General features: G+C 49.6%; 5 protein-coding genes, 2 long non-coding RNA genes and 1 pseudogene across 7 annotated transcripts in view; 5 read left to right on the top strand and 3 right to left on the bottom strand.

Annotated features, from left to right (window-relative positions):
• The first annotated feature begins 19,977 nt into the window (after positions 1-19,977).
• Positions 19,978-20,549, top strand: LOC147363765 (protein BEX3-like; annotated as a pseudogene).
• Positions 20,550-21,542: 993 nt separating this feature from the next.
• Positions 21,543-47,005, top strand: SNRNP200 (small nuclear ribonucleoprotein U5 subunit 200). The gene is made up of 45 exons (XM_086328212.1): positions 21,543-21,914; positions 22,442-22,605; positions 23,612-23,783; positions 24,634-24,826; positions 25,305-25,360; positions 26,498-26,596; positions 27,227-27,379; positions 27,485-27,584; positions 27,747-27,883; positions 28,459-28,542; positions 28,640-28,813; positions 29,096-29,233; positions 29,447-29,602; positions 30,300-30,470; positions 31,494-31,687; positions 31,902-32,025; positions 33,038-33,187; positions 33,421-33,531; positions 34,310-34,441; positions 34,606-34,794; positions 35,126-35,323; positions 35,958-36,110; positions 36,223-36,303; positions 36,575-36,658; positions 37,379-37,485; positions 37,634-37,752; positions 38,032-38,186; positions 38,305-38,494; positions 38,668-38,841; positions 39,776-39,936; positions 40,192-40,419; positions 40,745-40,936; positions 41,021-41,199; positions 41,334-41,485; positions 42,328-42,436; positions 43,176-43,284; positions 43,752-43,941; positions 44,036-44,200; positions 44,364-44,485; positions 44,748-44,891; positions 44,986-45,162; positions 45,495-45,655; positions 45,739-45,820; positions 46,452-46,544; positions 46,627-47,005. Exons 1-45 carry the CDS (start codon positions 21,870-21,872, stop codon positions 46,768-46,770), a joined length of 6,411 nt encoding a protein of 2,136 aa, XP_086184338.1. The 5' UTR covers positions 21,543-21,869; the 3' UTR covers positions 46,771-47,005.
• On the bottom strand, positions 21,750-22,194 carry LOC147363767 (uncharacterized). The gene is made up of 2 exons (XR_015137423.1): positions 22,104-22,194; positions 21,750-21,971 (listed from the first exon to the last, which is right to left on the bottom strand). It is a non-coding gene; the product is annotated as an uncharacterized LOC147363767 (long non-coding RNA).
• A 699-nt stretch (positions 47,006-47,704) lies between the features above and the next one.
• On the bottom strand, positions 47,705-54,754 carry CIAO1 (cytosolic iron-sulfur assembly component 1). The gene is made up of 7 exons (XM_086328214.1): positions 54,491-54,754; positions 53,529-53,677; positions 52,962-53,073; positions 52,763-52,851; positions 52,315-52,516; positions 51,140-51,227; positions 47,705-50,328 (listed from the first exon to the last, which is right to left on the bottom strand). Exons 1-7 carry the CDS (start codon positions 54,627-54,629, stop codon positions 50,088-50,090), a joined length of 1,020 nt encoding a protein of 339 aa, XP_086184340.1. The 5' UTR covers positions 54,630-54,754; the 3' UTR covers positions 47,705-50,087.
• Positions 54,755-54,949: 195 nt separating this feature from the next.
• TMEM127 (transmembrane protein 127) lies at positions 54,950-67,967 on the top strand. Its single transcript, XM_086328215.1, has 4 exons — positions 54,950-55,095; positions 55,519-55,836; positions 64,703-64,867; positions 65,556-67,967. The coding sequence occupies exons 2-4, from the start codon at positions 55,593-55,595 to the stop codon at positions 65,861-65,863; spliced, it is 717 nt and encodes a 238-aa protein (XP_086184341.1). The 5' UTR covers positions 54,950-55,095; positions 55,519-55,592; the 3' UTR covers positions 65,864-67,967.
• An 8,448-nt stretch (positions 67,968-76,415) lies between these two features.
• LOC147363770 (uncharacterized) lies at positions 76,416-84,156 on the bottom strand. Its single transcript, XR_015137422.1, has 3 exons — positions 83,579-84,156; positions 82,319-82,370; positions 76,416-78,141 (listed from the first exon to the last, which is right to left on the bottom strand). It is a non-coding gene; the product is annotated as an uncharacterized LOC147363770 (long non-coding RNA).
• Positions 84,157-84,305: 149 nt separating this feature from the next.
• Positions 84,306-103,805, top strand: STARD7 (StAR related lipid transfer domain containing 7). Its single transcript, XM_086328213.1, has 8 exons — positions 84,306-85,057; positions 92,532-92,740; positions 93,733-93,782; positions 94,985-95,095; positions 95,178-95,260; positions 95,606-95,705; positions 100,893-100,977; positions 101,969-103,805. Exons 1-8 carry the CDS (start codon positions 84,732-84,734, stop codon positions 102,151-102,153), a joined length of 1,149 nt encoding a protein of 382 aa, XP_086184339.1. The 5' UTR covers positions 84,306-84,731; the 3' UTR covers positions 102,154-103,805.
• Positions 103,806-137,662: 33,857 nt separating this feature from the next.
• DUSP2 (dual specificity phosphatase 2) overlaps positions 137,663-139,299 on the top strand; it is a 2,671-nt gene continuing 1,034 nt past the window's right edge. Inside the window, exons 1-3 of the mRNA XM_086328216.1 lie at positions 137,663-138,167; positions 138,282-138,403; positions 139,084-139,299. The exon at positions 139,084-139,299 is cut by the window's right edge and continues 4 nt beyond it. Of these exons, the coding sequence (XP_086184342.1) occupies positions 137,780-138,167; positions 138,282-138,403; positions 139,084-139,299 (726 nt within the window). The 5' untranslated portion in view covers positions 137,663-137,779. The remainder of the gene's footprint in view (positions 138,168-138,281; positions 138,404-139,083) is intronic.

Consider the following 139,299-nt stretch of genomic DNA (forward strand, 5'->3'; position numbering starts at 1 on the left):
TGCACATCAACAAAAAGCCCTCTAGCGGTGAACACTTCTTGGTCTGATTTCTAGTGATTTTTCTTCTTCAACATGATGAAGTTGGTCCAAACCAAGTTGTTCGGACGCCTTGTCAGTCACACTAATTGGTGACTGTACACGAATGACACAAGAATAAACTGTAGCAGCAGTCACTCATTTAAAAAATATATAGTAGCTTTCCCCCAAAATAAATTTATTTTAATCATTAAAAATAAATATGCAGAAAGTACCTAAATAATTTATTCGATTCTGCCTCCTAGCCTGTAAAATCTAAAACTTATTGAAAACTCTTATACCGATGAGAACAGTTGCTCAAAGACTTGAAAACATTCGCAGAGAGATCAATAATTAAAAAACAAGGCAAATGATTTTGAGTGGTCTTCCCAGAATTGATGAACCTACAGGTATTATTGATACTGTTCAATTGTTGCTGTTGATTCAAGAAGCCAGAGCAGAGTTTGTAGTTACTGAAGAAGTAGACTTCATGAATATCTTCATGGACCAGCTAGAGGCAGGAATATTTCAAAGTTGAGAAAACACTAATTCAGTACAACCTGAAGTAGAATCTGCTAATATGTGTTACATCTGATGGTGGGAAAAATGTTTGTGGAACAGGAAAAGCCTTCGGTGAACAAATTTACAAAACTAGTGAACAGGTATTTAAAGTCCATGGTTATTCATCCTATTATTCATCGGGAGGTACTTTGTGGAAAATATTTGAATCCCTCATGTTTCAGTGATCAACAGTGTCAACGGTGAACTTAGTTTATTCTCATGGACTTAAAAATCATCAGTTCTGCCAATTTTCTTTAGAAATTGAAGCTGAATATACTGACTTGCCCTACCACACAGCAGTTTGCAATTTTTTCAAGCTTGGAGCTGAGAGTAACATTTTTCTCTCTGAAACTGTCCTCAACTACTTTGCTCAAACACTGAGTGGCTTTGGAAATTAGTTTTTGCTGCAGACTTGATATTGTTTCTTAGTGAGGTCAACCTAAAATTACAAGGCAAAATGGCATATGTGAAATTTATTCTGTGATAAAGTCATTTCAACAAACTGAATCACAAGTAATAGCAAGCTGCTCAATACACTTCCCATACTGTCGAAAGATGAAACAAGAAGCAGGATGTCCATTCCCACATAAATCTGCAGTAGATATATTTTCTGAATTATTTCTGAACTGCAGTTCCAGCAGTTTGCCAGATACTGGTGCAATTGGAAAGAACAGTTCCATATTTCAAAATCCATTTAACTTTGTTTTTAACTTTTAATTGAGGATCTTCCAGGTAATCTCTAATGAGTGATTAATCTGCAGTATAATGACATACTAAAAGTCAAATATTGAGATAAATCTAATTATATAAGAATGCTGCTGCTGCTAAGTCTCTTCAGTCGTGTTCGACTCTGTGTGACCCCATGGACAGCAGCCCACCAGGCTCCTCTGTCCATGGAATTCTCTAGGCAAGAATACTGGAGTGGGTTGCCATTTCCTTCTCCATATAAGAATAAATATGCTCAATTAAAATCATAAGTTGTGGATTAATATCAATTAACAATCTTTATCTGTACTGAAAAATATTTTCAAAGAATCACTATGTACTACACAGGGAATATAGCTAATATTTTACAATAACTGTAAATGAAATGTTACCTTTAGAACTGTGAATCACTGTGTCATACACCTGAAGCATATAATACTGTACATCAACCACACCTCAACAGAAAAAGAAGCAATATGTAATATTTCATTACAGATCAGCACTTACAGATGAAATTTGCAATCAATTTGGATGATCAGATCAGATCAGTCGCTCAGTCATGTCCGACTCTTTGCGACCCCATGAATCGCAGCACGCCAGGCCTCCCTGTCCATCACCAACTCCCGGACTTCACTGAGACTCACGTCCATCGAGTCAGTGATGCCATCTAACCATCTCATCCTCTGTCGTCCCCTTCTCCTCTTGCCCCCAATCCCTCTCAGCATCAGAGTCTTTTCCAATGAGTCAACTCTTCGCATCAGGTGGCCAAATTTGGATGATAGGGAACACTAACTTTGAGCCCCAGCTCGTGTTTTTTTTTTTTTTTTAATTCCATTCTTCCATTCAGTTCAGTCGCTCAGTCGTGTCTGACTCTTTGCGATCCCATGGACTGCAGCACACCAGGCTTCCCTGTCCATCACCAACTCCTGGAGCTTGCTCAAACTCATGTCCATTGAGTCAGTGATGCTATCTAACTATTTCATCCTCTGTCGTCCCCTTCTCCTGCCTTCAATCTTTCCCAGAATCAGGGTCTTTTCAAATGAGTCAGTTCTTCGCATCAGGTGGACAAAGTATTGGAGCTTCAACTTCGGCATCAGTCCTTCCAATGAATATTCAGGACTGATTTCCTTTAGGATGGACTGGTTGGATCTCCTTCCAGTCCAAGGGATTCTCAAGAGTCTTCTCCAACACCACAGTTCAAAAGCATCAATTCTTCGGTGCTTAGCCTTCTTCACAGTCCAACTGTCAGATCCATACATGACTACTGGAAAAACCATAGCTTTAACTAGACGGACCTTTGTCGGCAAAGTAATGTCTCTGCTTTTTAATATGCTGCCTAGGTTGGCTTTTCTTCCAAGTAGCAAGCGTCTTTTAATTTCATGGCTGCAGTCACCATCTGCAGTGATTTTGGAATCCAAGAAAATCAAGTCTGTCACTGTTTCCATTGTTTCCCCATCTATTTGCCATGAAGTGATGGAACTGGATGCCATGATCTTAGTTTTTTAAATGTTGAGTTTTAAGCCAGCCTTTTCACTCTCCTCTTTCACTTTCATCAAGAGGCTCTTTAGTTCCTCTTTACTTTGTGCCATAACGGTGATGTCATCTGCATATCTAAGGTTATTGATATTTCTCCTGGGAATCTTGATACCACCTTATGCTTCATCCAGCTCAGCATTTTGCATGATGTACTCTGCATACAAGTTAAATAAGCAGGGTGACAATATACACCTGATTTGGAACCAGTGTGTTGTTCCATGTCCAGTTCTAACTGTTGCTTCTTAATCTGTATACAGGTTTCTCAGAAGCAGATAAGGTGGTCTGGAATTCCCATCTCTTGAAGAATTTTCCACAGTTTGTTGTGATCCACACAGTCAAAGGCTTTGGTGTAATCAATACAGCAGAAGTAGAGTTTTTCTGGAACTGTCTTGCTTTTTCTGTGGTCCAACAGATGTTGGCAATTTGATCTCCGATTCCTCTGCCTTTTTCTAAATCCAGCTTGAACATCTGGAAGTTCATAGTTCATGTACTGTTGAGTCCTCTCTTAGAGAATTTTAAGCTAGCATGTGAGATGAGTGCAATTGAGTGGTAATTTGAACATTCTTTGGCATTGCCCTTCTTTGGGATTGGAATGAAAACTGACTTTCCAGTCCTGTGGTCACTGCTAAGTTTTTTAAATTTGCTGGCATATTGAGTGCAGCACTTTCACAGCATCATCTTTTAGGATTTGAAATAGCTCAACTGGAATTCCATCACCTCCATTAGCTTTGTTTGTAGTTATACTTCCTAAGGCCCGCTTGACTTCCCATTCCAGGATGTCTGGCTCTAGGTGAGTGATCACACCATCGTGGTTATGAGTCGTGAAGATCTTTTTTGTGTAGTTCTTCTGTGTATTGTTGCCACCTCTTCTTAATATCTTGTGCTTCTGTTAGGTCCATACCATTTCTATTCTTTATTGTGCCCATCTTTGCATGAAATGTTCCCTTGATATCTCTAATTTTCTTGAAGAGATCTCTAGTCTTTCCCATTCTATTGTTTTCCTCTATTTCTTTGCACTGATCACTGAGGAAGACTTTCTTATCTCTCTTTGCTATTCTTTGGAACTCTGCATTCAAATGGGTATATCTTTCCTTTTCTCGTTTGCCTTTAGCTTCTCTTCTTTTCTCAGCTATTTGTAAGGCCTCCTTGGACAACCATTTTGCCTTTTTGCATTTCTTTTTCTTGGGGATGGTCTTGATCAGTGCTTCCTGTACAATGTTACGAACCTCCGTCCATAGTTCTTCAGGTACGCTATCAGATCTATCCCCTTGAATCTATTTGTCACTTCCGCTGTATAATCATGGGATAATTCTTTCATTAGTAGACCCGTATTACCAAAAAAATTGCACTTGATTATTTTTATATGAACTTTGTAGAAAATTACGTGGAAAATTATTTTCTCTGATTATGTAAGCACTTACATAATATTCTCCATTTTGCCTCCTGGCTAGCAACTCTAAAACATTTACCATCTGGTCATTTACAGAAAAAGTTCACTCACTTTTGCTTTTAAGCATCAAAATATACGCATTTCCCTAGAAAATTTTCAAGTTTGTATCTTTTTGTAAAAATGGTACGTGCTCATTGTAAAAATATATAGGAGGAATAGAATAAAGAAGCTACCGTCACACCCCCTGACCCAGAGACAAGTGTTAGAGATTTGGGGAGTAACTTCTAGAAGTGATTTTTTGCTAATATTTCCAAAAATATGTCTTTTGGAACACCAGTTGCTCAAGATGACCCTCAAAAAAGAATGTGTATGATGTTTCTGGATAATATTTTAATAACTCATAAGTGCAAACCATGATAATTTTGAAAAGCTTAGAAAATATAGAAAAGTTTTTAAAAATCAGTTGTTTTTTTTTAAATAAGTCCTGAAACTGGTATCAGGGTTCCCAGCGGGATTTGATGGCATCCTCATGCTGAGTAATTGAGAAGAATTTAATAAAGGAACAAAAAGGGTGGGGATTTGGGGAAAGCTGCAAGGGATAACGGGGTTCCCAGGTGGCGCTAGTGGTAAAGAACCTGCCTGCCAATACAGGAAACCTAAGAGACTTGGAATCGATGCCTGGGTCGGGAAGATCCCCTGGAGGAGGGCATGGCAACACACTCAAGTATTCTTACCTGGAGAATCCCATGAACAGAAGAGCCTGGCAGGCTACAGTTCATAGGTTCAAACCCAGTCATGCACGATTAAAGTGAATTAGCATGCATGCATGCAAGGGATGGCTATTGTTCCTGAAGCCAGCCCAGCTCTGGGTACGGGTTAGGAGGGTGGGGTGATCTGTTACTAGAACTTGAGAAGAGTAGTTATTTGGAGAAAATCTGATTTTTAAAAAAATGTGGCCTTCAGTTGAGAGGATGAAACTGTGCCTCTGGGACCCCATAGGAAAAGAGCTGAGTTCTCTCAAGACTGATTTCTGACTGGCCAAAACCAGTTGGAAGCCAGTGGACAAGGGAGTCTCTGATTTAATCCTTCAGGGCCAGTTCCCCAGGGCACAGAGCAGGGAGAGAAAGGTGAGAGAGGGTGGGCAGGGGCAGACAGAGAAGATGCACGTCACTGCCAAAGGTACCCAAGTTCGTCCCAAACAAGTGCCAGTCTGTGAATTCGCACTGCAACCAGCCACCTCATACAGGCAGATGAAACCACACCCTACACCCTGTAGCTTAAGGAAGAAACAAGATAGAAACAAAATGATGCACCAAGAGCACCAAGCTTATTTTGCAGAGTACCAGCTTCCCAGGTGGCACTAGTGGTAAAGAACCCACCTGCCAACTCAGGTAGATGTAAGAGACCTGGGTTTGATACCTGGGTTGGGAAGATCCCCTGGAGAAGGGCATGGCCACCCACTCCAGTATCCTTGCCTAGAGAATCCCATGGACAGAGCTGCCTGGTGGGCTACGGTCCGTAGGGTCACAAAGAGTTGGACACGACTGAAGTGACTTGGCACACAGAGAAAGCTAAGTAAACAACTTGCTGACAGCTCCTCCTGACTGAGCATCGTGCAGATGAGTTGAGGGACTAGAGTGACTGATGGTGAACTTTGGCTGCCACAGGCCAAAAATCCACCATGTGTTACATAGGAACCGCTCCCCGCAAGCTGCACATGCAATCCGTGAAGAGGCTTCAAGGACCTGCACAGAGAACTTTTTTTAAAAGATTTTTTAAAATATGGACCATTTAAAAAGTCTGTATTGAATTTATTACCTTATTGTTTCTGTTTTTTATGTTTTGGCTTTTCAGCTATGAGGCATGTGGGATCTGAGCTCCCCGACCAGGGATCCAACTGTACCCCCTGCATTGGAAGGTGAAGTCTTAACCATTGGACCACCAGGGATGTCCCCATAGAGAACTCTTGAAGTTTACATAGTAAGGTAAACCTACTTTCCACCAATCATTTGCCAGGCCCCTCCCTTTATAAGTCGCCACTTTCAGAATAGATATCCCAGTCACAAGCCACGGGAGAGACAGATCTGAACTTTGCCTCCTGTCTCCCTGCTTGCTGTTGTTCAGTCACTAAGAGTGTTCAACACTTGGGACCCCATGGACTACAGAATGCCGTGCTTCCCTGTCCTTCACTATCTCCCAGAGTTAGCTGAAACTTATGTCCATTGAGTTGATGATGCTATCTAACCATCTTATCTTCTGTCACCCTCTTCTTTTGCTTTCAATATTTCCCAGCATTAGGGGCTTTCCCAGTGAGTTGGCTCTTCCCATCAGGTGTCCAAAGTACTGGAGCTTCAGCTTCAGCATCAGTCCTTCCAATGAATACTCAAGGTTGATTTCCTTTAGGATGGACTGGTTTCACTCCCTGCTTGGCTGCCCTGCAATAAAGCCTTTTTCTTTCAGCAAAAAACAAAATTGCCCAAAATGGTATTTGGGCTTTTGTGTGCAGTGGGCAACAAGCCCACTTGCTGTGTTACACAAACACGTTTGAATCCATGATTTTTTTTTTGCTGTGCTATGCAGTATGTGGGATTTTAGTTCCCTGACCAGGAATTGAACCCACAGCCCCTAGATCAGAAACACAAAGACTTAACTACTGGACCACCGAGGAAGTCCCTGAATCCATATGTTTAAGACCAGATTTGGGTTCACTGTCCTGCTGCTGCCGCCTAGTCACTTCAGTCATGTCCTGTGGTCTGCAGACTGCCAGGGTCCTCTGCCCATAGGATTCTCTAGGCAAGACTACTAGAGTGGGTTGCCATGCATGCCTCCAGGGGATCTTCCTGACCCACGGATCGAACCTGGGTCTTGTACATTGCAGGCAGATTCTTTACCATTGAGCCACCAGGGAAGCCCACTGTGCTGCTGTTCTTCACTAAAAAGAGTCAGAATTCTTTGGAGGGTGACAGCACAATTTGTCAGGATATCCAAAAAGGTGTGGCAAGCCTAGGACATCTTGCTGATCTTTAAAGTGAGGGAGCCATCAGTAGACGGTCTCAGATGACGTTAGAGAAAGTGCCCAGAGGCCACACAAAGACTCCCACAGCTAGAGGAAACGGCAGATTATGCATGAAAAGATAACTATGATCATTGGGATAAGCTCAGCCATAGATCTGTGAAGATTTTTTAAAATGATAAAGTTTTTGTAAAAGGGTCTTGTCATGAACCCATGTATCTGAAATATGTTTACCAAAATTGCTGCTAAGTTGCTTCAGTTGTGTCTGACTCTGTGTGACCCCATAGACGACATCCCACCAGCCTCCCCTGTCCCTGAGATTCTCCAGGCAAGAACACTGGAGTGGGTTGCCATTTCCTCCTCCAATGCATGAAAGTGAAAAGTGAAAGTGAAGCTGCTCAGTCGTGTCCAACTCTTAGCGACCCCTGGACCACAGCCTACCAAGCTCCTCTGTCCATGGGATTTTCCAGGCAAGAGTACTGGAGTGGGGTGCCATTGTCTTCTCCGAATTCACTACACAAATCTTATGCTTTGATCATCACACAATACACCTATTAAAAAGATAGAAATATACTGTATATATAAAAAATATAATGTAAATCTATATTAACATGGAAAATAAATCATAAAATATTAAATGGGGTGGTGTGTCTTGGTTGGATGGTGCTCAAAATGAATTTTATAGATGGGAAAACAGTGGAAACAGAGACACACTTTATTTTGGGGGGCTCCAAAATTACTGCAGATGGTGAATGCAGCCATGAAATTAAAAGACACTTGCTCCTTGGAAGAAAAGTTATGACCAACCTAGACAACAGAGAGACATTACTTTACCGACAAAAGTCCGTCTAGTCAAAGCTTTGGTTTTCCCAGTAGTCGTGTATGGATGTGATAGTTGGACTATAAAGAAAGCTGAGCACCAAAGAATTGATGCTTTTGAACTGTGGTGTTGGAGAAGACTCTTGAGAGTCCCTTGGACTGCAAGGAGTTCCAACCAGTCCATCCTAAAGGAGATTAGTCCTGGATGTTCATTGGAAGGACTGATGCTGAAGCTGAAACTCCAATACTTTGGCCACCTCATGGGAAGAACTGACTCATTGGAAAAGACCCTGATGCTGGGAAAGACTGAAGGCGGGAGCAGAAGGGGTCGACAGAGGATGAGATGACTGGATGGCATCACCCACTGGATGGACTTGAGTTTGAGTAAACTCTGGGAGTTGGTGATGGACAGGGAGGCCTGGTGTGCTGCAGTCCATGGGGTCACAAAGAGTCGGACACGACTGAGGGACTGAACTGAACTGAAAGAAACAGGTGCTCCCACGCTGGCCTGTGTAACTCTGGGCTTTGTCCACTTGGTTCCAGAGACTCAGGAAGGGGCTTCCTCCTCCAGATCAGTGTTGGGGGCTCCATGAGCACTCTCCCTTCAGCCCTTCACCACCAACTGTGCCCCCAGTGGCTCCTTCCCCCACCCAGGAACCATCCCCCCACCTCTACACTCTCTCAGCGGAGTCTGCTTATCAGGACACTGAGGTCACCTCGGGAGAGTATAGGGGTGCACAGTGACTGGGGTGCGTGGTTGAGAGAAGCTTGCAGCCCCACCCCCCATCCTCCCCGCCCCAGGGTGTAGAGCCTGTAAATGAATGTCTGAGACAGTACTTCCCAGAGTTGCACATATGAGCAGAGCACTGTTGCAAGGGGAACATTGGCACTTTCCTGGAATTCTGGCCCACCCCAGCCCCACCCCACCCATCACCCCCAGCCCAGTATTCTTGCCTGGAGAATTCCGTGGACAGAGGTGCCTGGCGGGCTATAGTCTAAAGGGTCTCAAGAAGTCAGATAAGACTGAGTGCCTAACACTTTGCATGATCCATCCTTCCCCCATGGACGCAGATTGGTGTGGCAGGAGAAAGAGAACAGTACCAAGACTCAGAGCCCTGTCTTGCTGCCTATTGTCTGAGGCCTGAAAAGTTCTGACCCTCCCAGAGCCCCAGCTTCCTCATGTGATAAACACGATGATAAAACTCCTTTTCTCTTAAGGTTAGTGTGAGTGAAGGAGGAAACAGAACAGGCTGTATCTTGAAAGCAGGACTCCGTCTTGGGCCGGACTGTGGACTTTGAGCTCTATGCCCAGTAACTGTGGAAACGACAAACCAACTGGAAAACCAGGCCCCTGCAAGGAAGGGCCCCAGGGCTCTCTATTGCCTCAAAGAATACCCTACTTATCTGTGTAACCAAATAGAATCATACATTCTATTATGCTTATTGGGGTATGACCACAAGCCTATTGTCTACTGTTAACTACCTAAGCTTAAGGCATATGAATCACGGGTTAACTTTGATTGTATCTTTCTTTTTCCTTTGGTCAGACTAGTTTAAGGGAATTTGGGGAGGTGGGTTTGGCCACATACACTTAGGGTATATAAGGTTTTCACAAAAACTGGTCGGGGTCCTTGGCTAAGAGGAGACTCTGCTTTGGGCCCGCCGGTGTAATAAACTGCACTCCACTATCTGCATTGTCCTTCTGAGTGAGTTCGTTTCCCAGAACGCGTGGCTACAACATGAGGATTAAATAACCCCATATATTTAGAGCGCCTTGCTCAGGGAGTAGCCACCCACCCTCCTGGGTGTTGGTATCTGTCATCCATATTCACATTACAAAATACAGTACTTACCACAGAAATCTGCACCTTGCTTAGTCGTGTGTGTGTGTGTGTGTGTGTGTGTGTGTGTCACTGTCAGACTGTCAGACTCTGTGACTCCACGGATGGCAGCCCGCCAGGCTCCTCTGTCCGTGGAATTTTCCAGGCAATAATACTTGAGTGGGTTGCTATTTCCTTCTCCAAGGGATCTTCCTGACCCAAGGATCAGACCTGAGTCTCTTGCGTCTCCTGCAATGGCAGGTGGATACCTAGAGAAGCCCCACTAAGTTTCGGTATCACTAATGAAATTCTGGGACTCTTAAGGGCAAAGACTAAAATTAAACTTAATTCTATGCTGGTTTTACAACAGCTGTGTCTTGGAATGAATGAATGGAATAAAAGAATGACACATTCATTCATTATCCCGAGTGTTCCAGCTATGAAGAATAGGAGACTGTTTGGATAGGTATCTTTTTGTTTTTATAGGCTCTTTGGAAGTTGGGGATAATTTACAGGAAACATGCCTAAGATCCACACAGAATCCTGACCAGGATGATGTAGAAATTGAGTCGATGGCCAAGAATTAGATAAGCAAATAAACATTTATTTTTTAATTTATTTACTTGTTTATTTGGCTGCACTGGATCTTAGGTATGGCTTGTGGGGCATAGTTCCCTGACCAGGGATGAACCCAGGCCTCCTGCATTGGGAGCAAGGAGTCTTAATCACTGAATACCAGGGAGGTGTAAACATTTAAGATCCAATAAACATTTGGATCTTAAATAAAATACCAGGTTTGGGCATCAAGGAAGCTAAGGCAAAATAATCATGATACAGTAAAAACCATTTTTTCTCAACCAGAAATTTCAAAAAAATCAATTTTTCAACAACTGCAAGGTTTTCATTGAACTAACTTCTTGTTATAACAAGCTGGAAGAGCTAGCTTGCTCTGGTGACAAACAGTTTTCAAAGTTTGCTGTGCAGTCAAAGCCTGTGTGGACAGAGCTGTACGCTGCTGATGCTGCTGAACATGGAGGGAAAGTAAAAATTTGCTGCCTTGTTTCCAGTCAGCCCGGAATGCCCTGTAAAGGAGGAGAATCATTAATAGCAGAGCTGCTACTTGTGCATAGAATGCAACTCCTGCTTCATCAGTCTGAATGGCATCTCATCGCACATTGAACAGCAGGCTCTTTCCTCTCAGATGTAGCGCTCGTACTGCTAGGAGGACAGCAAATAGATGCTGATGATTAAATGGAGATTTCAGAAATATAAGCAGACTCTACTGATTTCAAGATGCTGAGCACATCTATTGAAATCCTACGCATAATTTCAAGAAGAGCAAACTCAGAAACCATGGTGAATGAGTCACTTCCTGCCTCTCGCCCACCCGTGTTCACATGTCAACTCATAGACGTAGTTCTTATGTGACACCAGATGTCTGCTTGTTCTTTGGTTGAAATAGTCAAATAAGTGAACCCTGGGGAGACACAGTGTGATGCAGAAAGTGCCCATGCTTTAGCGTGTCGGTATTCAAGGGTTTGGCTGTGAGTGTGAAGAGAGCTCAGCTGAGGGGGTGTCATGACTCAGAAAAGAGTAGTGTTAGGCCATGTTGAGAATATTTTATTTTTTTAACACATTAAGAATAACTTTTATTTAAAAACAGAAATATTTATATGTATATATATATATATGTTGCAGCCCTTAAGGAAAAATAACAAAGTCCCTTTATTTGAAATTCAGTGTAAACAGGTATACAATTTTAAACTATAAATCCATAGTTTTTTTCTTTCTTGTTTAAGTGATGTAAAAACTTTTGTTCTGTTCAAAGGCATCTGTGTCTTGGAATTACAGGGACTTCTCAGTAATTTCTTCACTAGTCTGTTTGTTGTTTAGTTCCTAAGTTGTATCTGACTCTTTCTCGACTTCATGGACTGCAGCCTGCCAGGCTCCTCTGTCTGTGGGTTTTCCCAGGCAAGAATACTGGAGTGGGTTGCCATTTCCTTCTCCAGGAAATATTTTAAAATACTTTTTAAAGTTTTAGGTATACAAGCAAGAGATGTAATATACGTTCATTGAAAAAATCTTAGAAAATGTTGTTCAGTTGCTCAGTCATTTCTGATTCTCATTCAGTGACACTGATTCTGATTCAGTAACCCCATGGACTGCAGCACGCCAGACCTCCCTGTCCCTCACTCTGCCCTGGAGTTTGCCCAAGTTCATGTCCGCTGCATCAGTGATGCCATCCAGCCATCTCATCCTCTGATGCCCTCTTCTCCTGCCCTCCATCTTTCCCAGTATTAGGGTCTTTTCCAGTGAGTTCGCATCAGGTGACCAAAATATTGGAGCTTCAACTTCAGCATCAGTCCCTCCAATGATTATTCAGGGCTTAGAAAATACAGGTAAGCAAAAGGAAGAAAACAAAAGTCACCCACAACCCTACTACCCAAGAGAACTGCCGCCAGCATCTTGAAGTTGACGTAGGTCTGGAAGATGTTCACACAGAGGCTGATGTGTGGTTAACAGTGCGGACTGCGGGGCCCAAGCCCTACTCCTCAGTAATGAGGCATTGATTAAGCTGTTTGGCTACTTTACATCTCAGTTTCCTTATCTGTAAAATGGAGAAAAAGATACTACCTTGCTCAAAGTGTTGATATGGGTAGGTGAGTTCATATTTCTAAAGCACTTAGAACAAGTACTGGCACATGCCAGCCATATGGTAAAACAACATGCATATTACATAATTTTCTTTTTCTCTTCTTTGTTTAAAACTGAAATAACAGGCAAAACTAACCTAAGGTAGAAAAAAAAAATCAAAGCAGTGATTCCCCCTGGGGACAGACATTGATTAAGAAGGGTATGAGGGAAATTTCTGGTGTAATGAATAATGTTTACACCTGGGGAAGCATTTGACTTGACACAGATTGTGAGTTTGTCTAAACTAAAAATTTTACACTTTTAAGGTTTATGTATTTCATTATATGTAAATTTTATTTTAGATGAATAAGCACTGGAAGCAAATATTGAAATATTGTTAATGATGTTCATGCTAAAGTATTTAGGGGAGAGTATACTGGTGTGGAGACTCTGATGCTGGGAGGGATCGGGGGCAGGAGGAGAAGGGGATGACAGAGGATGAGATGGCTGGATGGCATCACCGACTTGATGGAAGTGAGTTTGAGTGAACTCCAGGAGTTGGTGATGGACAGGGAGGCCTGACGTGCTACGATTCATGGGGTCGCAAAGAGTCGGACACGACTGAGCGACTGAACTGAACTGAACTGAACTGAAATTGGTGTGGAGAAGAGGGCAGCAGAGGATGAGATGGTTGGATGACATCACTGACTCAATGGACATGAATCTGAGCAAACTCTGGGAGACAGTGAAGGACAGGGGAGCCTGGCGTGCTGCAGTCCATGGGGTTGCAAAGAGTTGGACCTGATTTAGTGACTGAACAACAACAACAACAATACTGGCGTGTGCAATTTACTTTGAAATGCATCGAAAAATGAGGTAGATTGATGGATGGATAGAGGGTTAATAGAGGGATAGAAATACAATAAAGCAAGTATACTAAAATGTTAATGTTAGAATTGAGGTAGTGTTCATCATAAAATTCTTTCAACTTTTGGTATTTTTCACAATAAAAATTTTTATAATAATATATAAAATATGGGGAAAAGTATATAATACTGTGGTACTGTTTAACTTGCTCTTTTTGCTCTAAGATGTATCACGATAGTCCTAAGTTATTAGTCTTTTCTATAAATATAATCATTATAATATCATATTCTATATGATAACTCAACCACTATTACATATTTCAGTTAATTCTGAATTCATTACAAAGCAGTGAGAAGAATGCTTCATGAATGAACTATTAATACCCTCAAAGACTGTTGAGAAAACATTTTATCCATAAAACTAGAATAAGACACCCTTAAAAAAATAAGAGTCCTGGGAAGGGAGGGATAAATTAGGAGTTTGGGATTAACAGATCCACACTAGTATATATAAAACAAATAAAAAGAACCTATTGTATAGCATCAGATCAGATCAGTCGCTCAGTCATGTCCGACTCTTTGCAAGCCCATGAATCACAGCACACCATACGGAACCATATTCGATATCTTGTAATAACCTATAAAGAATATATATATGTATATGTGTATATATATGGGGCTTCTCTGGTGGCTCGGTGATCTCGAAATATATTGATTAGAGATCATACATAAGTAGTAAATTTATAAAGAAAAGCAAAAGAATAGCTAACATAAAATTCAGGGAAGTGGTTACTTTTGGTAGGGGGATGGTGGGAGGAACCACTGGAGCCCCTCCACAGGGTTTCTGAGGTGCTAGGGTGATGGGCACATCATAGGTGTATGATCTCTTCTCCTGTCTCCTTGGCATGTTGGTCTCAGGCAGCAGTTTGTGTTCCAAGCCTTCCTGAAGCCTGCCCCCAGCTGTGTGTCTGCCTCTGAGAAGAGCTTGGTGATCCCCGTCACACAGGCCCGATTGTGGAGGTGCTGTGCCCATGCTTGTTGGCTTGCTAAAAAGCTGGCTGGGGACTGCCCTGGCCGTCCAGTGGTTAGGACTCTGAGCTTCCACTGCAGGGCGTGCAGGTTCTATCCCTGGTCAGGGAACTGAGATGCTGCACAGAGAGGTTGAAATAATAATAATAATAAGCCGGTTGGATACACAGTTGGGAAAACTATGGTGCCTGGGGAAAAAAAAATGATTAGAACTTGGGACTGCTCCTAACCAGCGGTCTGGGCTGGGGGGGATTAATAGGCAAGAATTGGAGCTGCCGAGTTGAAACCAAAATCAGACTCTAGAGAGAAAGGTGGGCAGGAGTGCAGTGCAGGGTTGTTTTTTTTTTGGCCATAGAAATTGCAGGGGATGGCATGGTCTGGAGTGGGAAGCCTAACGGAGAATCTGCCCAGTATAAGGAGGAGATAAGCTGGTCAAGAAGAGTCTCTCCTCCATCTGTGGCAGGAGCCAGTCCTCAAAATGGCAAGTCACCCCCAACCTGGCAGAATCAGTATTGTTTCGAATGCCAAGCCGTGCCTTGACACATGACTGCTTTTGCAGGAGTCTGCATTTACACATAGGTATGATATTATCTCATTTTAAAATGAGCATATGGAAGCCTGCAGGCCAGAATGAACTCTCAGTCCCTACAAAGCAGCCACTTGGTGAGCTGGGGCTGCACAGTCAGCCTCACAATGCATTCTGGCACAGCCACCCAACCTACAGCCACGCTGCTAGACACACCGAATGCCGGCAACCCGTTATCTTTGTGAGCTCTAGAATGTGCGGAAGAGCCAACAGCCATTCAGAACCAGGTGCACTGAGGCATTCCCTGACAAACCGGTGATCAGGACTCAGTGTTTTCACTGCAGTGACCCAACTCCAGGATCCCACAAACAGCTCAGTATGGCGAAAAAAAATAAAGAAAAAACCGAGTGTGCTGTGTCGAAGGGCCATCAGGTTTCATAGGGCCATTTGGGATAAGAAAAGAAGGATATGACAAAGAATGAGACAGTCTTCCTGTGTTTATGTTACAAACTGCCTCCAAATACAGCATTCCATAGATGCTTTTGAGAAACATTACTTCCTGCACGGTTCCAGGCGCCCAGCAGGCCTATGGAGTAGGTAAAACTACCCCGTTACACAGACAATGCACCTGAGGCCCAGAGTCACTAAGAACTTACCCAAGATTGCACAGCTAGTAAGGGGTGAAGTTTGGATTTGAACCCAGGCAGTCTGACACAAGACTCCATGCTTTAAAAAAAAAATTTTTTTTTAAATTTATTTTTGGATGTGCTGGTCTCTGCTGCTGTGTGTGGGCTTTCTCTAGTGGCAATGAGCAGGGGGCTTGTCTAGTGTTGAGCACAGGCTCTAGGCACCTGGGTCTTCAGCAGTTGCAGCACGCAGGCTCAGTAGTTGGGGCTTGAAGGCTCTAGAGCACAGGCTCAGTAATTGTGATACATGGGCTGAGTTGGATGTGGGATCTTCCTGGACTATGTGTTGAACCTGCGTCCCCTGCATTGCAAGGTGGATTCTTAACCTCTGGGCCACAATGGAAGCCCAAGACTGCATGCTTTTAATCGCTACAAGTTGCCTCTTGGTTAAAACAAGGGCATTGCCTCCTAAGGTGAAGACTCGGAAGAGAACAAATCTTTCTTAGAAACATACACCAAATGAAAGAGTTAGAAAATCAATTTTGCCTCTACATATCTAAACCATATATTTATATATAATATATATACACATTATATATAAATGTTATGTATAATGTATATACATTATATATAAATATATTGCATATATAATGTATATTTATGTTTATATATATAAAATCTGTCTGGTTTACTGGTACAGCCCTGGAACCTAGTACAGTGACTGGCACATAGGAGACAATAAATTTTGCTAAATGAAGATGTGAATGAATGAATAAAGTGTGCGTTAATGGGTGAATGGGTGTTCTAGGCTGCAGTCCATGGGGTCGCGAGGAGTTGGATACGACTGAGCGACTTCACTTTCACTTTTCACTTTCATGCACTGGAGAAGGAAATGGCAACCCACTCCAGTGTTCTTGCCTGGAGAATCCCAGGGATGCGGGAGCCTGGTGGGCTGCCGTCTATGGTGTCGCACAGAGTTGGACACGACTGAAGCGACTTAGCAGCAGCAGCAGCAGGGTGTTCTAGGCAGAGAGGGAGGTATCATTTATTGAGTCTCTTCTCCTTGTAGAAGGGAATCAATAAATAATAAATGTCCTTGGGAATCAATAAATGTCCTTGTAGGACACTGTGTTTTCTGGAGTCACTTGATTTAACCTCATTCTAACTATAAGGTGTATGTTCAATTCCAGGTCAGGACCCATTTCACCATCCAACATGCAAGTTACCAAAGGGCTTTCGGGTAACCCAGAACTCCTCTTTACCAGCCCCAAGAGTTTGGGGTTCCCTGGACACACCAATCACCTAGTTCCCTGGTGTTTCAATCTCATTTCTAGCATTCCATAATCTCTGCCCATGGTCCCTCCATCAGACACCCCTAGTCTCCTGCTCCACCTCCTGCAATAGCCTCCCAGCCGTACTCCCTATCTCCGGTCCCCCACCCTGACCCTTCCACTATCCATCCAAGTATCACCTTCCCCATAACTAGCTCTGCGAGGAAACCCCTCTAAAGAGCATCTGGAGTAACATGGCCTGGCTTTGAGGCAAGGGAGGCCAGGCAAATCAGTTATCTTCTCTGGGCCTCAGTTTTTTCCTTGGTATAATGGGGAAAAAAATCAATATATTTCATAGGACTTTGTGGGAATTAAATGAGATAATGTATGCTAAAATGGTACTTTGCAAATGCTTGCCAAATGCATGATAAATAGTATGGTTTCATTTTTGCTTAATCTACATGTTGGTCCTTCTAATCAAACACCTGCTATAAAGTTCCTCCCAAACCAGAAATCTGCTCTGGCTTCCCATTGTCTGCTGTGTGTGCCTAGTTGCTCAGTCGTGTCTGACTCTGTGACTCTTTTGACTGTAGCCCACCACACTCCTTTGCTCATGGAATTTTCTGGGTAAGAATACTGGAATGGGATGCTATTTCCTACTCCAGGGGATCTTCCTGACCCAGAGATCAAACCTGCATCTCTTGCACTGGCAGGTGGGTGCTATGCCACTGAGCCACCTGGGAAGCTCCAAGCATACTGGAGAGGGTTGCCATTTCCTTCTCCAGTGGATCTTCCCAACCCAGGGATTGAATCTGCGTCTCTTATGTCTCCTGCATTGGCAAGTGGATTCTTTACCACTATTGCCACCTGGGAAGCCCCATTGTCTCCTAGGAAAAAGCAAAATCTCTTTACAATGGCATTGTTTTTTCAAGAGATTCTAAGTTGTAACAACAACATAAGTCGCTCAGTCATGTCCGACCCCATGGACTATAGCCTGCTAGGCTCCTCTGTCCATGGGGATTCTCCAGGCAAGAATACTGGAGTGGGTAGGCTATCCCTTCTCCAGGGGATGTTCCCAACTCAGAAATCTAACCGGGGTCTCCTGCATTGCAGGGGATTCTTTACTAGCTGAGCTACCAGGGAAGCCCACCCAAATTATATCACATTGTTGTTCCATTTCTTACATTTGCCCTGCACTCAGCTGAATTCCTCAGTGGCTTAGTAGGTAAAGAATCTGCCTGCAATGCTGGAGACACAGGAGATGCCAGTTCTATCCCTGGGTCAGAAAGATCCCCTGGAGGAGGAAATGACAACCCACTCCAGTATTCTTGCCTGGGAAATCCCATGGACAAAGCCTGCCGAGCTACAGTCCACAGGGTTACAAAGAATCGGACACAACTGAGCAGGCGCCCACGCAGCTGAATCGAGCTCTTAACTCTTCTTGGGACTTGCCTCCGTCTTTCTGCCCTTGTGCAGTTGCTTTCTCTGTGTTTCCCTGAAATCTTTCCCACTCCCTGCCTCTACTGAAATCCTGGTGGGCATTTTTACATCACCACAACAAAGCCTCACTCTGACTCCTAAATCAGAAGAGAACACTGATCGTCTAGTGCCCCCTGGTGGTACCCCTTGTACATTCTGCTTTTTATTTGCAGTCCTCAGGTTTTACTCTTCCTGTAAGACTGGTTCTCAAGGTTTCTAATTGGGTCTCATTTTTCTCTGTGTACCCATAAATGCTCATGGGGTTTAATGCACATATACATATTTCAGAGGTGACTAAATGAGGTGACAGGTCTTAAGGTGCAGACATACAGGGCCCAGGAGCCTGAGTAACCCTATGTCCGGTTTCAGGTTTAAGAAGTAGTGACTCCTGAAGGTCATCTTTGGAAAGAGGCCACACAATGTGACCCACACAAACTGAAATGAGGCTAGAGCTGAGCCCAACTTGCTAACTAATGCCCCCTCAACGGTCTGTGCCTTTCGGAGTGCTTCCAGGTCTTTCAGCGTCCTGGGAATAATTCTGTTTTTAAATGTTTTCAAAAAATCTTTATTTTTCAAATAAATTTAAAATTTATTTTAAATTTTTTCAAAAAAACCCTTTCATTCCCTGGTCAGGGAACTAAGATCCCACATGGCACATGGTGTGGACAAAAAAAAAAATATGCACTAATCACCACAGTTGCATTTTAGAATATTTTTATCACAACAAGAAAATGTGTTCCCATTAGCAGTTTCCCACCATCCATCCTCTCCTGCACCCCATCTGTCTCCCTCACTCTATTCCCACCTCATCGACAACCACTTGTTTATTGGGTTGGCCAAAAAGTTCGTTCAGGAGCCACTCCATGATCCAATATGCAAGTTTCCAAATGGCTGTCTTAGTTGCAGCATGTGGGATCTTTTTTTTTTTAGTTGTGGCATTAAAACTCTTAGTGATCCAGTTCCCTGTCCAGGGATCGAACCCGGGCCCACTGCATCAGGAGGGCAGAGTCTTAGCCATTGGACCACCAGGGAAGGCACTTGCCTGAATTTTAAGGATGACAACATGACATTCACCTAAACAGACAAGGTAGCTACAAGTCACACAGCTGCTGAGAAGCAGAGCTGTCACAGGACTTGACTGTCCCTTGGAAGGCCCAGTCAGATATATCAAAACACAGCCAGGGCTGCAAATTCCTTGCCTACGGGGGCCAGGCAGCTAACACCAAGGAGTGAGGGATTCAAGAGAAAGAAGACAGGTTCAGTGAGAGACGCATGTGCACCTACTAAGGCTGGCAGCTGCTGCATGTGGGTCCCATGTGGCTGGTATTCTGACTCTTCCCTAGATCCCAGAAATCCACATGGTGCGAACTATTGCCATTTTTAAATTAGGCACCAATACTGGAGTCAAAATATCTCCATAGGTCCAATTTTGGCCCAGCAGATGGCCATTGAGGATGAATTCCTTAAGCCTCCTTTAATTCATTTCTCAAAAGCAAACAGGCAATTCCCGTCTGGGTACAAGCTCCGCGCTGCCCTGCACACAGTGGGATGGCATCAGGAGCGGGGCAAGCTGAGCAGGTCTACGAAACTAAACGCGATAGCTGCACACTTGAGGCAAGAACTGGAAGGAGCAGAAGACAGTGAGGAGAGGCCCAGAAAAATAGCCAAGGGGGAAAAAAGTCTCATCATGGCAAATATCAACCAGGGAAATGAAGAAATGGAGCAGCCTGTGCAGAATGGAGAGGAAGGCCACCCTTTGGGAGGGGATGAAGGCCACCAGCCAGAAAGAAATCATAGACGGGGACAGGCTTGCAGACTTGCCCCTAATTCCCAGTGTGCGAGCATGCTAAGTTGCGTCCGACTCTTTGCAACCCTATGGGCCATAGCCTGCCAGGCTCCTCTGTCCATGGGATTCTCCAGGCAAGAACATTGGAGTGGGTTGCCAGGCTCTCCTCCAGGGGATCTTCCTGACCCAAGGATCAAACCCATGTCCCTATGTCTCCTGAATTGGCAGGAGGGTTCTTTATCACTAGTGCCACCTGGGCAGCCTGATGGGCCATACCCAATAGGCAGGTCAACAATGGGATGGGTGGAGATGGAGATGATATGGAAGAGTTCATGGAAGAGATGAGAGAAATCAGGAGAAAACTTTGGGAGCTGCAATTCAGGAATTGTCTGCATATCCTTATGGGGATCTCTAATCAGCATGACTATCATGATGAATTTTGCCTTATGCCCTGGCTCCTGTCATTTCCATGAGATTATTACTGTGATTCCCACTGTTGTTCTCTTTTTCCTTGCATTTTCCTAATAATGCCTTTACTAATCTGTTTTCTGTGGCCCTTATGTAATTTCCATGTGTCAGGTGGGTTTTGTGTTGCCTTGGCACACAATCTAAGTTTCTCTCAACAGTAAAGTTTCACCCATTTGCATGGAAAAATATAAACTTAATAAAGCAATTAAAAAAAAAAAGCAAGAAGGCTGTAACCATTCAGCTGTTCATCACCATTCCACAGAATTGTTCTTGTTCAGTCTTGAATTGTTCTTATTCAGTCTTGTTCGTGTCTGACCCTTTGTGATCCCAGTGTGCCAGGCTTCCCTATCTTTCACTATGTCCCTGAGTTTGTGCAAACTCATGTCCATTGAGTGGGTGATGCCATCCAACCATCTCATCCTGCGTAGTTAACTAACCCTTCTCCTCCTGCCCTCAATCTTTCCCAGCATCAGGGTCTTTTTTACAGACTAGAACTGGTTGACTAGTGGTAGGAGGGCAGAGGTGCCTCTTGCCCCTCTCCGTGGCGGGGGGTGAGGGTGGGGGGCGCTTCATTGTTGGAGAAGAAATTAAGTGACTGTCTTCAATGAGTTGGCCCTGGCGGGCGGGCAGCTACTTTCTTCACTGATGTTCCTGGGGCCTTGGAAAGGGCCCTGCTGCGGAATGTGACAAGCATTTGGGGGCAAAGGGGAGCCGCCTGGGTGCCCAGAACGAGGGTCGCGGAAGCATGGGTTCTAGGTGGGGTAGGTGAGGAACAGAGCTTTGTATCAATTGTTTAATACAGAGGAAAAACCGAAAGGAAGATAACACACACGCACGCACTCGCACACGCACACACACACGGTTCAGTCTCTTGCAAGGTGCGAGAGTTTCCTCAGACAGAAATCCGGCTCATTAGCCCCTCCATGCCTGCATAGCTCATAGGACTGTTACCAGAGGAAGAAGGGGTTAGAAAAGCACTTGGGACAGGATAGGGTGCTAAGCAGGCATACATTTCGCTTTAATGTGGGAAGTCTTCGGGAGCCGAAGGCCAGAGCCCAGGGGAGTACGGGCCGTGGTTCCGGAACGATCGTTCGAGGGTACCAGGATTCGCCGGTCCCAAACCGGAGATCACACGCCCGGTCTATTTCCCGACTGCACTTCCGGCGTCCGACCCGGAAGCGGAAGGGAATCCATCTCTCTCTCTCTTTGTCCGCTGCAGTGCGTCTCTCCTGCGTCGTTCCGGCACGGTGGTAACGGAGATCGGCGACCGTTCGTAGCGTGTGGTCCGGGGAGCGGAGCTCTGAGACTCTTGAGCAGCCGCGGCCATGGCGGATGTAACCGCCCGTAGCCTGCAGTACGAGTACAAAGCGGTGCGTATGGGCTCGGCGGAGGGCTCTGGGCGGGGGAGTCCGATAGGGAGCTGGAGGCTGAAGAAGGGAGTTTTCAGTCTAAAGGTCTACGCGAGAACCGCGAAAGCAGAGGAGAAATCAGAACCCGGCGAAGGTGGGGGTACACGGCGATGTGAATAACCCCACTGGTGATTGGGGCTCAATTCTTACCGGGATGGGTAAGAGCTCTGTTAAGAGTGTCTGTCCCGGTCCCGTCAGCGCTCTTCCCGCCCCCTTCCATGTGTCATTCCCAACGTGCCCGACGCTTCTCCCAGGTGGGAATTATTATGAGCAGTGTTAGAAGCAGTGATTATTATATTGATTTGTTTGCCCTTTGCTCATGCGCGATTATACGATGTGCTTCTCAAGGAAAACATCTTTTTATTCCGACTAGTGATTATCGACACTTGGTCGCTCCGATTCTTCCTTTGTTGTCAGCTGGTATCCCTGTGATATAGGCGTTGAGTCCTGCTTACCTCAGAGCTTCAATAATATTGTGGTCTTTTCAGAACTCGAATCTTGTTCTCCAAGCTGATCGCTCTCTCATTGACCGGACCCGCCGGGATGAACCCACAGGAGAAGTGCTGTCCCTGGTTGGGAAGCTGGAGGGTACCCGGATGGGAGATAAGGCTCAACGAACCAAACCACAGATGCAAGAGGAAAGACGAGCTAAGTGAGTATCAAAGGGAAAACATGATTTTTCTTCAGATGCAGAATCCATTTTCCCTTGGTATTTGAGCAGTGGTTTTGCTGAATTGCTTGGTGCAGGATGAGCCATCAGTGGCATTAAGACAACTCAGTGAAGGTAAAAACATAAGAATTGAAAGATTCTTTGGCCTTAACAAGTGTACCTGAAGTGGGAAACAGCTTTTAGACCCTTTTCCAGCATGTGTATCTCATCCATAGAGAGATGTTAATTTTCTTCATGGTATTTTCAAGACTTGGTAAACTCTTGTCACAGTAACTCTTTTCTTCTATTACTAACTTTCCTCTACTTTTGTTTGCTCTTGCCTGCTTTTTCTTTTGTTGTTATAAACTACCATTCGAGCCTGAAAGGCCGGTGTTTTGTTTTGCTTTTTAGTTGGTTTTTTACTTTGGGGAAGGGTGATATTTTTCCAGACTTTAAAGAATCATTGAACTTTATCTCACGGTTATCCTTCGAACCTGATCATCATCTGTCCCATGATGAAGTTTCAAAAATTCGTAGGTTCAGTTTTGATTAAAGCAGTTATGTTTGAGATGAGTTACATATCATTGGTCCTCCATTTTGGAAGAGTATGACTTCTTTTCCAGGAATCAATGGCAGTAGATTCCTTTGGAGCTTCAGTTGTCTTGCAGAGAAAGGAAGATGTGTCTGAGGAATGAAAACTAGTCAAATCCAATCATATAATGTTGTCATACAAAGTAGAAAGGGTTGTCTTTTTAAATGAATGGGGAGGATGTCTCATAGCATGCAGTGATCTAGTGAGAGGATGACGGGATCCCCTTGCTCTTACTGTGTTCCCACAGAGATACTCCTGCAAGTGACCAAGGCCAAATGGGCATCATTTGCTGAGGCACACATTTGTGGTTTTAAATACTACCTGTGAATCATGAAGCTGAGGAGAGGAGAGTGGGCTTGAGTCTTACATTAACAGGGAAGGTTCTGCCTGTTCAGTGTCATACTATGTGTTTGTTAGGCGAAGAAAGCGTGATGAGGACCGGCATGACATCAACAAGATGAAGGGCTATACTCTGCTCTCAGAGGGCATCGATGAGATGGTGGGCATCATCTATAAGCCCAAGACCAAGGAGACCCGGGAGACCTATGAAGTGCTGCTCAGTTTCATCCAGGCTGCCCTTGGGGACCAGGTGAGGCAGCCAGAGGGCGAAGCCACGTGTTTTTGGAGAGGGAGGAAGTCACAGCTAGGAGGCCCCAGAGGAACCTTGTTTGTGGATTTTTCCTGTGTGTACAGAAGTGGCTGATGTTTACTTTACGTGAGGTAGCACCTCTTTCAGTCTCGTTGGCTCTGTGACTAGGTGCTATTAATATTCATTTTTTATTTTGCAGGAGAGATGTGAGGCAAAGGATACTTAAGTAACTTTCCCAAGTCATGGAAGTAGTGTTTGGCAGAGCTAGGGTATGAGCCCAGGTAGTCTGTATTCGGAATCTGTGCTCTTAAGATTGTCCGTGATTAGATTAAGGCCCTCTGTGAGTCTCTGAGAGACTCTGGTGAGGTGGTTGCTAGAGGAGGTGAGGAGAAAGAATTACCAAAAGCTCAGCAGGCCAGAGCAAGCCTGCCAAGTGCCTCTGTCATCTGGAGGAATGTGGCAGATGGCTGTGCAAGTTCTTTTTTTTAAAAAAATTTTTTATTTATTTTTTTGCTACATTGTATGGCTTGTGGGATCTTAGTTCCCCAGCCAGGGGTTAAACCCTTTCTCCCTGCAGTGGAAATGTGGAGTCCCAACCACTCGACCACCAGGAAGCCCCCCTTCTTTTTTGAATGTAATCTTTTTTTGAAACAGAGGGGTCTCCCTTCAATTGTGTGACCCTTGGTGGCATTTTTAAATTAACATGAGTGAAAATAATCAGAACCTGGTATGTAGGCTTTAAGAGACGTATGGCTCTCCACATCCTGTTGTCGTGTAAAGCCCATCAGTGATGTTCTTCGTCTTGGTCTCTTCTTTCTAAGTTTTTTTTTTTTTTTTTTTTTGCCTCCAGCCACGTGATATTCTTTGTGGGGCAGCAGATGAAGTTCTCGCTGTTTTAAAGAATGAAAAGCTTCGGGACAAGGAAAGGAGAAAAGAGATTGATCTGCTGCTGGGTCAGACAGATGATACCAGATACCATGTGCTAGTAAACTTGGGCAAAAAGATCACAGACTACGGTGGAGACAAGGAGATCCAGAATATGGGTAAGGAGCTCTTGGTGTCCAGACCGTGTTACCTGGCTGCTTGTTGACCCCTCAACATGATCCAACCTCAGTTATTAAAGCAGCTGAAAGATGCCTTAAAAGTGTCCCGTATCCTATTTGCTGTTTTTGGAGGAGTTATGATTGGTGGATACCAGCATCCCTAGATTCCAGCCACTATTTCTTACTCTGAGACCCTTTTATTGTATGGAACGTGGGAGAAAACTTGGCCAGCGCCTGGATGGGGGTGGTGTGCACGTGGTTGAGGAGGCAGAGCGGTTGTGTCCGAAGCTGGCAGGTTGGAGCAAGCCTCATGGTGGCAGCGCAGAAGGCCCTCTATTGTTGATCATTTGTGAGTCTTTAGACCTTAGGTCTGTCCTGAGGAGAGGCACGTCAGGCAGTTAGGGAGGAAATTAGCTCCCGAGTGCCTCATTTCACTAACTGTTCCTTGTCGTCTTTTTCTAATCCCTCACTGTTTCAGACGACAACATTGATGAGACATATGGTGTGAATGTACAGTTTGAGTCTGATGAGGAGGTAAGTGATAAACAAACCCAGACTAGTCTTTTTTAAATTGTTATGGTGAGGGGACCACTTCTAGTGTAAAGAAGCTACCTAACTTAAGCCAGGTAAGTTTTACGGTGTTGTGTGGATGTCACACTTGGGCATCAGTAGTATTTTGCTGAGAAATTGTTGTGGTTGTCTTTTGATACTGTAAAGCAAACTTGAACTTACATTAATTGTATGATAATTGACGATAAACCAAGTGGATCAGCAAGAAGAAGAAAGAACAGTGTATGTTTCACTGCGGAACACACTGTCGCGTTTTGGTGCTTTTTCACCTTGTGTTAGTTTTCTTCTTCTTAGTACTACTGCCAGTTTCAAAAGAATGCACGTTTGCCCAAAAACACGCCTGTATTTTGTGCGTGGTTGTTTCAGTAACAGTTGCAGCAGCGACTGAGGTTTACCATCTAACTAGGATTTCTTGACTATAAATAAAAATAGGAACCAGTGGAACACTTGAAAAAAATGTGCAGAGTTGCATTTGAATTCTCAGTGGGTGCGTTTGACTCCTGATCATTAATGCTGACTTTGCAGTATCATAAACTAGGACAGGAGGAAGGGATTGCACAGGAGAGTCAGAGGAAAGAGCACTGACTTGGGAGCCAGGAGGGCTGAGTTTTGATCTTGTATCTCAGGGAGGTCATTTTGCTTCCGTGTCTCCATCTATCAAATGAGATGATTGAAACAGAAAACTGCTAAGTCCCCTCCTGCAATAGTTAGTAGGATTTTATGATTTCAAGTAGCAACAAATTGGAAGAATGCTTTGCTGAGAGCATTTATTCAAAGAGTAAATGCTTGTTATCACGGACTTGCTTTTCACACGACCGTGTGCTCAGTACACAGTACAGTGTGAGTAAGGACAGTAGTGAGCAGGTGAAGTGTGGTCTGCACACTCCTGGTCACTGCTGCTTTCCCGTGCGTGCTTCTCTATTATCCATCCATTAAACGTGCTCTGAAGTGAGGCTGACCCTACTTCCAGTGAGCTTGGTTTCACTACAGACGCCTTTGCTGTAACCCTGGAGCGCGCTTTTAAGTGAGACGCAAAGGGGAGGTTCTTTGGGGATGCCAGGATCAGCTTCAGAAGCGCTGGGCTTGGGGCTCTTTCCACAGGAAGGTGATGAAGATGTGTACGGGGAGGTTCGTGAAGAGGCGTCTGACGACGACATGGAAGGGGATGAGGCCGTGGTGCGCTGCACCCTCTCAGCTAATGTGAGTGAAGGTTACCCTTGCCCGTTGGCGCAGTGCAGGTGAATTCTGGGTGAAGCACTTTGTCCCGTACCTTGGTCCTCTTATTATTGAGCTACCCTTTTATAGGGTGAGCTGTAATAAATGTGTAGAGTCTTGATTTTCGTTAAGATTTCAGTCACTCCCCCCATGTAACTGGTTTATTTATTTTAATTGGAAGATATTGCTTTACAATATTGTTTTCGTTTCTGCTACACAGTAGCGTGAATCAGCTATATGTGTACATATGTCCCCTCCCTTGAGCCTTGCTCCCACCCCGCATCCCATCCCACCCCCTCTAGGTCGTCACAGAGCACAGAGCTGAACTCCCTGTGCTCAACAGCAACGTCCCACTAGCTGTCTGCTTTACCCGTGTATTGTATATATGTCGATGCACCCTGCTTCTGAAAGGCATGTGTTGATGAAATCTTGGGTTGGTGTGCTTCTGAATTCAATATAGCAGAGTTCCCCCCGCCCCCCATCCCGTGCTTCCCATCAGAAAGCCCTCAGAAGAGGGTAGGCTGTGAGTAGGCTGCAGAGCTTTGTTGCAGGACGGTGAGAAAGCGCTTGGGGCAGAGGGCAACAGGGTGAGCCCAGTGCATGGTTCCTTCGTAGCTTGTGGCCTCAGGGGAACTGATGAGTTCCAAGAAGAAGGATCTGCACCCTCGGGACATTGATGCCTTTTGGCTTCAGCGGCAGCTCAGTCGCTTCTACGATGATGCCATTGTGTCACAGAAGAAGGCAGATGAGGTGTTGGAGATTTTGAAGGTACGGCTAGGATTCCGTTCTTGTGTCCCCTGTAGCTTAGGAGATGGGGCAGTGTAGGAAGCGGGTGGCTGTGGCCTTAATCGTGGTGTTACCTTCTCTCTGCAGACAGCCAGCGACGACCGGGAGTGTGAGAACCAGCTGGTTCTGCTCCTCGGTTTCAACACTTTTGATTTTATCAAGGTGTTGCGGCAGCACAGGATGATGAGTGAGTAGATTGTGGACCCTTCTGTACGTGTTTCTGTGTGTGAGAGAGAGAGAGATGGAGGTTGTGTTGCTTTCACAGCTCACTTGGTTATTTTTCTTTCTACCCCGAGGTTGAAGGTTGTTTTTATATCTTGTCTTCCCTTTTTCCTTTTGTTATTGGCAGTTTTGTACTGCACCTTGCTGGCCAGTGCACAGAGTGAAGCTGAAAAGGAGAGGATCATGGGCAAGATGGAGGCTGACCCAGAGCTGTCCAAGTTCCTCTACCAGCTGCACGAAACGGAGAAGGAGGACCTAATCCGGGTGAGGGCTGGGTTGTTTATCTCTCCAATTGCTGAGCTAGAGTGTTTGCTTTGGAAAAGAGACACCAGTTAGAAGCTTACAGCATAAAGCCAAATTCCTATTAAAGGAGGCAGTTGAAGAAGTGAAGTGTTTCTCCAGATGCTCTGAGTGTGGTCCTCGGTACAGAGTGGAACCAGTGCCTTCACGCTGATGTTGTTGAGAGACCACTGACCTGTTGCTGTCATCACCAGCACCTGGGTCTTCCTCTTTTCACACAATAAGTCGTGTCTGCACAGGAACACAACACATGTTTGCTGAACACAGAACCCACACTCTGCCCCTCAGGGGTAGCCCTTGGTGCTGGGTGTTGAATGTTGACTTTTGAGATCTCTACACTATGTATAGTCCCTTGAAAATGATTTGATACTGTCATTCTGGCGGTCCCCATTGCAGGTGTCTGAACATAAAGGGCCATCTGTCTGTTTCAGGACTTGCTAGTCAGTAGCTGTGAGTCAAGTTCAGCTAAGGGACTGAAAAGGACAAGAAGCTGGGGTGGTGATGAACTGTTGCTATTGTTTCTGTCTTCCCCACCCCAGGAGGAACGGTCCCGCAGAGAGCGAGTACGTCAGTCCCGGATGGACACGGACCTGGAAACCATGGATCTGGACCAGGGCGGAGAGGTAGGGACCAGGGTCATGTCCAAGGCCGTGGAGGGTGGAAACTTGTTTGCGCAGCTCGCTCACTTCCTGTGTGTTCTTGTTCTTCACATACTACCAGGCACTGGCTCCGCGGCAGGTTCTGGACTTGGAGGACCTTGTATTTACCCAGGGGAGCCACTTTATGGCCAACAAACGCTGCCAGCTTCCTGACGGGTCCTTCCGGCGCCAGCGCAAGGGCTACGAAGAGGTGCACGTGCCTGCCCTGAAGCCCAAGCCCTTCGGCTCTGAAGAAGTGAGGGGATTGCTGTTCTCAGTTTTCTGCTCACTTTGCCTCCCTTCTAGTTTGTATTTCAACCCATTCCACGTGGCCTTGTCTTATAGATTTATTCCAGAGGTGGAAGCTGCTGCTGGGTTTCCCATTTTGATTTTGAGCCCAGGGGACAGTATTGGTCTCTCTGGTCTGACTTTCAGAGGAGAGTTACACACAGAGCTTTCCAGGAAGTATAATCTTGCAAAGCCATGGCCTGCTCAGGGATGTTGCTAATATGATGCACACGGCCTTTCTTTTTTCTAGCAACTTCTTCCAGTGGAGAAGCTGCCCAAGTATGCCCAGGCTGGCTTTGAGGGCTTCAAAACCCTGAATCGGATCCAGAGTAAGCTCTACCGTGCCGCCCTGGAGACGGATGAAAATCTGCTGCTCTGCGCTCCTACAGTAAGCACTGCCCTAGCTGCCTTTTTCTTGTGGAGCGTGGTGTGTGTTTTAGGTTCCTCTCCATCCTTACTCCTTAATTCTGTATCCTTTGGCGGAAGAGGTGTTAAATGGTAAGATAAAATTCCCCAAACACACTCTGTTTTGGTGATAAGCCCTTGGAAGTTGGGGCAGTGAGTATACTAGGTACCCAGGCCTTCCTGTCCCTACCCCTAGGGTGCCGGGAAGACCAACGTGGCCCTGATGTGTATGCTCCGAGAGATAGGCAAGCACATTAACATGGACGGCACCATCAACGTGGACGACTTCAAGATCATCTATATCGCCCCCATGCGGTCTCTGGTGCAGGAGATGGTGGGCAGTTTTGGAAAGGTAAGAGGGTGGAACTTCCCTTCAGAAGGTGTTGGGTGCAGCTCTCAAAGTCCTGGGGACAGCTCTGGTGCTTCTCTGCTTCTCGCCTTACATTCTCGTTGCATTTCCAGAACACCTCATGTGGTATTTCTTTCTTCCTTCAAAGATGGAGCTTGACCCATATAGAGTGTTTATGAAGTAAGAAAGTCCTGGGTCTGTTTTGGGTTTTAACAAGGGTTTACTATTTTTTTAATCTCCTTTTTAGCCGTTTTCTGCAGTTGGTATCATTTGCATTATTGGAATATTTATGAAGCACTCACATGAGTGCTTGGTAACAGGCCTGATGTTGCTCTAGGTCTGTTTTCTGTAAGCTTCCATTTCCGCTCTTGTGTGTAGAGCTCCCAGAGAATCTTTATTATTTTACTAATTTTTAGTTTTTGGCCATGCTGTGTGGCATGTGGGATTTTAGTTCCCCGACCAGGATCGAACCTAGCCCCTCTGCAATGGAACCACAGAGTCTAAACCACTGGTCCACGAGGGAAGTCCAGATTTGTCTTAGAAGTAAGCGTTCGTATCACTGATCTCATACACTTGGTATTTCTCTGAAGGGCTGATGCCTGCTTCTAACACCCCGCACTCAGACTTCACAGAGACTGTGGAGTCTGGCCCCCACCCCACCCCCCAGCATTCTTGCCTGACGTGCCTTTCCTTCACCCAGCGCCTGGCCACATATGGCATCACTGTTGCGGAGCTGACTGGTGACCACCAGCTGTGTAAGGAGGAGATCAGCGCCACCCAGATCATCGTCTGCACCCCCGAGAAGTGGGACATCATTACCCGCAAGGGTGGGGAACGCACCTACACCCAGCTCGTGCGGCTCGTCATCCTGGTGAGCAGGGCGGCCTGGTGGGGACGTGGAGGCCGGCCAGCGAGGAGGGCTTGCCGGGCTCTCACTCTGTGTTCCTCAGGGCCTGTCCCCCAGTCACTGGCCTTTGTAACAGCGGCTGCTGTCAGCATTGCTCTTACTGCTAAGTGAGGGTCTGCACGAAGTGGAAACACTTCCCAGGAAGGGCATGGTGTCTGCCGTATCGTTTGTGGCTTTTTATGTCTGAAATATTTTGAAATAAATGTAAACAGACAATTTAGAAAGCTGCTTGCGTATTCCCAGAACTAAAAGGGCTTTATAAGTAATCCCTTTTCACAGGGAATGAGTAGGAGTCAGGATATGGTGTTCTGAATACTCAGAGGCCCTCAGGGAGGAACGGCAGTCTGAGAGTAGTTTCTTTAGGTTTTCCAGGGAAGCAGAAAGGAGACCTTACATGTTGACTCTCTGGCCTTCAGGAAAGAGTTGGCCAACCCCTGCCTAGAGCCTGCTACTCCAAGTGTTGTTAGAAATACAGAGTCCCTGGCCCCACTCCCACCTACTGAAGCACCGTCTGCCTTTTAGTAAGGGCTCCGTTTGCTTTGAATGCCTGCTGAGATTTGGGATGCACTGCCTTAGGCTATGTGGGTTCTTTATTTGATCCATCATATTGTTTGCTCTTGGTAAAGATAACTGCCTAGAGGTGAGACTTAATTTGATACAAATTTGGTCTCATCAGAAGCTTCATTTTTAGTAAAGAAATCTATCTTTGAGGTGAGCTAGGAATTGATTTACCCAAGTGTCAGATTTCCCTGACCGTAACGCATTGTCCCCCTGAACTGGAGCAAAGCAGCTCATGCTCAGCACGTTTGCTGGGATGTTTCACGGTGAATACTGCCTCATCCTTTGAGGGTCCCTGGCTTGGGATCCCTTTTCTTGTCTTCTTCATTTGCAATAGTAGTTATGTATTTAAAAAACAGGACTGCTCTCAGGAAAGGGGGCTTCATTTGTCTGGTCCCAAAGGTAATTTGCTGCCCTCCCATTCCTTAGGATGAGATCCATCTTCTCCATGATGACAGAGGTCCTGTCCTAGAAGCGTTGGTGGCCAGGGCCATCCGGAACATTGAAATGACCCAGGAGGACGTCCGCCTCATTGGCCTTAGCGCCACCCTCCCCAACTATGAAGATGTGGCTACCTTTCTACGTGTAGATCCTGCCAAGGGCCTCTTCTACTTTGACAACAGGTAAGAGAAGAGACGGGAAGAAGTTTAAGCAAGGTGACCTTCCTGATGTCTTCCTTCTTTGCCAAGGAGCTCTGTTAGATTCGAGTTTTAGAATGGCCCTTAGTTTTGATGTGGTACAAATCCTAAAAGAGGCCTATCACTCCTGGCAGTGAAAAGGACTTTTTATTCAGTGTTTTGTGCCCAAGTCTCATTGATTTGACTATTAAACTTTTAGCTTCCGCCCAGTGCCTCTAGAACAGACGTATGTGGGCATCACGGAGAAGAAAGCCATCAAGCGTTTCCAAATCATGAATGAAATTGTCTATGAGAAAATCATGGAACATGCTGGAAAAAATCAGGTCTGTCATGGTTTCTTGTCACTCCTGACCTCTTTGAATGTTTGACTTACTGATAACTGGGCAGCACTGATAGACGCAAAGAAAGAAACAAAGCAAATCACCAGCACCAGAAATGCAGTGGGATGTTACTACAGGACCCGTTACCTTTGCGTTTGAAAGGCTGTTAAAGGAATACTGTGAACAGCCTTACACTTACATTTGACAACCTTAAAGAAGTGAGCTAGTCTCCTAGAAACTACCAACTAGCAAAACAGCCTTGAAGAAATAGATAAAACGTGAAACTGAATCTGTAATTATAAAACGCCCAGAAAAGGAATCCCCATGCACAGATAAGCAGTCTATCTATCTAGATTATCAAAGGTTCTTCCATGAAAGATTTGAGTGGCTTACACTAAAAATATTCTAAAAATAAAGATAAAAATGGAAACTTAGTGAAAGGGCGTTTTGCTGGACAGTATGATGTAATTTTTTAATTGAACACTGTATTTGGTCTCATAAAAAGAAGTATAAGGATTTAGAGGAAGGGACAAATCTTTTCTTGGCAAGAAAGACGGACGACTTTTATTTCCTATAAAATGGTGCTAGTTTTCTACTGAGACTTATTTCCTAAGTCCGCTTATGTAGGCCAGTGCCTGTTACGTGTCTCAGCTGTTTAGAATCTCATCAGATACCTGAACACAAATTTTTAATTGAGACTCCTGAATTTTCATCTATGCTATATTTAAACTTGCTATTAAAGACAAAGTGTTAGGAGTTAGTTGGGTTTCCTAGTAACAGGACCCTCGTCCTTGTCATGAGCCAGGACCCTCATACTTGGTAGGTTTGTTTGCTTAGGGTCTTGAGGGCTCCGTTAGGCTCCAAGCTGGTGTGCGTTCCATCTCCCCTCTTCAAGACCTCAGTTTCTGGCCTGCTAATAGTGCAGCCTCTGCTTCCTGCTGCCGACTCCCTGGGGCCGGGGAGTGGCTCTTGGAGCGGTGTCCCTTGACTGTGGCCAACTGTGGCTTCTCTGCAGGTACTGGTATTTGTGCACTCCCGGAAGGAGACCGGGAAGACAGCCAGGGCCATCCGGGACATGTGCCTGGAGAAGGACACGCTGGGTCTGTTTCTGAGAGAGGGCTCGGCCTCCACAGAGGTCCTCCGGACAGAAGCTGAGCAGTGCAAGGTGAGGGGGGCAGGCCCGGGTCCCTTGTTCCTCCCTGGTCACTGGCTCCATCCACATCGGCTGGGCCGTCCTCCGGGGCTGCCTGGCATTGCTGCTTCACAGGGCAGGGTGTAACTGGCTGTGTCTGTGGACTGGACAAGGGGCAAGGTCTTGGCTGAGGAGGTTTGCTTCCTCTTTGGGAGAGTCCCCTCCGGCAGGCTTGCCTCATCACCTCTTCTTTCTCTGCTGCCCAGAACCTGGAGCTGAAGGACCTGCTGCCCTATGGCTTTGCTATCCATCACGCGGGCATGACCAGAGTTGACCGGACACTTGTCGAGGATCTCTTTGCTGATAAACACATCCAGGTGAGGGTGGGCAGAGCTAAGGCAGGGAGACTGGAAATGCTGGGCACTGGGCCGCGTGCTCGTGCCCGGCGCTCTGTTGTTTCTGGCGCGGGTGGCCCAGGTCAGAGGGCTGTGGTAGGTACAGTCAGTGGAACTTCACACCGCCTCTCTCAGCTCTTCCCGTCATACGTGAGGGAAGCTGAGGAAGTTTAGGAAGGCGTCTGAGAAGCGCAGCAAAGCCAGGATGTGGGTGACTCCAGATACTGTCACACGAGGCCCCATAAGGTCAGGACCTTGTTCAGTCCCTCTCTCAAGACTGTGTGTATTTTTAATTGTCTAGTAACCTTGATTCGGGCTTCCCTGGTGGCTCAGACGGTAGAGTCCGCCCACAACGTGGGAGACCTGGGTTCAGTCCCTGCGTTGGAAAGATCCCCTGGAGGAGGGCATGGCAACCCACTTCAGTATTCTTGCCTGGAGAATCCCATGGACAGAGGAGCCTGGCGGGCTGCAGTTTATGGGGTCACAAGAAATTGGATACGACCGAGTGACTAACCACAACCTTGATTCAGATAGGTCGCATTACTACCTCTTAAGTATCTCTAGAGCCTTGAAATGTTGATTCTTGAAGAGATGAGGAACCCAAAGACTCCTTTCCTCTTTATTCTGATGTTTCATTGACAAGTACGGGACCAACCTCAGTCCTGCTGGAAGCCCTGAGGCCAGGTGCCTAGGGAAGTTGAAGAAAGGTACCCTTGGTGGCAAGGTCGGTTTTCCTTACTGCCTTGCCCTGGCTCTGTAGGTTTTAGTTTCCACGGCAACCCTGGCTTGGGGTGTGAACCTCCCTGCCCACACCGTCATCATCAAAGGCACCCAGGTGTACAGTCCCGAGAAGGGCCGCTGGACTGAGCTGGGAGCGCTGGACATCCTGCAAGTACGGAGCTTCTGAGTTATTCTTGGTGGGGAAAGCATGCTGTGTATAAGATGCCAGCAAAACCCAAAGGGGGCAGGTGGAGGGCGAGGTTCTGTGGTGTAGGAGCCCGGAGTCAGGAGCCGGAAGCTCTGAGCCGTGGCCCCCTGGTTGCTGTCTCCTCCCAGATGCTGGGACGAGCGGGCCGGCCGCAGTACGACACCAAGGGCGAAGGCATCCTCATCACCTCGCACGGGGAGCTGCAGTACTACCTGTCGCTGCTCAACCAGCAGCTTCCCATTGAGAGCCAGATGGTATCCAAGCTGCCCGACATGCTCAACGCCGAGGTCGTGCTGGGGAACGTGCAGAACGCAAAGGTGGGTGGCCTCTGCGTTCAGCGCCTCTGGCCTTTTCCAAAGGGGCCGGGGCACCAGGAGTGCGGTGATGTGGGCCATAGGCACCGGGGTCCTCCAGCTCTGGGCGCCACGTCCTCCGTGTGAGTGTGCTTTCAGGCGACTCTGTGACAGTCCCCCTTGTTGCCAGAATCTCAGTAAGGACTGTGTTCTTAAATAACGGAATATCATGGACATTCATGAGGCGGTGTAAGACATATTTTCATAGTTGGGAATTAATTCTGAAGTCCTCCATGGGAGCTTTTCATGTGGACATCAGTTCTGGATGCAGAGACCCATGTTCTATCTCTGATAGGATGCAGTGAACTGGCTGGGCTACGCCTACCTGTACATCCGAATGCTCCGGTCCCCGACCCTCTATGGCATCTCTCATGATGACCTCAAGGGAGACCCACTGCTAGACCAGCGCCGACTGGATCTGGTTCATACCGCTGCCTTGATGCTGGATAAGAACAACCTGGTCAAGTACGACAAGAAGACAGGCAACTTCCAGGTGAGTGGGCCACGGAAGGGAGGCACAGATCCCCACAAAAGTTGGAGCCCCTGGAGATAGCCTTTCAGACGGCTTTCTTGATTGGAGGCCTGCCTGTCTACTTACCCTTTGCTTGGAAGAGCGGAAAAACAGGCAGTATTGGACTGTGCCCTTTGCACTTAGGAGCTTCTAAAGCGGTGTACAACCTGATGGTGCCTCCTTTCTGCATCTTGAGCTGTGGTAGCTGATCGTGCTCTCTTTTCTGGGTGGGCATCAGGTCACTGTAGGTCAGCTTATTGGGCCATCTTTCTTTAAAAATAAATTTATTTGGCGGTGCCAGGTCTTAGCTGCGGCACGCAGGATCTTTGCTCTTCGTTGCAGCATGCAGCATCTTTTGAGTTGTGGCATGGGGGGTTTTTAGCTGGAGTATGCAGGATCTAGTTCCCTGACCAGGGATTGAACCTGATCCCCCTGCATTGGGAGCTCAGGGTCTTAGCCACTGGCCCACCAGGGAAATCCCTGTGCTGTCTTTCTTCCCACACACGAGCCAGGCACTTGTATTGCTGTGAGTTCATTCTGTAGGCATCTCTTGTCCACAGTGAGAGGTTATTGCTTGTTAATGATCGCCCTTGAATTGAGTCTTCGTTCTTCATAGGTGACAGAACTGGGCCGTATAGCCAGCCACTACTACATCACCAATGACACGGTGCAGACTTATAACCAGCTTCTAAAGCCCACCCTGAGCGAGATCGAGCTCTTCAGAGTCTTCTCGTTGTCTTCAGAGTTCAAGAACATCACTGTGAGAGAGGTGAGTCCACCCAGCATGTGGAAACCGGAAGCTGGTGCTCACCACCGTGTCACCGGGTGGTTCTCTCCTTGACCTCTGGGCTTTTCCTTGACCTGCTTCCTGCTTGTGGCAGGAGGAGAAACTGGAGCTGCAGAAGTTGCTGGAGAGGGTGCCCATCCCCGTCAAGGAGAGCATTGAGGAGCCCAGTGCAAAGGTGAGCCCGGCTCCTCTCTGCTCGGGACAGAGTCAGGTGGTTCTCCTCATCTTCTAAAAGATGAGCCTGGGGCTTGGGCTTGGGCTTGTGCTTGGTAACCTGCTCCCTTCTCCCAGTCTCTGCATCTTTCTCACATCTTCTTTTTGCATAGCATATCAGTTACTCAGTGTCTGTAGACGAAGAGCTTTAGATCTTACCTGGCCCGGAGGCCCGGAGCAGGAGCGTTACTCACCTTGGATGGTTCAGTAATTGCCCTCCTTGCTTTTCCCAGATCAATGTGCTGCTCCAGGCTTTCATCTCGCAGCTGAAGCTGGAGGGCTTTGCGCTGATGGCCGACATGGTCTATGTTACTCAGGTGAGGGTGCGGTTGTGCTGCCCTGATACGTCAGGTCCTCTGTGCTGAGTGTGTCTGGTAGAAAAGAGGCCGATACTAGCGAGGGAGAAGAATGCTGAGTTGTGCCTCAGCTGGCTTGTTGGCTGCTGTGTGTATGGTGTGGATACTCTGTTTTGCTCATCTTGAGCTCTTGGGAAGGTGAGGCCATTAGAGAGGTCTGGGAGGCTCCACATGTCTGCTTCTCTGCAGAGAAGCATTTCTCACTATAACCGCTGGGCTCCTAAATAAACCTAGAAATGGCCAAAGGCTTCATTAGCTACTCTGTCTTTTCCTCAGGGCAAGTCACTAGCACCTTTACACTTGCTGGGATCCTAAATGCTAAGTGGGCCAAAAACTGTGAAGTCACGCAGAGAACAGTATGTTAAATACTGGGCAGTGAGCTCGAGCCCCGTTTCTATTGTGTCCCGAAGCATCTCTGGGGGACTTGGTTTTTGAGTTGATGTGGCTGATTATATCAAAGCTCGAGGTGATTAAGCTGTGTGTAGAGCACAAGGAAATGGCAGCCCACTCCAGTGTTCTTGCCTGGAGAATCCCAGGGACGGGGGAGCCTGGTGGCCTGCCATCTCTGGGGTTGCACAGAGTCGGACACGACTGAAGTGACTTAGCAGCAGCAGCAGAGCGGCTTCATTAGGTCTGGGGACAATGGGTACTTAACAGAGGAAATGCTTCCTCTTTCCCCAGTCGGCTGGCCGCTTGATGCGGGCCATCTTTGAAATTGTCCTGAACCGCGGGTGGGCACAGCTTACAGACAAGACCCTGAACCTCTGCAAGATGATCGACAAACGCATGTAAGTCCTCGTGAGCTGGAACGTGGTCCTGCGTTGGGGGTCCTCCGGCCAAGGGCCTGGTGGGAAAGCCTTAGAGCACACCCTGACGTGTGATGTGTGCACCGGGGTAGAAGTTGAGACCAAGAAGGTCCCGTTCCTTCCTGGACAGGTGGCAGTCCATGTGTCCTCTGCGCCAGTTCCGGAAACTCCCTGAGGAGGTCGTGAAGAAGATTGAGAAGAAGAACTTCCCCTTTGAGCGTCTGTACGACCTGAATCACAATGAGATAGGTGTGTGGGAAGCCATCTTTCCCTCCTCATCTGCACAGCTCAGATGTCTCCCTGTGCCTGCTTCTCTGTTCCTGGCCCCAAGCCCTACGCTCGTGTGTCTTGTCCCATTACTGCTAGGCTCCTTGCCCTTGGTCTCAGAGCTTTGAATCCCCTGGGCCCCACTGAGTGGAGGGAAGAGCCCATGCCTGGAGTGGAACCCACCCATTTCCCTCAGGGCCGGGTTCACCAGACCGGCCATCAGGCTGGGCTGCAGCTGTGTGCACCCTTGTGTCCTCACAGGCGAGCTCATCCGCATGCCCAAGATGGGGAAGACCATCCACAAGTATGTCCACCTCTTCCCCAAGCTGGAGCTGTCGGTGCACCTCCAGCCAATCACGCGCTCCACCCTGAAGGTGGAGCTGACCATCACGCCCGACTTCCAGTGGGATGAGAAGGTCCGGCTGGGAGTGCCAGGGGGCAGGCCTCAGGGCCTGGAGGCGAGAGGAGAGGGGGGTGAGTCCCCCTTGCCCACCTCTCGGCTCATGTTCCCATCCCTCGTGCTTGGGTGGGCAGGTCCACGGTTCGTCGGAGGCCTTCTGGATTCTTGTGGAAGACGTGGACAGTGAGGTGATCCTTCACCACGAGTACTTCCTGCTCAAGGCCAAGTATGCCCAGGACGAGCACCTCATCACGTTCTTCGTGCCCGTCTTTGAGCCGCTGCCCCCTCAGTACTTCATCCGTGTGGTGTCTGACCGCTGGCTTTGTGAGTGTGCCTGCTCCGCAGGGTCCGTGGGGTCCCTGGGGCCAGGTTCCCCCTGGGGCTCTTAGATGAGATCGGGCCCCTCGTGCTGGGCTGGCCTTAGCTGGGGAGAGTGACACGCAGGCTGCCTTGGGTTTCCAGTGTGCTCACAGCCCTTCCCGTTTCTCTGCTGGCAGCTTGTGAGACCCAGCTGCCCGTCTCTTTCCGGCACCTGATCCTGCCAGAGAAGTACCCACCCCCAACCGAGCTGCTAGACCTTCAGCCCTTGCCTGTGTCTGCCCTGAGAAATAGCGCCTTTGAGAGCCTCTACCAGGATAAATTTCCTTTCTTCAACCCCATCCAGACCCAGGGTAGGTGTTTGCATTTCCAGGCGAGCAGTTCCTTTGGGGACATTTAAAGGTCCCCCGGAGACAGGTAGGTTCTGCAGGAAGAGAGGGAGGGGGCGCCCAGGGGCTTGGCAGGTGTGGGAGCTCAGCGTCAAGTGTGGGAGCAGCCAGGGCGTTTTCTGTCCTCAGCCGGCCTTGGTGACTTAGATTTGCTTCACGTCGTTGCACGTCTCCCTGCAGAGGGTTGGTCGAGCAGGTCTTACGGTGCACGGCTATTCCTCAGGCTTTGGAGATTCCAGTATTGAGCCAGAGTGGGAAGGCTTTGAGGCCTCCTCTGCTTCACTGCTTGAAATGACAGCTGTGTTCCCGGAGCATGCCCCGTGTTCCAGGTTCTCTGGGCTGGGTGCAGCCTGAGTGGTTCCTTCCTCCCCCCAGTGCTATGCATGGTTTCCCTTTGGAGACACTGCTGTCTTGGTCCTGTTCTGTGGATGAGGAATGGAGGACAAGAGAGGCGTGCCAACGGAGACCCTAGTGAATAGTGGGACTGGGCTTTATCCAGTGTGAGGGCTGGGGTTAGATGTTTAGCTTCACTCTGTATTAGCTGCTGCCCAGAAGGCGTGGGCAGGACTTGGAGGGCCAGAGTGGGGGAGCTGGGCCCCTCTGGTTTGGCACCCTGGTCGCTGAGAAGACCGGCGGAGAAGCGAGGAGGGAGCCCCGGCCTCCTTTGCTCCTGTGTCCTCCGGCAGACCTCCAGGAGACCTGAGCTCCTTACCGGGGTCTCTCTCCTCCTCGTGTTGGGAGGGGCAGGTGAGAGGGAGAGAAGGCGCAGGCCTGCCTGCAGCGGGGCGCCGTTCCCTCGCCCCTGCTGGTTGCCTCTCTGGACCTGTGGGCAGAGTTCTCCCACATGGCCTCCGTCGAGCCTCCCTCGGGGTCTCACTGCCTCTCTGTCGCTTCTCAGTGTTCAACACCGTGTACAACAGCGATGACAACGTGTTTGTGGGGGCCCCCACGGGCAGCGGGAAGACCATCTGTGCGGAGTTTGCCATCCTGCGGATGCTGCTGCAGAACTCGGAGGGCCGCTGTGTCTACATCACCCCCATGGAGGCCCTCGCCGAACAGGTGCGTCCTGGGTGCGTTTTCCCAGAAGCCGTTCTCATCTCGAGTCCAGATGGAGGTTTTTCAGAGCCCTAAAACTTGGGGAGCCAACTGGGGCTAGGCTTTACCTGCTGGGGGCCGTTTTCCTCGGTTTGCACTCTAAAGAAAAGCTCTCCGGTCACTTGGTCTAGTTGGTTGAGATCTGAAGGGCGACAGGTCTCTGTGTTCGGCCTCTCAGGTTTTTCTCCAAATGAATGAGTCCTGACGTCTTTCTGCCAGGTGTACATGGACTGGTACGAGAAGTTCCAGGACAGGCTCAGCAAGAAGGTGGTGCTCCTGACGGGGGAGACCAGCACAGACCTGAAGCTCCTGGGCAAAGGCAACATCATCATCAGCACACCCGAGAAGTGGGACATCCTCTCCCGGCGGTGGAAGCAGCGCAAGAACGTGCAGAACATTAACCTCTTCGTGGTGGATGAGGTCCACCTCATCGGGGGCGAGAACGGGGTACGGCTGGTCTTGCTGCACAGAGGCGGGGCTGGGCCCGCAGTGCAGCCTTGGCCGTGGGCCTTAAGTGTAGGCCACAGGTGCGGGGCTGCTTCTGCCTGTCCCCTTGTCTCAAAAGGAGGACCTGAGATTTTTTAGTAGGTGTTTTTGAGACCAGCATAGCTTAGTGGAGATTGGCTGGGGACAGGTGCCCCCAGAGACGGGAGAGCCCTGATCGGAAGGGAGAATTAGGAGATCCTCTTGAGGACATCGGGCTGCCCACGGAGGCGCTCAGGGCTGAGGCCAGAGCACCCAGGCCTGCAGTGATAGTTGCCCCTCTCCACAGCCCGTCCTGGAGGTCATCTGTTCCCGGATGCGCTACATCTCCTCCCAGATCGAGCGGCCCATCCGCATCGTGGCTCTCAGCTCCTCGCTCTCCAACGCGAAGGACGTGGCCCACTGGCTGGGCTGCAGCGCCACCTCCACCTTCAACTTCCACCCGAACGTGCGTCCCGTGCCCTTGGAGCTGCACATCCAGGTGGGGCCCATGCTTCCGGCTCCCGCGCGGCCCCACCGCCCAGCTTCCCCGGGGTCCTAACCTCTTCTCCCTCCCCGGCCTCAGGGCTTCAACATCAGCCACACGCAGACTCGCCTGCTGTCCATGGCCAAGCCTGTGTACCACGCCATCACCAAGCACTCGCCCAAGAAGCCCGTCATCGTCTTCGTGCCCTCCCGCAAGCAGACGCGCCTCACCGCCATCGACATCCTCACCACGTGCGCAGCCGACATCCAGCGCCAGAGGTGGGTGGCCCACTGCCGGGTGCCGTGTGTGCCGTGGGGCAGCCCCCACCTGGCTGGGTGCTGAGCCAGCACCCCTGGGAGGGGCCCTGGGGGTGTGGCCCTGCTCCGGGCTGAGTCAGCGCTCCTCCACCCAGATTCCTGCACTGCACTGAGAAGGACCTGATCCCGTACCTGGAGAAACTGAGCGACAGCACGCTCAAGGAGACGCTGCTGAACGGAGTCGGCTACCTGCATGAGGGGCTCAGCCCCCTAGAGCGGCGCCTGGTGGAGCAGCTCTTCAGCTCAGGTAGAAAGCAGGCCTTGAGGTGCAGAGTGAGACCCGCTCCAGGTGTCGGCGGGGTGTGGAGTACACTTTCCCGTGTGGGTGATGTTTCTCGGCAGCAGGCACGCCTGTCATTTTCATAATACTTTTATTTGAGCTCAATGTCCTTGAGATGAAGGTGGAACAGTCTACTTGGTAGAGGAGAAAGCAGGCAGGCACATCAAGTCGTGCTCTTTTAGAACCTGGGTTTTTAAACCTGGACCTTTGGCCTCTAAACCTAATTTTCCATGATACGGACTCAGCAGGGTAGTTGGGCTTTAGAGAAGGAGTCCATTCTGTGCGTCTCCCTCGGGTGGCTGTGTGCTTTTGTCTCTCGTTGACGTTAGGCATTTCGTGCAGAGTAGTATTTTGACAGTGCTTAGGGAGCTGCAGTGGCAGTGCTCCTGCCAGAATCACTTGTCACTCTGACTCCTGAATCTGCGTGGTTTGGGGCACCCTTAGAGCTCGATTTTGCTGCCACGGACTGGCCAGCCTGTGGCTGAGTTGGTGGTAGCATGTTCCAGTCGGCCCAGTCGGCACAGCCTGCCTGTCAGGCAGGAGTGTGAGCCTGACTTTCTCTGGGCTTGGGGGTCTGTTCCACGGTGATCTTGTTTCCTACAGGGTAGCCCCCCAGCAGAGCAGCAGTGACAGGCAGACCCTCCTGTAGTACCGCGTTAGCCTCTTAGTCCTGAAACCTTGTCTCCGCCCAGCTTTGCACTGAGTTCTGAAGTGTAGAGTAGGGTAAGCCACTGTTTGCCCTGGAGGCAGCAGGTTCTGCCCTCCTGGGGAACCCTGTGCTCAGTCTGCTCCTCCCCTCTGCCGCTCAGGGGCCATCCAGGTGGTGGTCGCTTCTCGGAGTCTCTGCTGGGGCATGAATGTGGCCGCGCACCTGGTGATCATCATGGACACCCAGTACTACAACGGCAAGATCCACGCGTGAGTCCAGTGTGCTGTGTGTTAATGGGCCCCTTTCTCCTAAGATGAGTGTAACCTCTGCAGATCCAGAAGGTCACTATTGTGAAGAAAAGGTGTTAGGGAAATAAATAGCTGAGATTCCACCCCAGCTAGGATTTTATTTGTGCAGACTTATTTTTGATGCTTGAACCTGCTTCTAGGTTTGGATTTGAGTGGGGGGGACTTGATCACTTATAAACTATATGGCTGTGAGGTTTGGGAGCCTGCCTTACATATCAAATGCTTTAATATGGAGTTCAAATGCTTTAATATGGAGTTATCTGGCTATTGCCATTTGGTGGGTTGACTTCCCAGGTGGCGCAGTGGTGAAGAATCCACCCGCCAATGCAGGAGACACAGGTTCGATCCTGGGTCAGGAAGATCCCCTGGAAGAGGAAATGTTAGCCCACTCCAGTATTCTTGCCTGGAAAGTTTCATGGACAGAGGGGCCTGGCGGGCTGTAGTCCATGGGGTCGCAAGGAGATGGACATGAGGGAACACACACACACACACATTAGATGGGTTAATACCTTTGGTTCACAGACCCTGAGCAACAAAGTCATGACTCTTACACTAAACTGATGTATAGATAACCCATGACGCTAGGGACTGAGCACTCACAGAGGTTTGCTGGGATTTCCCACATCTCCCTGTGTCTGCATTTTATTCTTCGACCTTCAGGGAGGCAGCATCCTGAGTCCTCTTTTCCCTCCATCTCCAGGTACGTGGATTACCCCATCTACGATGTTCTGCAGATGGTGGGCCATGCCAACCGCCCTCTGCAGGATGATGAGGGGCGCTGCGTCATCATGTGCCAGGGCTCCAAGAAGGTCAGCCCCGGCCTCTTGCGCGGGCTTCTGAGCCTGGGTCTCAGAACAGATTCTTTAATCTCTCTCTCTATAGGTGTCTTTACTTACTTTCTTATATTCTTTCTGTTTTCTTTTCTTTTCTACATTGTTTTTGTAACAAGCCTTTCTCTGCGTAGAATTTTGTAGCCTTTGATTTTTGCTACTGCTGTTGACTCTGTGTATTGAGATCTTAACCCTCTGGCTGGGTCTGTCTTCCTCATGCCCTGCTCAGCCCGTGGGGCTTGGTGTACCTTCCTCCATGGTAGAAATAACCAGTGATGCCAGGGGGTACAGGCATACACACCCAACTCTGCAGGTCCAGACGCAGCTCACCTTGTCTGTGCAGCTGGTTTCTTCGGTTTCGTATGAGCCGTGCCTGTTGCACAGCGGCCCTATTTGCCCTTGGCCTTTCTTTGCGACTGTACTGTCATTGACGTTCTTGCCCATAGGATTTCTTCAAGAAGTTCTTGTATGAGCCTTTGCCGGTGGAGTCTCACCTGGACCACTGTATGCACGACCACTTCAACGCCGAGATCGTCACCAAGACCATCGAGAACAAGCAGGATGCCGTGGACTACCTCACCTGGACCTTCCTGTACCGCCGCATGACGCAGAACCCCAACTACTACAACCTGCAGGGTCGGTGGCGCTGCGCGCAGCATCCTCCGGAGGTTGACACAGGCCTCGTCCGCCGTGTCCCTGGGACACCCCTGCTTACCTGTCACCTTCACAGGCATCTCCCATCGTCACCTGTCTGACCACTTGTCGGAGCTCGTGGAGCAGACCCTGAGTGACCTGGAGCAGTCCAAGTGCATCAGCGTTGAGGACGAGATGGACGTGGCGCCCCTGAACCTAGGCATGATCGCCGCCTACTATTACATCAACTACACCACCATCGGTGAGGGCCTGCAGCCACGGGGACGACACGACGAGGCTTCCAGGGCCTCGTGTGCTCGTCAGAGGGACGCGTTGCAGGGTGGAGCCGGGCTAGCCCAGCGGTTAACTCTGCTCCTCCTCTGCCTGCTCTGACCTCTCCAAATGTCCTTCCTTTCCTCTCTCAGAGCTCTTCAGCATGTCCCTGAACGCCAAGACCAAGGTGCGAGGACTCATCGAGATCATCTCCAACGCGGCTGAGTATGAGAACATCCCCATCCGTCACCACGAGGACAGCCTCCTGCGGCAGGTGAGCGCATCTTCCGAGCTGGGTGAAACTTGGCCCCTGTGCCCAGAGCACAGGATCCTGCAGTCAGGTCAGGAAAACACCCACTCCCCCGCCCCCGAGCTCCTCACACACTCCACACACATCTCAAGCCCCACCACCCACAGCCATCATCTGCCCCGAGTGTGGAATGGTTGTGGGCCTGGTGCGGGTGGTGCTTTGGGCCTGAGTGTGGGTCTCAGGCAGGGTCACCCGTTCACCAGCCGCTCTTTCTTCCGCTTTCCAGCTGGCCCAGAAGGTCCCCCACAAGCTGAATAACCCTAAGTTCAACGACCCGCACGTCAAGACCAACCTGCTTCTGCAGGCCCACCTGTCCCGCATGCAGCTGAGTGCCGAGCTGCAGTCGGACACAGAGGAGATCCTCAGCAAGGTGTGGAGGCGGGGCACCGGGGGCGTGGAGGCCTGAGCGTGGCCCGTGAGGCAGCAGTGCCCACTCCTGCTTATGCTCTCTGGTCCCTCTGCAGGCCATCCGGCTCATCCAGGCCTGTGTGGACGTCCTCTCTAGCAACGGGTGGCTCAGCCCCGCCCTGGCGGCCATGGAGCTGGCCCAGATGGCCACCCAAGCCATGTGGTCCAAGGACTCCTACCTGAAACAGCTGCCGCACTTCACCTCCGAGCACATCAAACGTTGCACAGACAAGGTGAGCCGGGCCTGCATCGCAGTGTTGGGTGGCCAAGTCTGGAGGCCGGGTGTCCTGCACTGGGGTTGGTTGTGGGAGGGGAGACGTCACGTTTGGCTTCTCTGAAGGTGTTACCTAAGGCGCTGTGTTCTTTGGATGATCTGATAGCATAGGAATAAAAAAGGCCACTCTGGAGCCTGTGGACTCTCTCCATCGGCTGGAGTCTGGGCTGAAGTCACTGGGGAGGGAAGTTTAGAGTACTCAGGGAGTCACCTGGCTGAGGATGAGTCGCCGGAGCCAGTTTCCTCTGCGGTTGTCTGCCTTCTTCCCTGACCTCCCTGATGCCCGCCCAGGGGGTGGAGAGTGTTTTCGACATCATGGAAATGGAGGACGAAGAGCGCAACGCCTTGCTGCAGCTGTCGGACAGCCAGATCGCGGACGTGGCCCGCTTCTGTAACCGCTACCCCAACATCGAGCTGTCCTATGAGGTGGTGGACAAGGATGCCATCCGCAGGTGAGCCACGCGGGCCGGGTGCGCCGCCCCGGGTCAGCCCCCAGCAGGCACAGCTGTGATGCGCCCCGGGTGTCTCCCCACAGTGGCGGGCCAGTCGTCGTGCTGGTGCAGCTGGAGCGGGAGGAGGAAGTCACGGGCCCTGTGATCGCGCCTCTCTTCCCGCAGGTATGTGCTGGGACTGGCCTCCTGGGGTCCCTCGAGGCCCTGCCATTGGCTATGGTCTGTGCTGCGAGGGCACATAGTCGTCAGCGGGGGCGGTCTAGAGCAGTGATGATGTCACAAGGCTGGGGGTTAATTTGGGGGCTGTGAGTGCTTTTTATGGAAGTCTGTAGTTTTTTTGCTTTAAGGCAGTTTAGGTGACTGGCTGCTGAGGGAAGTCCTGGCACAAGGCCTACTTTGGATCCACTCTGCTGGCAGACCCACCTCATGTTAACATGTTTTTGTCCTCTGACATGTCTGCCTTTTACCTAAAAGGGTTCCTGAGTTCCTCAGGAACTCAAAGCTGCCAGCCTCAAAGACTAGATGTCTGATAATGGAGTCTTGATCTAGTGTCAAGCACTGAACGGGAAGGTACTCTGGGGCAAGGAAGTGAGCCAGAACCAACAAATGAGCTCACCTGTCTACTTAAAAATTGAGTTCACATGAGAAACCTTAGTTTAAAATCCTGTATCCGATTATCTTTTGGTATGAAGATTTTGAAAGCTTGCTTTCTGGTTTCCTGTTTTTGTAACTTTTTGCCTGGTGTCATAGCCATCAGGTTTTACTCACTGACTTTGTTGGGTCTTGGTCACTACAGAAACGTGAAGAGGGCTGGTGGGTGGTGATCGGAGACGCCAAGTCCAACAGTCTCATCTCCATCAAGAGGCTGACCCTGCAGCAGAAGGCCAAGGTGAGTGTGTCCGCTGGCCCCCGCGGGTTGCGAGAGGAGGCAGGTATCTGAGCGGGCCCTGAGTTGTGCTTGCTGTCTCCAGGTGAAACTCGACTTCGTGGCCCCGGCCACTGGCGCCCACAACTACACCCTGTATTTCATGAGTGACGCTTACATGGGGTGTGACCAGGAGTACAAATTCAGTGTGGATGTGAAAGAAGCCGAGACAGACAGTGACTCAGATTGAGTCCAGAGGCATTCACTCTTGCACAGAGAGCTGAACCCGAGTTAGGGGCGTGTGCAGTGCATGGGACCTCTGTGGTGGAGACCTGGTCCCACCCAACCCTCCTGCTTTCCCCCGGCTCCCTTGCCGTCCACACCCTGGCTCCAGTGTCTGCAGGTGTCGGGCACAAACCGTGTACAGCATTTTGAGGCGTGTTCTTTGTAGTTCCTTTTCAGTCTAATAAAATGACTTGGAGAAACCATGTGTCTTTGCAGTGATTCCAAGTTAAAAGTTTCCTTTCCCCAGTCTTAGGATTGGTTTTTCAGCCTGTGAGCTTGCTTAGAGTGCACACTACTTCTAGAGGCTGAGGCTGCTCTTCAGTCGGGCTGCACGCGTTCAGCCAGCACAGAGGGCAGTGTTGGTGCCCTGTCCTGTCAGGACTGTGCCTCTGGGCCCTTCTGTGTCGGCATCGCTGCAGAGCTAACACTGATCGTTGGTGGAAACCAACAGGTTAGCGCTTTCTCAAGATCTGCAGTGTCCCCTCCCGTAAGGAGGCAGTGGCAGCTGCGTGCTTAGAGCAGTTCCAAGATTCAGATCTATAAATTTTCTTCTGAGATTCTTGCCTTCTGTTGTTTTCTGGGAATACTGTTTTGTGTGTGTTAAGGCGTGTCTGACTCCTTGTGACCCCATGGACTGTAGCTCTCCAGGCTCCTCTGTCCGTGAAATTCTCCAGGCAAGAATACTGGAGTGGGCAGCCATTTCCTCCCCCAACCCAGGGATCAAACTCACATTTCCTACATTGGCAGGTGTATTCTTTACCACTGAGCCACCTGAAAAGCCCTTTTTAGGAGTAAATGTGCGTAAAACTGGAAGATGATTCTGATAGGATAATTTCCCTAGGTTGGCAATTTTCTAGTCTTAGGACCCCTCTACACTACAAAAAAGAACTCCAAACAGCTTTTATTATTTGGGTTATAGCCACTGATGTTTATTTACTAGAGTAAACGCATTTTAAAGTAACTTAATTAACATTTTATGAAGAACAACTTCGAAAACAAATTTTCAGGGAGAACAGCATTTTACATTTTTGTAAATCTCTTTCATGACCAGCTTAATAAGACAGCTGGATTCTCACAACTGTTTCCAAAACCTGTTGTGTGAATTGATGTAAAGCTGACTTCACACAGGTAGGGAGTTGGAAGAAGTTTCTAAATAGGCTTCTCAGATGATATAGGCTATGAGATACGTCACTACACAGGTGGTAGATTCTTAAAGGCAATGTGGATGTGAAACCTTATCAGTGAGCATACTTAGCAAGAGCAACACTTGCATTAAAACCCACTTGCCTCTTACACTTTTAATGAGTCTTGCCCATGAGTGTCTTTGTAACGTGCCTTAGTCACTTGGAAAATGCTCACTCACTAAATTATGCAAATCTTTCTTTAATACACTTCATCATAAATCATGTGTTCCTATCACCACCAATCCCCTCAGAAAAGCCTAAGCATTGAGAAGATGTCAAGCTCCTGATGTCAATATGGGTTTTCACAAATTTGAATTTTTGCTGGAAAGCTTGTTTTATCATTGGCAACACGATCAGTTTCCCTTGAAGTGACAGGCTCATTCCATTCATTTCCCAGAAAATGTCTCCCAGAAAATGTCTCCCAAATAGCCAACTCTAAACACTACAGTTTGCTCGTTCTTGCAAGTAGAGATGGTTACGCCATGGACACGGCTGATGGAGCACGCAACTGCACAACTGCTTTTCCTCAGGACAGCCTCACCTCCGTGTGCAGCATGGCCGCTGCATGCCTGCTTCCGACAGAATGCTGTGTGCTCAAGGGTGGAGATCTAATACAATTTATTTGTATTGGTTCTACTGAGGATGTTTCTCAGTGGAGTTGGCAGTATTTTCACTGAGGGCAAGGCATGGAGACCCGACTGCAGTATCTGGTGCCATTCCCTTGCTTCGGAGGTGCTGACCTCTCTACACGCCCTGAAGCACTCTAGGGATTTCTATTGACTGGCAGGCACATTTTGAGAACCACGGCTCTAGATACTGCCCCAGCTGTCTTCAAAATCTAAGGTCATGATTTCTGTGGTATAAAACTGAACTGAAGGCCATGGCCTTGAGGATGGTCCTCAAGTCAAAACCCACTTGGTCGTGCCTGTCTGAGGACAGCCTGAGACCCCAGCGCTGCCGGCCTGTGCCTGTTTTTCTACCTCTTTCAGCATTATTTCCCTAAGGGGCTGCTTCTTACCACTCACCCCCACTATGGAACTCTAACATGACAGACCAGAGTATTTATGTACTGTGGTTCTTTAGAGGGCACATACTGTCCCTTTAGGATTATTTTGCCCCTCACCCAAGACCCAATTCGGAGAAGGCAATGGCACCCCACTCCAGTACTCTTGCCTGGAAAATCCCATGGATGGAGGAGTCTGGTGGGCTGCAGTCCATGGGGTCGCTAAGAGTCGGACACGACTGAGCGACTTCATTTTCACTTTTCACTTTCACGCATTGGAGAAGGAAATGGCAACCCTCTCCAGTGTTCTTGCCTGGAGAATCCCAGGGACGGTGGAGCCTGATGGGCTGCCGTCTATGGGGTCGCAGAGTCAGACACGACTGAAGCGAATTAGCAGCAGCAGCAGCAGCAGGACCCAATTTTCACCCCCACTAAGACTGTATGACCTGTGGCCAACAGTAACTTGCTGCTAGGGTTCACATTCTCTCCGTTTATTTCTCAGCACTCCCCGACTGTCATCACAGCACCTGGCACAGAAGGTATGCAAGGGTTTCTAAGGGAAAGCAGAGGGGTCTCTTATTCTAACAAACGTACATTAAGGAATTAATTTCAGTACTGGCTGCATGTCTTAAATGCAAGGATTTACCCAGAAACTGGGAAGACAGGGCCTACTTCAGAGAAGGACTCACCATGAAATTCTTTTAAATTGTGAATGTCCCTATAACATAAAATAGGACTTGGGACTCGGATTATTTGTATAAAGCTTATAGTCTCAGAAAGGGCTGAGCTACATCCCTCCTACATAAAGATATAATGATTATAAATAGTATACTTAACCTCTGCTCTCCAATTGAACACTGCCCTAAAGCAAAATCTGCCTTAAGTACAAGGCACAGATATTCTGCAGCTCTTTACCAGGGGCTCCGTGTCAAAGGGGGAAGAGTGAGTGGGCCGGTGGCCCTGAGCCTCTCCCCAAGTCTGAATGCAGGAGGGCCAAATAAAGGAAGGTCAAGGATGCTCCTGGTCCTCTTAGGGACTGGGGAAGTCCGAGGACATTTTCTGGGGAAGCACAATTCTATCCAAAGCCAAAGTGGCTCAGATGCCTTCAGACGGCTGATACTTCCAGAAGGCCAACTCTCCATCGTCACTGCAGGAGGCCAGAAGCCCCCGTTCCTTGGGGTTCCAGGCCACGCAGTTGACATCCTGGGAGTGGGCCTGAGGCACGTGGGCTGTCATCGAGAAGGTGGGCTGCTGCGGGTCTGAGCCGGGATCCTCCTCAAATACTCGGATGGCATCATCCCCACAGGCGGTAGCCAGGGTCCCTGTCAGCTGACACCTGGGGGGTGGGGGGAACAGGTGCGTCGGTGGCGTGCAGGTGGCTCCTCCCTCCCCACCTGGCAAGTCAGGGGCGAGGGGCTGGTGCTAGTCTCAAACTCGAGGACGCAGCTGTAAGTCTCTTACCCTAGAGCCTCTAACAAACGTAGCTGCAAACATCACCCCAAGCTTCAAGTGCTGCCATCTAGGTCTCTTTCCATGTAATTAACCTAAAAAACTACATGTAACTCTGAATTGTACTTTTCTCACTTGGCACAGCAGTTGCCCTGACATGAAGTGTTCCTGACCGTTTTTTTAAACTGATGCGACAGGTCACTTAATTTTACCATACTTAGTCCATTTTTGCTATTTCCAAATGTTTGATAGTATAAATAAAACTTAGATGCACGTCAACTTCTTCAGTTATTTAGGGTTATTTCCTGAGGACAGATTCTCAGGGCCCGAACTGCCCTCTGACCGACTCTCCTATGTGAACGGTATGGCTTTCCTAGGCTCCCTAAGGTAGAAGCAGTGTTACCAAACCATAAAGCCCGAGCCATGAAGCCACAGTTTCAAGAATACATATTTCTGGATGGTTTGATGCCGTGGATGGTATGGAGCTACCCTCAGCCTGGGTCTAAGTCTGTCCCCTGCTCCTGTGAACCCTGGGCCAGCCAGTGCTAAACCAGCATGGAGACAGTCTAGCCTGATCTGATGACATGAGGGTGGCTGCTCTATATCCCCACGTATTCCCAAAGGTGAAAGAGCACCCTGACTTCTCGAAAATCACTAGAATGGGTGGGCAGGGTGGAGGGGAGGAGTGGCGGTCTTACCAAGCGACGTCATAAATGGTCCTGGAGTGGAAGCCTGACAAGGTGCAGACACACTTCCAGCTGGCCTCGGAGCCGCTGCATGCAACCCCTGCGTGACAGACTTCTCTTGAGCCTTGGGCGTATCCATGCCCTGGGCACCTCAGGGGAGAACCTGCCCCGCTGCAGAGGAGACCCTGACTTGCCCTCCCCCATCCGCACCACCTGAGGCCTCATGCTCACTCCTGTCCCCATCCGCCCTGATCTGCCTTAGACACTGCAGCCAGACTGGCATTTTCACACCAGGATTCGGAGAAGGAGACGTCCTGCTCCTCAAAATCCCTTTTGCTACAGACTATGTCTGACAACTTATCCTGCCTTTTTGGAGAAGACTCTTGAGAGTCCTTTGGACAGCAAGGAGATCTAACCAGTCCATCCTAAAGGAAATCAACCCTGAATGCTCATTGGAAAGACTGATGCTGAAGGTGAAGCTCCAATACTTTGGCCACCTGATGCGAAAAACTGACTCACTGGAAAAGACCTTGATGATGGGAAAGACTGAGGGCAGGAGGAGAAGGGGACAACAAGGGATGAGATGGTTGGATGGCATCACTGACTCAATGGACATGAGTTTCAGCAAGCTCTGGGAGATGGTGAAGGACAGGGAAGTCTCACGTGCTACAGTTCATGGAGTTGCAAAGAGTCGGACACGACTTAGTGACTAAACAACATCAGGCACCCAGCCCAACCTACCTTATTTCTCTCCAAACTCCTTATGCCCTATGCTCCATCTACCCTATGCAAATCCCTGTTCCTGGTGTAAACGTAGGCCGCCTTTACTTTCAATGCCTTTGCTCATGTGGTCCTCTTTGCATCTAGAATTTCCTTTTTTTCTTTTGTGGCTATGTCTGGCAACATGTGGGAGCTTAGTTCCCTGACCAGGGATCAAACCAGTGCCCCCTGCATTGGAAGCATGGAGTCTTAACCACCAGAAGTCACAGAAGTCTCTTCTTATGTTAAAATGCTACACATTCCTTTCAGTCTAGGCCCCCTTCCCCAGAGCCTCCCTGGACTCTTCCAGCACTTTCCCTGGAGCCCTCCCACGGCACATCTATGAAGGGCCCAGTTTTCTGTGACTCATCCATGTGTCTCAGCCCCTCCGCAGAGATGGGCCTTCAGCCCCTAGGCTGGGCCCTCACCTTGCTCGTTGCCTGGAAGGTACTGGCGCCAGATGCGCACGGTGCGGTCGTCGCTGCAGGACGCCAGGCGCTGGCCACTGGGGTCAAAGGCCAAGCTCCACACGGTGGACTCGTGGCCTTCGAGGGTGGCGCAGCACACCCAGTCATCCTCTTCCTCCCGGTAGAGCTTCACTGTGTCGTCGTAGCTGGCGGAGGCCAGCAGCTGTAGGGGAGGCCAAGGACAGCACCGTATGTGTGTGTAGGGCCCGGGAGTGTCTGTGGTTCCAAGACTTCTCCCTCCCAGGACAGGACAGTCCCAGGGATGTGCTTTTATAAAGGGACTCACTGACATCTTCTGGTCACAGACAGAGATTCCTGGGAAAGCCAGGTTGAGGCTGAAGAGCAGAAGGCGGCTGGGTACAACCCTCCAACATCACAATTACTTCCCACCAAGACACCTGGCTCTTACCTCCTGGCTTGGGTGCCAAACCACATGCTTGACATCCTGTGTGTGGGAGTTGAGGACACTGACACACTCATACTCGTCCTCTTCATCAACTGTGGAGAAGAAAAGAAGGGGCACACAAGCTGACCGTCAGGGGCACAAGGGTGGGGCGCGGAGACTGGGTGGCAGGCTCCCAAGTGCACCTGGAGGGATCTGGACTCACCTTCCCAGACCCACACACTCTTGTCTCGGCTGCAGGTGGCAAGGAGGTTGCCAGACGGAGCCCAGGCCACTGATTTGACCTCATTTTCATGGCCCTCCAGAGTGGTTACACACTGCGAACAGTGAAGAGGGACTAAAATCAGTGCCAGCTCAGACCCCTGTGGTCCTTGCAAGTCCACTCCCACTGACCCAGGCCGGCTCTGGTTCCTAAACCAGGAACATCCCTGGTGGTCCGGTGGTTAAGAATCAGCCTGCCAGTGCAATGCACACAGGTTCCAACACTGGTCCCCAGAAGCCTCCACACGCCCTGGAGCAACTAAGCCCGTCCACCGCAACTACTGAAGCCCAAGAGCTCTACGCCTTTACTCCGAAGCAAGAGAAGCCACCACAAGGAGAGGTCCACGCACCGCAACAAAGAGCAGCCCCCACTTGCCACAACTGGAGAAAGCCCACGCGAAGCAGCGGAGACTCAGCACAGCCAAAAATAAAATAAATATTAGAATAAAAAAACGTTCCTAAACCAGCTCTGGGGATCAAACAGGCAACAATCCTGGTCCCAACTATTTACCTCAAAGTCATCCTCATTCTTCTTCCAAATGCAAGTGGTGGCATCAAAGCTGGCCGAGGCCAGGTAATTTCCGCATGGAGACCAGGCCACCTTCCGCACGGTGCGCTGGTGGCCTTCACAAAGGACAGATTTGCAGATCCAGCTGTCACCTGAAAGCAGAGGACAGGTCAGGCTCTGGAGCTGGGTGCACAAGAAGGTGCTGAACACTAGCTGTGCCGTTGGGTAACAGGGTCCAGCATCAGAGCCAGGCTGGGGGTCAGAGCTCAGTGAGTGTATTGAACAACAGGCTTTAACTGACTCCAGTTACAGTTACAGAAAGCTGGAGGCATCCTTCTGAAACAAATCTGAGGAATCACCCTCATGATTTAAAATTGTCAAGAGTACCTACATGCGTGCGTGCGTGTGTGTGTGTGTGTGCACCCGCCCTAAGCCACTTCAGTCACCTCTGACTCTTTGCGACCCCATAGACCATAGACTGCCAGGCTCCTCTGTCCATGGAATTTTCCAGGCAAGAATACTGGAGTGGATAGCCATTCCGACCTCCAGGGGATCTTCCTGACCCAGGGATCCAACTGGCCTCTCTTGTGTTGGCAGTTGCCACCTGGTAAATGCCCTCGGGTTAAATTTAAACTTCTTCAACTGCTGCAAATTACTTTGAAGCCTACTTTCTTCCTTCTCTTCTCATGTTCCTGCCTCAGCAACTATCACAATTTCCCCAACAGTTTCAGTCTCTCTATTGACATTTTAGCTTCTAGTAGTTGCTGACTCCTTCACCGGAAAACCCGTTCTCAAAGTGGCTAAGGTTCAATTCTCAGAAAACCCCTCCATCCTCTCCCTCGGCCCGTGACCATCGTCCAGGGTCTGCCTGTCCCGCAGGCTGCGTACTCCCCGAGACTGGCACCCACATCAAGCGCAAGGAGACCCCTTGGCGGCAGGGGTCGTGCAGCGGCATCGGGGCTTACCCTCCCTGCCCCAGATGCGGACGCTGCGGTCGCCACCGCACGAGGCCAGCAAAGTTCCCGCGGGGTTCCAGGCCAGGAACCAGCAGCGGGAGTCCGGGTGCGCCAGGATACGGCTAAGCAGCACCAGCGAGTCCTTCATGGCTGCCCGGCGCAGGAGGAGACAAAAATGAGCAGAGCCAGCCGCTCCGACTGCGGTTCCCACAGAGCAAACCCCTTAGGCCCGACTGCCAGGGTCCACCCTGGAAATGAAGCGCCCGCTGCTTCGGCTGCGCTGCCTTCTGGGAGTTGTAGTCGTCCTTTCCCCACCCTACTCCCCCAACCGCGGCCCCACCTCAACGAAAAGCATCGCGGCACGGCCTGGAACTACTAGTCCCGTGAGGCCTTGCGCAGGGAGCCGGCGGCGCGCCCGGGCTGTGTCGCGCGCCGGGAACGGGGCGGGGAGCCGGAGGAGGCGGGGTCAGAGGTGGAGGAAGCCGGAAGTGGATCGGGCCGGGGTCTGTCCGGGCGTTGCGGGTTTGGGCCCTGAGATCTCTCGGGTCGGGGTAACTGAGGAGCCCGTGACCGGGACGGAACGACGCCATCCCGGCACTGAAGCCTGCTGACTGGTGAGGATCAGGAGTCGTTGAGGGGTGGGTCCTATCTGGGCAGAGATCGCACCGCAGAGCGCAGTTCCCAGATCCTGGGTCCCCGATCCTTGCGGCCCAGCTTGGCCCTCCGCCCCTGGGCACCCTCTGGCCAGGACCCCGAGTCCGGCTCTTTCTTCCACCAGTAACGGATACCTCCGCCCCAGCCCCTCTCCCTACTGTATTCTGCCAAGGTCCCGCGGGCCCCCAGCCCTCTCCGGGTCATCGTCTCGCACCTCCGCAGCTCCACTCCGGGGACCCCTTCCCCGCCCCCCGAACCTCTGCAGCTCTCCTGTCTCTGCTCAGCCCTCGGTCCCACCCCCATCCCCTGGGGTCGGCCCTGACCGCCTTCCTCCAGCCTCACCTGCTACGAACCCAGTACGTTGCTCTCCTCCCCCCGGACAGGCAGGCTCTCTGCGCCCCGCGGAGGTCGGCGGCTACCAGCAGCGACCGCTGAGCGACGGCGGGCGGCCCCGGACATGTACGCCCCCGGAGGCGCAGGGCTACCCGGCGGGCGCCGGCGGAGGAGCCCGGGAGGCAGCACTCTGCCCAAGCAGCCGGAGCGTAGTCTGGCCTCGGCCCTGCCGGGTGCCCTGTCCATCACCGCGCTGTGCACCGCGCTCGCCGAGCCTGCCTGGCTGCACATCCACGGTGGCACCTGTTCCCGCCAAGAGCTGGGGGTCTCCGACGTCCTAGGCTACGTGCACCCGGACCTGCTGAAAGGTGAGGGCGCTGCGCGCCAGCCCTCTTCTTTCTGGGCGCCCGGGCATCCTCGGAAGGGTGCGGACTGGAGCTGAGATAGCCTGGGGTAGGCACCTGGTTGAAGGAAACAGCCCATTGCTGCCTGATGTTCTTGCCCACCAGGTGGCTCTGTTTGGGGTCCGGCCCCTCATTAATTCTGATGTTATTCAGCCAAGCACCCACTCCTCAACTCCATGGTAATCTGGACTGCTATTTTCGGCTTCTTTTGGGGGAAGGGCGCTGTATATCAGAGAGAAGATAAGGGTGCTAGGCATCACAATTACCTGTCTCCTTCTAAGGAGCCCGAGATACAGGAAGATTTTTTTTTTTTTTTGGTCGGGGCGGGGGGCGGGGTGGTCAGCTTGAGAAAAAGGAACTTTAAAATTTTTAAAGATTTTAAAAGATGTTTGTGAGTTCTGCAGTCTTTGGATTGTTAGAGAAAAAGGGAGTCTACGGTATTTTCAATAACCAGAAGTCAGTTCCATTGCTACCCTCAGTAAAACAATAGGAGTTTGGCTCGTGGAACCCTCACAAGTGTGACGGAATGAGGTAAGTTTGCTTTGTTCATTATGGTGCTTCCCGGCCAGGGAAGCAGAAGAAAGGGGAACCAGACCATCATCTTTACTGGATACAGGGGAGGCCTGTAGCCCATCCTTCCCAGCCCTCCTCTCTGGTAATGAAGGTACAGGCTGTGTGGTGTGGGGGCAGTATTGCACTGCCTGGTTTTTACAGGGAAAATGGTCAGTGGATTGCAAACAGCCCTTATTAACAGCAGAGTTCATTACCCTCAAGGCCTTTTGAACCATTCCTGAAGGTTTTCTCCATGTGCCACTCCTGGCTGTAATTCATTCCAGATGTGTGTTGCCCCATATCTCGGATTCCTGTTCCTGTTAGGTATCTTTAACATTGTCTGTTTAAGGATTCACACTGCCTGGGGTTTGGTGAAAAGGTCAAGTTCTCTTTGAGTGCCTTGGATCATACACCACTTGTGCAGGTCGAGGCTGAAAAGCCCTGTCCTTGTGGCCTAATGTTGTCTTTCTCTGAGAGTTCTCTTGCTGGTTCGCATTTCTCTTGAGTTTTCAAAGCTTTCGAATGATTTTGTAGAGAACAGGATGGGGGCTTCTGGTTTATTTCCAGGTATCACCGTGATGATAGCTTTCAGTGTGTTGGCTTACTAAGACCTATGGGCTTCGCTGGTGGCTCAGATAGTAAAGAATCCACCTGCAATGCAGGAGACCCAGGTTCGATTCCTGGATGGGGAAGATCCCCTGGAGAAGGAAATGGCAGCCCACTCCAGTATTCCTGCCTGGGAAATACCATGGACAGAGAAGCTCACAGGCTACATTTCCTGGGGTCACAGAGAGACATGACTTAGCAACTAACACTAACACTTACCCACAGGATGGAGACCACGTGCTATGCAGCTTTCTCTGTGGCAAAAAGCCCATCAAGCTTGAGTCGAGTCAGGGTGACTTTTCTGTTAGCACGTTCCCCAGAACTTGCCTTGAGGCACAGCTGCCACTTTGCACCGCTTCATCCAGACCTTGCAGTTGATCCCCTTGGTGGTCAGTATTTCAGGTGCTTGGTGTCGCATCAAAACCGGGAGTGTACGTGCATGCTCAGTCGTGCCCTACTTTTTGTAACCCCACGGACTGTAGCCTGCCAGGCTCCTCAAGAATACTGGAGTGGGTTGCCATTTCCTTCTCTAGGGAATCTTCCCGACCCAGGGATTGAACCCGAATCTCCTGTATCTTCTCCATTGGCAGGTGGATTCTTTACCACTAGCTTCCTGGAAAGCCCCCAAGCTGAAAGGGAATTCATGATGCCTCTCTATTTCAGATCGTTCCTAGGAAGGCTTGTAAAATTCCTGCGATGGAGGGAGGGGCCCATCTGATTCCATGTCTTCATTCCAAAGGTCCAGGAAACTGTGTCTCAGAGAAGTGAAATGATCTCTGCAGGGGCACACAGCTGGGAACGGCAGAGTTGAGTGCACCTCACTTTTGACATCAGTATAAAGTGATGCCATCTCGTTATGTTTGCTTTACTTTAGCTGTCGTAAGGAACGACCTCACGATGGTTTATCTCACTTTGGCCTACATCCTTGTCAAAGGCACATCAAAAATAAATTATTGGTTCTGTTCTCCTCTGTTCACACACGTATCTACCTTTTCTGAGAAATTATCCAAGCTGGATTTTGTCTTTTATAAGGCAGGTCGCCTCCACCTTTACATGGTGCCTGCCCGTCCATGTGTTTAGGGGTTTCAGCCCACGAATGGTTTCAGCCTGGTTTACCTTGGTCTCGGCGGCCATTGCAAGCTGGGAGCGCTTGGTGTCCCGTAACAAAGCTGACAGTGCTGCCTCATGAGCTGTCACAGAAGGTGGTAAAGAATCTGAAGGTCCCTGATTGCTTCTTCTTGGTGCGTGCTTAGTTGTTCAGTCATGTCTGACTCTCTGTGACCCCATGGACTGTAACCCGCCAGGCTCCTCTGTCCACGGGATTCTCCAGTCAAGAATACTGGAGTGGGTTGTCATTTCCTTCTGCAGGGGATCTTCCTAACCCAGGGATCGAACCCAGGTCTCCTGCATTGCAGGTGGATTCTTTACCTTCTGGTCCACCAGGGAAGCCTCCTTCTCTGTACCAGTTGGCTTTTGGGTGCCTGCTGGGCCTTCAGTCGTTTGCTACTCTGTAGGGCTGTGCCAAGCCTCAGGGTCTAGCAGAAATCCTAGTGTGGAAGCCTCGCTATTCCCCATCTCAGGAGAGGCCAGAGCTGTGGGGTACAGGCCTCGTGCCTGTGGGTGCTTCCAGACGGAGAGCAGACCCTGCCAGGTCTCTGCAGGTGATGGGGAGTGGAGCGGGCCAACAGGCTTTGGCATGATGCCTTCCCGTTTCTTGGCCCCTTGCCTGAGTACCAGGCATCACACTAAGCACCTTTCATGCCTGGCTATAGTGTCACCTAAACGACTTCTTTATTTGGTAGGTAACTATCATCACCCCCGTCATACACACACAAACACTCTCAGGTCTCGGGCCCAGGCTGGTCTCTTGCTAAGGGGCACCCAGCTGCTCCGAGTGGCATGGACTCCACCCTCACCACTGCGCCTCAGTGCACACTAGACTGTTCCTCCGTCCGAGCTGTCCCGGGCCTCTTACTTCCCCATTCTGGCTGAGTTTTTCTCACAAGCCCAGGCAAAACTATGTTTTTTATTCCTCTTCCCCTCTCATTGCTGGGCTGAGTCAAAGCCCATCATCCTCTCTCATTCCCAGAGCCCTGAAGGCTTTTACAAACGCCACGGCTTGAAAGATCCTGTTGGGAATTCCTCTGCTCCCCGGGGCTGCCCCCTTCTCACACAGCTCTTCAGCCTGGGCCAGGGGGCCAGAGACATGCCCAGACCTCTGGTGGCCCCCAACAAGGCAGCCCAGATAACCATTCCTTCTGAGCCTCAAGCCCTCTCTGCCCCTCAAGTGTGCCCAGCAAGGGGGCAGCCGGGACCAGAGGCTCAGGAAACATCTCTGGAGAATGAGGGAGTGTAAGATGTGAAGTTGGGGGGATCATGATTGACAGCAAGCCATGGGAAGGTCAAGGGCCTTCTGGGAAGGGCTGGCGTGTCTGAGGGGTGGTGACCAATGCAGCTGGCATTTCCAGATCCTGTAGGGGCATATCCTTGGAGGCAGCTTGGCCAGGACCCTTGGGATCTGTGGGACGACCCAGCTGGGCAGTGGAGGGCCCTCTTGGAGTCTTGTGTCAGAAGTCTTGTCTGGAAGCTAAAAAGTCAAGAGTAGGGTGCAGCTGTATAAAGTGGGTGGATGAATGCTGGAAGGACTGACTCAAGGACTCCAGTGAGGGGGGAATAGGAGAAGGAACAGAAGGGAACTGGCGAGAAGCCACTAGAAGCTTCCTGCCTGCTGCCTCTCTGGGTCAGGAGGGGATGAGAGCCATGGGCAGGTAGACAGGAAGAGCAGGGGCCTTCCAAACAAATCCAGCCCAGTGACTCACCAATGACCTTGGGCAAAGTCAGGTCTGTGGGATCCTATTACACAGCAGCTGCCTTCTTCCCCGGTGACTGGAGGGGACAGGCAAGCAATGGTTACCGAAGTAAACAGGCCACAGCACAACTGGAGCACAGGGTGCATTCAGTCTGACCAGGGTGTAGTGGATGCGGCGCTGGTGGGATCTAAATTCAGCTCCACCTGCCATTTCTCTTCATAAATAAAACAACATACACACAGCATTTGAGAATGGGCTTCTTTTAGGCAGCCCTCTCAACAAAGCAGATATTCATTGCCCTCCCTGCCACACCGATGTCTGGCAGGGGAGGAGAGAAAGGGACATTGAGATCCCGACCCCAGGAGAGCCTGAGCAGGGTTCCAAGGAGGGCTGGGGTAACGCTGCCTGTCTCTGCTGTGTGCTCTGAGACCCTCTGATGAGAGCACCGCGGGGGCGTGGGGCAGGGCTCTGGGGTATCTGTCAGCATCACTCCAAGGGAAGCTTCCATTGGCTTTCCCCCTTGACCCGGAAGGTTTGCTCAGAACTTTAGAGTGGAGAAAAGCATAAAGCAGTCAGGTGGAAACAAAACCTATTTGAACTGTGGGTGCAAAGCCCCTTCTCTGAACCATGTCATCACCCCCGTGGTGCTGATCCTCTAGCCCCCACTGGCTGATGTGCATGGACGGGGCAGTTCTTGGTGTTGGGAGGAAAGGCATGCCAAGGAAGACACTGCTGTGGCCACCCAGCACAGAGGGAGTGGGGCTGCTCCTTCCTGGCACTTCGGGGTCTGGCTGCCCTCAAGGGCCCCTGTGCAGATGGGGCAGGTGTCATTGCTTCCATTGACAGGTGAGCGGGCAGATGTCAAGGCCAACTTGCTCGAGGTGATGCATGACCTGTGGTGGGACTGAGACTGGGTGCCCAGTTTATATGCCTTCTGCTTTTTTTTTTTTTTTTAAATATTTCTTTGTTTGGCTGCACCAGGTCTTGGTTGCAGCATGCGAGTCTTTTAAGTCGTGGCATGTGGGATCTAGTTCCCTGACCAGGAATTGAACCCAGGCCCTCTGTGGTGGGAGCTCGAAGTCTTAGCCACTGGGCCACGAGGGAAGTCCCCTGCCTTCTGCTTTTAAGAGTCAAGACTCTGGCCTTCCCTGATGGCCAAGTGGAAAAGAATCCACGTGCCAATGCAGGAGACACGGGTTCGATCCCTGATCCGGGAAGATCCCACCTGCCATATGCCACAACTACTGAGCCTGTGCTCTAGAGCCCGGGAGCTGCAACTGCTGAAGCCCAAGGCCTTAGGCCCATGCTCTGCAACACAAGATGGCACCGCAGTGAGAAAAGCCCAGGCGCCACGAGAATAGCCCCTGCTCGCTGCAAGAGGAGAAAAGCCCGCACACGGCAACGAAGACCCAGAGCAACCAAAAATAAATAAATAAAAGTACACAGTATATGTATTTTTTTAATTAAAAAAAAAAAAAAAAAAGAACCAGGCTCTGATGGTTGCTGAAGCTTAGACCACACCCAACAGGTTTGGCCCAATAATTCCCAGGAGGAGCTCCATTTATTGCTTAACAACCCAAACCTTTTTGGCCTAGAAGAGATTTCATGCTTCCAGCTGTTTCCGTAGTGAGCTCAGCGGCCACTCGTGCTGACGGGGCTCTGCCAGCATCCACGGTCCTTTTTGACTTCTCACTCAAATCCAGCTCTTCAGGATTTGATCGATTAGCTCCATCGGGGAAATGTAAAGCGGCTGACTCTGGTGCTTGGTGATGGTGAGCATCACAGTGTGAGGGAGCCTGACACTGGTTCGCAGCCTAGCTCTGTGCTGTGTGTGACCTGCAGGAAGTCACAACCTCTTGGAGCCTCTGATTCCTCATCTGAACCGGATGACGAATCCCCTGGAGTGGAGTGAGGCTTAACTAAGATAACATTTGCCCCACCTGTGTGCGCAGGCAGGCATCCCTGGAGGGCAACACAAGAAACTGCCAACAAGGAAGCTGAGAGGCTTCCCTGGAGGTCCAGCGGTTCAGACACTGCACCTCCACTGGAGGGGCTTGGATTCAATCCCTGCTTGGGGACTAAGATCCCACATGCCATATGGTGGGGCCAAAATAAATTAAAAAAAAAAAGATGTTTATCTCTTGGGAGGGGCAGCTGAACATCTGTGAAAGTCTTCCTTGTGACTGAAATAAGGATATTCTGAAACATAAGGCCCCTGGACGTGTGTAAAGGATCCTGTACGTTGTAAAAGGATGCTAATACAGTGGACATCCTGTAGTCACTATGCCACCAAAGAAAGGATCTCTGAAGCCCTGGTGTTCCATTTTTCAGTTGAAACTAGTTGTTAAATTAAAACCGAGTAGCACAATTAAAGCATCACTCAGAGGGCCTGGCCATGTTGAGTAATGTGGGAGGAATCTGAACTCAGCCTGCTGCAGAGCAGAGTGTGATGTAAACCCTTCCACCCTGCTGCTCAGAAGTTATTCTTGGGGGCACTAGAACAATACTTGCATCCTGCCGGGTCCCTGCAGTGTGCTACGTGGACCCCTGGAACTGTGGCGTAGAGCTTTTAGCAACGTTCACAGTGCAGCCAGGACACGGCCCGTGTCTGGGAGCTTTTGTTTCAGAGAGGCCCTGTGGGCTTCTAGACTCCTTCAGGCCCGCAGGGCCAGAGTAAGTGAAGGCTGGACCTTGTTGCTGGCAGACCTTAGGCACAGGCAGGCCTCCTGGCAGCAGGCGATCACCCAGGCTGGATGAGTGGGCTCCAAACAGATGGTCAGCTGACAGGAGAGTGACAGATAGCTCTGAGGGCAGCTTGGCAGGTGACCTGAAGCCAGATCAAGGCATATGAGTCATGTGGGCTCAGCCAACATCTGCCTGGCGAATTTTGTGCCCGAGGCAGAAGTGTGCGCTGTCACAAAGGCCCAGGTCCCCTGGGTATCTGGTCTGGTTTTTCTGTGGGAGGCCAGGCCTCAGGCCAGGTGACCCCATGAGGCTAGTCAACGTCTGGTGATTCCAGTCAGCTTGATTGAGCTCAGGTGCCCTCCCCAGCTTTTGGACTCTTCCTTTGGATCCAGTGTTTCCTGGAGTGTAAGGCTCAAGCCGCCTGTGCCGCTTGTGGCAATTCAGATTCCCAGGCCCTGCTCCAAACCAAGAGCTCAGATCCTCTGCAGCTTGGGCACATGCTCTCAGCCAGCACTCTGCTGTTTCTCTGTGCACCTGAGAGGGATAACCACCATCCCACAGCCTCTTGGCCTGAGATCCAAACTCAGGAAAGAAGTGGACAGTGTAAATCTCGTCAGCCCTTTTCAAAATTTTCCAAGTCCATTTTGGTGATCCATGGTCTAAATAAAAGAAGAACTTGCTGGTGGCTGAATAGGGGAAGTTAAGGCCCATTTTCTACTTTTTATCAAAGCTTAAAATGGTTTCTTTTTGGATCAGCCTTTATCCTGTCTGTGTTTCTAGAACTGTGGCAGGTTGCATAGATATCAAAGGGAACTGACAGTGCAGTCTAGATGGAATAAAAAAAAATATTTTTTTAAAGAAAGCAAGAACGATGTTGAAGTCCCAGAAGAACATGTAGGCTGCTCGCTGTGTCTGGTGTGCAGTTGTCGTCCTGGGGTCTTTCACCAGGACCCTGGGGCCTCCTCACTCTTTGAACGTTGGGTCTCCTGTTTTAGCATCTTCCTTTTTCTTGGTCCCTTCCCTCGTTTTTGCTAGAGCGAGCAGCCCCCAAAGGCTTTGCCCTCATTTTAGAAGGTATTCGGTGCTGTCAGCTTCTGAACCTTTCACGCTTTTGTGGTATAAATCTGCTTCTTAGCTTTTCCCATTTCTGGCTTATACTTCAGCTTATCTCTTGTGTCAAGTCCATTCTAGTTCTGAGACCCTTTACTTCCCAGTTTTCAGAATTCTGTTTTGCCCTTCCTCTCTTTGTGCAGGTCTAGGTCTTAAAAATTTTTTTTTGTTTTAGTAGGATTTGGGGAGGAGCAAAAATAAATAAGGAGGTCCAGTCTACCAGATTTCCTCATGTATTTAGTTCTCGCTTGTAATTCTATGGTTCTCTAAGCTGCTTCAGCTTCTTTTTTATTTATTTACTTATTTTGGCCACACTGTGTGGCATGTGGGATCTTAGTTCCCTAACTAGGGGTCAAACCCATGCCCCCTGCAGTGAAAGCACAGAGTCTTAACTGCTAGACAGACAGGGAAGTCCCTTCAGTGTCTTTTTGAGTGAAAAAGAGGACGGAGTGACTGGATAGAGAATGGACTCAAAGGGGACTCTGGCCCTTGTCCCTTTGGCTGTCTCAGCTCAGAAGTCAAGGGGCTTCTCCTGCCAGCTGGAAGCACACTTTAGCAGAATGGGTTAATATGTCACATTAATTCTCAGAGTCTTTAAAGATGATTAGAACAGCGTGGCAAGTACAGTTAACCCTTGAACAACAATGGGGTTAGGGATGGTGACCCTCCCAGCAGTTGAAAATCATGTATGACTTATGTAATTTATAGTTGACCTCTGGATCTGTGATTCCACATCTCAGATTTAACCAACTCTGATTGTATAGTACTCTTGAGAAACAATCCATATATGAGTGGACCCTCATATTGTTCAAGGGTCCACTGTCCACTGAAGTCGGGTGCTGCACTTGGACTAGTCCCAAGGGGGAAGGGGGAAGGACTCGAGGCTCATGGGAGCAGTGACCCAGCAGTCCTGTCTGCTAATAGAGGATCCTCCCCCTTCTTTGCAGATTCCCTGGGTCCTCTCCTAGCTCCCCTGGATTGTGGTGTGGGGAGAACTCCTCCCAGGTGGGGACTTCCTGCCCCAGGGTGTTCCTGGGAGCCCTGAGGATTTGGTTCTTCCCCTGCAGACTTCTGCATGAATCCCCAGACAGTCCTGCTCCTGCGGGTCATCGCCGCCTTCTGCTTCCTGGGCATCCTGTGCAGCCTCTCTGCGTTCCTTCTGGATGTCTTCGGGCCCAAGCATCCCGCCCTGAAGATCACCCGTCGCTATGCCTTCGCCCACATCCTCACGGGTAAGCCTGGGCCACTCCCAGTGTGGAACCGACTGCCACGGGGCTGGGGCATCCTGTCTGGAGTCGCAAGTGGGGACCGAGGGCTTTCCACGCGCAGACAGTTCCTGCTGCTCGTTCCAGCTATGGCCTTTCACAGAGGGGCGGCATGGGGCAGCAGGGCAGACCCACTCGGCTGAGCCGGAGGGAGCAAATGTTGTTAGAACTTCTAAGAGCTGTCATCATTCTCCAAGAATGGGATCTGAAGCTCGGCTGGGCTCATGGGGCCCAGAAGGAGCCAGAGAGGAAACACTGTGTCTCCCTGGAACGCACGGTTTCAGATTCCCTCTCCTCACCATTCCTGTAGATCAGGCTGCTCTGCTGGTAAAAGGCTTCTCTTGTCCCTCATGACGGGGCTGCTGTGTTGATTTGACCTGGGTTAGTACTGACTCTGATACCTATTCCTCTTAGGCATCCAATGACCTCCAGCAGGCCTAGCAGCCCAATTCCGAATTCTTAAGACAGAGAGAATCTGACCGGCCTTGGCAGGGTCAGGCCTCTGTCCCCAACCCTGGCCATACGAGCTCCCCGGCACTGGGTGTGGGGGCAGGCAGCTTCTCTGAGAATGGGGTTTGGGTGGGAAGGCTGCAGGTGGTTCAAGCACCCAGGCTGCGGGGTGCCTGCCAACCCCCTTTTCCCTCTGTCCCCCCAGTCCTGCAGTGTGCCACAGTCATCGGTTTCTCTTACTGGGCTTCCGAACTCATCCTGGCCCAGCAGCAGCAGCATAAGAAGTACCACGGGTCCCAGGTTTACGTCACCTTTGCCGTTAGCTTCTACCTGGTGGCTGGCGCTGGCGGGGCCTCCATCCTGGCCACAGCGGCCAACCTCCTGCGCCACTACCCCACGGAGGAGGAGGAGCAAGCGCTGGAGCTGCTCTCGGAGATGGAGGAGAACGAGCCCTACCCGGCAGAGTACGAGGTCATCAACCAGTTCCAGCCGCCCCCGGCCTATACACCGTAGTGCCCACCGTGGGCTTTGGTCCTGGGCCGCCCTCCCCACTCTACAGCGCCGCCCCCACCCAGAGGTGCTCCTTTCCCCAGCAGGTCTCACTGGTAGGATCCTGACCACCGCCACCAACCTTCCCTGGGAGAGGCTCTACCTTTGGGGCTGTTCCTGGATCCCCACTCTCGAAACCTGGGGTTCACTGATTTTAGATAACACACTCTTTTCCCTCTTGAACCTGCCTCTCCCTCCACGGTCACTAGTCATTACCAACCAGGGACGGTCATACACGTTTCCCCCTTTGTGGGCCTGATCTCTGAGGCTGAGATTTTTCCCTGGGGTGCTGTTAGCAGTGGACAGTCCATGATGGAAGAAGCATCCCTGGAGCTCAAGAGAAAGGGGACCATGCCCCGCAGGCTCGCCTTGTAGCTGTCCCCATGTGTCCCCTAGCGGTAACTCTGGACCCAGCCCCTCTCCCGCCCCTTCTGGGAAAACCCAGCACAGGGCCGCCCGCTCTGTGGATTTCTCTGCACTTTAGTCTTTGGACTGCCCGTCACATGGGTCCTGTTTTTGCGGGAAGAAGGGGTGGCCTCCAGGAAGCAGAGCACCTGCCCGCCCCGCCCATCCCTGCTGGTGGCCCGAGACCCGGTGGGGACAGTGGGTCTCCTGAGGCCTGGAAAGGACCAGTGTGAAGAGGGCCGCATCTCCCCAGCCCCATCACCTCTTAAAATGTGAGTGGTTTTAAAAGGGAAAAACAGCCAAGCAACACCACCAATACTCTCTTTTTAAACTAGTGACGAGAACGTCGTCTGTTGATCCCATTCCTTCTGGCCCTGCAGCGTTTGGGGCCACTGTCCCTTCCAGTCCCTGGCCATTGCTCCCCGAATCTCTCCCGACAGAATGCAGCCCTCCTCCGTCCCCCTCTCCCTGCCTCCCAGTGACCGTGGCCCCTGGGGGCCTTCCTGTGGGACCCAGAGCTGCATCATTGCCCGGCGGTGGGCTGAGGACTGTGGCCTGGCTGGCTGGCCAGCGTGGTGCTCCTCAGGACTGCAGCGCTGAGACATAACCTGGCCTCCAAGTAGAAACAGGGGCTGCAGCAGGGCAGGAAGCCCACCGCCCTCCACATAGGAACCACAACCAGGGGACCCCAGCTGCGTGAGGCGTCAGAGCCGCCTGGTCAAGACGAGCAGACCTGCCTGTGTCCTTCAAGCTCGGCGGGTCCCCTGGACTGTGACTCGGGGTGATGGTTTGCTGCACACCCCCTCCCCTTCTTGAATGTACTCTGGTCTCACAGTGCGCTACCAGCTCTTTCTTGCCCGGCCGTCACCGGCTGTCCTGTTTGCCACACATGGCCCTGGATCAGCTGAGTTTTCTGCCCTGAGACCTGGGGCATCAAGTGGGAGAAATCTGAGCGCTTCGGTGTGGATCCAGATGGCCACGCTTCTTGGGAATCAGTGTCCAGGGTTGAGCAGAAAAGCAGACAGATCTTTGTGTCCTTCACAGGCCATAGACAGAGTAAGACTGGAGAACGGACACCATCGTTGACCTGTGGATCAAAGGGACTGCCATGTCCCCTGTCCTTCCATGGCCAGACTGCCCACAGGTGTCTGGGCAGATGTCCGTGTGGGCGGTGAAAGCCGTGCCTGTGCCTGAGTGAGCGGCCTCCTGGGGCTCAGTGTGATGCCAGAGCGTCCCATGGCGACTCACACTCTTCCGGACTTTTCTCTCAGGCAAGAATGCGTGATACCTGAGCACAGTCATGGAGCTCAAATCAGTCTCATCTTGCTGTAACGTGCGAGTTTGTCTTTGGAGGATTTCCAGGGTGCAGACAGCTCTCTCTGACCCTGGGGGTCTGAGCTGGCAGACAGGAGACCGGGCACTGAACACGCATGCCAAAGTGACCGGTCATCTCACGAGGACCCACACCCAGGACCCTGTGAGCCGTTCCACGTGGTTCAGAATCCAGTTTTTATTCGCTCCCCAAGCCTCTAGCCTTTCTTTCTCTTTCCCTTGCCCTCCTGACATTGATAGTTGTCATATAAACTCCCCTGGTTGTGTTTTTTTGTTTTCCTAGAAAAAAAAATTAAAAAGCAAAACAAAACAAAAAACCAGAAACCACAAATAAGAATGCAGTTGCCAGTGGCTCCCTGTCATTTTTCTGTCCCAGTTTCCCCAATTTGGTTTGTTCCCTGCCTGTGGGAGAAGCAGGAGAAATTGAAGAAGGGAGTTCCCCGGCGGTCCTGTGACTGGGACTCCACACTTCCACTGCAGGTGCACAAGTTCAGTCCCTAGTCAGGAAACTAAGATCCTCTGTGGCATGGCCACACACACACACAAAACAAATTGAGGAAGTGTGCCATAATTTTTAAAAAGTTAGAAGGAACTTGACCCTGCTTGTTCCATGCGAGGCATCCGCACCTAAACAGTCCTCTAATCCTGACAGCTTCCACCCCGAGGTTCCAAGGCTGGGAACCAAGGATGCCTCCCCCCAGGTCTTGACTTCAGACCCTGAGCTCTTCCCTCTATATCCCGTGAGCTGCAGAAGAGCATGGCTTCAGAAGTCCAGCCCTTGTGTGCACAGACTTCAGGGCCAGGACTCGCAGAAGAAGATGCACGTTCTTTAGAAGCCATGGGGAATGATCCCTGATGGTTCCCCACGTTCCCTTTATCCATTCACAGTGTCAGCTGGCACCCGGGCCCCAGTGTGCATCACAGCGACAGAGCTCAGGGCTCCCTGGAAGGAGCAGCCCACTTGGCCTTTTCATTATTATTATTATTATTATTATTACTGGGGAGAGTACACATGTCTCTCAGGAGCTAGGAATGTGTTCTTTTCTTCTCTCATTTCATTTCAGACACTTAATGAAAGGTGCTTTGCATAAAAAGCACCATTTAGTCTCCATGAGTGAAATGTGATGACATTCAGAGGCCGTTCGCCAAAGATTTTACATTCTTAGTCTAGGAGATGGACTTGTCCGTGGAAAGACAGAAGTAAGTGACTAATGGACAGCAGGGGAAGTGCCGGGCCCAGAGGGGAGGCTGCACGAGGCAGCTTTGTGTGAGGGGCTGTTGGAAGTGGGGTGGCGGGGACTGCTGCTGAGGGAAAGCACCGAGGAACAGCTGGTGGCCCGGATGTGGTGAGAGAAGAAGCCAGAAAGGCATGGGGGCCCGTTGCAGGGGCCAGAAACAGTGGGAAGCCCTGGAAGGATTTTGTGAAGAGAAAGAGGGTTTATCTGAATGACTGGTGACTTAAGGAGGGTCAGCCTGGCAAGTGGGAGAATCTGAGAGCATGTGGAGGCCGGGACCCTGAAAGGCAGGGCCTCTGGGGTTGGGAACACAGGAGCCCCAGTTCCTGCTGACCCATCACAGCTAGAAGGCTGTGTGTGTGAGGTGAAGGGCAGCAGGGAGAGGACCTTGGGAGCAAGAGGAAGAGGCTGTTGCATCTTGTGGGAGAGCAGTTTACTTAACTAGAGAATCTTTTCAGCTGACATCTTGCCCACAGGTGTCTCAGCCACTAAATGGGTCACAAGCTTCTGTTCCCACCAAGGCCCTCCGACCCAGCTGTCAGGAAGGCAGAAACCTGGCAGGGGGCACTGGATGCCCCTTGAGACTGTAGGCTCAGCCTTGAGACAGGAGAGCTTCATAGAGACAGAGACACTTAACATGGTCCTTGAAGAATGGGTAGGCTTTCCTGAGACAACGAGGTAGTCAGTGGAGAGGGACAGGGCTTTTAGGGAACAGCGAGCTGGTGTTCTGAGATACCCATGGAGGGGGTTGGTTAGTGGCTGGACCCAGCCTGTGTGGGTCTGGAATGTTAACCTTATTATCAGAACATGGTTGTGAGATACCGAACCCTTAACACAGAGCCATCGTGATTAAATGGAATTTGTTGGTTCCATAACTGAAAGGTTAGGTGGCTGGTGACTGTGTGTATGTTAGTCGCTCAGTCGTGTCCGACTCTGCAACCCCGTAGACTGTAGTCTGCCAGGGATCCTCCAGACAAGAATACTGGAGTGGGTTGCCATTTCCTTCTCCAGGGGATCTTCCCGACCCAGGGATTGAACCTGGGTCTCCTGCACTGCAGGCAGGTTCTTTACCATCTGAGCCAGCAGGACTGGTGGCAAGGGGCCTCAGAAAATGACGTGGAGGCGTGGTTGCTCTCCATGCCTCTGCTCCGTGCGTGGGCTCAGGCAGTCTCCCTCCAACGACAGTGAAGACGGCAGCCGCAGGTGCACACTAACCTCTTTTTGAAAGACCAGGATGAGTCTCTTGCCCAGCCGAGATCATGGCCCTTCCCCTGCACTGTGGCTGAGGGTCTGGAGCTCTAGCCTATGGTCCAGATGGGGATGGCGACATTTGGGATCTTGGGTTCAGCAATGGCACTACAGTGTTGGTTGGGATGTATGAGGCCTACACCAGTGAAGAGACCCTTTGCCGGCACTGGCCTACACAATGGAGATGAAATGCCTGGAATCGCCCCCGCCCCCTGGCCCCCAGCCCTCCTGACTGGGACACTGCGTCACGTGAAAACCGGCCAGCTCTGCTCTCTTGCAGAAGTTCTGTGTGTCCCATCTTCGAACAGGGCTGAGCCTTGAAATCAGGCTGGCCCACACTCAAACTGGCCAACGGCCTGGATCACCCTGGCTCGTTCTCAGGAATTGTTATTTTTCCTTCTCTCTGATGCTCTGCCCTTTTCTTTCACCTTCATTCCTGGGTCCACCTGGCTTCTGACTTTCCCAACTTTGTTCTTATCTACTTTGAGCTCAGTGCTCTGCTTGAGTAGTGCCTGGCACCCCTGAAGACACACACAGCCTGCGTGCATCCAGCTGTTTGGGGAAACCACCTACCTCACCCCAGTCCCACTGCTAATCAGCCCAGTGGGGTGGGGAGGGAGCAGGCTCCAGGGCACAGGCAGGGGCTGACACCAGAGCTCCTGAAATGCCATTCTGAAGGAATGATGCCTTCTTTGACACATGTTCAACAGCTAATACCCATGTCTGTATGGTGGGTTTCCATCCCCTAATGTGGGACCTACGTATTTCAGAAAGATGATGAGAAATTGGAGAGAGTCAAGGTAAGCATTCTACATGGATGAAAGACTAGGAGAAAAATAAACATCTCTAGAGAAAAGGATGCAATAACAATCTGAAATGTGTGAGGAGATAGTTACCAATGAGATGTGTGACCTTTGGTACTTCCTCGGCAGTCCAGTGGTTAAGTCTTTGCCTTCTACTGCAGGGGGCGCAGGTTCCATCCCTGGTCAGGGAACTAAGACTCACATGCCACATCTTGTAGCCAATTAAAAAAAAAAAAGATGTGGGACCTTAAAAGGGTTTCCCTGGTGGCTCAGACAGTTTAAGAATCTGTTTGCAGTGCCAGAGACCTGGGGTTTGATCCCTAGGTCAGGAAGATCCCCTGGAGGAGGGAAAGGCAACCTACGCCAGTATTCTTGCCTGGAGAAGTCCATGGACAGATCCTGGTGGGCTACAGTCCATGGGGTCGCACAGAGTCAGCACTGCCCTCTGGGACTCAGTTTCCTTATCTATAAATGAGGAGCAGAACTGAATAACTTTAATGTTCTTGTCATCCTAATCTCCAGCTTCCTCAGAAGGAGGTGCCACCTTCTATATCCACTCTGGGGGAAGCAAGACAGAATGACTTTGAATGTACTTTTTAAAAAAGCATGTACATTTAAAAAAATGTACATTAAAAAAAAAACTGTTTTGAAAAAAAATGTGTACTTGCTGAAAAGTTGCAAGGATGGGACGGAATTCGCATATACCTTTCAGCTAGATGTACCAAATGGCAACATTCTTGTCACATTTAATTTTTATTAAGATAAAATTCACACACCTGACCTCCCAGGTAGCCCAGTGATAAAGAATCCACCTGCCAGTGCAGGAGATGCAAGAGACATGGGTTCAGTCCCTGGGTCGGAGAGATCCCCTGGAGAAGGGGATGGCAACCCACTCCAGTATTCTTGCCTGGAGAATCCCATGGACAGAGGAGCCTGGTGGGCTACAGTCTGTGGAGTCGCAAAGAGTCAGACACGACTGAAGTGACTTAAATGGCAACATAATTCACGTACCGTGAAATGCACCCTTGTGACGTATAATTCAGTACTTTTTAATATATTCACAAGGTTATGCAATCATCACCACTACTTCCAGAACATTTTTATCACACCCCCCCCCCCCAAAGAAACCTGTGGCTATCAGCAGTCACTTCCCATTCCTGTCCCTGCCCCAGCCCTTTACAACCACTAATCTATTTTCTGTCTCAATGGATTTGCCTGTTCTGGACATTTAGTGTAAATGGACTGTGTGTCCTTTTGTATCTGGTTGGGAAGATCCCCTGGAGAAGGAAACGGCAACCCACTTCAGTATGCTTGTCTGGAAAATCCCATGGATGGAGGGACCTGGCCGGCTACAGTCCATGGGGTTGCAAAGAGTTGGACACGACTGAGCAACTTCACTCACTGTCTCTATCACTTAGCATAATGCTTTCAAGGGTCATCCATGTTGTAACATATGTCAATCCTTCACTGATTTGTGTGGGGACTATTCCACCATAGTTACGTACCGCCCTTTGTTTATCCATCAATCAGGCAAGTGACACATGTTTCTGTTTTTTGGCTACTGTAAATAATGCTGCCATGAACATTTCTGTCCAAGCCTTGTTGTGAACATGTTCTCAGTCCTCTTGCATACATGCCTAAGAGAGGAACTGCTGGGTCATGGTGACTCTCATGCTTAAGACTTTGAGGAACTGCCAGGCTGTTTTCTAAAGTAGCCACACCATTTCATGTTCCTATCAGCAACATACGAGGTTTCTAATGTCTCCACATTCTCACCAATACTTGTTTTTCCTTCTTCATGTTGAAACATCTTTTCTGATATTACCGAAGTTGAAAAATGACTCAAAATTCAAATTGGTCATGCAAGAAAGGAATTTACTGGCTGAGGACCAGGAAAGTCAAGTAATGCAGTGAATTTGGGGCTCCATGGGTGCTCCCTGGACCACCTTTGTCTCTCTCAGCCCCACTCATTTCCCAGCCAGGCTCTTCCCTGATGGTGATACAGGGACCGGCTAGCTTCAGACTTTCCTCCGAGCACCAGGTCCAGCTAAAGACACAGCGAACTTTTCTTTCCTGCCGTTTCCAAATACCTCAGGGTTTACGCTTCAGGACCCAGGGTTCACACTCCTGGCCAGGAGGATTGGATGACCTGACTGGCTTGGTCGAGGGTCACTCGTCAAGCCCTGATCCTGGGAATAGGATCATATGGATGAAAGGAAGGAGGGGTAGGGAGGGATGGTTCCATGAAAAGGAAACCAAAGTATTTCACTAAGAGAAGGTGGGATGGAGGCTGAGCAGCTGAGACACGGTGGTTCCCAGAAATGGAGAGGATGCTGAACTGGTGAATCTACATGCTGAACTTTCCCTCCCCTGCAGGGTCAGGCTCCGTTCCCCAGCACCCCTGAGGGACCCTTGTCCAAAATCCCCTTGAGCACCCTCATGACATGGCCTTGTCATTGTTTGTTTCCATGTCTGCCTCAAGCTTTTCACTTTATTCATCTTTGTTTCCCCAGTTGATCTCCAGTGTCTTCTCTGAGATCTTCTCAGCTGAGAAGGGAAGGGAAACCCAAGTGATGGAAGGTCATTCTAGAGTTCCAACAAAAAAGTGCAGTGGGAATTCAGAGAAGGGCAAGATGATGGGGTCAGGAAAGCTATACTAAGGTGTCTCTGTGGGTCTAAGAAATAAAGGAGTGGCCAACAGAGGCCAAAATATCTCCTTTATTACTGGCAGAGAGGCTGAGTTGGAGGATATGGTTTTAGGTTTGTTCGCTAAGTCGGCTGTTACTACAGATCCCATAATGAGGCTGACTAACCCACTCAGAAAGTTATGACCAACCTAGATAGCATATTCAAAAGCAGAGACATTACTTTGCCAACAAAGGTTCGTCTAGTCACGGCTATGGTTTTTCCTGTGGTCATGTATGGATGTGAGAGTTGGACTGTGAAGAAGGCTGAGCGCTGAAGAATTGATGCTTTTGAACTGTGGTGTTGGAGAAGACTCTTGAGAGTCCCCTGGACTGCAAGGAGATCCAACCAGTCCATCCTAAAGGAGATCAGTCCTGGGTGTTCTTTGGAAGGAATGATGCTAAAGCTGAAACTCCAGTACTTTGGCCACTTCATGCAAAGAGTTGACTCATTGGAAAAGATTCTGATGCTGGGAGGGATTGAGGGCAGGAGGAGAAGGGGACGACAGAGGATGAGATGGCTGGATGGCATCACTGAGTTGATGGACGTGAGTCTCAGTGAACTCCGGGAGTTGGTGATGGACGGGGAGGCCTGGCGTGCTGCGATTCATGGGGTCGCAAAGAGTCGGACATGACTGAGCGACTGATCTGATCTGATCTGATCTGAACCCACTCAGTCACGGCGACAGGAGACCGAGAGAAAGCCTGCCTGGCCCTTGAGCTCTAGAGGGTAGAGCTACATCAGCAAGAGCAACGGGGTGCTATACCATGCAGGCAGCTCACTGCCAAGACCAAGGAGGGGTGGAGCTGCCCGATGCATGGCCAGTGCCCCTCTTTACCCCACACCTCCACCAGAACGGGCAGCTTTACAGACTTTGAAAACTTGTCATTAGTTTTTTGGCTGTGCTGTGCAGCCTGTGAGATCTTAGTTCTCTGCTGCTAAGCTGCTAAGTCACTTCAGTTGTGTCCGACCCTGTGCGACCCCATAGACAGCAGCCCACCAGGCTCCCCCGTCCCTGGGATTCTCCAGGCAAGAACACTGGAGTGGGTTGCCATGTCCTTCTCCAATGCATGAAAGTGAAAAGTCAAAGTGAAGTCATTCAGTCGTGCCCAACTCTTAGTGACCTCATGGACTGCAGCCTACCAGGCTCCTCCATCCTTGGGATTTCCCAGGCAAGAGTACTGGAGTGGAGTGCCATTGCCTTCTCTGGTTAGTTCCCTGACTAGGGATCAGACTTACCCCCCTGCATTGGAAGGTCGGAGTCTTAACCACTGGACTGCCAGGGAAGTCCTCAGAATTGAAAGTAAAAAAGGGGTAGAGACAGGACAGGAGTATGACCCCTCGTGGAGTTCCTTGCACATGGAAGGAAACAGGTAAGGTTTCCTAAGGTGGAAATGGCCTTACGGAAGGTGGTACTTAAGATGATCTACTGGGTTCCAAGCAGGAGGCACTGAAGAGGCTTCAGGCCAACACTCTTAGCTGCAGTTTCTTTCTTTCACATGTATTTCTTTGGTTGCACCAGGCCCTCGCTGCAGCACGCAGGATCTTTAACTGTGGCATGCAGACTCGCAGTTGCAGCATGTGGGCTCTAGTTCCCGACCAGGGAGCAAACCCGGGGCCCCCTGCACTGGGAGGGGGCAATCTTAGCCACTGGACCACCAGGGAAGTTAAGATGCAGTTTCTAGTCACCGCTCTGTCTCATGGTCCTAAATGACTGCTCTCCTGCTTGCCTTCCAGCTGGGCTCCTCGGGTCTTGACTTGCCCGCACAGTTGTGCATCTCTGGTCCTGTCCCAGCCTACAATGCAATGAGCAGTCCGTTCCCAGGTGCAGCGGCCCCTGTAGTTGGGTTTCTTCCCGCTGTGACCTGGGCCAGGCTGAAGATGCGGGCAACCTGAGCTGAGCCAGAAACGCACTGGTTGCTAGGAGGGAAGGCCTAGCAGTAGGAGTCATGTGCCACTTCACGCCCTGGGCTCCAGGCCCTCCACTGTCCAGCTGGGAAAAGGGGAACAGTTCTTGCCTCCACGAGGCAGGGAGCGCTTGCTCCAAAGGCAGGCTTCCTGGAGGTTGCCTGAACATGGTACTCATCAGGGATTTTGATGTGCTTCTGGGACGAGTTGATCCGAGATGTCTTTGGTCTTGCAGTACATGTGCAGCCCATCTTGATGACACAAAGAGATGCTTTCATGCACTGCTTCTAGGTTATGAATTAGGGGGAAATTGCCTGCTCTGAAGAGATTTCACATACTGATGAATAAGTGGGTGAATACTGCAAACTCTTCCCATTCTAAACAATAGATGAATAGAGCTTTGGGTTGCGTATCATTTTGAAGGGAAAGAAGGTAATTACTGCTATCTTTTGGCCTGACAGTTGGAGCCCAGGGGTTGCATCAGATTCAAGCAGATTAATTTCCAAGTTCTTGGGGAAAAGGGACTAAAGCATAGGCATCAAAGCTAACCCTCAGAACTTCCCTGGTGGTGCAGTGGCTAAGACTCCGAGTTCCAATGCAGGGGGCCTGGGCTCCATGCCTAGTCATGGAACTAGATCCTATATGATACAATTAAGAGATCCTGCATGCTGCCATGAAGACCCATGATCCTGCATGCTACAACTGAGACCCGGCACAGCCAAAAAAAAAAAAAAGCTAACTCTAGATATGCAAATGATACCACTCTAATGGCAGAAAGCGAAGAGGAACTAAGAGCCTCTTGATGAGGGTGAAAGAGGACAGTGAAAAATCTGGCTTAAAACTCAACATTCAAAAAACTAAGATCGTGGCATCTGGTCCCATCACCGCATGGCAAACAGATGAGGGGAAAGTGACAGATTTTATTTTCTTGGGCTCCAAAATCACTGCAGAGGTTGACTGCAGCCATGAAATTAAAAGATGCTTGCTCCTTGGAAGAAAAGCTATGACAAACCTGGACAGCATAATAAAAAGCAGAGACATCACTTTGGGACAAAAGTCCTTCTAGTCAAAGTTATGGTTTTTCCAGTAGTCATGTAAAGATATGAGAGTTGGACCATAAAGAAGGCTGCGTGCCGAAGAAGTGATGCTTTCCAATTGTGGTGCTGGAGAAGACTCTTGAGAGTCCCTTGGACAGCAAGGAGATCAAACCAGTCCATCCTAAAGGAAATAAACCCTGAATATTCATTGGAAGGACTGATGATGAAGCTGAAGCTCCAATCCTTTGACCACCTGATGCGAAGAGCTGACTCATTTGAAAAGACCCCGATGCTGGGAAAGATTGAGGGCAGGAGGAGAAGGGGACGACAAAGGATGAGATGGTTGGATGGCATCACCGACTCAATGGTCATGAGTTTGGGTAAACTCCAGGAGTTGGTGATGGACAGGGAGGCCTGGTGTGTTGCAGTTCATGGGGTCGCAAAGAGTCAGACACGACTTAGTGACTGAACAACAACAACCCTAATTCACTTAGAGTGGGTCCATTTAACCTTCAGGAATGCCTATCCTCAGGTGTAATGCTGTAACTAAATTCTACACACACCATCACTAAGCCAATAAATAGGTGCTTTCTGTCTATCTGCCACATCCTGAAACTAGGATGATGCCCAGTTTAGGACCTGAAACCTGCAGGCCCTAAGGAAGCACAGAACAGGGGGTAAGGGCGTGTGCTAAGGGACAGCACGGAGGGACCGCTGGATGGGCGTTTCAGCGCCCCGACCAGGCAGAGAGAGCGCCCACGACCTAACTCCCCATGCCAGCTCTCAGGACGTCCGTGCGTGGTGCGTGCTCAGTTGTCTGACTCTTTTGTGACCCCACAGACTGTAGCCCACCAGGCTCCTCTGCCCACGGGATTTCCCAGCAAGAATACTGGAGTGGGTTGCCATCACCTTCTCCAGGGGATCTTCCTGACCTAGGGATTGAGCCCACATCTCCTGTGTCTCCTGCATTGGCAGGCGGATTCTATTACCACTTAGCCACCTAGGAAGCCCGCTCTCTGGAGAGGAGTACTCTATTGAGCTCCATGACATAGCCTGATTCAGGCAGGGTTCCCTGGGCAGCAGGCTTCGAGACAGAGACTAGCATGTGGATTGGGAGTTTCATACACAGCTTTTGTCAGGTGGAGAAGGTGGGAGTTCTGAAACTGGGATCACCTTTTTTTTCTCTTTTTGGCCACACCCACAGCTTGTAGGATCATAGTTCCTTGACCCAGGGATCAAACCTGTGACCCCTGCAATAGAAGTGCGGATTCTTAACCACTGGACCTCCAGGGAAGTCCTGGGATGGCTTTTTGAGTTGTCCTGAGTTGGGGTGAGGGGCCCAGGCCTTTAGATTCCAGCTTCAGCCAGTCATTTGATGCATGCTATCCCCAGGGTGGAGGTTGTGACTTTGGGTGAAGTTCTCCTTTCACTTGAGGGGAATTCCTGGAGAGGGCTGATAACTGGGGCCTAGAAGCCAGCCCCTTCTCAGCAGCAAGCGGCAGAAGACCTTCCCCCGTGAAGGGCAACCCGGGTCGCGTGTCCTCGTGTCTGCTGCTCCTCATGCCTCTCAGGCCCATTTTGTGTAAGTTCTGGGAGCAGAAACGGATGGTTAATGGGACGAACCACAGCCCCCACCCCTGCAGCTGAGCTTGAGGCCCCAGCTAATACTCATCGTCTCCCTCCCCTACTCCCCATTTTCTGTTCTCACTGGCAGGAAGCACCTCTGCTGAGCTCCTGGTCACCATGCCCGTTCTAGGCCACGGCTGCTGCACTTGCCTATTTAGCATTGCTGTCAGGATGGTGACTGCTGCTTCTTGCCTGCTGGTCCTTTGGCTCAAAGTGCCTGGTGCCAACTGTGAATGAGTTCCATGGGACTTTTGCTGTATCTCCTGATGGAAATACTTCCTCTTTGGGAAACAGGACCTCAAAATCCTCAAAGTTCAGAGTTCTGGTGACATAAATACCCAAATGGAATAATGAGACTAATGGGAAATGGAGCCACTCCTGCTTCGACCCCTTGGTTCCTGAACCTCTCTATCCTTCCTGTTGGGACACAGCGCCATGCTGACTGACTGACAGAGTGCAAACTATGTCCTGGAAGGTGCTGCTCCATCCTTAGTTTGCAGCATCTCTGTGCTGGCACCCAGCTATGCCCTCACAGGCTACTCCTTCTCTCTGTTCAGGCTGGTGTCTTTTGGGTGGTATAGAATGTGGTAGGGCCAGTGGATTCCATGGTCATGTGTCACTGTCACATACCTCCTTGGCTGTGCAGTGGGTCCTTTGGTCTTGATTTGATGATATGTGGGACCTGTGACAATGTGTCAGACACTCCGTAAACACTCAAGACAGCAGTGCTGGCTGACACCTGGCAGGCAAAAAAGGCCAACCATACCCAGAACACAGCAACTCCAATCAAAATCAATTGCTGCCCGTTCCCAGGATGGAAGTTATCTATTGTAGTCAACTTGGCATCAAGCAGCTGACTGTGTTCTATGAGGAATACTGATTCTAGGGGCTCGGCATTGATTTCGTTGCTGGTAGACTGGACGTTCAGCAATGGCAGGAACTTTATCAGCCTTTGTGAATGGGAGCCCATGTTCTTGGGTCCACATGTTGCTCCCATCCCTGCCACTGTGGCTACTCCATTCATTGCCAGTACGAGGTGGTCACAGCATCCGGCTGATATCGATTGGTGAGTCATTCTTTCTATTTGGCTATTTACTGCCTCTTGCACAGTAGGTGCCCTCTGCTGGGCATCTGCTCATTTCTTGCCCAAACACATAATCCAACCGCATGCCTGTATCCAACACCTCCTTGTCCTTGGTCTTCTCTCTCCTCCCGGGCTCCTGTGCAACCAGCCAAGCCACGCTAGTACCATCAGTTCAGTTCAGTTCAGTCGCTCGGTCCTGTCTGACTCTTTGCGACCCCATGGACTACACAGCATGCCAGGCTTCCCTGTCCTTCACCAACTCCCGGAGCTTACTCAAACTCATGTCCATCGGGTTGGTGATGCCATCCAACCATCTCATCCTCTGTTGTCCCATTCCCCTCCTGTCTTCAATCTTTTCCAGCTTCAGGATCTTTTCCAATGAGTCAGTCCTTCACATCAGGTGGCCAAAGTACTGGAGCTTCAGCTTCAACATCAGTCCTTCCAATGAATATTCAGGACTGATTTTCTTTAGGATCGACTGGTTTGATCTCCTTGCAGTACAAGGCACTCTCAAGAGTCTTCTCCAACACCACAGTTCAAAAGCATCAATTCTTTGGTTCTCAGCTTTCTTTATAGTCTGGCTCTCACATCCATACATGACTACTGGAAAAACCACAGCTTTGACTAGACAGACCTCCATTGGCAAAGCAATGTCTCTGCTTTTTAATATGCTGTCTAGGTTGGTCATAGCTTTTCTTCCAAGGAGCATCTTTTAATTTCATGGCTGCAGTCACCCTCTGCAGTGATTTTGGAGCCCAAGAAAATAAAGTCTGTCACTGTTTCCATTGTTTCCCCATCTATTTGCTATGATCTTCATTTTATGAATGTTGAATTTTAAGCCAGCTTTTTCACTCTCCTCTTTCACTTTCATCAAGAGGCTCTTTAGTTCTTCTTTGCTTTCTGACATAAGGGTGGTGTCTTCTGCATAGCTGAGGTTATTGCTACTGCCTTAAATCCATATATATTCCAACCTTGCCTACATTTCTGTTTACACCAAGTGTGAGAGGAATTATTCACTGGGACAATTTCCCTTGGCACCATCTTTCAAGATCACCCTAGGGTGGGGCTGTAGTGCAGCTGCGGTTCTTTTTCAGCTTGCACCCACACACCACTTTGACCTTTGTAAAAAGCAAAGTGTCATAAGCAAATCAAGCTTTTTTTTTTTTGCCACATCAAGTGGCATGTGGAACTTCCTGGACCAGGGATCAAACCTGCACTCCCTGCAGTGGAAGCATAGAGTCTTAACCCCTGTACTACCAGAGAAGTCCAAGCTTTGCTTTTTTTCCTCCTTGGCCAGATGGTCATAAAGAGACTCCACCTTCTATGCAGCCATAGGCAGGGCTGAGGGAGAGGCATCAATGTGTACCAGGAAAGAGAATGTGTAGGTGAAAGGATGCTCACGTCCCAGATATCAGGAGAGTCCTTGGGATGGCCGCCAAGGGTGGGTTTTTGGCTTCGTGCAGGCAAGAATTCAAGATCAAATCATAGTAAAGTGAAAGCAGGTTTGTTCAGGGAGATACTCCATAGACAAGAGGGTGGGCCATCTCAGGTGAGAGGCCCTGAAATATGGGGGGGCGGTTTATGGGCTGGGTAATTTCATAGGCTAATGAGGTGGGAGGATTATTCCTACTATTTCTGGAGAGGGGCCCCAGAATTGGGTCACCACCCACTTTCTGGTCTTCTGTGCTGGGCCTTGGAGCTGTCATGGCACTTACGGGTGTGTCATGTAGCTGATGTATTAGGAGCGTATACTGAGGCTCAAGTGGAAGTCGACTTGTCTGCTGTGTTGGATCTAGTCAGTTCTAACCAGTTTATGTTGTGTCCTCAACGGCTATGCCGCTCTTTGGAAGGCTGTACCCTGCATCTTCCTGTTTTCAGTGCATAAATGCTAGGTGACACGGACGTCCAGGGCATCTGTTTGTGTGGCTTACTGTGCCCCTGGCCTCTCATCCCAATTCTGCATGCACCACTTACTATGGATTATTATGCCTACTCAGCTTTATGTTTTAGTGGGTCTAATAGGCAGAACCTAACTTATATAAGACAAGCTAATGATTAAGAATTTTGGATCAAGTCAAAATTATACAAAGGGAATACGTTTTTTCAATGTTGTTCTGAGAATACACAAGCAAAACAAAGTTTGCTGATGGACTGGAAGAGAGGTTAGGCTAGAGAGTACTGTTAGGGTCTGAACAACAAAGTGGTAGAGAAGATGGTAGAGAAGAAATGGATTTTGAAACTTCTGAAGCTGAATGGATAGGTAGGTACAGCAATGGAGACAGCAAGCATGTTCAGGTCGTCCTTTTAATGCCAAAATCTTGGCTCTCTGTGCACCAAGACCAAACAGAAATACGGAGAAAGAGTTATGGGGAGGAGAAGGAAAAGTGGCTTTATTGCTTTGCCAGGCAAAGGGGGAACACAGTAGGCTAGCCCTTCAAGAACTGTGCTCCCCTCCCTGGTGAACAGGGAGAGCTTATACAGTCAGGCAGGGCATGTGATCGGGATCTAACCCTAACCCATCCTTCTGGGAAGTTTCAAAAAGGGCGAGGTTGTTGACAAATTAGGGTCTGTGCTAGGAAAGATTGAAGGCAAAAGGAGAAGAGGGTGGCAGAGGATGAGATGGTCAGATAGCATCCCTGACTCATTGGGCATGAATTTGAGCAAACTCGGGGACATAGTGAAGGACAGGGAAGCCTGGCACGGTGCAGTCCACATGGGGTTATAAAGAGTCGGACTTAGCAACTGAACACAACACAAGGTCATAGGTGGTCTAGTGTGCTAATCTTGCTGAATCTCTCTGGTCCCTTTAATTTAGCCCCAGGTCCTTTTGTGACTGCTCCTCCCTTGATTAGCAAGTCTTTTGCCCTTTGGGCTTCCCTGGTGGCTCAGACAGTAAAGCATCTGCCTGCAATGCGGGAGACCTGGGTTCGATTCCTGGGTCGGGAAGATCCCCTGAAGAAGGAAATGGCAATCCACTCCAGCACTCTTGCCTGGAAAATCCCATGGACGGAGGAGGCCGATAGGCTACAGTCCGTGGGGTTGCAAAGCCTACTCACCCGGGAGCCCCACAGGGTCCAGCTTGGCATCACTTTCAAAAACAAACCACAGCTGCAAAAGGAAGGAGAGGGGTGGTGTCTGAAAAAAGGAAGAGTTCAGGTCTCCTTCTTCACAGTGAACTTGACAGTGTTTATGTACCGGGCAGAAAGAGGCAACAAAGGAGGGAAAATGGCTGGATCGGAGCTGCGCAGCTGGCGTTGCTGAGAACTCATTTTGGTAAACAGAAAACAGGAAAAAAAAAAAAAAAAAACCCAAAAAAGAACAAAAGCAGAAGCCCTAAGCTCCTTAAAATCAAAGGAAGCCGGAGAGAAGGAAAATCCAACCTTTCCCCCTTTGTTGGACTGCTTCTGTGCTTGCCCAGCTTCCAAACAGAAGAGCACGGAGTCAGCAACAGAGACATCATTGGTTTAATGGACGGGGGAGCTTACACGTCTGAAGCAAGGTTCTGAAGCGACACCCCACCCTGTGAAGTGCAGGGCAGACAGGACATGGTGGCAGGCTTGGCTGTCGCAGGGAAGGGGAGATGGCCAGTTGTAGGGGAACTGATTTCAGGTGGGCTCATTAGTTACCAGGGAAAACAGCAAAGGGACATGCCGTTCACCACCCCTTTGATAAGCTATCACTAGCTGGGGCCTGGGGCAAGTACCTAGGAGGTGTGTAGCAAGGTCAATCATGTGAGTAGGGTGTAGGTGAAGCAGGTACAGGTCTCGCAGAGCATGCACAGAGAGGTCAACCACCATCCTGAGTGGCCTGACCATACACCCTCACATCCGCTTCCAGCTATCCTACCACCAGTGAGAAAAGCTTGGCTCCACAAAGCATCAAATACCATTTTCTATTATATACCCATTTCTCCTTATTTCAAAGGAAAATAAACATCCCCAGAGTCAAAGCAGACAGTCTGGATAGATCTAAATTTCAGCTCCCAGTAAAGCAATTTTTTTCTTTTTGGAGAAATATCTTTTATTAAGACCAGATAAAACTGCTCATGTAGGTACATTAAGTGTAAAATTTCTAAATGCACTCACTGCCTTGGAATGAGCAGTTTCTCACATGAAGACTTCCTTTTACAGTACTGTAACATATAAGCTTAATATAAGTTTAAAAAATAAAACAATTTCGTGTAGGTTTTCCTACTGGACATCCAGCCCTTTCGTTTTAACGAGGTTGTGCACAGAATAGTCATTAAATACTCTTCAAGATCATTTAGCCAGGCTGTTCTTGGATAGTGCCAAGTAGGTTTTAGGAAACTTGTTTACCTTCTCACGCTGTCACCTTCGGGTCAAAGGCAGAAGGACAGCTACTAAGCGACCAGGGCCATCTGCCCCAGATAACTCCATTCTGCTGCCCTTTTACGAAAGGGCTACCGCATTTCCACATTGAGGTGGGTCACCTGCCCAAGCAGCTCTCTTGACCGTGTCCTAGGCTCTAAGGATGTCCCGCTGGCCCGCTCTCGGTCGAGGTGTCGCAGAGAGAGGGTCGGTGCTCAGGGGTCTTGGCTCGTACAGCGCTTCCGGGAAAGCTAGCGGGGAGGCCGAGGAAGGCTCGGCAGGGTCTCCATCCACCAAAGGCATCTACGCTGTCCCGCCCCCAGTCCCCAATCTGGATATCCCCAGCGCCTCGCGGACGCAAAGCCAAGATCCCACCCTCATCCTCGACTCAAATTAGAGGCGACGATCACAAGCCTCTTAAAACAATCGAGAGGGCACTGAGCCGGGTTCTAAGGCACCTGGCCACCGACCCTAGCGGGGCGGGGTCGGGCGGCCGGAAGATGGCGGTGGCGGCGGGGTCCGCCGGTCACTCTCCGAGCCGCCCTTGACTAGTTCTCGCCGCCGCGCCACCTACCTTGCTAGCGAGGGTTCCAGGCTCGCCGCGCGAGGGGGCAGTGACGAGCACCTGGCGCCACCAATCAGAACCCGGAGTCTCGACCGCGCCCAATCAGGGCCGGGAGGCGGAGACTTGGGGGGGTATAGGGTGCAAGTTGGCAGCGCATGTGGTGGACGCGGAACGCTCGGGATCTGTGCGCCAGCTTCGCCGCTTTTCGCGCGTTCTGTACCCCGGCCCCTGTCGCCGGCCTGAGGAGGCCGAGGAGGCAGGTGGCCGAAAGGGCGGTCGGCCCTCCGGCGTTGCGGCCGGAACCGCGGAGAGCCTGCTGCAGTGGTCGCAGGCCCACCGCCGCGGCCGGTGCCTTGACCGACTCTCTTAAAGGAGACTTCTCCTCAGCGGTTGCTGCAGAGGGAGATGAAGGACCTGTTAGACCGTGAGGCGACTTCGGGGTCGGCCAACTAGGAGGACTCGGCGAGAGGGCGCCCGCACCCTCCCGGCCTTGTTCCTTTGGCGCCGTGAGCGAGGTGTCGCTCTCCTCCGGGCGCGCGGCGTGTGCACGCGGCCCCGGCGGGGCGATCGGGCGGCATGTTTCCGCGCAGGCCGCCGACCGGCCTGGCTGCCTGGCTGGTGGGCGCGGCGGCGGCGGCCGGGCGCGCGGGCGCGCGGGGCGGGGGCCTGCTCGCCTTGCTGGCCAATCAGTGCCGCTTCGTGACGGGCCTGCGCGTGCGGCGCGCGCAGCAGATCGCGCAGCTCTACGGCCGCCTGTACTCGGAGAGCTCGCGCCGCGTCCTCCTCGGTCGCCTCTGGCGCCGGCTGCGCGGACGCCCGGGCCATGCATCTGCCTTGATGGCGGCGCTCGCCGGCGTGTTCGTGTGGGACGAGGAGAGGATCCGGGAGGAGGAGTTGCAGAGGTGGGCATGGTGGCGAGGTCGTGCTTCCTCTCTGGGGTGGGGGGAGGGTCGGGGCGGTGGGGCTGGGAGGTGGAAACCTTAAAACCTGGGGCCGGCCTTGGTGATCACTGTCTCCTGTTGACCGGGTGGTACTGGAAGTGACGATGCAAGTAGTTCGATCAGGTTGTAGCAAACCCACGTTTCTACGTTGCTTCTGCGGGTTAACTTGGTTTGTTGAATTAGAAATAACTGCAGGTGTAGACTAGTGGAGAGGGGGACTTTGGGGGAGCGTGCCACTATAGAAATAACGTTTGGGGGACTCCCCAGGTGGTCCAGTGATTAAGAAGAATGCGTTTCTAATGCAGGAGGCTTAGGTTCCATCCCTGGTCAGGGAACTAAAATCTCATATGCCGCAGGGTGCGGCCAATTTTTTTTTTTTTTTTGACTAATTAAAAAAAATAACGTGGGAAGTTGGTATTGAAGACATGTAAGCTATTGCTCATGTCATCTTACATTCTTTCAGGAAGATGCAAAGGCTGCTCAGGTGGCACAGTGGTAAAGGATCCGCCTACCAATGCAGGAGACGTGGGTTCGATCCCTGGTTGGGGAAGATCCCCTGGAGAAGGAAATGGCAACCCACTCCAGTATTCTTGCCTGGAAAATTCCGTGGATAGAGGGGCCTAGGGTCGCAGAGATTAGGACTGCTGAGCAAGCACGCACGCATAGAAGGTCCAAAAACCAAACAGGTTTTAAAATGGACCTGAGGATGTAGATATGCAATTTACAAAGTTACATTGTTCCAAATGGGATTTCGTGAGATATGCCAGAAGAGCTCTTTTGTCATTGTGACTCATGGCAGGATTATGAGACTGGAGATTTTGCCCTCCGGGGACAAACTAGTAGCCCACACATTTTAACCTGGAAGAATTAGGTCAGTTTTTCTTGCTACTTCCACTAGAACTCCGAGAGTTTCATTAGGCTCTGTAATCATGTTGTCATCATCAAAAACTTCTGTGAGAAGTATAGTACCATTAGTGGAATCCGCTCATCTGTGGTTCTAAACTGAGCCCTTACAGTTTTCATGCAATATGAGGAAACCTTGCTTTGGGTCTTGCTTTACAGTGTCGCTGTATTTTTTTTTTTTTTTTTTGACAAAAAAAATGTGTGTCTCTCCACATATTCTGCCCCCGAACTCTGAAACTGATTTCAAGAACCTCCGATAGTCCCCCTACCTCACATAAATTCCAATACAAGTCTGTTCTGGTCATTTCTTCTGTTATTTCACACTTTTGGTTGGGTGAAAGTGGAAATATTTCAGTGAAGTTAATACTGTGATCTCTCTGGAAGCGTAGGACCCAGATGCCAGGCAACATTGTGAGTTGTCGGTAAACGCAAAGTGTATCTTTAGAGCTGGTAATAATTTTCCTAGCAGTAAAAAGGACTGTTTTACAAATGCACTTTAAACTCATAACCATGAACAACCTTACTCAAAAACGTTAAGGTATCAAAGCATGAGAGGTGGTCTGCCTAGTTTCTGTTAGTGTTTTGGGGTATTTTGTTCTCAGGTGTAAGAAATATGGAAAGGTAACTTTTTAGTTGTAAAATTACCAGTCGACTGTTTGAATTTGCATTCTGTTTTTTGATGATGATGGAATACCCATGTTCCACAGTCATGAAGTTTGAGGGGAAAATTCCTAGTTGGATTTGGTTTGGGAAAGAGAAAGACCAGGAAAGGGCCTCTGGGTGCCCTGCTGGGAATAGGAGTTGAGTAGTGTTGAGCCCCGGGTGATAGATTTCATACTTTTTCGTCATGTATTTTTATTGATGATATGTTCTAGAACCTCTGTTCAGTAGGTCTCCCCTTTCCAGGAACTGGAGGGGGAAAATAGGATAAGAAATAGATGTGGTAAACATTTGAGTCCATAGTCAACTACCTGCCGTGGGAGAAAGAAATCAGACAGTTGAAGCACTTGATTCTAATCCAGCTCCTAAAGAGGTATTGTTCTGTATTAACCCACTTGGGGTTAATACAGAAGCTTAGACAAAGGCCAGTAAGAGCACTTAAGGTGCCCTTTTTGACCCTCTCCAGCCTTGTTGTTCCAGCAAAGGCCCTCATTTGACTCTCCATGTCCAGTTCACGCTTGAGTTCAGTCATATACTTAAAATTTGATCAAGTCCATTTTGAGGATTTTTAGAAATGTTACCTTGATGGGGGGGCAGGTGATATGCTGTCAGCTGTATGTAGGTTGTACGGTGATTTCAAAGGTCTTTGTTCTCCTAGCTGGTCCTGTTTGGATTTTATTATTAATTAATTAATTCTGGTCGCACTGTGTGCCGCTTGCTGGGTCTTAGTTTCCTGGCTGGGGATCCAATGGCAACGAAAGCAAGGGATCTTAACTACTGGACTACTAGGGAATTGCCAGTATTTTATTAAATAAGGTGTTCCGGGTACAGGTTAGCCTTTTTAGGTTTGGTGGGTTTTATGTATATTTTAAACTTTTATATTGGTGTGTAGCCAATTAACAATGTTGTGGTAGTTTCAGGTGAACAGCAAAGGGACTCAGACATACATGTACACGTATCCATTCTCCCCCCAGACTCCCTTCCCATCCAAGCTTAGGCTTGGTGCTTTATTTTGTTTGCTTTACAGGATGCACTGCTGAGGTTAGAAGATCTTAGATTCTGTTGGCACTGGTTGGATGATTTGGGGTAGCTTCCAGAATGAGCATAGTGCCTGTGCCTCGGGACATGTGCATTTCTTTCATTGTTCGTGGAAGAAGAGCGTGATTGTCCCGTGGCCCCTGAATCACAGCCTTTGGGTCTTCTGTGCCATTCCTGTACCAGCTTGTCCTGGTACACGCTCATTCTCATATGGCTGTTGCCACACAGTGATGGGCCGTAAGGCTCCCTTTTGGAATGTGAACATCTTAAATAGATGTGAACATCATTAATTGAGAATCAGCACGGACATTTGAGGAAAGAAGTAAATTGTACTCATTGATGGTCCAGGTATAGAAATCAGGTATTTTAATGCTTAGTCTAGCTTTCTTACCTGATTGACTTTAATTAAATGACCAGACAAAATAACTTTTAACCACTGTTTTTGGTGCTGACTGGCATTCTGTGAGTGCAGGGCAAATCTTATGGAAAAATACTAATAGTAATTTTTTTAATTATTATTATTTTGGAACATTAAAAAAAATTACAGGAACAAAAAGGAAGTTAAGAAATATGAAAGACTAGCGGAAAGTGTTCCATTAATTTCCCTCCTCTTTTTAAAAAAACTTACAATTCATTGCTCGAAATTTGAATAAATATGTACCAATAAAGTTGCATGAAGAAAATTGGCCATTTTCCTATTTCAGCCTTTAAACTTTTCACTGTGCTATTAATTAGATAAATGATCAACAAAAAGTCCTTTTGACTTAAAGGGACTTTTTCCCCCCCCCTGTCACTTAACGATGTTTTTACTCTCATACATTCTTAGATAATCAGAACTATGTAAAAACTGAGGGTTTTTTTTTTTTTTTTTTTTGAGATTGTCTTCATTATTTGATGGTTAACCAGTTGGCTCAGAATTGCAGGGAGCTGTTGATGTCTCATTTTTGGGTATGTCCTATGACAGTTGTTCTTCAAAGTCTTTAACTTTGACAATAATTGGGAATTTGAGGAGGGGATCATTGAAACAAAGCAGTGTTACTTTGTTAAATTACTCATTACAGGAATGGCTTCATTTGACTCTTTGGGGCCTTATATTAAGCTCTGCACTTAGGGTAGGATTCCCCTAGATGAGCCTAATATGATAATACTTTCTGTTTTCATGATTTTATGCCTTCAATTTCCATAGCTTTCCATACAGCCTTTCTTAAATGTTGAGATGACTTTAGTTTTGAAGAAAGGAAAGCATTGACTGTCTTTCTTTGATCCTCTTACTAATCTGGTTGTGCTGCTATTTTGGGTTTAATCTCTTTTGTCCTTCTTTCTCCCTTGTTACTTGTCTCTCAGATAACAAGGTGTAGGCAGCCATCCCCTCCAGATAAGATTTGACACAGCAGAATAATGGGATACATAGTGAGAAGTTTTTTTTTTCTTCACACAAATAATAGTGACTGAGCTGATGATGTCTGTCATGTCAGCATTTAGAAATTGAGACCCTTCTGGATTCTTAAACCTGGGACAGTGCTCATTGGCATTTTCATGATGCAGTCTCCTTCTAGCATTCATACTGTGCTGTACAAAGAGTGAGTGTCACGCCTTCACAGGGCATTGCTATCCCCCGAAGGCACTCAGTCTCACCCAGTGACCTTTAATCTTAAGAGGCTGATTAAGCAGTGGGTCAGAAACTCTGTACCACTTTGAGTCTTAGAAGGCCATTAAAAATATTGCCTATAGTCATATAGTTTAATTTTCTTAAAACCATATTACTATATAATTTTGTGAGCCTCTGATGTATTTTTCTCAAGACGTTCCTGCCCCTCTTCATTATGTGATAAGGACATTGAAGAGTCCGGCTTAATTTTTTTTGAAGGGTGCTTTACTAGTCCTCAGCAGGCCATGACTGGTCTGCATGATGCCTGCATTGTTGTTCTCACAGCCACAGCTAGCTGTGTCTTTACTTTTGCTTTCTCCTCTGCAAGACCTATTGCCTACTCTAAATTTCCTTCCCTATTTCTCTATGGTTTTTGCAATGGTAGCAGTCAATCCCGTTTTGCAATGTTTAATTCACACTGAAACTTTTAAAAGGTTAAACATTTTTCATCAGAACATCAATATAAATTGACTGGCTAGGGTTATCAGTTGCAAACAGAGAAACTGATACTGGTTAACTTTCTTCAAAAAGGGTGTAATCAGAAAGGTGTTAGGACACACAGAGCATTGAAGGCCAGGGAGACCCCAGGTTGGCTGGGAGGACAGCCACGGCCGCTACAGGAATGCTCTGCTTCGGACAGTGTTGCTGGTTTAGTTTCCCCAGATCTGTTGCATTTTTCCCTCCGGATAGGTGAGGAAATCTGAAAGGTCCTGTGCCTCGGACCTATTTCCTCTACCAGAAGTCTCTGATTAACGTCATTTGATCACTGCTAGGGCGCAAGAGGGGGACTGGGCTGTATCTCACCTATTTGGGGGTTCTCCTCAATAGGAAAAGATTTCAGGTGGTCAAAACACGAATGTCCTCGTACATAAATACTTTCATTGAAGTTCAAAGTTTAAAAATAATAGAATTGGAATAGACCTTCAAGAAATAATGTGCTCAAAAAAAAAAAAAAAGAAATAATGTGCTCATGTTACAGGTGGAACTAGGGAGCCTTTGAGGTAAAATGACTTGTAATCACAGCTCATGTTGGCAGAGCTGGGACTAGAACCCAGATCTCTGCACTATCGTTTGGATGGCTCTAAACTTTTAATCGGGGGTTACTGGTATGATTTTGAATTTTCAACTTCTAAACTAGTATTAATGTAATCTTTTAGTAAGAATTTGAATTATTGAGGCCTACCCCCATATTTATTTTACTCAGTTTATTCTGTGAACACTTACTGAGCATGTAATGTTTACCAGGTACTTGCTAAGAGCCATTTTAGTAAGGAGGATAGGCATAAAGGTAGATTAATTATAATATAGTGCAGTATGTTTCTGTAGAGGAATAAAAGTAAATGTGTCTGGTTAACCCTTTCTTGGAGTTAACCTTGAACTTTATGGGTTTTTTTTAATTTATATTTTTATTTATTGACTGCACTGTGTCTCGGTTACAGCACATGGGATCTTTAGTTGTGCCATATGAACTCTTATATGTGGGACCTCGTTCCCTGACCAGGGATTGAACCGTGTCCCTTGGCATTGGGAGCACAGAGACTTAGCCGCTGCACCACCAGGCAAATCCCTTTGTGCAGTTTCTGAAGGTTAAAGAGGAATAAGAAAGGGCATTTCAAACAGAACATATCAGTAGGTGGTATCTTCAGTCTTGAACTGTAAAAGTGACAGAGTCAACTAGCAGTCTTGCTTTGCTAACTGCTCTTTAAAGATTAAAGGGAAAATCGTGTTTTGTTTTTTTTAAATGGTGCTGGGACAACTGGAGATGCATTTGTAAAATAGTGAATTTACACCCCACACCTCACATTGTACACAAAAATTAAAATGGGTCAGAGACCTAAGTGTAAACTAAAACTTGTAGAAGAAAATATAGGCATAAGTTCTTACGATACTGGGTTAGGCAGTGGTTTCTTAGCTAGAACACCAAAAACATGAGCAGTCAAAGAAAAAATAGATTAATTTGACTTCATCAAAATTGAAAACTTCTGTACAGCAAAAGTTACTATCAATAAAGTGGGAAGACGGCCCACAGTTTCAGAGAAAATATTTGTAAATATTTAACAGGAGACTTTAGTTCAGAATATATGAAGAACTTTTAAAACTTGACAGTAAAGACAACCCAATTTAAAACAAAGATTTCAATACATCTTTTCTCCAGAGAAGATACACAAATAGCTCATAAGCACATAAAAATATGCTCAACGTCATTAGTCATTATACCCGCTAGGATTGCTGGAATCAAAAAAGTTAGTTTCCCAGGCCCAGTAAGTCCACGCTAGGAATTTACCAAGGAAACTGAAAGCTTTCATCTGTACACAAGTTGTATGCAGATATATGTAGCAATATTATGCATGATAGCCAAAAAGTAGGAAACCCCTGCATGTCCATTACCTGATGAATGGGTAAACAAAGCGTGATACACCCATATGATGTATCCGTACAGTGGAGTATCATTCAGCCGTAAAAGCAATACACCAGGGCGTGAGTGAATTGTATATACTACTAAGTGAAAAGAGCCAGACCCAAGAGGCCATATTTTGTAAGATTTCATTTATATGAATTGTCCAGTGAGGCAAACTCATGGAGACAGAAGTAGGTTAGTAGTTGTCAGGGGCTATAGAAAGTAACTGCTGTGGGTAAAGATTTCTTTGGGGGTTGGTGACAATGTTCTGGAATTGGTGGTGATGGTTGTACAACCTTGGGACTATACTAAAAAGCACTGATTTGTATATAGTAAAAGTATAAATTTTTATAGCAAGTGAATTATCTCTCTTTAAAATAAAGGAGGAAAAATACGTGAGTACTCTTAAAATATGATAGGAAGACAACCGAATTAAAAAATGGGCAAACGATATCAAATGACATTTCATAGGCATAAAATATGAGGGCTAATTATATGGCTAGTATTAAGCACTTTACATGTAAATTTAATTTTTATAATCAACCTTTGAAGTAGGTACTATTATCATCCCCAATTTACAGGTTAAGAAATAGGGATTGTTAAGTAATTTAATATTCTCATTGATGAATGTTAGACTGGGATTCAGACTCAGGAACTCATATTTTTATTCCCTACACTTTATACCGTTTTAAACCCACTCCGCTCTGTGTAAGTCTTTGTGTGGCCAGTTCATTTTTCAGGGCTGACTCCATCCACCCCACCATGCCTGTTGTTTTTCTCCTCTCCAGATCCATTGATGAGATGAAACGGTTGGAGGAAATGTCAGGTATGTTTCGGAGCTCTGGAGTTGAGCGCCACCCCCCAGAACCAAAATCCCAGACAGAAGGGGTTGAAGATTCAGGAGGCACCGAGCAGCCATGGGAGATGGTGATGGATAAGAAACACTTCAAGCTGTGGCGGCGTCCCATTTCAGGCACCCCCCTTTACCAGTACCGAGGTGAGTCCCACCTGGCTGCTGGGGGTGTGTTTCGCCCCGGCAGGTACATGGCACTCTGTTCTCTTATACTCTCCATTCTGGTTTTGTTCCGGGAACACTGCCCTGCTGTGCTGTTGTTTTTCCTCTCCCTGATAATAAGGGATCATGGCATCCGGTCCCATCACTTCATGGCAAATAGATGGGGAAACAGTGGACACAGTGGCTGACTTTATTTTTCTGGGCTCCAAAATCACTGCAGATGGTGACTGCAGCCATGAATTTAAAAGACGCTTGCTCCTTGAAAGGAAAGTTATGACCAACCTAGACAGCATGTTAAAAAGCAGAGACATTACTTTGCCAACAAAGGTCTGTCTAGTCAAGGCTATGGTTTTTCCAGTAGTCATGTATGGATGTGAGGGTTGGACTATAAAGAAGGCTGAGCCCCAAAGAATTGATGCTTTTGAACTGTGGTGTTGGAGAAGACTCTTGAGAGTCCCTTGGACTGCAAGGAGATCCAACCAGTCCATCCTAAAGGAGATCAGTCCTGGGTGTTCATTGGAGGGACTGACGTTGAAGCTGAGACTCCAATAATTTGGCCACCTGATGCGAAGAGCTGACTCACTGGAAAAGACCCTGATGCTGGGAAAGATTGAGGGCAGGAGGACAAGGGGACGACAGAGGATGAGATGGTTGGATGGCATCACCGACTCGATGGGCATGGGTTCGGGTGGACTCTGGGAGTTGGTGATGGACAGGGAGGCCTGGCGTGCTGCGGTTCATGGGGTTGCAAAGAGTCAGACACAGCTGAGCAACTGAACTGATGACAAGAGTCTCGTTGTCTTTGTTACTCTGCTATAGGTTGTCTCTGTCATACTTTGCTGCCCCAGTGTGACTTCTGTTTCTGAATCTGCCTTTAAGATCTGTACGTCAGTACTCTGCAGTTCAAATGCAGTTAAGTGATAGGAATAGAGTGGGAGATGAGTGTGGCAAACATCGCTTATCCTTTGTTCTAGTGTTTGGAACCTACACGGACGTGACACCGCGGCAGTTCTTCAATGTTCAGGTGAGTACGTTTCTCCTCCCAGATCAGGAGCTGCTAAGCCTAGAAGTCCTCTTGCCATCATCCACATGAGTGATTTCTCTGACTTACAAGATGTTGGCTTCAGTCCATCCATCTCTCTGCCCCTCATTTCACGTCAGCTAGCCTCTGGGTGAGCCTTTGACTTACAGTTTGCCTTCTGGGGATGAGGCCAGTTCTGCTCTTTTTAAGACTTTTGGGAAGAGCAAATAGAGGAAGGATTTGAGTGCTTTAATATATTTTATAAGACTTCATAGTTTTTTCCCCCTAAACAATTTGAGGGTAAGTTACATGCCCTTTGTTCCAAAACCCTTCAGTGTGTATTTCCTAAAAAACTGGACATATTCTCCTAACTAGCCATGGTACCAGTATCAAAGTCAGCAAATGTAACTGATGCAACTCTGATAGAATCTTTGCATTCCAGTTTTGCCTGTTTGTTGGCTTCGCGATGTCCTTCCTCTGCAGTATACAGATGCAGTCAGGACTTCGCTATCTGGAACTTGTCCACAGTAAAGGTGTTATAAAGATAAGAGTATGTGTTCAGAGACTGCTCCTCCTTGCGGGGAAATACAGAAAAGGGGAGCTGGGATCACCTAGAGTTCTACAGAAATTGTTTTTTCCTTCCTGGAATTCTCATGGTTTACTGGACTTTGAGTAACTAGTTTGGTGATTATAACACCCACTGCTAACACACAAGTGCACGCTTTCCTCTAAGCACTGAATTCTGTCAGTCTATTGAATTTTTGTTGATTTGAATGTGTATGATATGTGTCTTTCTTTGAGATTAGAAATTTTTAAAATAAAGCAACTTGTGTGAGGTGTCTGCCCGTACTTTTGGACGTTTTGTCTGTTTAAAACCTTTTGGAATTATTTCACCCTTACAAATTTCTATCACTGTCTACTGTATTTTCTCTAGACATGTCTATGACAATATTTTTTCTTACACTTGTGGGTTTTTTTTTTTTTTAAGATTCACTTTCAAAGTAATGGGATTGGCCTACAGGAAGGGATTTTATTAAAGGACTCATCTGTAGTAACACAGCTGTGTCTTTGACACTTGGGCACTGTCCTTAGGTCAGATCACTGTTTCAGAAGGCTCTTGGGTAAGAGGCCCACTCCTCTGGAGAAGTCTTCTGTAGCTTTGTTCTGGATTTCTTGGGTCTTCATGGTCTTTGCTCTTTCTATAGCTGGATACAGAATATAGGAAAAAGTGGGACGCCCTGGTGATCAAGCTGGAAGTGATCGAGAGGGATGTGGTCAGTGGCTCTGAGGTTCTTCACTGGGTGACCCATTTTCCCGTGAGTATTGTACCTCTGGTTTTGCTTTGATCACGTCCACATGAGACAGAGCCCTGATCCTCCCACCCTTGCTCTTCTTTAGTACCCGATGTACTCACGGGATTATGTGTACGTTCGGCGGTACAGCGTGGATGAGGAAAACAACGTGATGGTGTTGGTGTCACGGTACGCATGCTGAGCAGCTTGGCCTTCATTCACACGTGTCTGGTGGGAGTCTGCTTGTCTTGTGAGTGAAGCCAGGGCGCCGTGCGTCCCAGCGAGAATGTGACTATTTCAGAGGGTTGAAGGGATGCAAACCTTTCATCAGAATAATCCTTCAGTTCCTTAATGGTGATAATTAAAGAGACACCGAGTTAACTCACTCTGTTTTTAGAAGTTAGTGTATATTCATTCATGACTTTTCTGATGTAGTCATTTAAAAGTTAAGAGGCTGCCTTTACTCCGTAACTCCAGCTCCGGTGGTCCTGTGTGTAGACAGTCCTCAGTTTCTTTTGCTTCTTTCCTTGCCAGTGCTGTGGAGCACCCGAGTGTGCCAGAGTCTCCGGAATTCGTCAGGGTCCGATCATATGAGTCCCAAATGGTTATCCGTCCACACAAGTCATTTGATGAGGTGAGTTGTATGTCATCCGAGATGTGATGGGTTAGTGGTTTATGAATTTTCTCAAGGTATGCCTTTTGTCTGAACTAGGGAGGGCATTCTGGTTCTCCAGTTTGGCTTGCATCGAATCCACTGGAGCCTGCTTAAATAGTGCTGGGCTGTGGCCTGAGAATTTGCATGTCTTAAGCTCCCAGGGGAGGCTGGTGCTACTGGCCTGCGACCCACACTTCAGGACCCCACCTAAAGTGGTGTACCTGGAAGACCCTTGAGACAAAGCAGTGATGACCCCTTGGCTCCTGTTACCTGAGGGGCAGTGATGGGAAGACGGCGGCCCTGACTCATACAGGCTTGTTGGCAGCGTTCTTAGGAGCCAGAGCGAGCTACTGTTCCTTCCCATCAGAATTTCCTCACAGTGGGCAGAACACGTAACACATTTAAGGACTCCTGTTTCCTTATCAATGCTGTCTGCTTCCTTGAACATTTTATGACCTTTCTTTGCAAAGAATATTTTCTTCAACTTAGTGTGGTGTTTTAGTTTTGATATTTTAGCCAAACCTCTGTTGAGCGTACATACTGATTGCGGTGGTTGCTGTTTTTAGCCCTGTTCACTTTGAAATCACTGTTTCTCCCCGTCACCTGTGTTTTAGAGCTGTATGACTGTTCTCTTAGCCGAGCTTTTGTTTTTGCAAGTTGTTTTATTTACACTACCTACATAATGGGACTCTTCTAAGCATGACAGAAACCGGGGTTTGCCTCAGTGGTGGTTTTGGGGGAGCTGTATGTTGACGTTTGTACCGTTTTAGCGCGATGGTTTTTTTTTTTGCACGTGGGATCTTCACCACCAGGGATCGAACCCCTGCAGTGGAAGCTCAGAGTCTTAACCAGTGGACCACTGGTGAAGTCCCAGAGAGTGTTCTTCAGACCATGAGTTGCTACCCGCTAGTGGAAGACAGGCTTAATTAGTGCTCGAAAAGGAATAAATAGAAACTGAATGTAAGCATATTTTATGAAACTTTTGTTTGATTACATATGTACAAGTATATGTGAGAGAGAGGCTGAGAAAGAAAGAACTTGGTTGGCAATGTAGAAAGTATTGTTTCCAGTGTGTTGTAAGTTAGTACAGTTAAACATGTTTCAAAGTCCTCTCATTAGAAGCAAGAATGTTGCGATCGCCTGGGCAGGCTGGGCCTGTGGGAGTTGGAATTATGCCTCCTGCTTTGCTTTGATGTTGCTTCTGAAGTCTGAACCTTGTCCGCGTATTTCCTCTTTGGGGGGAAAAGTGGCTCGAGTCCCAGCGTTACTGCCTTTGGAGACCCTGACCGTGAGATAGCTAAGGCAGAGTTGGGCCACCAGCAGAGCGTGTTGTACCAGGAAGTAGCTTCTTTCAGCTGAGGTGGGGGACAGTATGAATTGTAAGTATTGCAGCACGTTGTGGCAAGCTCTTAGGAGAAAGGTAAGACTGCAGTTGGTTCTTGTAAAAAAGCAGCCTCTAGGTAGAGGAAAACAGGAAGGACCTGGAGGTAGAAGACATGATTCCGTGATTCAGCCGCAGACGAAGGAGGGAACGTGGGTGTTGAGAGACTCACTGCTTAGAAAGGAAGGCGGAGTCTGGGGAGGAGTGGTGATTACCTTGACCGTGTACAGAAGATGCCTGAAAGCCAGGCAGCTGAGTTTGGATTTGCCAGATGGAAGGTAGATCCTGAGCCAGGGTGTGGTATTCTGTTCTATTGTGGCTGTGCTGCCAGATTATAGGACCTCAGTTCCCTGACCGGGGTTGAACCCAGGCCACGACAGTGAAAGCCTGGAATGCTCGCTGCCAGGCCATCGTGGAACTCCCCAGTTTCCCTTTTTATTATGGAAAATTTGAGATGTAGACGAAAGATGGAGAAGTAGAGAAAGTAACAGGCGTGGACTCTGTCCTCCCTTGACTCCAGCAGTGACCACCCTCTTGGCCAGGCTTGTTTTATCTGCACTCTTTCTGGTCACTTTCCCACAACCCTGATTTTTTTGAAGCAGATTCTGGTTTTGCTATAGAAGAACCGAAGAATTCCTCTATACATATTTTAGTGTTTATCTCAAAAAGAAGAGAGATTTTTTGAAAACATAATATCGTATTCCCTAATGTCTAATATCTGTAGTGTTTAAGCTTTGCTGATCATCCATGAATTTTTTTGTATTTATTTGATTCCTGATTTCAGGTGAGATCCAGATATTGAAATGTGTTCACACTGTAGCTTTGCATCTATATCTTGAGTTCTCCCTCCTTTTTTCCCCCTTGGAATTGTATTTATTGAAGAAGCAGTTTCTTTGTTCTAGATTTTGCTGGTTATGTTATCACAGTGTCATCTAACGTGTTTTTCTGTCCCCTGTGTTTCCTATATGTGGGTACTTAGAGGCTTGAACAGATTTAGGTTATTTGCTTGGAGCAAGACTGCTTTATTAAGAGGTATATAATGTCTGATACTGCCTTTTTATACGGTTCATGGGGTGCTCACGGCAAGTGCACTGGCGTGTCCTGCCGTTCCCTCCTCCAGTGGATCACATTTTGTCGGAACTCTCCACTATGAACAAATGGTCTTGCGTGGCCCTGCGTGGCATGGTTCATAGCTTCAAGGAGTTATCAAGCCCCTTCGCCACGACAAGGCTCTGATCCCTTTCTTTGTGAATTTGGAGGTGATTGATGAATATTACTCAGCTCAACTATTTTATTAGGAGTTACAAAATACTATTTGTATGAACTCTTCATTCTTTCTTCTCTTATTTCCATTTATTAGATGACATACTTGAAAGTTGCTTAGTCATGTCCAACTCTTTGCAACCACGTGGCCTATGCAGTCCATGGAATTCTCCAGGCCAAAAGACTGGAATGGGTAGCCGTTCCCTTCTCCAGGGGATCTTCCCAACCCAGAGATCGAATGCAGGTTTCCTGCATTGCAGGCAGATTCTTGACCAGCTGAGCCACCGGGGAAGCCAGTACTTGAAAGTTTATACATGGACTGTTTTATTTCCTATAGTTCACAGAGGAAAGGGAAATAAGAAAGATGCTGATTTGTTTCCTTCATTTACTAGTTTTTAAAATGTTGAATTAGTTCTTTCAACAAACAATCCTCCAAAGGTTAAAGTTTTTATTTTTTAAAGAAATGATGGGACTTACCTGGTGGTAAGTCTCATTGGAAGACTCATACTTCCAGTACAGGAGGCCTGGATTCAGTCCCGCATGCTGTGTGGTACGGCCAAAAGAAAAAAGACATGCTATTAGAAACTCAAAAATTTAAGCATATTTGGTTTGTTTTGCAGTCACTTTTATCTAGGATCCTCTTATTGACCAGAGTCCTTTTGACTTAACCTCAGAAACTCTCCTGTCTTCTGGTGCTACGTTTCAGGTTCACCTTCTATAGTTTTAGGTGTGAATCTGAAAATGAGCATTTCTTCTAGGAGCCTTAATACCACCCTTTGGCATCTAGAAGTTCTCATATTTCTGGGCCTGTTCACTCTTAAGAGTAATTTAGCTTACATCCCTGTTCTTTCTACCCATTTAATTTCTTCTTCCTGACGGCAATTGTTTTCAGTTTTGAGTTTTTTCAGTATAGGCAGTAGTCTATGAGAACCCAGGACTTCGACTTCTCAGTCCAAGTGTTTAATGGGAAGGGTCATTTCAAGTTTTCTATACGTGTTAGCTCAGGCAGCCTCCTGGCGAGCCTTTGTGGTGTCACTGTTCCCGCTGTGCAGGCTTCACCTCTCCTTTACTTCGTGGTATTCAGGCTTTATCTCTGTTACAGCACCTGTCTGTCCTGCTAATTGGAAGCTCCTGAGGGCAAGGACTGGCATGTTCTTATTTCCCGTATAGTGCCTAGCACAGTCCCCAGACACATAGCAGATGTTCAGAGAACTGTTAAGTAGATGAATAAAGGACTCAACATTTCACCCAGGGAGTGAAGAAGGTGGGCTTTGGTGGAAAGGCGTGAGAGTCACAGTGCTGCTGTCTACAGCTGTGGCCAGTCTGCTTTGAAAAGTGCAGACTTGGGGCCTCTGTGGCAGTCCATTGGTTAAGATTTTGCCTTCCAGTGTAGGGGGTTTGGGTTTAATCCCTGATTGTAGAGCTAAGATCCTGTAGCCAAAAACCCAGAACATAAAATAGAAACAATAACAAATTCAATAAGAAGTTTTTAAAAGTGGTTCTCTCTTACCCTTTGGGTGAAGCATATTTGCTTCAGACCTCTCCGAGGATCGGGATCCCTGTAAATCTCTTTAATCTTTGTCTTCAGTGTACCAGTGAGAGGGCTGAGTCAGCGAGAGTGGGTGCCTGGGCCTGTGGTCAGGATTCTGGGTTCATCTTGGCTCTGGTTGAATATGTGGGTGAGCTCGAGCAAAGCCCTTCACCTTTTTGTGCTCAGTTTCTTCATCTGTAAAATGGGGATTAGCAGCGTCTACATTATAGGATTGTTGTGAGGAGCTGAAGCAGTTCCTGACACATAGTTCTAAGTGCCCTGTAAATGTTTGATGCTAGTGTTAATAGTGATAGTAGTAAGAGTTAATATCATTTCAATAACGATTAAAATATTTAAACATGGTGGGGTATGTGTTGAGGTCCACTCCCACATTCTAAGATTGACTAGAAAGACGCATAGGACCCAGCTGACAATCTACTCACAGCTAAGATTTATCACAGTGATGGGAGGATGCACAGCTGGATCAAAAGGGGGAGATGCAGGCGGGGTCTGGAGGAATCCCTGCAGGCTCCCCACACTCCCTGTCCCGTGAGGGCTCTTGGAACACATCCTGTCCCAGCCACAGAAAAGCAGCAACACGTGTGATGATTCTGCCTGGAGAAGCCCAGTGTCTGTACTGGGGGCTGGTCACACAGGCACCCTCTGCCTAGCACGTCCTACAACCCCAGACCCCAGGGGGAGAGCGGGGGCTCAGCAGGAAGCACATTGTTTGCACAGAGGAGGCGCAGGGAGCCCTGGAGGACTTAACTATTGACAGAGGTCAGGCAGGCACCAAGTTCCTGGACACCACTGGGCCAGCCTCACTAGGTAGTAACCTCTCAGGTCTTCAGCGTTAACTCTTTTCTGCTCAGGGTAAAAAAAAATGCCGCTCTCCACCCCAGAGTCCGATCTTGGTTATTCTGTGGCACTGGGTACGGAGGCTGTGAGGGGTAATTTGGGTACCTTCATCTTTGCTGTTTTTCTTTTCCAGAATGGCTTTGACTACTTGCTGACATATAGTGACAACCCCCAGACCGTGTTTCCTCGCTACTGCGTTAGTTGGATGGTTTCCAGTGGTGAGTGGGTGCTTGTGCACGGGGCCGGGTACTTGGGCTGAACGTTTTATTTTTCTCTAGCTTCTCAGTGGCTTCAGGGAGGTTAACACTTGTTTCATGGGAGGCCTTCCGAGTTCATTATTGAATACTGTCTGGAAGGTAGTGAAACCTCCGGCTGCAGTTGGGAGGGATGAGCATTCTGGTCCCAAAACGAAGCCTATGCCCAGAGGTGAATCGAAGAATGTTTGCTTAATACACACTGTGTACATTAATGCATTTACAGATTTTCTTCTTAGATCGTGTCGAAAGCCTTAAAACATGTGGTTATAGGACAGTCCACTGGAGAAAGGGGCCACCACCCTTCTTAAGAAAGGCAGCAGCACATCACTGCTGTGATTGACTGCATTTTTCCTGGCCAGTCTCTTCCCTTAGAAACAGCTTCATTAGATTTTCTCTCTTGTTCTCTGTAAGCGGTGTCTTACCCTTCAGGGGGTATGGAGAGGAGGTTAGGTGTTTCTACTGTTAGACATTTTTCAGCAAAATTGGCTGTGCCACTGATAAGTGATATTTGAATCACATAAAAGAGAGCCTTTGGGGACTTAGGTGGTTTGATCAATGCCCCTTTTCAAAGGATCCCGGAGGTCCTGGGTGGTTTTCACTCCCTATAAGTCTGTTGTCTGTCCGTGAGGCTGTGATCTCTATAAGGAGGCATTGACTTCCTGCCTGGAAAGAAACAGGCCCTGCTAATTTTGAGCCTGGTGGCTCAGCGGTAGAGAATCCACCTGCCGATGCAGGAGACTCAGGTTTGATCCCTGGGTCTGGAAGATTCCCTAGAGAAGGAAATGGGGAAACGGTAACTCACTCCAATGTTCTTGCATGGAAATCCCATGGACAGACTTACAGTCCATGAGGTCGCAAAGAGTCGGACACGACTGAGTCGTAAAACAGTGAAAACATGTTGAGCCTGCTGGCTGATGTGCCCGCCCACCCAGACTGCCCTCTCTCCCGACAGGCATGCCAGATTTCCTGGAGAAGCTGCACACGGCCACTCTGAAAGCCAAGAACATGGAGATCAAAGTGAAGGACTATATCTCATCTAAGCCTTTGGAAGTGGGGAGTGAGGCCAAAGCCGCCACCCCATCTTCTGAGCGCAAGAGCGAGGGCAGCTGTGGGCCTGCCCGCATCGAGTACGCTTGACAGGCCCTGGGGGAAGCGGGGCCAGGCGGGTTCCAGCCCTGTCTCGGCGTCGCCACGCCCTCTGCTGCGGAACACCACTGCAGGCTGATTCGGTACTGCTCTCAGAGCCCTGCTGCTCAGTGTTGGAATAGGAGGAGGAGGCATTCGAAGACCCTGGGCACATTCTCGGGCCAAGCGTTTTGAAACTGGTGTTTCCTGGAGCTCCTCTGGAGCCAGCCTCGCCTCAGGCCAGAGGGGACAGCATCCTTTGCTTTCTCTGCCCACATTCCGTTTTCAGCTTCGGTTCTGCAGCACTTTGGGTGGGTTTCCTTCGGTTCTGAAGGTCCAGCTGGACCATGTGGACGGTTGAGTCTCCAATGAGGAGTCATGGCCGGGGGCACTCTTGGTCACAGTCCTGGTGTTGAGGGGGTGTGAACTGTTGCTTGGCAGCGTAAGTGCCTTGTCCTCACCTTCCCGTCTCTAGGGACATAGTTTGTATCAAGAAATGTCAGTCTCCGCCTCCCGTTTCCTTTCCCCAGCAAAGCCGTTTCCCTGAGTCAGCCAGTTCTTCGGTATTCATGTGCTGTGTCCATCTGGGCCACTGCGTCCCTGTAGCCCGTTTACCAAGAACCGGGAAACTAACGCCGTCAGACAGTAACTCTGTCATCAGTGTTTGGATAGCATCAGTGGAGATGCTCAAAACATTATCCAGTTTAGTTTTGTGTGTGGTGTTTTTTTTAACTTTTGTGTTAAAAATGGGGGGTGGAATTAGGGAATGGAATAGGATTTTTGTTCCATAGTCTGGACTGTATAGACAGCACCGTTTTGATTCAGGCATTATTATCACACTTTGGGTTTGATTTGATGCCCGCAAATTGGCCATCTTGGAAGGCTGAAGGCAGAGGGGTAGGGGTCGGGCACCTCCCTGGAAGCTCTCAGAGCTGCAGACAAGCTTTGTGAGCAGGCAGGTGCAGTCGGTCCCAAATGCTCATATAAGGGGGAGGTGACTCATGTGACCCTGTGAAAAACTTCGTCGTCTTCTGAGCTAAAATTAAGGCAAACCACACTGTTTGGATAAAGTCACAATCAGATGGGATCAGCCTGGCCTGGCTAATGGGGCTTATGGTCATGCTGCACTCTGACTGGGAGCATCGGGACAGGCTTCAGGGCTTCAGATCCTCCTCCTCCCCCTTATTTCTTAGAATATGAATGACGAGATTTTCCCCACCCCCACTTGCTACCCTTTTGTGTTGCTGAAAGAGGAGCAAAAGCTGAGATTAAGCCCCTTAACCTTTTTACGGCCTAAGTTTTGTGCCAAAGAAATGCCTGCCCCACTCTTTGACGTCTTGCAGTCTCTGCGTCGTTGGCAGACCAGAGGGGTGCCTCAGACAGTCCCGCTTCTCTTCATCGGTTGTGTCTCCCTCCTCTTCCCCAGGGATGAGTCCCTGGGTTGCATTGGAGCTGAGCGCCTGTGACTGTTGGGACGGGTGGTGTGGGCGAGTGCCGTGAGTACACTCGAGCAGAGGAGCTGTGCGTTGCTCGTGTGCTTTTTGGCAGTTTGACTCTGCACTTGGTGTTGGTCTGTATAGTTACTTACGTCATTGTAATGATTTCACTCCTGACCGTGACGTTTTTACCAAATGCGTGAATAAATACATAAGGATTGGTATGAAGGAATGTGTCTTTGGACGTACGTTGTCAAGGAAGTCTTGCATACTGGGATTATTACTTCTTCCTGATCAAAAAGCATATTCCCGCCAGCAGAGTTGGCATGAAAGCAGCGAGGTTTGGTCTTCCCTGGCGGTGACTGAAACACCACCCACCACCTTGCCTATAGACTATAAGGCCTTTCCAGGGAACCAGATTGGCGATTGAAAACAAACCACCATTTCCACTTCCTTGTCTGGATGCACTGGTAACCCACACCCTTTGCTTTAAAAGGATGGACTTGGTGGGAGCAGCATTAGAAGAGCGGCAGGGCCTCTGGCCTGGGTCTGGAGCTGGAGAGTGGGGTGAGCCCCAAAACCCAGGGTGTGGCGGGAAATGAGGTCACACAGGCAGTTCTGCTGGGGTGCAGGTTGGTGCCGGGTGAAAGATCCATTGAAGACTCCGAGCTCACGATGAGTTCTGAGTGTATGTGTGATGTTGCCTGTGGGAGACACGAGGTGAACACAAATGCACACCCAAGACTATGGCGGCTCCTCCACATTGCTGTGAAGTCCTCTCAGCTGACAGACCTCCTGTTAGAGGTCGTGGACTGTGGGTACACATGGGTCTGCGTAACCCCTCACTGGGGAGCTGGGTGCTGGCCTTCGCCCTGCTTGGCACCTTGGCCACTGTCCAGGCTACGCGTGAACACTTGCATGGAGAAGCGGTTGGGTTCCTAACAGAGCAGCGTTTGTGCTGCCAGACAGCTCCAGCTTTCAGGAAGTTCTTTACATTGATGCCAGGTGGGCCTCATCCTGTCTACTGAAGGGTCAAAGCCCTGAGCTTGACTCAACACTGGAAAACTCTCCCGTGGAAGAACCCTTCATTTTCTTGAAGGTGGTGCTCGTGTGAGAGCTTTTCCCAGGCTTTATGTCACCAGCAACTTTTAAAAATCCTCCAACTTTTTGAGTACTTCTCTGGCGGTCCAGTGGTCAAGACTCTGCCTTCCAATGCAGGGCGTGTGGATTTGATGCCTGGTGGGGAGCTAAGATCCCCCATGCCTTGTAACCAAAAAACGTGAAACAGAGGCAGAAGCAGTTTTGTAACAATTCAATAGAGACTTTGAAAATGGTCCACATCAAAAAAATGTTTTAAGAAATTCAACTTTTTATTTTGAACAATTCTATACATATAGAAAAGTTGAAAGAGTACTAATAAAACCTGGTATACCCTTCCCCTGCCTTTGCTGGCTGTTAACCTGTTGTCGTGTGTGCTTTATCTTCGCTGTATACACTGCTATGACTGGACTGTGTCCTCAAATGTGTATGCATGCTGGGGCCCTAACCCTCAACGTGATGGAGATAGGTCTTTGGGAAGTGATTAGATGAGGTCTTGAGGGTGGGCCCCCATGATGGGATTAGTGCCCTTTATACTAATTGCTGCGGAAGTTGATCTCCCTCTCCACCACAGGAGGAACATGAAAAGCCAGAGCACTCTAACCAGGGACAGAATAGACCAGCATCTGAACCTCGGTTGTTGAGCCTCCAGAATTGTGAGAAATCTGTTGTTTAAGTCACTCTTGTCTGTGGCATTTCATTACAGTGCCCCGATTAGACTAATATACTTTTTCATGACCATCTGAAAGTAAATTGCAAACATATTTCATTAAATACTTGACCATGGTTTTTTTTTGGCCTTGCTGTGCAGCATGCCGTGTCTTAGTTCATGACCAGGGATCGAACCTGTGCCCATGCAGTGGAAGCATGGAGTCCTAGCCACTGGACTGCCCGGGAAGTGCCTGAGCACGCTTTATTTATTTTTTTTTAAATAATAAAGATACTCTGTGTAAACTACACTGCAAATAGCATACAGATAAGCTGTCGCACATAATATCTAATAGCTCATATTAAAACTTCCTTGGTTGCTCCCTAAATGACTAGCAACCCATCCCCCAAATTAATATCCTGTTAAGTATATGTTGCATTTGTGTCCGTTGTCAAGAGCAGCCAAGTAGCTAAGTTGGCAGCCTGCCCTTTGTAATGTAGCTTCATGGGTGCTTAAGATAATTTAGTGCCTGCCTGTCCCGTGCTCAGTTATGTCCAACTTTTTGTGACCCTGTGGACTATAGACCCCCCAGGCTCCTCTGTCCTGGAAAATTTTCCAGGCAAGAATACTGGAGAGGGTTGCCATTTCCTCCTCCAGGGGATCTTCCCGACCCAGGGACCGAACCCGTGTCTCTTGTGTCTTCCGCACTGACAGGCGGATTCTTTACCACTGCACCACCTGGGAAATCCTTAGTGAAATGTAGTTTTCAAACTGGGAACTCCCATAGCTGGCCCCCACCCCAGGCTACTTACCCCAGCACCGCAGGTGCTGACAGCGGTACACTGTCCCGCAACCTAAAGGATACAACAGGCGGCAGCCCCCTTGATCTGCATACTGCTAACATAAGCTAAAGTGCCGTTAATTTGTCGCCTGTCTCGTCACACTGTTGGCTTCTGTTGTGCTTGATGGCACAGTCACTGAGCATCTGCTGTGCCCAGCACTCTGCTCCATGCTTTCGTGCAAGGTCTCTTATAATCCTACCTACGACAGCTCTGCGAGAATGTAGCTCTCCCTGTTTTATAAGCAGGAAATGGCATCAGAGGTTAAGTAATTTTCCTACTCAGAGTCACACAGGAAGTGACAGTCGAGCCAGGGTGCGGACCTAATTTTGACCCTACAAAGACTCCTCGGGCAAATGGCTTCAAGCTGGGCCAGTTTCTCATAGGTGGCGTGTTGGAATCCTTCCCAGGGCTGTTGACTTACCTTGGAACCTGGATTGTGGGCTTTCTTTTCATCCCCCGTGTTCAGTTTTATGTGGTTTTAGTCTCGCCCTGCTGCCTAGCTCCATTATCCAGTTACCAGGACTTGGTGCTCTTTCTACGAGTATTAGAAGCAATAAATATAATTTCTCTTCTGAAAATTTCAGGACATACACCACTAGCGTGACACATGGATTAATATGAAGAGCTGGGGCAGTTTCCTTGGGCTCCTTGTGAGGTAGCATTTTCTAAAAATGTTTACTCACAAAGAAACTAGTCTCTGAACACAGCATAGTAGGACAGGAGTTTGGAAATTCTTTTTAAAATGAAAACATCCTTCAGAAAACGTGAGAACTCTGATTTCTAACAAATAACCTTGAGAAGTATCTTAAACTATAGGGACTTCCTGGTGGTCCAGTGGTTGAGAATCCACCGGCCAGTGCGGGGGACACAGGTTTGATTCCTGGTTGGGGAAGATCTCACATGCCTTGGAGCAACTGAGTCTGTGGGCCGCAGCTACTGAAGCCCCACACTGAGAGCCTGTGGTTCACGACGAGTGAAGCCACTGCAATGAGAAGCCTGTGTGCAGCGGTGAAGACCCAGTGTAGCCTTAAATCAATCAAAAAATTAAACTCTGGATGGAAGTGATTTTGATGTAAAATGTGCTTATTTCTATAAACCTCAGTAGTACTTGAAAGAGTGTCATTTCAAAGGAACTCCTAGGCTATACACACTCACAGTTGCTTTAATGACCTCGTTCTAGTTGATTCTGGTCCACAGATGAACTTAAAAACTTTTTCAGACAGATAAGTTACAAATGATCTAACTTTATCATCTATTTTTAAAGAGCCTGAAAGTGAAAAGTGTTAGTCACTCAGTTGTGTCCAACTCTTTGTGACGCCATGGACTGTGGCCCCCCAGGCTCCTCTCTCCACCGAATTCTCCAGGCAGGAATATTGGAGTGGGTTGGTATTCCCTTCTTCAGGGGATCTTCCCCACCCAGGGATTGAACCTGGATCTCCTGCATTGCAGACAGATTCTTTATCATCTGAGCCACCAGGGAAGCCCAATTTTTAAAGAGCCTGCTGCTGCTGCTGCTAAGTCGTTTCAGTCGTGTCCGGCTCTGTGCAACCCCATAGACGGCAGCCTACCAGGCTCCCCCATCCCTGGGATTCTCCAGGCAAGAACACTGGGGTGGGTTGCCATTTCCTTCTCCTAACCACACCTAAAAAGATAGCATGGTTGTTTGAAAGCAGTAGTGTTTGGGTGTTTTTATGGTTAACACATTTTATCATATCTTAAAACTCTGCTGAGCACATGAATTAGGATTATGTTCAGCTTTGAGGGACAAGACTGACGTTGATATTCTTTTCTGAATGTCTCTGGTCCAGACACGGTGGCTCCCCATGAGTCCCGTGGGTCCTCCCAGACCCAGGCTCCTGCCTCACAGGGGGTTGAAATCAGTTACATCAGAATCTGGAGGGTGAGACGTGAGTATTGCGTTACGCTTCAGGATGTATTATAGTTTGTCAGTGCTCATCCTAAAAGGTGAAGTCCAGAATGGCGCTAGTCTCTTCCCTAGCAGAGGAGCGTCACTAGAGCAGAGGGCTGCCTCTGCTCACTCACTCACTGCCCGTAGGCCCATTCCTCCTCCCGCCGTCGTGTCTGTGCTCTGCCAGCAGGAGGCAGCAGGGGGAAAAGAGACTATTTTTTCCCTGAGGACACTTTGCAGGGTGGCGCACCATTTCTACTTACAGGCTGGGGACCAGAACTTAGGCCAAAGACCATGCCCCACTGCTGACAAGTGCCTAGTAAAAATTCAGAGGGCATTTTGGTGAGGAAGAAGGAGAGAGCGGAAGTGGGGGCATTTGGCAGGCTTTGCCAATTTATAGCTCAAATAGAGCTACAGTCACTTCCAAGACTCAGGACTTCGTTAAAAAGGCAGTAATGGTAGGAGGTATTCTAGTTTGCTAAGGCTACCATGGAAATCCCCCGGCAGTCCAGCGGTTAGGACTCTGTGCTTCCACTGCAAGGGACCCCGGTTTGATCCCTGGTTGGGGAACTAAGATCCTTTTGCCACACAAAAGAATTGGAGCCATCCTTGTTTATTCTCACAAGATCCCAGGGCACTGAGGTCCTGCATGCCTTGCAGCATGGCCAAAAAAACAAACCAAAGCAAAGCAAATAAGCAAAGTATCAGGGCTTCCCTGGTGGTCCAGTGGTTAAGAATCTGCCTTACAATGCAAGGGACAAGGGTTCGATCCCTGGTCTGGGAAGATCCCACATGCCGCGGGGCAGTTAAGCCCATGTGCCACAACTGGTGAAGCCCGAGGGCCTAGAGACTGTGTTCCGCAGCAAGAGAAGCCACCACAATGAGAAGCCTGAGCACCCAGCTAGAAAGTAGTCCTCACTCACGGCAACTAGAGAAGGCTCGTGTATAGCAATGAAGACCCACCGTAGCCAAAGAATAAATAAATAAATCTAAAAAAGAAAATCCTAAACACCCCCCGCCCCCCGCAGAAAAAAAAGTATCACGAACTGGTGGTTTAAACAACAAAAATGCATGGTCTCCCAGTTCAAGAGGCTAGAAGTCTGGGAGCAAGGTGTCAGGAGGGTGGGCCTCTCCCAGGTACTGGTGGTCAGTGGCCCTCTCTGGCCTCCCTTGGCTTGAAGATGTAACCCCCCCACCCCCCGCCACGCTTGGCCTTCATGCTCATGTGGCCTCTTCCCCTGTGTGTGTGTCTAGGTCCAGATTTTCCCTTTTTGTAAGGACACCGGTCGTATTGGTGACAGGCCCATTCTATTTCAGTATAATCTCATCTTAACCTAAGAAAGGACATCTCAATGGCACTATTTCCACATGAGATCACCTTCCCTGGTGCTGGGGGTTAGGACTTCAACATCGGAACCTTGGGGAGCCGCGATTCAACCCAAAACAAGGGAAGATTGCAGAGAACTCAACTTCAGAATGACTTTTCAAAAGCAGTGGCCCTCCCGGGACTTCGCTGGTGGTCCAGGGCCTTCCAATGCAGGGGGTGTGGGTTCGATCCCTGGTCGGGAAACTAAGGTCCTACATGCCTCAGGGCCACAAAACCGAAACCTAAAGCAGAAGCAATATTGTAAAAAATTCAACAAGTCTTTTAAAATGGTCCACATCAAGAAAAGAAAATCTTAAACAAATACAACCCATGCAAAAGCAATGGCCCCTTAGGGCCTCCAGAGCGACTGCCCTGCCTGGCCCGGGTCACCTGCCCTGCACTTCACTGTGGTGGCAGCAGGGGGCAGGGCTGCACCGCCTGCTGGAGCTCGCTCTCAGGCCACCTGTGGCTGCTGGAAGCCCATCAAAACGGCCGAAGGTTCACTGTGGTCTCCTTGGGCATCCCCACCCCCGCCCCAGAGCCTTCACTGGCATCAAGACCTATGAATCAAGGAGAGAGGAAGTGGGTCAGACAAGCGTGGCCCGTGTGGGTGTGCAGAGCAGGTTGGTGAGAAGAGGAGGCAGAGGGGAAGGAGGGCTTCTCAGGGCCCCAGCTCTGGGGCAAGGAGAGTGCCTGGGAGAGATGGGGGAGGTGGGGGGCCGAGGGCAGATAAAGGGGGCCGAGCTCGGCTTTGCTGCCCGCTCCGTCCAGCCTTTCTGCTTCGAGGGGCCAATCCTGTTCCCAGTCTAGGAGGAGGGTTGGCTCGCCCAGACCCAGCCTGGTGGGCAGGCTGATGAAGGGCCCAACTGCTGGATGTCCCATCTTCCAGCCATCATTCCTGCATTTCCTGTTGTAATTCTTGTTCGATTGCTGTATTTCTGCACCTAGAAAGAAGGAGATAATTCACAAGGAATTACTGAAGGCCCACTATGTGCTGTGACTTTCAAAAGAACTGTGAAGCAGCTGGGCAGACGCCACTGGTTGCTGTTCAGTTGCTAAGTCGTGTCCAACTCTTTCCACCCCAGTGAACTGCAGTGCGCCAGCCTTCCCTGTTCTTCACTGTCTTCCTGAGTTTGCTCAAACTCATGTCCGTTGAGTCAATGATGCCATCCAACCATCTCATCCTCTGTCACCTCCTTCTCCCCTTGCCCTCATTTTTTCCCAGCATCAGGGTCTTTGCCGGTGAGTCGGCTCAGGTGGCATCAGGCAGCCAAAGTATTGGAGCTTCAGCTTCAGCATCAGTCTTTCTAATGAATATTCAGTACTGATTTCTTTTAGGATTGACTAGTTTGAGCTCCTTGAAGTCCAAGGAACTCTCAAGAGTCTTCTCCAGCACCACACAGTTTGAAAGCATCAGTTCTTTGGTGCTCAGCCTTCTTTGTGGTCCAACTCTCATATCTGTACATGACCACTGCCCTGGAGTAGACAGAATTAAACAGCTCAGCACCGAGGACCAGGGGTCTGCCCTTCTGTGTGGCCTGTTCTTTTTAAAAACTTATATTGGAGTACAGTTGATTTACAATGTTGTATTAGTTTCCACTTTACAGCACACTGATTCAGTCATATATATATACATATATACATACATATATCCACTCTTTTTTAGGTTTTCCTATAGATGTCATTGCAGAGCATTGAATAGAGTTCCCTGTGCTATACAGAAGGTTCTTATCAGTTATCTATTTTATGTATAGCAGTGTGCATATGGCAATTCCAACCTCCCAGTTATCCCCTCCCCCCACAGAATATTCTTGACACTCTTTGGATTTTGCCTTCATACTCTTTTATTTTCCGAAGTAATAACTATGTGACTAAAAAGGTCATGAATTTATTTTATACATGAAAGTATGAAGAAAAATGATCTAGAATCCTTACAAGTCAAGGATTCAGTGTCTCTTCCCTACTTACTTGTATCTGTACATAATTTTTTGTAGTTTTATCTAAAGCTTTCATGCATATAGTTTAAAAAGTCGAATAATTCTTCTCTTTTGTGCTTTTAAACTTCTTACTGTATAAGTTTCAGGTGTACAGTATTGTAGCTCAGCGTCTGTATATACTCCAGAATGACCTCTCACCATCCAGTTGACCCCTTATCCACTTCACCACCTCCCGGGCCCTCTCCTCTGATAAACAGTGAGCTGTTCTCTGTATCAGTTTGTTGTTGCCTTTTTTTAGTTTCCATGTATGAGTGAAATCATACAGTATTTGTCTTTCTCCATCTGACATCTCACCTAGCATAATACCTTCAGAGTCCATTCATGTTATTGCAAATGGCAGGATTTCATTCTTCTTTATGGATGAATGATATCAATAATGGCTGAATAATCATAATCCATTGTATAAATATACCACATCTTCTTTATCCATTGATCCATCAATGGACACATAGGTTTTTTGCATATATAAAGAGTCAAAAATAGTTCTTACCAAGTTTGTTGCGAAAACCTCTCTCCTACCATTTCCCTCTATCTAGGAACAGCCAGGCTCATCTGTCACAGCGGATTCTGTTGGTATTTTCCTCCAGGTCTCTAAATAATGGGCTTATATCACCACACCCTGATTTTTCATTCAGGCATTACACTTGGTCCTGCACATAGCCAGGGTTCCGCAACTATGGATTCAACTAACCATGGATTGAAAATGTTAAAAAAAAAAAAAATTCCAGGGACTTCCCTGGGTTAAGACTCTACACTTCCACTGCAGGGGACATGGGTTCGATTCCTGATCAGGAAACTAAGATCCCACATGCTGTGGGGCAACTAAGCCTGTGTACTACAACCGCTGAGCCCGTGCACCGAGCAAAAGGCCCCACACGGCACCAGGAAGACCCCGCTCGCTGCAGCTAAGGCCTGACACAGCCAAATAATAGTTTTAAAAATCTGGATTTAAAAAATCACATAAATGTGAGACCCTTAAAAAAAAAATGTGAGACCCTTTACCTGGCCTGTTTTTGTTTCTTTACATATTTCCTCCTGCTGGCACTTCGCTGAAATGTAATCAAAGTACAGTGACCGGCATGTGTTCCAAATGAACAGTCTGATCAACTTGATGTGTGTATACACCTGTGACATTGTCACAATTAGGATAATGAATATTTCATCATCCACACAAGTTTCCTTGTGTCCCTCGTTATTTCCCCCATCCCCAGACAACCACTGACCTGCTGTGTCCATAAAGTAGGCTACGTTGTCTAGGGTTTTTCATAAATGAAATCATACAGTAAGCACTGCTTTTTCCTTTTATTACCACAGTGATTCTGACATTTGTCTGTGCTGCACTTATTAATGGTTCATTTCTTTATATTACTGAGAATTAGTTCATTGAACGGAGGGATCGGTTGGTTCACCTGCTGAGGAGCATTTGGATTGCCCCCAGTTTTTGGCTGTTACACATAGAGCGGCTACAAACATTTATGTGCAAGTCTTCAAACATTAAAAAAAATGCCGGCAGTGTTGAGTCTTGGAGGAAGCACAGAGGCTCTTTGTTTCTGTGCTTGGGCTTTCTCCAGTTGCAGGAAGCGAGGGCTACTCTCCAGCTGCGGTGTTCAGGCTTCTCGTTGCGGTGGCTTCTCTTGTCGTGGGGCATGGGCTTCAGTGGTTGCGGCATGCAGACTCTGGAAGTGCGTGGGCTCAGCAGTTGAGGCACACTGGCCTACTTGCCCCAAGGCGTGTGGGATCTCCATTCCTGAACCAGGGTGGAACCCGTGTCCCCTACATTGGCAGGCAGGTTCTTAACCACTGGAGCACCACTCGCTCTATGTACGAGTCTTTGTGTGAGTATGTTTTCAAGGTTTGTTTTCATTTGGTTTTTTTAGGTAAATGCCTGGGAGAGGAATGGCTGAGTCAAATGGTAGTTGCATGTTTAAATATGCTTAGGTAACCACCAAACCGTTGTCCAAAGTGGTTGTAACATTTTATATTCCCAACAGCAGTGTATAAGCATTCTAGTTGCTCCATTTTCTTGCTAACACTTGTTGTGGCCAGTCTTCTTATTATGCTGTACTCTTGAGAGTCCCTTGGACTGCAAGGAGATCCAATCAGTCCATCCTAAAGGAGATAAGTCCTGGGTGTTCATTGGAAGGACTGATGTTGAAGCTGAAACTCCAATACTTTGGCCACCTGTTGTGAAGAGCTGACTCACTTGAAAAGACCCTGATGCTGGGAAAGATTGAGGGCAGGGGGAGAAGGGGATGACAGAGGATGAGATGGTTGGATGGCATCACCGACTCGATGGACATGGGTTCGGGTGAACTCCAGGAGTTGATGATGGACAGGGAGGCCTGGCGTGCTGCGGTTCATGGGGTCGCAAAGAGTCGGACACGACTGAGCGACTGAACTGAACTGAACTGAATAAGTAATGATATTTAGCATCTTTATGTGTTTACAGGAATCCATGAGTCTTTAAAGTACTATTTGAAATCTTTTGCTCATTTTTTGTGTTTTTTTACTTCTTGTTACACTATAGGTGTTTTTGCAATGTAAGAATTTTATTTTTTCTGTTTAATAATTGAATTATTATACTTATATCATCAAATTCACCCTTTTAATGAGTACAGTTCAGTGGTTTTTAGCATATTCACAAAGTTGTGGAAACTGTCACCACTATTTAACTCTAAATGTTTTCATTTCCCTGCAAAAAAAATCCCCAGACTCATTAGCAAGCACTCCCCCATCCTCTTCCTCCCAACCCCAGACAACCAATCAGTAATCTACTTTCTGTGTCTACTGCATCAAATGGACCTTTGATATAAATGGAATCATACAATGTGTGACATTTTGTGACTGGCTCCTTTCATTTAGCATAATGTTTTCAAGTTTCAGCTATGCCTTCATATGAGTCAGCACTTCATTCCCTTTTTAAAAAAGTATTTATTTTCATTTGTTTATTTGGCTGTGCCTGGTGTTCGTTGTGGCCTGGGGGTCTAGTTCCTTGACCAGGAATCAAATCTGGGCCCTTTGTATTGTGAGTATGGAGTCTCAGCCGCTGGGCCACCAGGCAAGTCCCTTCATTTCTTCTTATGACTGAGTAGTATTCCACTTTATGGGTATACCACATTTTATTTATCTGTTCATCAGTTACTGGACATTTGAAATTCCCCCCCCTCACTTTCCGGCTATTGTAAACAACGGGGTTCTGAACATTCAGGTACAAGTTTTTGTATGAACGTATGTTTACAGTTCTCCTGAGTATGTTCCTTGTAGTGGAACTGATGGGTCATGTGGTAATTCTGTGTTTAACTTTTTGAGAAACCACCAAATTGTTTTCCAAAGCAGCTGTACCATTTTGTATTCCCACTAGCAGCTTCTGAGAGTTCCAATTCCTTCACATTCCGAACAACACTTGTTATTGTTTTTTAATTCTAGCCACCCTGGTGGGTGTGATGTGGTATCTCATTGTGGTTCTGGTGTGCGTCACCTCAGTGACTAAGGATGTTGAACATTTTTTCTTATGCTTCTTGGCTATTTGTATATCTTCTTTGGAGGAATGTCTATTCAAAACCTTTGCTCACTTTTAATTGGATTCTTTGTCATTTTACTCTTAAGTTGTGTATTTGTATATTTTAGATGCAAGTCCTTTGTCTGATATATTTGTTGGGGATATTTTGTCCTTGTCTGTGACTGGCCTTTTATTTTTTGTAATGGTGTCTTTTAAAGAAGACACAAGTTTATAATGTTGCTGTCACCCAGTTCATCCATTTTCTCTTTTGCATTTTGTGCTCTTATGTTCTAAGAAGCCTTTGCCTAACTCAGGGATGCAAAGGTGTTCTCCCATGTGTTCTTTGAGACATTGTATAGTTTCAGGATTTAGGATTGCATTTAGGATTGCGATCTGCTCAAGTTCATTTTTGTATAAGGTATGTGGTATGCGTCATGTTTGACATTGAGTATATTTCCAATTATTTTTTTGTTCTGTATTATTGTATATAGATCCATGCTTCATGTTTATTTCATATTTCGTATGAGGAAGAAATATGAAATTTCCCTGTTTTTTCCCCTCCTCTTCACTGTATTCCACACTATCCTGTACCCCTTATAGGGATGGTTTTATGGTTTTTGTTTTCTGTTCTTTTCTTTTTTTTGAGAGAGAAAAGATACATAGAGATTTTGTTAATACAGAATATACTTTTGACTCAATGCTGCCACATTGCTTTCCCTATATCCTTGCCAACAATTGGTATTATCTAACTTTGATTTTAATTTTTTTTTTGCCAACCTGTAAAAGAATGTGTCATAGTTTTATTTTTGATTTCTCTAATTGCTAGAGAGTTTAAGTATTTCTTCACAGACTTGTTAACTATTCAGATATCCCTTGTATGAGTTGCCAATCATGGCTGTATACATTTCTCTATTGACATTTTTCTATACTTCCTCTATTTTTCTCCTTGCTTTGCAAAAATTCCTTGTATATGCTACATTAGAATTCCTTGTTTATTTTATTCATGAAATTAAATATTATATTCAATTTCAGTTTGTCAGTTTTATTTATTTTAAAATTTTTGTCTTTGTGCCACACAGCATGTGGGATCTTAATTCCCTGATCATAGCCCCTGCACTGGATGTGATCTTAACCACTGGACTGCCAGGGAAGTTCCAATTCTTGTCAGTTTTAGACACTGCAAATATTTTCTCCTAACTTCTCCCCCATCTGTTAACTCTATGGTATTGTTTATTAAACAAAAGTCTTTCTCTTTTTTCCGCTGTGCCATGCAGCTTGCGGGATCTTAGTTCCCTGATCAGGGATTGAACCCGGGGCCACTGCAGTGGAAGTGCTGAGCCCTAACCACTGAATCAGCCGGGAAGTCCTGAGAGCTCTCATTTTTATGTGGTTGAATCCATAATTTTTTCACCTATAATCTATACTTTTAAACCTTTACTCCCTCAAAGTAAAAAAGATGTCTCCTACATATTCTTCTCTTAGCTTTAGAGTTTTATTTTACACATGTAGATCCCCTGGAGAAGGAAAGGGCAACCCACTCCAGTATTCTTACCTGGGGAATCCCTTGGACAGAGGAGCCTGGAAGCCTACAGTCCATGGGGTCGCAGAGAGTCGGACACGACTGAGCAACTAAACAGCAACAGCAACAATTTACTGTTAGGTAAGGGCTGTGGGATGGGGATCCAACCTGAAATTTCCTACCCTGTTTTCCCAGCTGTAGGTGCTAAACGTCACTAGCAGGGCAGCAAGGAGGCCAGGGATCAGCAGAGGGGCGCGGGGGTTGGGGGCCCTGAGTCTGACCTAGTGGTGGTTTTCTCCAGCAACCCTTAGCTGCCAGGGCTGAGAGTCGCATAAAGAGGACATGAGGACTTTTCAGGTGTCAGAGTTGGAAGGGCCAGGAGGGAAGGGCGTTCAGGGCTTTGCAGGGCCGGAAGTGCGCCGGATGGGCCAGCAGTGCTGTGGGCGGAAAGACGGGTCTTTGGTTCCTGCAGGTGTGGGCAGGTGCTGGAGACACAGGAACAGACTTTGGTTATAATAAGTGACACTGTGCATGGGCAGCTGAGTGTGTGGGCTCTCACCCAGTGTGAGTGTGACAGGGAAGCTTTCACCCGTCCACACACGGGCCAGGGCAGCCTAATGGTAGAGGAGGCGCTGGGTGATGCCTGTTGGGGTTAGGTCCAGGGGCAGCCGCCCTTCCACAGGGGAAGGTTGGGTTGTCCTGAACGGGCCCCTCAGGTCAGGCAGGTGGCGCCCCTTCACCCCAGGCCACAGTGGCTGGGGGCAGGAAGCAGAGGGATTGGATAGATCCCGCCCTGGGATGGAGATCAGGGATGGCACAGGGGAGCCACCCAGAGTGGGTTTGTCCCAGTGGAAGTGGATGGCGAGTTCGCCAGCTGCGGCCGGCTGCCAGGCTGCTCAGGAGATGCCAGCCTCTTGACATGGTGACAGACGGGCTGGGCTCCTCGAAGACTCCCTTGTGTGGTGACACTGCCTGGAGAACATCTTCTCCATCAGGGAGAGGCAGAGGAAGAGAGAGCCAGACTGGGAAGTCCCGCCTTCACCCAGAAGTGACATTTCTTTGTCTGCTCGGAGTCACGTGGCTCTGCCTCCAGGGAGGGGGAGGCAGAGGGAAGGGGGAGGGGTGGGGCGGGCTGGAGGGCACCTGGCGGGCAGGGCTTGTCCACGCAGGGTGTGAGGGGCTGTGTCCCCATTCAGGACTGGCTGCCCCTGGGCCTGCCCTGGAGGAGGGCTGGCAGGACCGGCTGGGGAGGAGCGAGGGGGAGGAGGGTTAGGGCCCCCTCGCTGCCTGAGGAGGGGCCACACACCACCCTGGGCCCCTCCATGCTGTGTAGCTGTGGTGAATGTCCCTTCCTGCCCCTTCTCACTGAGAGCCTTGCAAAGGTCCCACACAGAGAGAGGACGGGACCCCAAGAACGAACCAGGATGGGTTAGGGGCAGTGTTTCACCGACTTCTCCCTTCTCTTCTGTTCACCCCACGTTCTCTACAGTGTGGGTGGATGTCTGGGGCCACCAGGAAAGTAGCAAATGGTGTGTGCTAAGTGTGTGCAGGGTGGGTGTGGGGACAAGGCCCCTGTCCCTGGGGAGACAGGACTTGGGGTTGCCAGGCCTGCCCCGGCCCTGCTGTGGGTGCCCTTGTCATTGGCTTTTCCCTGTGAGGTCACCCCCTTGGGTTCCCACTTGGTAGCTGAGGAAAGTGGGGCTTGGGTCATTGAAGGGCCTGGCCCAAGGTCACTGGCCCTACCCCCTCCACCTTGGCGAGTCCTCGGCTGAGCCTGCCCCGTGTAACCACAGTAGACACTGTCAGGAGAGCAAAATCAAGTGTAAAATCCCTCAAGCCCCCAGAAGGGGAAAACGAGAGGCCCTGTGCCCCTAGAGCAACCCAGGAAATGCGATGTGAAAACCCAGGCGGCGGGGGTGGGGGCCCAGGGCTTGGGGCCCCGGGTGTCAGCGGGTGGAAACAGGATGTGAGCAGAGAGGGGGCCGTGAGAAGCAAGGTGGCTCCCAGCAAAGGCAGCCACCTGGCGCACTGTGTTCTGATCACGGAAAAAGAGCCTGGGCCGTGTGGGAGTGGTCACATCCTGCTCCCTGCCAGGCCTCCCCCGCCCACCTGGCTCCTCGGCTGGGGGTAGGGGGGCCGGCGGGCAAGGACAGGGCCTTGCTCTGTGGACGGATGGGGATTCGATCTTAACAAGGGCTCCTAGATCCCTAGGGAGGCCGGTAGCCAATGGTGAAAGCAAAAATGAAGCAAGAGCAGGGCGGACAGCGCACTGGCCCACCCAGCCCACGCTGATGGAGGGCCCACCAGGGCCAGGCCTGAGCAGGGAGCAGGGAAAGTGAAACTGCAGGGCCCATGCTGACTTCAGGGAGGCCCAAGTGTTGGGAGGGCAGAAGTGAGCCCGGGCTCTGTGAGACCCTGGGTTTAGCCTGAGGATCTGGGAAGGCTTCCTGGAAGAGGGGAGACCTAAGAGGAGTCTGGAAGGCGGGTTAAAGGCATCCCAGGCAGGGTCAGCCAGCACAGGGCACTGAGCTGTGTGGTCCAGTGTCACTGGGGGCCTCTTTTTGCCAGAATGTGGCCAGAATCTACCTGCTTGGCCTGCTCAGGGCCTTCGGTCTCCTCTCTGGCCTGGTCACTCACTAGCATTAACACCAGCATTCTCTTTCCCCGTCAGAGCTACCCCCACTCCCGCATACCCCAGCAAACCTTGGGCCTCCCCCCAGCACATACTGCCCCACCCACCACTCCATGGTGACAGCCATGGGAGTGTCACCTCTGAGGCTCCTGCTAAGTCATATCAGCCTCCTGGTGGCTCAGCGCCTTTCCTTGGTTTATGACCAGACTTTTTCTCCTACAGTGTTTCATACGTATTTGTGTTCATATAGCATACAGAACTTTCTCTTTTTTTTAATAGAAATGGTATCATGTTGCATGACCCTTCATTTGCAATTCGCTCTTTTCACGTTGTCTTGGAGCTTGTTCCTTTTTACTTATTTATTTAATTCCTGGCTGTGTCGGGTTTAGTGGTAGGCCACGGGATCTCTTTGTTGTGGCGTGCGAGAGTTTTCTGTGCAGCCAGTGGGAGCTCTAGTTGTGGCGTGATGGCTTAGTTACCCCATGGCATGTGGGATCCTAGTTCCCTGGCCAGGGATCGAACCCGTGTCCCATACACTGGAAGGCAGACTCAATGATTAGACCACCAGGGAAGTCCCTGGAAGCTTGTTCTGTATTTCTGTGGTAGATTAACCTCACTGGTCTTTTAATGCTTAGGGATCACGCAAACTAAGTGTCCCATTTCACCCAATATAGATACTTGCTGCACTGGAAATCTTGGTACAGTTCTCTCTTTTCAGAGTGACATCCAGAAGAGGGGTTGGAGTCAAAGGGCATGTGCTTCCCACATTTGGATAGGTTCTGCCCAGTCACCCTCTAAAAATACCAAGCTGCACTCCCACCAAGAAGGCACAAGGTTACTCATCGACCCACCCCACTCCCAGCACTGAATGTGTGCCAACCTGGTGGGAGAATAATGCCCTGACATCCTTTCCATGGGGACAGCATGTTTCTCATGCTTCTTGGGCATTTCCATTTCTTAGCCCCTGAATTATTTTATTTTTTTTAATTTTTGAAAATTTTATTAAAAAATTAAAAAACTTATTTTAGCTCTGCAGGGTCTTAGTTTTGGCGTACGGGATCTTTGATCTCTGTTGGTTTTGGCATGGGGGCTCTAGTTCCCTGACCCAGGATCAAACCTGGGCCCCCTGCATGGGGAGTGCAGTGTCTTAGCCCCTGAACGACTAGGGAAGTCCCTTTGATCTGTGAATCCTGTGTTGCGGTTCTTTGACTTTTCTTACTCACTTGTGGAGAGTCTCACATAAAGATGTGTGCCTCGCCTTCCCCACACTCGCTTTTCTCCTTCCCTGGTTTGTTTTTTTCCATGACTGCCATCTGACATACTCTATGTCTATTTCCTCATGCCTGTGCCTCCTCACCCCATTAGAATGTCAGACCCAGGAGAGCCGTGGTTTTGTCCTTCTTCATGCCAGTGTTTCCAGTATCCAGAATAGTGCCTGGCATGTAGTATGCATGCCTAATTAGTCTAGAATGAATACATAATAATCTTTTGTCTGTTATTTGTTTTTCAAATACTTTCTCCATGTCAGTCACTTGCTTTTTACCTTCATTTATGGTAAGTTTAATTGTACAGAAAATTTTAATTAATATGAGGTCAGATCTTTCAGTTTTTTCACATGTGGCTTTTGTGTTCTGAATTTTGCTTCAAGCTTTTTTTACCCCAAGTTATAAACACATTCTGGTATATATTTTCCTTAAGGCTTGTATTTTGGGGTCTTATTTAAATGGTTTATTTCCCATGAAGTATATTTTTGTGACTGATAGGAGATATAGGTAAAATTTTTTTTAATGAACAATATACTCTTGCTGTATGTTAAAAAGACCAGTCTTCACTCTGTTGGTTTGAAATGTTGCCTTTATCATTAATGGGTCTTTGAATTTCTAATTGCTTCCTTTTGCATATTACTACGCCTAGATGGACCTTTGTTGGCAAAGTAATGTCTCTGCTTTTGAATATGCTATCTAGGTTGGTCATAACTTTCCTTCCAAGGAGTAAGTGTCTTTTAATTTCATGGCTGCAATCACCATCTGCAGTGATTTTGGAGCCCAAAAAGATAAAGTCTGACACTGTTTCCACTGTTTCCCCATCTATTTGCCATGAAGTGATGGGACCAGATGCCATGATCTTAGTTTCCTGAATGTTGAGCTTTAAGCCAACTTTTTCACTCTCCTCTTTCACTTTCATCAAGAGGCAGAAACTCTGGGCTGGAAGAAGCACAAGCTGGAATCAAGATTGCCGGGAGAAATATCAATAACCTCAGATATGCAGATAACACCACCCTTATGGCAGAAAGTGAAGAGGAACTAAAAAGCCTCTTGATGAAAGTGAAAGAGGTGAGTGAAAAAGTTGGTTTGAAGCTCAACATTCAGAAAACTAAGATCATGGCATCTGGTCCCATCACTTCATGGGAATGTATGGATGAGAGTTGGACTGTGAAGAAAGCTGAGCCCGAAGAATTGATGCTTTTGAACTGTGGTGTTGGAGAAGACTCTTGAGAGTCCCTTGGACTGCAAGGAGATCCAACCAGTCCATTCTAAAGGAGATCAGTCCTGGGTGTTCTTTGGAAGGAATGATGCTAAAGCTGAAACTCCAATACTTTGGCCACCTCATGTGAAGAGTTGACTCATTGGAAAAGACTCTGATGCTGGGAGGGATTGGGGGCAGGAGGAGAAGGGGACAACAGAGGATGAGATGGCTGGATGGCATCACTGACTCGATGGACGTGAGTCTCAGTGAACTCCGGGAGTTGGTGATAGACAGGGAGGCCTGGCGTGCTGCGATTCATGGGGTCGAAAAGAGTCAGACATGACTGAGCGACTAAACTGGACTGAACTGATGCCAGAACAACTCTTTAAAAATCATTAGACTTTTTTAGTTTATTTTTCTATCAAGTGAGACAGGTCTCCCACCTCTGTTCTTTTTTTTCCTTTCTTGGTCATACCGTGTGGCATGTGGGACCCTAGTTTCCCTGCCAGGGATTGAACCCAGGCCCTCTGCATTGGAAGCTTGGAGTCTTAACCATGCGACCACCAGAGAAGTCCTCCCCTCTCTGTTTTTAATTTTTAAAACTTTCTTCACTATTTCTGTACATTTTTCTTTCAGATGCATATGAAAACCAGCTTGTCAGGTCCCATGAAAACATCTTGTGATTTTGATTGTGTTATGATCATTCACAGATCAAGTCAGGTAGGATCCAATATTTTTATGTCAGATATTCCTATTACAGGGCATGATATGATTATCTGTATAATTAGCTTTATCACTTCTTCATCCAAATTTTATAGCTGTCTTCGTATAGGTCTTACAATTCCTGTTAGACTCAGTTTCAGGTATCCTACAGTTTTTTGTTAATATTTTGAACAGCCAAATTCTATTACAATTTCTCGTTGGTTTGTCTGGTGTGTAGAAAAGCAATTGTTGTATGCTGATCGTGTATCTGGTTACCTTGGTGATTTCCCTTTTGGGTCCCAGTATTTGTGAGATGATTCTCTTAGGTTTTTCTGACAAGCTGTCGTATTTTCTGCAAATAATGATGATTTATTATCATCTCTGGGCTTCCCAGGTGGCTCAGTGGTAAATAATCTGCCTACCAATGCAGGAGACACAGGAGATGCAGGTTGGATCTCTGGGTCGGGAAGATCCCCTGGAGGAGGAGGAAATGGCAACCCATTCCAGTGTTCTTGCCTGAAAAATCCCAGAGACAGAGGAGCGTGGCTGGCCACAGTCCATGGGGTCACAAAGAGTTGGACACGACTGAGAGAGTGAGCAGGCACACATGCATTCTCTTCTTTATCTCTTTCTTTTTTGCTTTTTTTTTGCTGCATAGCATGCACGATCTTAGTTCCCTGACCAGTGATCGAACCCACGCCCCTTGCACAGGAAGCACGGAGTCTTAACCACTGGACCACCAGGGAAGTCCCCTACATCTCTTTCTTGCTCCATGGAAACATGGGTACCCCCAAAACATGGCACCGTGCCCATTCTTGTGGGCTCCCTTATCCTGCTCCTCCTTCATGGAGATGATCCCAAGTTTCACTGTTCCCTGTGAGGTTTGCTGGAGTCAAGAAGACTTGTGTTCTTCTATTTGTATTGTTCTAAGGATTTTCTGTTACTTAGGATGAATGTTAAATGGTATCAGTTGTAAACATTTAATTTATTTATCTGTTTGTGGCCATGCTGGGCCTTCGTTGCTGTGCAGCTTTTCTCTAGTGTGTCAAGCAGGGGCTGCTCTCTCATGGTGCAGTTTCTCGCGCTGGTGGCCTCTCCCTCGTGGAGCACTGGCTCCAGGGCACAGGGCTTCAGTGGTTGCGGCCCCCGGGCCCTAGAGCACAGGCTCAGTCTCTCGTGCCATGTAAGGTCCTCCCAGACCAGGGGTCAAACCCGGGTCTCTTGCCTTGACAGGCAGACTCTATCACTGAGCCACCAGGGAAGCCCGGTATCAGGTTTTTGACAAGTCTGCTGGGTGTGGTGTAGACTGGGGTGTCAGCTGAGCCCATGTCTGCGCAGGATGAACAAAGCCTTCCTGGCAGTCAGGTGTGTCCAGGTGGCCACCTCCAGCCATTGGGGTATAGGCAGAAGTGACTGCAACTTCCCCAAAGAGAAGGGAGCCTGAGCAGAGGGATCCCACTCTCCCACACTCGGGAGGCTGCTGTTCCTTCATTATTTACATTATTACACAGCGAGCCCTTCATAGTTTCCAAATTGCTTTCTCGGATGGTGGCTCATTCAATTCCCACAACAGCCAGACAAGAGCCCTTCCCCAGGAGGCGGCTGAGACTGGGGTGACATGACTCACCGCGTCTACCCATCAGCGCGCCCTCAAGGGGCTGCCCCGCTGCGCTCTTTGGGAAGGGGAAGACACCCGTCCCATTGTTGCTGCAAGAGCAGTTTCTGTTTCATTTGTTGACTGGGGCTGTGGGGCCTCTTCCCTAACCCTAACCCTAACCCTAACCCTGGCTTTCCAGGTGGCTCAGTGGTAAAGAAACTGCCTGTCAACACAGGAGATGTCAGTTCGATCTCTGAGTCAGGAAGATCACGTGGAGAAGGAAATGGCAGCCACTCCAGTATTCTTTCCTGGAGTATCCCATGGACAGAGGAGCCTGGTGGGCTACAGTTAATGGGGTTCAGTGTGGGGAAGCAGGCCTGACTCTGTGAAAGGTGGGGGGGTGGGGTGAGCCCTGGCTGGCCTCGCCCCAGGGCTTTTGGACAGCTGCCCCCAGCCTTGCCCTGTGCCCCGTAGACCCATGTGGCCACTGCTCTGGGTGCTCCAGGACCCAGCACCTCCATGGCTGCTTCTCCAACCCCTGGAGCTCTGGAGGATGGGGCGGTGGGAGGTGGGATTTCACTGAAGATGAGCCCGGCAGCTCCGTGACCTGCCCCTTGCCCCGCAGGACCCCAGCTTGGTCAGGTGTGGGGGGCCCTTGTGGGAGGCCCATGGGGCTCTGGGGTTGACCCGGGGCAGGGTGGGAGTGAGTGCTGTTCTGGGTGGCCTGAACAAAGCCGTCCCGTCTGCCAGCCCCTGGCTGTGCACTTGGCCTTGTAGGACTTACTTCCCCTCTCTGGGCTTCTGTTTCCTCATGTGATGAAAATCCCTGGGCTGAGGCCTAGACGAGGGGATGCAGGGAGAGGCGGGTGTGACTGTACACTTGGTGAGTTCCCGCCAGCTCAGCCGGGCGGGCGTCTTTCCCTTCCCACTGACCACTCGCTGTGTAACTGGGCAGCCCCTCTGTGAGGACGGGCTGGTGAGTCAGGTCACCAGCCTTGACCCTGGTCCTATTCCTGGCAGGGGCTGAGCGAGCAGGTGGGCTGGCAGCAGTTGAGTGGGTGGAGACTCCATTGGGCAGCCCCTGGGGGGCTCCGTGGGGCTTGGTGCTCCCAAGAGGGAGTCAGTGCTCCACTAGGGCTCCCGGGGAGGCTTCCTGGAGGCAGAGGTAAGGTGGGCTCCTCTCTGAGCCAAGGTGGAGGGGGCTCCCCTGGAAGAGGGAATCTGGCCCCCTATTTGTAACCACACGTAAGGGGAGTGATTGCTGACTTCAACCAACATAAGAAGCTGCCAGGGGCCACGGAGGCAGGCAGCCCAGCAGGCCTGCGGCACATCCCTGGGGAGCCTCTCCTGCAGGCGGTGTGTGTGTGGTGGGGGGTCCGGGCCCAGACAGACCTCGGCTGTTGGACAGGCAGGACCAGTGCATAGACCACAGGGACCTCATGGGGAAAGAAAGGGCTGTCTTTCCAGCTCGACCTTGAGAAGGCTAGGGAAAATCTCTGCGCCTCAGTTTTTTTCATCTGCAAAACAGGAAGAATGAGTAATTCCTATCTCTTAAAGTGAGGTAAAACCAATGAAGATGTGACGGGATATATCTAGCCCCCGGGAGGTTCCAAAAAGTGTGAGTTTGGAAATTCTGCCAAGTGTTTTTTCATTTGTTTTTTTGTTTTGGCCGTACCACGTAGCATGCGGGATCTTAGTTCCCCAACCAGGAATCTAACCCAGGCTTCCTGCTGTGGAAGCATGAATCCTAATACAGGGAATTTTCCACCAAGAGGTTCTTGCTTTCAGCCAGAATGAGGCAACACCTAGATCCCTTGGGCTGCTGAAACAGAGCCAAGGAAGCCCTTAGGGTCTCAAGTGGGGCCACAGGAGGAAGGCCCTGGCCTTATCCAGCGCTGGTCAAGCCTCCTGGGGAGTGTGGGACAGCTTCTGGGTGGTTCCTGACTGGACCCATCAGCAAAGTGGCCATTCTGGTCTGGAGTCCGAGGCCTGGGCAGAGGTGCCTGATGAGTGAAGAAGGTGTTGTGTGTGTTCAGCCGCTTCAGTCGTGTCCGACTCTTTGCGACCCCCTGGACTGTAGCCCTCCAGGCTTCCTCTGTCCATGGGATTTCCCAGGCAAGAATACTGGAGTGGGTTGCCCATGCCCTCTCCTCCAGGGGATCTTCCTGACCCAGGGATGGAGTCCAGTTTGCTGTGTCTCATGGCGTCACCCTCTGCCCTGCCGTGGTTCCTCCCATGGGGCCCAGGCAAAGGCAGCGCACCCTCCCCCGCCCTCCCTTGCCCTCAGCAACCAGACCAGCCATGATGAGGCTCCAGCTCCTCAGGATCCTAGCCTAATGACTGTTGCCTTTGGAGCTGCACCCTGGGGCCCATGGCCTTGTTCTGGCCTCCTGCCTGCCACCCTCCTCCCCTGCCGGGCGATCTTATGGCTTCAGCCAGTCCTGGTTGCGCCTGGCCCTCGTCTGCTCGGGGGAACGGGGCCAGGGTTACTACTGCCGCTGCCTGGCTCAGCCTCCGGGGCCTTTCCTGCCTCAGACTAAACTGGCATCACTGATTCAATGGACATGAGTTTGAGCAAACTCCGGGAGATAGTGAAGGCCAGAGAAGCCTGGCATGCTGCAGTCCATGGGGTCGCAAAGAGTCAGACACGGCTGAGTGACTGAACAACAACAAAACTGGAGGCCTGCCCCTGTGGCTGGGGAAACTGAGGCCAGCACTGCTTGCCCTGGCCTGGCTGTGTGTGAGTCAGGGTGGCAACAGCTGCAATCCAGAAAGGAGTAGGAGCAGCAGGGGGAACCTTTCCTGGTTGGGATGCTCGAGAAGGGCCTGGTAAAGATGTGGCCTGGCCCTTGGGACCGTTCTGGCCCAGCTGCCCTCTCCCTGGAGTAGGGGTTCCTAACTTGGGGCAGTGGGCGGGCTCCAAGGGATTGTGTCGGTAGGAATGACAGCAGAGCCCAGCTCCCAGTGAAGCGTTCTGGAGGCACCTAGCATGGTGCCTGACAGCCAGGGGGCCCTTACCTCCATATTTGCAAAATCATCTTGTTGGGCCACTTGTTTAACCTCAGAGTGTGTGTGTGCGCTCCGTTGCTCGGCCATGTCCAACTCTTGGCGACCCCATGGATTGTAGCCTGCCAGGTTCCTCTGTCCATGGAATTTTTCAGGTAAGAATGGGTTGTCATTTCCTACTCCTGGGGATCTTCCCAGCCCAGGGCTCCAGCCTGTGTCTCCTGCATTGGCGGTGGGTTCTTTACCACTGAGCCACCTGGGAGGCCCAGCCTCAAGCTGACATCCCTCAGAGAACAGTGCTGATGATGGGGACCGCCTTGCACCTGTATGTGTGTGTGTGTGTATGTGTGTATGTGTGTGTGTGTGTGTGGCATGTGTGTATGTGTGTAGGTGGCATGTGTGTGTGTATGCGTATGTGTGGCTCCAGAGGGCAGAGGGCAGACCCTGAGGAATGGCTCCCCTCCAACACCTCACCAGTTGGAGAGCCAACATTTTTCTGTGGCAGCGCAAACAGGGTGGGGTGGCGATGCAGGGAGAGGACTGTCAGATCTGAGCTGCCCCAGTGAGAACTGACCCTGGGGACTTGTGTCCAGACTGGACAGCATTCCGTTATACAGAGTGGGGTGCAGGTTGTGCAGAGGTGAGGCTGGGGGTGCAGTTGGGTGAGACAGTGCAGGGGGCCCTGGAGCCAGGGCAGGGCTGCAGGTCTGTGGACTGGCCCCAGGGGCCACTGGAGCGCGGTGGCTCATGGAGGGTTTTCTGGGGGCTGTCCTGGGGCCGGGGAGGCCACAACCCCAGGGCATGTGTAAGTGTCCATGGTGATGGGCAGGGGCTTGGCTTTGAACATGTGTGATGGTGTGTGACACCATGTGTGTGAGGAGAGGGTGTGAGTGTGTGTCTGTGTGCATGGGTGTGCACCTGTAGATGTCCAGGGCAACTCTCTGAGTCTCAGTGGCTTCAGCTTTTTCAGGAGCTGTCATCTTCAGGGACAGCATAATCTGATTGCGGAACTTAAATCTCTCTATCCCATCCCAGCCCCTCCTCTCTGGTTTCTGTCTCCAGCCATCTGTGCTGCTACGACCCCAGCCTCCATTCAAGCTACTTCCTGGCCCCCAGCTCCTGTCCGGCTGGGGTGCGGCCAGCAGCTTCGCTTCTCTGTCTCTAGCTCTCAGAATGTCCCTCTTCCAGCTGTCACACTGAGTCCTGGGGTGGGGTGGGACAGGGGGCGTGCACACAGCAGCCGGCCTCCCTTGCTGGCTCCTAAGTCTCGTCCGAAGAGCAGATGTCCAGGCAGGGTGGGGCCGGGAGGAAGGGACAGAAAGCTTCAGCCTCCTCCTCCTCATTCTCTTAGTCAGCTGTCACCTCCTGCTCAGCCCAAACCCGAGAAGCCTCCTCCTCTGCTCCATCCACAGTTCCTGTCCATTCTTCCCACACCTGACCCTGCATCCCACCTCCACTTTCCCTACCACCCTGCGTCCAGGGTCCATTCCCCATCCCCTGACCTCCCTGTAGCTACAAGCTACAAGCTGGAGGGACTTTGTTCTGGTGCCAATCAGATGGGTTAGTCCCCTTAATCAAGACCCACCAAGAATTCTAACTGTCCTTTTAATCAAATCAGACCCACACAGGCTGACCAGACCCAAAAGGCTGCTGGACTCTGTCTTTCCTGCCATCTGCCCACCACCAGGGAAAGTATGAAAGTGTTAGTCGTTCAGTTGTGTCCGACTCTTTGCAACCCCATGGTCTGTAGCCTGCCAGGCTCCTCTGTTCAAGGGATTTCCCAGGCAAGAATACTGGAATGGGTTGTCATTTCCTTCTCCAAGAGATCTTCCCAGAGATTAAACTCAGGTCTCCCTCATTGCAGGCAGGTTCTCCACCACGAAGGAAGACCTGCCACTCTTTTCTTTTTCTCTAACTTTGCATCAGTGTGAGATGATGGATAGTACCAACCTCGTTGTGGTCATCATTTCATGATATACGTAAGTCAAGTCATAATGCTGTACGTCGAAAACAACAGCAACTCTGGAGGCTGCTGGCTTGTCCCTTCCCTCTCTCCCTACTCCCATTCGCTGACTTGGACTGATCTTCCTTGCCCCCGGCTCTGGCCAGCCGCTTCTCATCCCTGAAGTTACAGCTGCAAGGGCAGTCTTCCCAGAGGCCTGCCCCAGCTCTATCTCATTCCTCTCTGGGGTGTCATCCGCAGCGCCTGCCCTTGTATGACGTCATCTCATTTTTTTCTTGCAGTGTTACGACGACGTAACTGACATGCAGCACTGTATACATTCACCATATTCAGCATCATGATTTAACTTACACTCTTCATGAAACGATGATCACAACAAATTTAGTGACCATCCATCATCTCATACAGATACAAAGTTAAAGAAATAGAAAAAAATGTTTTTCTTTGGGATAAGAACTTGGGATTTACTCTCTTAGCAACTTTGCATATTTAACATGCAGCAGTGTTCATTATATTTATCATGCTGGACCTTATAACCTTAGTACTTATTTATCTGTCTTATAACTGCAAGTTTGTACTTTTTAAAAAAAAAATTTTTTTTTAAGCCACTCGGCATGTGGGATCTCAGTTCCCTACCAGGAATCGAGCCATGCCTCTGCAGTGGAAGCACAGAGGTTTAACCACTGGGCCACCAGGGAAGTCCCAGGAAATTTATACTTTGTGACTGCCTTCATCCAGTCCTCTTCCAACTCCCCACTTCTGGTTAACCCCAAATCTGCTCTCCTCTCTGAGTTTGTTTATGTGTTTGTTTTGGAAATATAATTGACCTCCAGCACTGTGTTGGTTCCTGTTACACAACATGGAGCTTCCGTATTTCTAGGCGTTTCAAAATGATCACCACAACAAGTCTGGTTACACCGTGTCACCCGACAAGGGCATTACATAAATATCGACCGTGCTCCCCACACTGCACATTTCACCCCCATGACTCAGTTGTTTTGCAACTGAAAATGTGTGTCTCTTCATCTCCCTCACCTGTATTTCTCTTCGCCATCTCCATCCCTATTATCTCACTTTAAACTTTACTCACCCAGGTTTTGTTTCCCCGCTGGAAGGTCGGCCCATGAGGGCAGGAAGCTCATCTGTCCTGTTTGTGGTCTGGCCCAGCATCCAGGGCGCAGCCTGGCTCTAGGTCCCCAGTGAGTGTTTGGACGCTAGCACCTGAGGAAAGCCGAGGGCCTCCCCGCTGTGCTGGCAGAGCTTGCTTTTTTTTTAGTGAAGAATGTCTCTTATTTATTTATTTTTATTTATTTTTTATTGAAGTTTAGTTGATTTTTTGGGGGGGGGCGTGCTTTTCGATATGTTGAATATTAGCTCCCCGACCAGGGATCGAACCCATGCCCCTACAGTGTAAGTGTGGAGTCTCAGCCACTGGACCACCGGGGAAACCCCTGAAGTAGAATGCCATTTTAATTACTGCTATACTGCAACGTGACACAGTCATCCATCTCTGCGTGTGTCCTTCTTTATATCCTTTTCCGGTACGGTTTGTCCCGGGATGTTGAATCTAACCCTGTGCTGTGGGCTAGGACTGTGTTGTTCATCCATCCTGTGTCCCCAGCTCCCATGCAATCCTCTCTCGACCCTGCTTCCTTCTCCTGTGACAGAGCTCACCCCTGAACCCAGGACATCCAGCTCCCCTCACAGGTTGCAGGGGGGTCGGCCACTCCCATGCTGGCATGTTTGCGTCTAGACCCATCCTCTGCTCCGGGGACCTCAGGTCACCTCTTCTGCCCTGGAGCAGGGCAAGGGGGCGGGCGAGGGGTGCCGCAGGGCTCCATGCCAACGCTGACCTTTGTCCAGTGACGAGGGCTTTCACCTTCCTCTGCAGTCAGCTTCCTGTTTGAGGGCTGGCTGGGAGTCACAGGGACAAGTCACCGCATCTGTGGAGACGCATCATGGGGCTCCCAGCGTGAGCTGTGCCCCGTGCTTCCCCGGCCTGTGCATCATGCGTCCCCAAGGAGCTGAGGCTGAGGACACAGCACCCACGGTCCTAAAAAGAGCAAGGTCTCGCGAGAGAGCAGCCTGGGTGGCCCGAGCCCTGCACAGAGATAGGAGGACTTTGGGTGAGGGTGGGAGGCAGATGGGAAGAGTCTGAGCAGGTTGGGGAGGACATGGAACCCAGAGGAAGGAGGGACACGTCACCGCGCGCTCAGCCCCTGGCGCCACCACCTACTAACTGTGACAGTCTGGGTCAGTCAGCTACCTCTCGCTACCTTGGTGTCCCCCTTTGTTATGGGAGTGTCAGTCATTCCCATCCCTTGGGGTATTTGCAGTTTAAATGCAATAACTCCTGTCAAGGTCTTAGTATAAGGCCAGGCACAGGGCAAGCCTGTGTTCATTGTGTGGCTGTCGTGATATAGGGAGATGAGAGCTGACAGGAGGTGTGCCCTGGTGGGAGGGTGGGGGCAGACACAAGCGGATCGGAGGCGGGGGGCAGACAACAGACCCTGGAGGCAGCGCGGTCTAGTGGTTGGAGCCCAGGTTCCTATCCCAGAGCTCCTGTTGACAGTTTGTGTGGCCTACGTTCAAGCCACATAACCCCTTTAGGCCTCGGTTTTCCTGTCTGCAAAGTGAGGGAGACGATGCTGCCCCCAAGCCCTAAGCTTGAAAAGTGAAAGTGTAAGTTGCTCAGTCGTGTCTGTCTCTTTGAGATCCCATTGACTGTAGCCCACCAGGCTGCTCTCTCCATGGAATTCTCCAGGCAAGAAGACTGGAGTGGATTACCATTTCCTTCTCCAGGGGACCTTCCCCACCCAGGGATGGAACCTGGGTCTCCCTCATTGCAGACAGATTCTTTACCATCTGCGCCACCAGTGAAGCACAAGCTTTAAGCATAGATGCAGCAATGCCTAGAAGATGCCTAGCGTGGTGCTGGGTGTCGCTGTTGTTTAAAGTGGGTGCAGAGAGGTTAAGTCACCTGCCCAAGGCCACACAGCAGGCAAGCGGCCCAGCTGTGTTTGAGCCAAGGCTCCCTGGTGGGCACCACTGCTGCCGTTGTTCACGCACTCTTCCTGGTATTGCTGGTCTTCAAGGGGGAGGTCCAGCCTGGTGTTCGGTGGCGGTTGAGGTGTCGGGGGGAAAGGAAAAAGGAGTAGTCTCTGGGTCCTCTGGGCCTCAAAGGCCCTTTGCCACCCCTCAGCCCGTACCCAGCCCTGGCTTTGGGGGAGCCCCGGGAGTTGTCACAGACCCTGTGACCGCAGCGTGGTCACATTTCTGAGAATCCTTCACCACTTGCCCAGTAGTCACTACTAGTGACAGAGCTCTTCCCTAGCAACCTCCCATCCCCTCTTGGCGACCTGGGCCCGAGCCAAGGGCGTCTCTGCTCAATAGGTGGGAACGGGACCCATTTAATCACTGGTGGCCATGGCTTGGGGGCCAAGGGTGTGTTGGGAGTGGGTGAGCGCCAGGGGAAGAGACAGGGGAGGAGGGTCTCCTCTGACTCCAAGCCCAGGCACATCCTGGGGTCCAGCTAAACCCAGGTCCCCTTGATGAACACGCCCATGGAACAAGAAGGGAACCTAAGTGGCGGCGCCAGCTCTGACCTTGGCAATGGGTTTGGCTTTTCCAGATTCTCTTCCTCAGGGCCTGGCCCCCTCTTCCCTTCGTGCCTCAGGCTCCTCTCTGGATGGGAGACCCTGGCAGGGGGGAGAAGCAGCCCCCACAGAAGTGCACCACGCCAGAGCTGGGAGCAGCCACACAGATGCTTTCCTTGGCAAAGACTCTGGCATCTCCTCCCTGCATCACACTTTCTAACATCCTTGGGTACCATTTTCGTGCTTCCCAGGTGGTGCTAGTGGTAAAGAAGCTGCCTGCCAATGCAGGAGACATAAGAGATGCAGTTTTGATTCCTGGATTGGGAAGAACCCTGGGAGGAGGGCATGGCAACCCACTCTAGTATTCTTGCCTGGAGAATTCTATGGACAGAGGAGCCTGGCGGGCTACAGTTCATGGGGTCAAAAATGAGCTGGACACAGCTGGAGCAACTTAGCACGCGTGGGTACCATTTGTACCATTCAACTCTGTTTTTACAAACCTAAATTTTATTTTTAAAGGAAACCATATCATTACTCTATTGTCATTATTCATGGTGTATAACCATGAATACAACATAGTCACAAAAATTAATGTTATTCAAACAATGAGGTCAGCTCCCTGAGGGCAGTGGTTTGTGATTTATTGCTATATCCCTAGCACCCAAAACAGTACCTGACATGTAACAGGTACCCAACATATGTTTTCTGAGTGAGGGACTGGTAAATGAATAAATATGGAAAAGAATGCGTGACCTGGACGTGGATGCTTAGAGAAGGTTCTGGAGCCTTTGTTAAAATGAGGAAAAGCAAATCTTTGAGAGGCATGAAAGTCACATCAGCCCCAAATGGCAACCTTCTTCTTTTCTAAAAAAATGTATTTTATTGAAGTATAGTGGCTTCCCAGGTGACTCAGTGGTAAAGAATCTACTTGCTGATGCAGGAGACTTGGGTTCAATCCCTGGGTTGGGAAGATCCTCTGGAGAAGGAGATGGCAATCCACCCCAGTACTCTTGCCTGGAGAATCCCATGGAGAGAGGATCCTGGTGGACTACAGTCCTTGGGGTTGCAAAGAGTCAGACAGGACTGAATAGACTTAGCACTTCGCCTGGGTCTTAGTTTCGGCATGCAGGCTCTTTGAGGGGCATGTGGGACCTAGTTCCCTGACCAGGGATTGAACATGGGTCCCCTGCACTGGGAGTGCAGCATCTTATCCACTGGACCGGCAGGGAAGTCCCTCCATTACGGGTTATTACAAGATATTGAATACAGTTCCCTGTGCTGTACAGCTGATGCTTTTGAACTGTGGTGTTCGAGAAGACTTGAGCGTCCCTTGGACAGCAAGGAGATGCAACCAGTCCATCCTAAAGGAGATCAGTCCTGAATATTCATTGAAAGGACTGATGCTGAAGCTGAAACTCCAATACTTTGGCCACCTGATGTGAAAAACTGACCCATTGGAAAAGACCCTGATGCTGGGAAAGATTGAAGGCAGGAAGAGAAGAGGCCGACAGAGGATGAAATGGTTGGATGGCACCACTGACTCGATGGACATGAGTTTGAGCAAGCTCAGGGAGTTGGTGATGGTCAGGGAAGCCTGGCGTGCTGCAGTCCCTGGGGTCGCAGAGTCGGACACGACTGAGTGACTGAACTGACTGTGCTGTATAGTAGGACCTTGCGGTTTATCTGTCTATATATACCAGTTTGCATCTGCTAGCCCCAAACTCCCAATCCATCCCTCCTCCTTCCCCGTCCCCCTTGGCAACCACAAGCCTGTTCTCTAGGAGACTTTCTTCTTGATGCATCCATAGCGTCCAGTGCCAGGACACATGCATGGGGACAGACGCCAGTCCCCTCAGCCACCTGCGGGCCACTTCTGAGTCTGCCTTGCTGAGGGCTGGCTGCCTGCGGGGACTTTTTCCTCAATGGCCCCTCCCTGCCCTCCCCACTGCACTAGACAGGGCCATCTTCGCAGAGCGCGGAGCCACTGTCCTCGTCCGGCAGGAGCCTGTGGGGGTGGCCCCCACGCCACTCAGGCAGGGGCCTGGCACCGGAAGCCTGACGTCACCGTGACTCACAGGCTCGCTCTGGTGCGCTGGGGGTGGCTGTCACTTGTCACTCTCACCTTCATACCTGCCCTGGCCTAAGGGTTGTAGTCACACCATTCATTTCTTCCTCTCTCCCCAGGGGCACCAACTGGGGGTGTGGGTTTGGCAGGACGAAGGAAAACAACACCACCACAAAACGCCACAACACAACGCAGACACAGGGCTTTGGGCGCCCCTGGAAGGGAAGCCTCTCTGCATAGGAGGGTGGGGGCGGGGGAGCTAGGTCGATGTGCTGGCCTGGGCAGATGGGGAACCCCAAAGGCAGGAGGCTAGTGACACATAAAGAGCCACCAAAATAGATGGTTACAAACAAGAATGACACAGGATCATCACTTGTTCCAGTTGGGGATTTTAATAAAAGAAAAGCTGAGTCCCAAACCTCCTTGATAGTGTCTGCTCTGTAACAGCCAGGCCAGGAAAACAAACCCCCCAAAACCTCTGGGTATGGCACCCACCATAACCCCCATCCCTGGCCCCTGCTGTCCCCTTACCACCTAGTGGAGAGGGCTGGGGCCTTCCCTCCAGGACCTGTAGTCTGTGCGGGGCCAGTGTGGCTGAGACCCCTCTTCACACTGTTCTCCACCTACGCGTCCAGAGCCCTGCCTCCTCTCTGCCAGGCATGGTGGTCCTTGAGGGGGTGGCAGATGGGGGAGAGCCATCCCAGGGCCATGACTCACCCAGGGTGGGGGGATCTTTAGTCAGAGCAGAAGTGAGGGTGGGACGTGGGTTCCATCCTCTTCCTGATCTCTTCCCACCCTGAGCTCGGGCTATCACCCCTATGGGGGTGGGGGTTTCCCTAGTTTGGGAATAGAAGAAAGGGGCCAAGGTGAGCCCTTCCTTCGTGGCTAAGTCAGGCCTACTTGAGTCTGTGTCCCAGAGCTGAAAAGGGGACAGCCCCAAAGACAGAGGGTGTAGTCACCTCGGGCAGAAGTCACTGGTTCTAACCAGAGGGCTGGGCAGGGCCCCGCAAAGCTTCACCAACAGGCTCCCATCCCCAAGCCCACATGGGGCCTCCCGGCATGGCTGGCGCCCTGGCGGGGAGGATGCTCAGCCCAGCACAGGAGTCCTGGAGCCCCTATGTGGCTGGGCTGAATTTCACTTCTGAGCCAGAACCCCAGCTGGCCAATCCTGTCGGCTTCTTCCCCTGGAGCTGGAAGTCCGTGGCTCCCAGCAGAGCAGGTGACGCCAGCCCATGGGTCAGCAAGATGGGACCTGAATATCCCTCTGTGTGCTCTGTAATTTGCCCCCGGAGTCAACCATTAAGTCATTCACCAGGCTGATGCCAAGGATAAGCGCCCGTATCAGCTGCTGGGATCTGTGGCCCAGACTCCTTGGCTCTGTTGTGGGCTTTGCCATCTCAGCCTCCAGACTGGCCTGGGAGGGAGGGATGGAGAACTGAGGGTGTCCGGGCCATGGCACAGCCTCAGAGCCTTCGGACCAGTGTGGGTGAGCAGTTGGTCTATTATAAGCTCCCATCTTACAGGTGGGAACACTGAGGCCTGAGAAGGTGACCTGCCCCAGGAATCTTTGGAGTCCTTGAGGCTCTGCTCCGCTGCATCCCCCTGCCTCGCAGCACACAAGCTACTGGTTCTGTCTCCAGCATTGCAGAACACATGTGATGAATGCACAGACACATCAACACATCACTGGGAAGAGTTGAGTTAACCAGCCAAGTGGAGGGCTTGGGGAGCCGCAACGGGGCCTGGCAGTAGTCCTCCAAGACAGTTTAGACGTAGGGGTCTCCAGCAGGATTGGAAGGCTCTTACACAGGCCCTGAGTGGGAGCCTGGTGAGTGGGTTCTGAAATCCCACACAGCTGGGGTGGGGGTGGGGGCAGCTCCCACTCCAGAGCACTGTCCCCACACACTTGAATGTCTCTGCTTCTGCGGAGTTCAGCTGCCAACATTGCTGGCCCCAGTCCAGGGGCCCAGACCCCCACGCACACCTGGGGCTCACCACATCCGCCCGAGGGCTGGCAGATGAGGTGGGGGTGGGCAGGATGTGGACTAAAGGGCTCCCCAGTCTTACTGCTTGTGGCCCCGCTCAAGTCCAGTGCTGGGTCCCTGCTGCCGGCCTCTGGAGGGCTCTGACGGGGAGTGATGGGGCGGGGGAGGCAGATTCAGGTAGCTCTTCTCCCTCTTCCCCTTGGAGAAGCTCGTGAAATTCCCACAAGGCCCAGGGACAGCCCAGCAGCGTCAGCTGAGTTCCCCTTCAGGGCCCGTCTGCGACTTGGGGAAGTGCTTCACCCTGGGCCCTGGGGTTTCCCTGAGTTCCACGGGAGAAAACCTCACTCCACTAATAACTGGAGGGTCATCACAGGTCCCCTGCCCGCCCCACGCCACAGCTCAGGGGTCCTCCTCAGGCCAGTGCTCTGGGTCTTGGGCTCAGAGGATGACCTTCTGGCCTCGCTTGGCCTCTGAGCAGCAGCAGTGCCGGTCTCAGCCATGAAATGGGTGGGGGTATGGGGGCGGGGTATAAAGCTCCTCCTGCACAGGGTCTCGATGAAGAAGAGAAACGGCACAACAAAGCGTGGGTCCCCAGCCACCAAGGAAAGCACCCTCGGTAACAGCGTGCCTAATGCCTCAGAGTGACCCCATGGACTGCAGCCCGCCAGGCTCCTCTGTCCATACCGTTTTCCAGGCAAGAATACTAGGGTGGGTGCCATTTCCTTCTCCAGGGGATCTTCCCGACCCAGGGACTGAACCCGTGTCTCTTGTGTCTCCTGCATTGCAGGTGGCTTCTATACCCGCTGACTTTTTCTACAAAAAGTCAGTTTTTGTAGTAACAGATTCCTAGGAGTGGGGAGGCTCTGGGAAGGAAAGGGACAGGGAAATGGGAGAGGAAGCCAGTCAAGGGGCATCAAGGCCCAGAGTGAGGTCGAGGGGTGGGAGCTCTCAGAAAGAGCCCTGGGGCGCCAAGGTGGGAGGGGGTATTTGGGCAAACACCTTCCCTGCGGAGCTGGTCCCCGGCTTCCTCTACCAGCGCATCCCTCCCCCGAGCCTGCCCCAGTCCTGGCCCGCCCCGCCTGCGCACCGCGTGAGACCGCGGGGGCGGCACCGGCGCCTTCCTGCTTTGCCCTTGTTTGGCGACCCGGGAGGCCGGCCCACGGCTACTTAAACCACGGCGCTGGAGAGGGTGCCAGAACAGACGGCTGGGGCAGTGCGGCCGCCGCGAGAGCCCGGGGAGCGCGCGCAGGGAGAGGGGGAAGGAGAGGAAGAGGAACGGGAAGAGGGGAAAGGAGGCTACCAAGGGCCAACATGGGGCTGGAGGCGGCGCGAGAGCTGGACTGCGCGGCGCTGGGCGCGCTGCTGCGGGAGCCTCGGGAGGCTGAGCGCACGCTGGTGCTCGACTGCCGTCCCTTCCTGGCCTTCTGCCGCCGCCACGTGCGCGCCGCGCGCCCTGTCCCCTGGAACGCGCTGCTGCGCCGCCGCGCGCGGGGCCCGCCCGCCGCCGCCCTCGCCTGCCTGCTGCCAGACCGCGCACTACGGGCGCGCCTGGCCCGCGGGGAGCTGGCGCGGGCCGTGGTGCTGGACGAGGGCAGCGCCTCGGTGGCGGACCTCCCGCCTGACGGCCCGGCCCACGCGCTGCTCGCCGCGCTCCTGCACGAGACCCGCGCGGGACCCACCGCCGTGTGCTTCCTGCCAGGTGAGCGCCGGCCTGCCGGCCCACATCCCCCGCTCGCGTCCCCTGCCCGCGGACGTCGGGTGTCCGACCCCAGGCAGGCCTTTCCGGCTAACCGTGTCTTGGTCCTCCCTGCAGGAGGCTTCGATCGCTTTAAAGCCTGCTGCCCCGATCTGTGCTCTGAGTCCCCGGTCCCCGCGATGACGCCTGACAACAACGACAACAGCCGATTGGACTCCAGGGCTCCCTCTTATGACCAGGTGAGTTGAGATAAGGGCTCGTGGTCAGTGTCCCGCCCACCCCACGGTGCAGGGTAGTCTGCCATTTCTGGACGCAGGAGTGTGCCCATGTCCACAGTCACCTTGTCACCATGTCCACACACAGTCACCAGTGTGTGTATGTCTTTGGCCTCAAATGTCCACGTCCACAGTCCCATAGGGTATGTGTGTGTGTGTGTGTGTGTGTGTGTGTGTGTGTATGTATGTGTGTGTGTATGTCTTTGGTCTCAAATGTCCATGTCCACAGTCCGTCCCATAGGGGCTGTGTGTGTGTGTATATGTATGTATGTGTGTGTGTATGTCTTTGGTCTCAAATGTCCATGTCCACAGTCTGTCCCGTAGGGGCTGTGTGTGTGTGTGTGTGTGTGTGTGTGTGTCTGCTCTCAAATGGTACCACAATTGTGGTGTGCCTGGCAGGGGTTGCTGGTGTGCACCACTGTGAGTCTGTGTATGTCCTGTGAGCAGTGTAACTGGGGGGTTTGGGGGGAAGAGTGTATCTGTGGGTGTGTATCTCTGTGTTCTGAGTCTGATCCCTGACCAGTGATCCCTAGCTAAGAGCTCCTCTGGCCCAGGCCAGTCTGCCCTGTCTCTGTCCACCCGGAAGGCTTGAAGCCCTGTGGGTCAGGGCTGAGACCTCACCAGCGTCCCTCTTTCCTGCCCAGGGCGGCCCCGTGGAGATCTTGCCCTACCTGTACCTGGGCAGCTGCAGCCACTCGTCAGACCTGCAGGGGCTCCGGGCTTGCGGCATCACCGCCGTGCTCAACGTCTCGGCCAGCTGCCCCAACCACTTTGAGGGCCTCCTGCGCTACAAGAGCATCCCTGTGGAGGACAATCAGATGGTGGAGATCAGTGCCTGGTTCCCAGAGGCCATTGGCTTC

This window comes from Bos grunniens, chromosome 11 (assembly GCF_055505025.1).
Source record: "Bos grunniens cultivar Pamir isolate PY7600 chromosome 11, Bosgru_T2T1.0, whole genome shotgun sequence".
NCBI lineage: Eukaryota > Metazoa > Chordata > Mammalia > Artiodactyla > Bovidae > Bos > Bos grunniens.

Excerpts from the sequence above, each read along its gene's own strand:
- SNRNP200 (XM_086328212.1), top strand. The coding sequence starts at position 21,870 with ATGGCGGATGTAACCGCCCGTAGCCTGCAGTACGAGTACAAAGCG. Across the intron at positions 29,234-29,446 it reads TGCTGCTCTGCGCTCCTACA|GGTGCCGGGAAGACCAACGT; the intron begins GTAAGCACTGCC and ends CCCTACCCCTAG. Across the intron at positions 38,842-39,775 it reads CAACCCCATCCAGACCCAGG|TGTTCAACACCGTGTACAAC; the intron begins GTAGGTGTTTGC and ends GTCGCTTCTCAG.
- CIAO1 (XM_086328214.1), bottom strand. The coding sequence starts at position 54,629 with ATGAAGGACTCGCTGGTGCTGCTTAGCCGTATCCTGGCGCACCCGGAC. Across the intron at positions 51,228-52,314 it reads CCTTCCAGGCAACGAGCAAG|GGGTTGCATGCAGCGGCTCC; the intron begins GTGAGGGCCCAG and ends TCTGTCACGCAG. Across the intron at positions 50,329-51,139 it reads ACCATTTATGACGTCGCTTG|GTGTCAGCTGACAGGGACCC; the intron begins GTAAGACCGCCA and ends CCCACCCCCCAG.
- TMEM127 (XM_086328215.1), top strand. The coding sequence starts at position 55,593 with ATGTACGCCCCCGGAGGCGCAGGGCTACCCGGCGGGCGCCGGCGGAGG. Across the intron at positions 55,837-64,702 it reads GCACCCGGACCTGCTGAAAG|ACTTCTGCATGAATCCCCAG; the intron begins GTGAGGGCGCTG and ends CTTCCCCTGCAG. Across the intron at positions 64,868-65,555 it reads CTTCGCCCACATCCTCACGG|TCCTGCAGTGTGCCACAGTC; the intron begins GTAAGCCTGGGC and ends CTGTCCCCCCAG.
- STARD7 (XM_086328213.1), top strand. The coding sequence starts at position 84,732 with ATGTTTCCGCGCAGGCCGCCGACCGGCCTGGCTGCCTGGCTGGTGGGC. Across the intron at positions 92,741-93,732 it reads CCCCCTTTACCAGTACCGAG|TGTTTGGAACCTACACGGAC; the intron begins GTGAGTCCCACC and ends CCTTTGTTCTAG. Across the intron at positions 95,706-100,892 it reads CACACAAGTCATTTGATGAG|AATGGCTTTGACTACTTGCT; the intron begins GTGAGTTGTATG and ends TTTCTTTTCCAG.